The sequence below is a fragment of the Tinamus guttatus genome, unplaced genomic scaffold, assembly GCF_059628265.1.
Source record: "Tinamus guttatus ecotype Peru unplaced genomic scaffold, ASM5962826v1 Tinamus_guttatus_pri_ptg000004l, whole genome shotgun sequence".
NCBI classification, from domain to species: Eukaryota; Metazoa; Chordata; class Aves; order Tinamiformes; family Tinamidae; genus Tinamus; species Tinamus guttatus.
In genome coordinates this window covers 7,566,130-7,675,238 of record NW_028288538.1, presented here as the reverse complement: position 1 = coordinate 7,675,238, position 109,109 = coordinate 7,566,130, and the positions used below count along the sequence as shown (strand labels likewise).

Below are 109,109 nucleotides of genomic sequence, written 5' to 3'. Positions count from 1 at the left end.
CGCTGCCTCTCAGAAAGGCAAATAATCACAGCCTAGGTTAGGTCTTCTGTCGAGAGAATAATTGTGCTTCTAAAGGGCCCGCTATGATGAGCAGCGCCGCTTTGAAATAGAAATAAATACATAAATAAATCAGGGATCTTGGGCTGATTAAGGCAATTGCTTCCCTTGCTTTCGCAACCCCTTCGGGTCCTGGTTCCCAGAGCCAATTACATATTTAAAAAGTTTTGCTCTGGAAATAAAAAAAAAAAATAGACTTCAACTCTAAAATAAAGTTTCTTTGCTGTTGCCTAATGAACAGCGAGGGCCAAGACGTTTTACAGCTTATCAATTGGTTTTAAATGGCCATGGCTCCAGCTCAGAGCATCTTTAAGGGTTGGGTGCGAGGCGCCTGCAGCCGCGGTGGTGGCCTGGATGCTGCCCCGCGCGGGGTCACCACAACAGCCACCGCTGTCCCAAGGCCTTTTGTGCGGGCGAGCAGCCATCCCGCCTCTGCCGTGTCCTCTCCTCCTCCGCTGCCCCTTGGTCAGCCCTTCAAAGGCCACCCGGGGCCACCAGGGCTCTCATGAGCAGCCTTTGCTTTTGCCAACATAGTCTCAACTTCTCCAGCGCTGACACCTGCCCGCATTGCCACCGGACCATGCGCAGGCTAAATCTCTGCTCCCTACTCAAAAAAAAATCCCAGGGATCGCATCCCCACAACACCTCCGTGCATTTTGGCTCCGCTCACAAACTTCCAGCTGGATGGACACAGCAAACGGTAACGTTCGGCTGCCCAGCGCCACGCTGGGACTGTGACAACAAGAGCTATAAAAAGAGATCACGCTTGCTGCTTAGACCTGCCTCTGCTTCCAGCATCGCCTCTTTGTAAATGTGTATTATTGACAGCAGAAATTATGCCTGATTAGGTCGGGAAAGTATGGAAATGTTGATGATTATTGGTATTTACCAAAGGGTTGCTTCCAAGGCTAGGACTATTCTCAGGCTTAAATCTGTTATATGTGCCATTTCTGATGAATAATTTTAAGCTTTAATTCAAAAAATAGCATTGTGTTTATAATGCTATATAAGGTTTTATTCTGGCTGTATGTGCATGATTATATATGTATATGTGTGTGGGTGTAGGGGGGTGTGTACAGCAATATAATGAGACAAACAACTAAATCTGGAGCTTATGCAAAAAAATAAAATTAAAAAAAATAAAAAATAACAGCGTATCCTAGCCTAAGAAGAGATAGTTTTACTCTGATACAATTTCAGTGTCTTTTTAAAAGACAGCAGAATTATAAGCGCATTGCCTGAATAAACAGGTAATAGTTTTTACTGATCTATAGATAAACATGCTGAAATGTTGTAGGTGCAGGTATACACTTGTGCGTGTGTAGGGGGTGTATTCAACATCTGTTGAATAGTTGAAATGGGCTGGTACATGACAATACGCCAGACACTTTTCAGCACATCAAATCTGTGTATCAGCACTTTTCACAGAGCAGGAAAGAAACAATAATTAACAGATGCAATGTACACCACTTTCCTGCTAGAATTTCTGTACATCCATTTCATCTGTGGACATGCACGCAGAATCTCTCACATTTGCACAAAGTAGAACTTTACGGCATTTTCAACATAATTTTTTATACTAATGGTTAAATTACTCGACAGAAACAGCATTTTCTGATTCTGTTTCTCTCTTTTTTTTTTTTTCCAGCAACACCTTATCAGAGATTTGCATTGGTCCCTGCCCAGCTCTACTGGTTTTATAAAATGCTCTGGAATAATCCTGGGAATAGCAGTGTGTGGGAAGGAGGAAGGTTTTAACTGCATGGGATCTTCCATCTCTAACTCTGTTTCTATGGATATCTGAAGGGAGTTTATATTTATGCCTCCTGTTTGAACCATTTGTGCAACTTTGTATGAGGAAGAGGAGGAGGAGGAGGCCAGAACGCGGCTTGGCCACCGGAGCTGGCTTGCTGTCTCCTGAGCCCCCGGACGCAGCAGTAAGAGATTCATCCCTCTTGTCCTTCCTCTTCCTCACAGGCTCCTGCAGCCCTTTCCCAGCCCTTTCCCAACTCGCTCCCACTGCAACCACCCCAATTCCCTCTCAGAGAGGGATATTCCATCCGTCACATTGTCCTTTGCTGTCAGGAGAGGAGTCACCGTCCGCATGGCCCCAGCGCTGGGGGAGGGAATGGGCTGGGGGCACCAGAGCAGGTAGGAGAGGGGAGGCGCACGGACGGGGCCGGCACTGGCTTCAGAGCGTTACAGCGATGGCTCCAGCATTAATTGATCAATCACGGGATGACAGTTAATTAAGGAGAAAATAAAGCCACTCTGCCCAGCCTGGCATTAGTAGGCAGCGGCGTTGAGATTTCTGCATTACAAGGGGGGAAAAAAAAAGGGACAGCTGGAGGGAGAAACCCATCCCTGCCAGCTCCAACATCGCCCCACGGGCTGAGGCAGCAAGGGGAGCAAAAGGCAGGTGCAGGCAGGAGAAAGCAGGGGTCCTGGGTGAGATTTGATGGGTGCCACCAAGAGCGCATGACCAGGGCTCCGGTCCAAGCAGGAGATGCCGGGCACCCGGGCTGCCTCCGTCTGGGAGGTGCATGGACCACATTTTGAGGAAGGCCAAGCAAAGACATGGCCTGGAGAGGCAAAATATGCCATGTGGTCACGTCCTCTGGCCACAGGCTGTCCTGGCCACATGTCCCCAGGCAGGAAGGACTACGTCAGGGACGTGGTGCACCGTGTCACAGGTTTGGAGGCAGCTTGGCTGCATCCCTGGGCCCTAGTGCTGACATAAAAGATGCTCCAAGGCCTAACAGAGAAATCTGAGGGGGCCCGTCACAGGGCCTGGCACCACCTCCCCAAAAACGGGCACCATTCAGCGTGCCCAGGAAGACCCCAAGGCACAACAAGGCAGCAGCCAATTCTTGGCTTCTTCTCCCTCCTTTCCTACCCACCTTTAGTTTTTCCCCGCCTCTATGTGCCAGGAATGGTCTTAATATGAAAAATTATGCTTTTTGTTAAAAACTATTACTAATGAGGCGTCTTTCCTGCCCTTAATTGTTGCCAAGGCGATGACCCCAGCCAGCCATCTTTAATTAACTTAGACTAGATCTCCTGAAATGAGTTCCTCTGCTAAATTGCTCACCGCCGCTCGCAGGCACGGAGCCGTGTTTGCCCAGCCCGCCCGCTCCGGCGCGTCGCTCCTGCCACGCGAGAGGGTGACGGAGCCGCTGGCGACCTCCCCTCCCTGTGCCACCCCGGGCACTCGCTCTGGAGCCAGGTGGCCCATTGGCAAGCCCTGCAATAGGGCCAGGGGAAACAGGCCGGTTGGCAAACGGTGATAAGTGAGGGGTGAAACGGGTAGGAATTCAGAATCCTTGGGGGATCCAGAGTCAGGATCATGTCCCACCTTGGAGATGGGACCTTGGGATTTTCCTCCAGGAGAAGTGAGTCCATCGCATCCCTCGGCTTCCCTCCTGTGCCGAGGTGGCTGCGGTGCCGGTTGTGCTCCCGGGGCCGGGCGCGGGTGACGGTGACGGCGGCAGCGCGGGGAGAGGCGCCGCGCAGCTGGCGGAGCTCCAAGCGAGCGGGAAGAAAATCACATTTCCTGCCTGACAGATAACGCCGGTCAAGAGAATGCCAGGACAATTCCTGAAAATGCCATAATTGTTTTAATCTGATCGCGGATAAAAGATAATGATGCTAACAATATTTAAAGGCAATTACGGTTTCCTGCGGCTGTTGGGCTCTCTCAGAGCTCTCCACTCAAGGGCCTTTGTTTACCGGCAGCTTCGATGATGCCGGGCCCTCCGCCGCGGGTACGTTTTTCTCTTGGGTTTAATTTACACCTGCACCTCCATCAAGCCGGTTGGGTGGACGATTGCCAAGGGGCTCTGCTGTGTCGGGGACGAGCACGGGCTCCATCTGCATGCAGAGGGCCTGGCTATGGGGCTCCAGGGACCACCGCCGCCCTCCTGGGGTTTGTCCCCACCAGGGCGACAGCGGGAGAGAGCTCCCAGATCCCACTTAACGAAGGACAAAGGGATTTAATCACTGATGTTACAGGCACTCCATTAATAGACGTACACTGCACACCGAAACTGCTTTAAAACGCCACGCAAAGCTTTCACCGAAATAAGACAAGGGGAGTAAATATATGCCTTAAAATGCGGAGTGTGTTTTCAACTAATGAAAATACAAAGGAGCACGGACTGTCCAACATAGGTGTAAAACCATAGCGAGGCTGGGAAAAGGCAATTTTTCAGGAATTATTTGCCAATAGCAAACAAATAAAAAGCACCAGAGCCACTTAACAGAGCAAGCGGTTGGGCTGGGACATGGCCAGACCATGCACGAGCACCCAGAGAGGGGACAGACGGAGAAGAAAATGAGATGAATTCCTTATATTCAGGGTTGTTAAGAGGATCTTAAAGAAATTCTTCAGCTAGAGGTTTTCTTTACAGGGGACAAGCTGGGTGTGTGTATGCTCCTGGTAGCGGTCGGAAAGGTTGTAATGCAAATCCACCAAATGCCAGAGACAAATAGCAGCAAAGGATGAGCTTCGTGCAAGGGTTTTACAAGAACTTAAATATGAAATGATTATTTCAGTAACTAGAGTTTAGCCTCCCATGTGAATTGGTCTTTGTAAGGAGCAATGGAAGATAGCCAATTTCCCCCCCAAAAAGGGCTCTACAGGGGGTCCAGCAAATCACAATGTTGTGAGTTTAATGGGGAAAATTCATAGAAACTGTGACAAAGAATGAGCAGAAACAGCGATAAACCTGATGGTTTGGTAAATAAGGCTGATCCTGTTGATAAGAACTGAATTTCGAAAAGCAGCTTTTATATGAATAACTGGTTAAATGTTAGGAGACAAAGTGTGGTAACAAAACGGTCAGGTCCCCCAGCGGAGGGAGGTTACTGCTGATGCCTCCGCAATGGAAAGCGAGGAAAAGGAAGGGAAATAGTGAGCACTGGTCATGGGGGAAAAAAAATGTGGATGAATTAAAAACTGATATCATATAGAGGTTTATAGAAGGATCTCTCTATACTGATTGACTCAGCCATAAAATGAGAAATAAATTCAGTGTTGAGAAAATCAAACTAGCAAGCAGAGAGAAAACAAATCTATTGCCTACGCTGCAATAAAAAAGCTATAACCAGCAAGAAAGAGAGCTCCGAGTTATTGCAGATAGGTCTTTGGAAAGATCGGATCAGTCCCTGGCGGGGGGCAGGAGGCGAAGAGCGGGTCAGGAATCGCCGAGCAGAAGCACGGCCGGGCCGCTGCGGATGCCTGCGGACGTGAGCCGGCCCCGCTCCGGTCTCTGCATCTCCAGCAGGATCTGGCAGGGCTCGAAAGGGACTAGGGGAGGATGAGGAGGCTGATTGGAGATAGGCAATAGCTTCCACCGGAGGAGAGATTAAATAGACTAGGGCTCTTCACCCTGGGAAAAAAAAAAAAAAAAGTGACTAAGGAAGATGAGAGTGGACTGTGAAAGCATGAATGGCAGAGAGAAGGTGAGTGGGTGCTTATTATTCACTGCTCATCTCAGCGGAGGAATCAGAGGGCACCACGCACGGGCTGAGCTGAAGGCACGCGGAGGTGCCTGGGTAGAGTCATCTGGGGCCACCTGGGAGACCAGGAGTTCCGAAGGAAGGAGAGAAAGGAACTGTGGAAGCCGAACCCGAGCAGTGCCCTGGCAGGGCTAGCACGGGGCAGCCTCGGAAGGCGAGTCCCGGCACGGGGCGCTGCTGGGTGGAAGGGACATCTCCCCTCTCCATGGTCCTGCACCCTCTCCGGGGCTCAGCGCCTTCGTGGAGGACGTGGCTCATGACCGAAGCTGCTGGTTTGGGGGGCTGCCCCCCCGCCCCGGGGTCCTCTGCCTGTCCCAGTGCATCTCATCTCCAGCGCCGAGCCGAGGAGAGGGGCAAAGGCGGCGGGAGGGCGGACGGGGCTGGTTTGCAGGGGACCTGGGGACACCCCCTGTGTAGGCACGGGGCGGTGAGACGGAGACATGTGATGATTCCGACGTATGCACGGGGGTTCCCGCAGGGAAATCCACTCGAGAAAAGCAGGGCCAGCTCGTAACGAAGTACACGGCACGTTCCCAATGCGACCCACAGCAGCACCCCACGGAGTGCGCGGTCACCGGTGGGAAGCCCGTACCCGGGGTGGCCCGTGCCCACAGCCAGTGGCGACGAACACGCGTGGCCGTCGCTTCTGTAACTGCAAAGCTAGCGGGCTGCGGGAGACACCGCGCTGGCTCCGGCGCAGGCAGGGCTGCCCGGCCAGGCGGAAAATTAACACTGACATTGAGTTTAATTAAACAAAACAACCGGGTTGCGACTTGGAGCGGAGGCGTCGCAGCATCGGGTCGAGGGGGGGAATGGACCCTGTTTGGGCGCAAAACCCCGCGCTCGCCCCCTTCTCACCGCCCGACGGGCCGGGGCAGCCAGGTGCCCTGCGCAGCCCCGGCTGCCCGCGACAGCGCGACCGAGCCCGAGAGGCCCGAGCGGGGCCCACGAGGGACCGGGACGTGGACACGCTTCCCCCGCGGATCTTGCCGACCAGGAACGGGAAATAAAACTTTTTTCCCCTCTCGTATTGTCCGTCTCTTGCAAAAATGCGCAGGGGACACGTGCGGGGAGGATAGTCACGCGTGGCGCTGCCCCTGCGTGGAGTAGGGGCCCTGCCCAGCGCGCTGCGCGCGGGAGGGTGGAGGGCGGTGCTCCTGGGGGCAAATTTCGTTGAAGGGGCTTGGGACGACGCGGCTCCGGCGAGACCTGGGCACGGGGACAGGCAAACCTCTAGCGGCCACCGTCCAGTCCCACTTTCCGAGGGAAAAAGAAAACAAAAAGAAAAAAGAAAAGAAAAGAGAAAAGGAAAGGAAGGGAAAAATATACAAGAAGAAAAATAAAGGAAAAAAAAAGAAAAGAAGAAGGAAAAGAGGAAGGAAAAGAGGGAGGAAAGGCCTGATGTGGACAGGGAAAGTCCAAGCAGAGATAGAGACAGCAGCAGGGCAAAGATCAGCGGTCCTGGGGGACGCGGAGGAGCGGTAGAGACCGGGCTCTGGCTCTCCGCCCCGCTCCGGTTTCCCGCAGCCGTCGCCACGGCTCGACTCCGTTCAGCCGTCGGGACCCGCGTTAGACTCGGTCGGAAACTTCGCTGCCCGCGACGTTTTCTGGCCTCCCCCGTGTTCCTTCTCGGCGGGGCGGGAGCGGTGGCTGCAGCTGGGCAGCCCTCGGTCACCTCCCCGCCACCGGTCGCGTAGGGACCAGGGCGCAGAGCTCGCACACGGACACGGCGAAGAGGCGGGAGGAGCAGAGCGGCAAATCCTGTCCCCGTTGTGCAGCGTTTCACGGGATCTGAGCCCCTGTTCCGCCAAACTGCCGCCGCTCGGGGCCGCTTTCTACCTCCAAGGGGGCAGCTGCTCTCTGGAAATAGCGCGCAGCGCGGCGGCAGGAGAGCGCAGCGGAGGGCAGTGTCCCCGGCCACGACCGGGGGACAGAGATGACCGTCCCGACACTACTTCGGGAATCGCTCCGAAGCCGCCGAGATCTGGGGCTCGGCTATTTTACTACGTCTTGCCCGTGTTTCTGCCTGACCCCTTCCAGCTCTCAGATCTCTTCCACTGAGCACTCGGGAGCTTCCTCCAACTTTAAGAGACATCTCATTTCCCTCCAGGCCCCCTGGACTAAAGGAAAAAAAAAAGAAAAAAGAAAAAAGAGAGAGCGAGAATTCCCGGAGACGAGGTGCAGACCCTCTGTCGTCGAACTTCTGAGCAGCCATCTCGCTGCGCAGAGGCTCCTAGCCCCGTCACTATTTTATTTTATTTTATTTTATTTTATTTTATTTTATTTTATTTTATTTTATTTTATTTTATTTTATTTTATTTTATTTTATTCTTTTTTTTTCAATTGGGGGGAGCCCGTGAAATGTCGGTTTTGAAGGATATTTGTAATAACATAACCAGCAAAATGAATGTCATATTTTTGCTCCAATGAATTGGATTTCCTGAAATATTGTCTCCGTAATGATGCCTTTAGGCTCCTCTGGATTAGATAACTCTCCAACCACATCAAGAAGGCTAATTATCCCAAAGCCACTTTCCCCGCATTTTCACATCTATTTTATATATATATGTATATATAAAATATTTTCGAGTCTCCAGAGCGGGGCCACCTTTGCCCGGGGACACAGCGCCGGGCGGCGGGAGAGCTGCAGCGCCCCGCGCCCATCACCGTGACGTCCTGCCTGCCCTCGGGGGGAGCCCGGCCAGAGGTGCACGGGGGGCCGCCAGGGGGTCGCCGCCTGCCCCACAGAAAGGTGCGGAAGGGCCCGAGAGGAGAGAGTCGCTGCTCCGAGGGGGCGCGCGGAGGCGGGGACGCCCCGTCGAGCCGCCGTGACGCCGCGAAGCTGCCCGCCAATCAGAAGGGCCCGGCCGCGCCTCGGCAGCCCGTGCTGACCAATGAGAGCCGCGCGGCGCGATCCCCCTCGACGGCGCGAAGGGCGGGCGCGCACGTGGCGCGGCCCAGCGCTCCCTCCCCGCCCGGACCCGCGGCCCCCGTGTCCCGTCGGGGAGCCGCAACGACCGCCCGTCGCGGCCCCGTCCCCAGCGTCCGCGGGGGCGGCGACGCCGCTGCTTGCGGAGGGCACTTGCAGGAGCCCCATGGGCATGGACGCCCCCCCCGGGGAGGCCCGCGCGTGGGTGTCCCACGCCGGCCTCGTCTCGCCCACAGCCTCCCGGCCCCGCACGGCCTCTCTGTCCCGGCTCTTTGCCTTCGGACGGGGAGTTTGTGCTTCGGGATTATTCGGCCCCTGCAAGTTTTTTGTTAGGCAGTCCTGAAAGGCCTCAAAGGCTGGGAATACCATTCTAATTACAGGGAAGCACAGCTTATTTAGAAGATAAAAAGAGACTTGTAGTCTCATAACAGCTTCTTATATCCGTCAAATAAGGATCTCTAATGACGGGGTGAGAGCCAGTGAATGCGTAAAACAAACTAAAAAAAAAAAAAAAAAAAAAGAGCGAAAATAAAGCAGCCAGGGGCTTAAGATATATTAAATTACCCTGATTAGGAATTTAGGCTGTGGCTCGAGTCTGCTGGAGAGGCTGGCGAGGGAGGGGGGGACGGAAAGTGCTGCTATTCATTTCTGGGGAGAGGGGTCAGTAGGTCGGAGGAGTTCACAGGGCCTGGCTCTATTCTTATGCTAACAGAGAATACAAGCGCTGGCCTGGAAAATAGAAATGAATTTGCAATAATCCGAGCCCCTCTGTTTGCAAGGCGAGCGGCTCTATAGCTAATTGCAGCCCGGGCTCCCCCGCCTCATTGCGGACAGTTGTAACGATGCATGGGAGATTAGAGCCCGGGGGTTCTCTTTTTTTCCTTTTTTTTTTTTTTTTTAGGTAGTCTCTCCCCCTCCCTCTCCCCGACGGTGAAATATTCCGGGGCAGACGCTGGTGTTTGGGCTGGCCCTGCTCGCAGGGAGCGGGGCCAACCAACTTCTTGAACTTCCCCGGAGCCGTCGGCGCTGCCGCGGCCGCGCGAGGGAACGCCCGGGGGGGGCGGCGGGGCCCGTCGGGCCGGCGCTCCCGGCTGCGGGTGGGGATGTGGAGGGGAGCGGGAGGCAGGCAGGGTCCCGGGGCGAGGGAGGGTTGCTTGAGCTGCCGGTGACAAGCAGTAAATCGGGGAAGAATAGCGCATGGAAAGGAGACGTCGCGGCCGCTCGCCGGCCCTACAGCTGCCGCCCCGTCTCGCCGCTACCCGAGCGGGCGGCAGCGGCCCCTGCGGCGCAGCGGCTCCGCGGTGGCCGCCGCCGAGGGACGCCCGGCTCCGTCCCCGCCGCCCCGACGGGCGCCCCGGCGCTCGGCGCCTCCCTGCGCGGCCGCTCCGTCGGCTCGCGCCGTTTCAGCACCCTGGACAGGAGGGCGGGCGGGGCCTGCGCTGTCCTGCGCGCCCTGGACGGACACGTCCCCGCTCCGGACGGTTCCCACCGCTGTCCGGGCCTCTCTCGACCCGATAACACCCTCCAGAGCGAGGGCCGGGGGGGTCTGTGTCAGCCCGTTGGGGGCGAGGCTGCCCCACGGGAGCCGCAGAACGTCACCCGCTCTAGGCAGGGCCCGATCCTGCCCCCGGGAACTGGGACCGTTCGCAGGTTGCCGTCAAGGGAGGGCACCTCCCGGCCCGTGGTTGCCTTGATGGCCCCGGCCTGCGCCCCGTCGTGCGACCGAGCCCGGGTCAGCGGTGTTGGCCACGGCGGCGAGCGCCGAGCCGGGGGCTGGGCACGGCGGCTCCGCTCCTTCCGTAACCGCCTCTGCCTCCTCGTCCCGGGCTGCCCCCAAGGCAGAGAAACCCTCCGCGGGTTGTGCCTGGCGCCGGTGGAACGAGGCGCTACCGGCTCCGCGCCCAGCGCCGGCTCCGCGGCCGCGCAGGGTCGGTCCCCGCGGAGCCCCTGCCGCCCTTGGCAGCGAGAGCGACCGCGGCGAACTGCGCGCTGCCCTCCCTGCAGCCGGGACTGTCCTTGTCCTCCCGCGTCCCCGCCGCAGAAATCGGGCACAGCGAAACCCAGGGGAGGTTTGGAGAGCGGGGCCGCCGCGGCTTTTGCTCCCCGCCTCTCTCAAAATCGCTATTTCTGTCTCTCCGAGAGGTACAGAATTTTCTCACCCGAGATTGATATTAAAAAGATAATTTTCCTAACTGGCATCCGTTGGACACATTCACCCCCACTCACATTGTCCTTGCCACAAAGCCGCTCTTGGATGTTTATCCTGACATTTTTATTTGTCGTTTTAAAAGAAGGAACCTCTGGATATTAGTCAGTGGATGGTTCTGAGAGGTACGCTAAGCTTAAATAAATTATATTTCAGGTACATAAAAATAAGAATTAAAACACGGCGTCACTAATTTCCAATTGTATGTTGAGTCGCTTCGGAAAACGGCAGTACTATTTGTAATAATAATCTATTAACTGTATTTGGGTGGAATTTTCAGTAGAAAGAATTCATTATGGGGTTCCTTCGTGTGTAGTCGTTCTCAGGAGGAAATAAGAGGGGGGGATCAGAAAAAAAAAAAGAAAAAATATACAGACGAGAGTTTAAAATTTGTTTTGGAAAAAAAAAAATCATCGGCGCTTTAATCTCTCCTGCTCTGGGGCACGGAGATGAGCTGGAGACGAGGTTTATTTCGCAATGCGAGTCGGGGGTTGCGTTTCCCTCGCAAGCGGCGGCCCCGGGGCTCGGCCCGGTGCCCGGCAGCCCCGCAGCGCTGCCCGGGCGCTTCTCCTGCCCGCCCGGCTCCGCTCACGCCCCGTCCCAGAGCCCCGGAGCGCGGGGGCTCGCGGTGACACTTCGCACAGGGCCGAGCGCCTGTCGCCTTGCGCGTGCAGGGACGTGTCGCTGCTGTCGAGGAGGACAGCTGGGACACACAGCTCCGCAATAAACCCCGTCCTGCAGCATCCCTGCGGCAGCCCCCGCCGCCAGCGCCTCTTTCCTCACTCGCTCGTTCCTGCAGCTTACAAAGTCGCATAGGGGAAGGGGAGCGGGTTTATTTTGCAGCAAGGAGCTGTGTAATACGGCTATGAAAACGCTGAGAAAATGGCCCAATTTCCCTCTGCTAATCGAGGACTAATGTCTGTTCAAGAGCCGCTTCTCTGGCCCCTGCAACCGCTACGCTGGGTCCAGCGGGCAGCGCGTAGAGCCCCGCACGACGGGGCGGCAGCAACAGCCCTGCGTGGGCTTCCCGGGGAGGAACCGCGGGTGGGCGGTTTGGGACATAGCAAGTTGGGTTCCTGGGAAATGCCCCCCACCCCGGTGGATTCGCCCCCAGGTTCTTTCCCTTGTCTCGGGGCCCTTCGCAGGCTCCTTTCCCTCCACTTCGGGAGGCGTTGGTAAGGGAGTTCTCACTTAAACGAAAATCTCAAAGTCGCCTGCAAAGACGCCCCCGCGGCCCCCCGTCCGGCGGGGTGGGAGATGAAGCCCGGCCAGGGGGGGCTCCTCCTGTTCGAGTTGGGGGGCAGGTGGGGGAAGCTCTACCTGAATCGCCTGGGCGGGCGGGTGCGGATGCCCAAGGATGCCTGAGGGCGCACGGCGAGGGCTGCGATACGCGCAGGAGGGGTAAAAACAGAGTGTGCGGGTACATACCCGCGCGTACGGGTACACACCCGGGTGTGCTTGTACACACCCGTGAGCGCGGGTGCTCGCAGGCCGGGCGCACACCCGCGGGCGTGGACACCCGCAGAGACCGGGCGCGCTCCCGCGGGCAGCCCCACGCGCGGCGGGTCCCGGTGCGCGGCCTCGGTGAGAGCCACCTCTGCAGCTGGCACCCCCGGCCGTGCCCCCCGTGCCAGCGCAGCCGGCGGCGGAGCAGAGGTGCAAAACCCGGCGCTCACACCAACAGCAGCAGGGAGGGACCCCCCGCCCTTGCGCAAGGCGAGGAAGCAAAAAACGCCTCCGGGATAACGGTGCCGCGGAGCGTTTCCCTGTGCCCCACGAGCCGGCCAGGACCCCGCACCGTTTCCTGGATGGCTCGGGAGAGACGGGGCTAGGGAGGGGGCTGCCCGGGACGGGGGTCCAGGTGCCCGGGGGGGAGCAGCGGGACGTGTCGGTGCCGAGGGCGGGGGGCGCCGGCGGGGGCTGTTTGGGTGCCACATTAACACGCGCTGCAGTGCGCACACGGGAGCCCCTCCCCCCGCTCTGCCTGTATGCTAATCACATGCAAATCGCCTCGTTTGCATGTTTATCTCTGTCAATGGGCGAGCGTGGCGGGCGAGGTAATACATTTCCCAGCGCGGCGCCCCCCGCCCCGCCGGCCCCGCCGCCCGGCCCTGGCACCGCGGAGGCAACTGCCGCAAAATGGCTGCCCGGGGCGGGGGGGCTGCGAGACACCGGGAGCCCCCGCCTCGGCCCCCCGGCAGCCTCCGTGCCCCCCCGGGGGCCACCCAGCCCCCTCCCCCGAAAGCCAGCGCCGGATTTTGTGCTCAAGCAGCCAATGCGGGCGGCGTCACCCTTCCCCCTTCATCTCTCCTCCTCTCCATCCCTCCCTCCCCCGCTCCATCTTTCCTCCCCCCCATCCCTCCTCCCCGCTCTCCACACACACACACCCTCCGCCCCGAGACAAATCCACGCCGGAGAAGGGATATTTCCCTGCTCAGGGAGATTTCTGTGCGATTCGGGGGAAAGTCCCTTTCCTCCTTCCTGGGGGCTCCGACCCTGTGCGACGTCGATGCGGGCGCTGAGCCCCGAGCAACTCGTGACCGCTGTGGGTCGGCCGCGCTTCAGTCGGGCGGGCGCGGAGGAGCCGCAAGCCGGCGCCTCGGGGCTGGTTTCTGCCCTGATCTCGGCCCTGCTGCGGGTCCTGGGGGGGTTCCACGGACACCCGTGTGAGAAAGGAGCCGCGTGTGCAAACACGCGGGTGATCCCCGCGCCGGCAGCGCGTTACCATGGAAAAGCCGCGCACCGCACGGCCGGGGCGCAAAGGCGAGGCACCTGTGTGCTTGTATTTTTTTATTATTATTATTATAAAATCGGCCGCAGGGACAGGGCTCAGGCCGCGGCGCCCGGGTCTTTGTGCAGCGAAGCGGCCGCCAGCGAGACCTGTCCCTGGGCCCGGCCCGGCTGGGGTCTCAGCCTGGTCCGGGAGGGAGCCGGGGCACCCCGGGGCGGCGGCTCCCGCAGCACAGGGTGGCTGCGAGGGCTCCTTGAGCCAATATCGCGATTTTCAACCACATACTTTGAAGGCCGGCGTTTCTGGGAGCGCAGGGCCGCAAGTCCGCCCGGCCCCCGCCTCCGCACCCACGCGTGGCAGAGCTGGCCCCACGCGGAGGGTGGGCGAGTTCTGCGGCCAGATCCCCGTGCGAGCTCCGCACGGGCTGCAAATGTGGGAACAGCTAAGGCCAACCTCGTGGCAAGGCCAAAAATGGGGCACGTATCTCTGCAAAGCAGTGGGCCAAGGAGGCAGCCCCTGGGAAGGGCGCCGTGGGTATGTGCACATACTACATTATATCGGTTATATATATGGGATATATACACATTAAAATATATTTGTATATATTGCATAATATTTTATCGTAGTATATTTTATCATGTCACATTATGCCGTGTTATGCTCTAAGCTGCCATGTGCTTTGTTGTTTTGGGGGGCGTCTTTGCAAGGACACCCGTATTCCACCGTTTCCTCACCTCCTCCTAGCCTCTTATCTCCCCCCCCTTTTTTTTTAATTCTCCCAAATCTTGTCACCTTCTCACTCTCTGCAACTAAGGTGCTTTCGTTTCCTCTTTCTCTTATCTCTATTTTTATCACGGGAAAGAAGGTTAATTCCTTCTCCTTCTCCCGAAATTGTCTTCCAAACAAATAATATCAGACTAAAACCAAATCTGCCAGACTGTGCCTGAGTCTTCCGGGCAAACTCTTCCATTCCCACTGACCAGTTTATCACCCAGGCGTCACCTGTATCAGCAAACGAGACCCCCGCTCCTAGCGGCAGAGAGAGTGGACTTGGGAGCTTTTTATTTGATTTTATTTTAGTTTTTATCGTCTTCGAAGGTTCTCGTTTGGGGGGGGGGAACCCCGACACACGCAACGAGCCTATGGGCAGGGGGGAACCCGCTCCCCGGACAGCTCGAGGCCGCCGGGCAGAGACGGGAGCGGGAGCGAAAAGCCCCGGGTTTGGCCCCCCCGGCCCCGGCCTCGGCCCCGCCACCCCCGCGCGGGGACCGGCCCCCAGCCCGGCCTCCCCCGGCCCCAAAGCGCGGTGGGGGGCGGGGGGCAGGGGTGGAGTTTGTCCCGAGCCCTCCGGGGACCCCCTGCGTCCCCCCCGGCGGCAGCGGGACGGGGTGGCCGCTCCCCGTGGGCCCGGGCTGCAGGTGCGAGGCTGGCCCGGGGGTGCCGGGCCGGGCCGGGGCCCCCTCGTGTCCCCGGGCCGGCTCCGAGGTGGGTGTTCCCCTCCCGAGGGGGGCGGAGAGAGGCAGGAGCGGGGCAGGAAGTTTGGGGAAATCCCCTGTGCTCTAACGCTTCTGCTGCCGGGCAGCGCGGAGCATCCCGAGCATTTCCGAGCATCCTTGAGCATCCCCCAGCATCCCGAGCATTCCCGAGAATCCCTGAGCACCCCGAGAATCCCGTAGCATCCCCGATCATGCCCGGCCCCGCCGCTGCTCCCGGAGACCCGCACGAGCGCACCGGGGACGAAGGGGAAGGCTCGGGGCTCCGAAATGCGGCGGTGCCCAGAGCCAGCCCGGGCAGTGAGGGGTTGCAGGGCTGGTGCAGGACACCCCGCGGCTGCAGAACCCCCCAAACCTGCCCGTGCCACCGCGCCGCGCAGCAGAGGCGGCCCCGAGAACAAGGCGGTCCCTTACCTGAGAGCGGCCTGCGCGGGCCCCGGGAGGGCTGGGGGCTCCCGTCCTCCCTCCTCCGCTCCCTCCTCTCGCAGCAGAAACTTCCCGCCAGCCCGGGGGAACTTCGCGGGCGGCCGGTCCCGGTCCCTGTCTCGGTCCCGATAGCGGGGCCGGTGAGAGGCATCAGCCCCGCGCCGAGCACCCGGGGAGAGCCGCGCACCCCGGGCCATGTTTATGTGTGGAAAGAAGGGTAATTTGAGTGCTTATACCAAGAACCGGGGTTGTTAAGTTTGCAGGCAGGCGGCTAAACGGTGCCAAGTGCGGGAAGGCGGGGGTGGGGGGTGGCTGGGGGTGTGTAGAAATAAAGAGCAATTGTCAGAGGCGAACAAAAGGCGGAGGATGGAAAGGAGCTGGGAATCCCGGGGCAGAGCCCCTCGGCGTGGACTTGAACTTGGGCTTTGACACCGTTTGCGAGTCGGAGAGAGGCTCTGCCTGGCTGGGCCGGGCTGAGCCGGGCGAAGCGGGCTCTGTCCCCCCCGGCACGGGCTGCAGCAGAGAGAAAACAGCCCTGATCTCGGAGGGAGGGGGCATCTGCTGCATTAACCCCCCCCACCATACACCCACAGCAAGGGGGGGTCCAGACGGGGGGTGATGCAGAGCTGAGAGCGGCTGAGGCCCGACGGGCTCAGCGCAGCTCCCGGCGCGGCGGGGACCCCCTCGGGGCGCCGCGCCCGGGGAGGGGCCGCCGGGGCCAGACGGCCCCGCTGCCGGGGGGGGGCCGGTTCTCACAGTCTGCGCCCGAGCCTGGATTCTCTTCACGTCCCGGCCGGTCCCCCCTTTGCTGCTATTCAGCACTTAATTGAACATTAATGGCAGCTGGGGATGAGGTCATTGGAGCCGGCTTTTCTCACACATTTTTCATGCAAATCCGCTAAACTCTAAACAAATTTGAATAAAACCCCCTTTGTGTGGGTCCTGCATGGTGTTTTTCCACGGGCCGCTCCGCCTGTCTCCGCACACTTCATCCAGGGGGGCCGGCGGCAGAGCCAGGCTGGGGGGAGCCGCTGAGCTGGGAAGTAGCAGGGAGAAGCGAGGATGAGGGGGGACTCCCTGCCCGGGGCCTGCAGGGAGGAAGCGCTGAGACGAGACACATTCAATACCCCGCCAGGCTGAGCGGTGCCCACATCTTCCCTGGGCATCTGGAGCCAGGATCTCTCACAGGACACCCTAGTCCCAGGGAGGTGGCTATGGAAGCCCTTAGGGACACCCACCTGCCCAGAAGCCCCAGTCCTCCCCAGTAACACGGGTGCCCCCCAGAAGCATCACCCCCACTCACACCCATCCCTCCCAAACACCAGCCACCTTCAGCAGCCCCAGTCCCACCAGTTCCCCCCGTTACACCAACACCCCCCAGTAAGAGCAGGGCCCCCTTGGCAGCTCTGGCAGGCGGCGCCGGGTGCCGGCGTCGCGCAGGCTACAGGCACGCAGAGCCCCCGGCCCCCCTTGTCGCGCAGCCCCATTAGCATCCGCGCGCCGGCCGGCCCCCTGGCCAGCCTTGAACTTGGCCATGGCGGCCCGCGCTCCTTCTGCCTGCCTGGGCACGCACAATGCGGCCGCGGGCCTTTGTTTGCTTTTTCGGGTTTCAGCTGGGAAAGCGGTCACCTCTCGGCGCCTGCCCGCGGCCGGGCACAACGGGGATCCCCGCTCTGCAGGCAGAAGGGCTCCAAATCATTTTAGAGACATGTTCATTATAGTCTTTCACGGGCCCTGTTTGCGCTGGCTTTAACAGCCACTTCCCCGGCAGGGTTCGGACCAAATAAAGATCGTTCATCAGCACGGGGTTGGCTCACAGAAACGTGCCCGCCTGCTGCTACGTGGGGCCTGGTGCAGCCCGGGCACTCGCTCTCGGCTGCTCCCGCTTGCTAAACGATTTGTCTGCAGGTGCCTGGGTTTATTCCGCAAGCAGAGCCCGCTGCCTCCTCCGTTCCGAGACTGCACCAAATCACACCACTCACTTTTGTAAAACAGAGTGTTTATTTTCAACAGTGCATGGGGTAGGGGTTGATTTTAATGGAAGGGGGTTACAGTCAGTACATTTCTCGCATGGGACTAGGGTCAAGGGCAATAAAAGAGCAGCGGGGCCGGAGGGCTGCGCAGTCCTGCAGGCTTTACACCCACAGCCCCAGTGGGCAGCCGCGCTCCATGATCAAAGCCCAACCTGCGTGTTCCCCGGTGCTGCAAACAATACTCCGCCAGCTTGGATATCCCTCCCGCTCCTTCTAACCTCCTTGCATTCTGCCTCTTGAGACAGTGGCTTGCTTAGTTCTCTCTGCCTGAGCAGAACAAGCTTGTCCGGAGGTGTTCAGGACACCAAAGACAGGTAAACATCCAGGATTTATGTGGGATTTTCTCCCAGCTCTCTGGGTTTCCCTGGCTCCCTCCCCAGGGTTGGACCGATGGGATTTGTAGCCATGCAGAAACCCTCTGTGTTCATGAGCAAAAGCCACCTCTTCTCTGGGGCCATTGCGGGGACAGGATGGGCCCTCCTGGAGAAGCTGGGGACATCAGACAGCAAGTCCAGTCAGGTGGTGGCCAGCAGTGACGAGGAGCTTGGAGGCTTGAAAGGTTCCTTCTCCTCTCCCTGCGATCTGGGAACGAAACACAAAATACAGGGGGTTATGATCTACAGCAGGGGAACGGGCACGCAGAGAACGCAGCAGCCCCGCCGGGCTCAGCCATGTGCAGAACAACTCATGCCACACACGGACCCTCCTTTCCCTCCCACCAACCTCTCCTCACTGCTCTGGTCTCCAGCCAGCCCAGCAGCTCCAGGCCACAAACCACGAACCCCCCTCACAGCTGATGGGCCCGGAACCCCGAAACCCCAAGCGCTGCCGTCCCCGGCGGAGCCTCCCCTCGCGCCCCTGCCCAGCAAATCCCCCTTTCCCTGCCCCGCGCGGCCGGCCGGCGCGGGCTCCCAGCTTCGCCCTCCTCCGCAGGCTTTGGGCATGGGATTACTCTGCATGTCAGAGCCACTAAAGGAGCAGCCCTCTGATGTTTTAATCTTCGTGTTAACTTTCGCTGCCCTCATCGCCCTTCTCTGTCTGTAGAAAGTGATACTGAGCCACAGAGCCGGATCCAAAGCTGTTACACTTGCCCAAAGTGCAGTCTAGTCTATTCAGCTCTCTGCACTTCCTTGCCTTTGCCCCACACATCTTACACTTTGTAACAGGTTCTCCCCTGCTTTCCTGTGTTTTGTTTTATTTTATTTTATTTTATTTTATTTTATTTTATTTTATTTTATTTTATTTTATTTTATTTTATTTTATTTTAACTTTATTTTTTATTTCCATTTCCTCTGCACTTTCCCTTTGGCAAGCACAAGATCCTCTGGCATGGCCTCCAAAGCCAGTTCCATCCCTCTGTCGTCCTCTCTTTACTTTGCTTATAAACTGCTCTGCTGGAAGGCATAAGGACTAGTATAACTAATTCAGGTACATTGGGAACCTGAGTGCAAAAGAAACCATCAGTTGGCTAATTTATTTTTTTTTATTGCACCAAATTGCAATTTTTTAAAACACTGCAAATTTTATAAAATATTTGCGAGCCCATTTTAAGAGATAAATCTTCTGTGTGACTCTCTAATGAGCCGCCCTGGGAGTAGCTGGCATGTGACGAGCCGCGGGTCGCGCAGCAACGTTTCTGACTGCGCCTGCATGAGCCACTGTCACCCTCTGAACTGTGCAAACACTCTGCGCTCTGGGGTCCAGGCTGCAGTTTTCACGGGTATTTTCTCTCCATCTCAAAATGGATCTTCCCATAACCACCTTATGACAACACTCCTAAAGCATTTGATGGACATCCATGGAAAAACCCTTTTCACAAACTTTGAAGCAAGCCTAAAACATACGGGGACAGAAGCGAACCCAGGCCAGCTCTGCACCAGGAGGGTGGCCATGGGACAGGCCCGCCAAGCTGGGAGTCACAACAGAGGTTTGTGCTGCAAGAAACAAGAATGTCAACGGGCAGCACCGTGTTATCCAACGTGACATTCGGGGCCATCCCGAATCCCACTCCAGTAAGAAACTGGAGGCAGCCGGGTTGGACCATCCCAGCCAATTTAAAGCTGCCTCTTGTGTCAAGCTTGAGAAAAGCCAAAACCTACTGCAAACACCTCCTGCATAGCCAGAGTTTAGTGCTCTGTGCCCTGGTGGAGCTTTGTGCAGAAAACCCAAGGAGCCTCCATCACACACGGTCCCCTTGGCCTGGGGCTGTGCTCACCCACTGCTGGGAGTACACCAGGGCTCTGCTCCCAAACCAGCGCTGCCTTCCCTCCCCTTCCTTTCCCTCCCGTCTCTCCCCAGTGCCCCGGACACTGAAAGCAGCCTGGAATCCCTCCTTTAAAACAAATAAACAGTAGTCATTGCAATTACCAATTCACGCCATGCCCGAGCTGCAGCCCAGAGCCCCGCGCCCGATGCTCTGTCCGTGCTGCCGCGAGGCCTTTAGAGGGCTCCGCGTCACCCCTCGCTCCCCGGCCTCGGCGCTGCGCGAGGGCACAAGCAAAGACCGTCCCGCTGCGCTGCCGCACTCCTCCCGACCAGGCTCCTTTCCTTGCTAATCCACTACCCATGCGGCGCGGAAGGAGGGATCTGCTCCTCCCCTCGCCTCTCCCGGCCTCCGCTCCACAGACTCACGTGGAGAAACTTTCTGGACAATTCAATCTCGTCAGGCTGTTACTTAGAAAAACCTTCTCCACTGTCTTTTTTTTTTCTTTTTTTTTCTTTTTTTTTTTTGCTCCCCCTTTCCTTCCTTCTACCCTTTTTAGGCCCGCTGCTAGCCCTGATTGAATTTTGCAAGCCCCTGATACCTTTCTTTCTGTACAGATGCACGCTGCTTATGCAAATACCAGCCTTTCATACTGCCTCCCTGGCTCAAGATCCCCAACTTGAATGTGACCAAAAGCTGCGCTTGCCCCTGCTCGCTCCTTAGCACAATTACACCTCCATCCTGCTCCGGGGGCCCGGGGAGGGAAAAAATCATTTTAAACTAATAACACGTGCTGTTTGCTTTGGATAATTACACGGGAGCTTCGGCTTGTAAGAGCTCTGCAATGCTCCATTCGGTGGGGTGGGAGGGAGGCTCTGCGCTACGCCTACGCCGCGCGTTTTGTCTCCGGCACGAGCTGCGTGCGTGTGCGGGGCCTCCGGAGGCCGCCTCCTCCGCTCGCCTGTGTCCTGGGCAAAGGCACCTGGGCAAGCGTTTGCGTTTCCGAAGGAGGAACTTCCCCGCGCTTTGGGCTCCGCGAGAGGAAAACGCAGCTGGCATTTTCTTATCTCAAGTTACAATTTCCTGCGAGCATCAAGATAACAAAACATCAGTGATGGGAAGGGCGAGGGAAAGGGATGCATCATCTCCCGCCCAGAGAGGGGCACACGGCAATGCAGGGAGACCCTGGGAGCAGCGAGAGGAGATGGTGGGGAAGAAAGGACACCCAAGGGAGCCGGCCCGTGTGACTGCTCTCACTCGAATCGCAGCCCTGCCGTCATTGTTGTCCTCCCGCCTTGTTTCCCGGGGAAGTTTATGTGCAGGGCTTTTGCTGGGGCGAGAAGGAGGAGGGGAGCTTTCCCCAAAAGCACCCAGGAATCTGTCAAAAGAGGGACAGAAAAGAGAAGAAGAAGGGAGACAGAGAGTGGGAACGTCAAGGACCCCTGACTAATGAATAGCAAGTTTGCCCTTGAACCTCCCTGGGCTTTGCCATTCCCAGGCTCCGAACAAGGGCTGATGCATGCTTGGGCCCAGCTGCAGGGGGACCGGGCTATGGTTCATCTCAGACACTTTGACAGCCCGGGCCTTTTCCCTGCATAGCTCAGACTTGCCTAACTACTCCCCTGGCAACAGCTCAGTGCAGGAACCTGCACTGAGGCCCTGCCTGCTGCATACAGAAGTGCCGAGGAGGAGGGGAGCTACTCCGAGAAATTAGCTGGAGACCGGGTTAACCCATCAAGTGCTGGGTGGACATCGCGAACCCTCCAGCTGGGTCCCCAGTGGGGGTCCCCACTGGCATGAGGTGGCGGGGTGTCCTCAGCAGCAGCGCTGGGCTCTCCGTCAGCTGGAGAGAAGCAGCGGCGAGGGAGATGTGTTGAGACCTGATGTGCAAGCCGATTGCTGGCTAGAGAAGCCCCACGACCTCCTGCTTCTCCAGCACCTCGGATCTAGCAGGCACTGCAGCTCCTGAGTGCCATGGACAGGACGGGGAGCTGGCAGAGCTTGAACTTCCTTGCGAGGCTGAAAGAGGCCACCAGCAGCTGTGGCACTGCTGGACAGGGCACGGTCTCCCTCCTGCATGGCACGCACGGGGCATCCCTCTGGGGGCAGAGGAGAGGGGGCCGGGCTGGGTAAGAGCCATGAACGTGCCCCGGACGGGTGCTCTCTGCATTGCGGATCAAAGACGAGGGACGAGCGGGGTCCATGCTGAATGGCTGGAGCAAACAGGCCTTGCACCCAGCAGCAAGCGCCCGACAACCCCAGAGCGCGACCCAGAAACATTCCCACATCCCGGCCCCTTATAAATCAACAGGGAGAGGGGGAGGGCTCCTTTTCGGCCTCTGTTTTTAGAGAGCATCTTTCATGTGCAGCCCCTGAGAGCAAGGGCTTTGCTGAGCTTGTTAAGGAAGGCTCCAGCGCCAGGCAGAGAGGGGGATGCACCATATGGAGAGGAAAAAGAGAAAAGGGGACACTGAAAATGGAAAATTATGCAAATCAGGAGGAGAAGCGCTCTGGCGAAAGGGGGAGGGAGGCAGCGAGGCACTGGGGGATGGGAAAAGGGAAAGCGGGCAAAGGCAGCCCTGGCTTCAGGGGACACTAGCCTAGCGGCACCAAGGGAGGAGGAAGGACAGACTTTCTCCACATTTGGTGTCCAGGTGAGAGAGCCCTTGGCCAACACCTCATCACCCATCCAGGTGCCTGACGCTCCTGTCCCAGGGGAGCTTCCCTGTCGCCACAGCCTGGCGGAGGGGCCATCTCGCGGGTGGGAGCAGGCGCGGTGCCGCTCTACCTCATGGCGCTCGAGGCCGCGCCGCCGCGCCGCTCCACACTGCCGCTCCAGCCTCGCCACAGACCCGAGCTCCAGGAATGAGCCTTGGCAAAGGCCACCTCTCCCACCCTGGCCCTGCTTTGGGGTGAAGGCACCGGGCTGGGGAGCAGCAGGCGGGCGCCGCCCCCCCACACGTGTCGCTCGCAGGAGCCCCAGGCCTTGCAGACACGGGGCTGTGGTGACCTCCTTCGCAGAGGTGTCCCCAGGACCTCTGTTGCTATGGTGATGAGGTGGAGAGCAAACTTCCTTTTTTTTTTTTTGGTCAAGGTTTTTGCTTTTAATCAATCACAAAAACTGGACTCCCGTACACCGAGGTGCCGGGGGCCTTGTAATAAATGGCCATAGCAACAGCGAGGCCCTGAGTTGTCTCCCTGGGTCTCTCAGCATTTCTCCGGCGCGCGTGCGCAGCGAGGGTGAGCAGCCAGTGTGGTGACTTAAACCACGTCGGAGCTCCCAGAGCTTCCACCCTCCAGGCGCGGTGGGTCCTGGGGCTGCAGGAGGAGCTGGTGCTGATGGAGCTCCTGTGGCAGCGAGATGGCTGCAGCCCCAGCCTCGCACAGGGATGCTGTGCAAGCACAGGCTGCAAAAAGGAACTTTCCTGGCCCTTCGGAGTGTTGGTCCCAGTGCTCCAACTCCATTGTGGATGCTGCTTGCTGCTTAACATGTGCTTTGGAGAAGCTACCTGCCTCTTCCCACCACACAGTGCCGAGGGTGCCTTGTGCTGATGGCAGAGAAGCGCTGCTCCCTCCCTAGGCTGGTTTCGCTTCAGAAATGGGTAAGTTGCCCCTTCAGACGGCGATCTGCACCTCTCCACCCATGCACAAGTCTACCTTTCCAAGGATGTGTGATATATCTGTCACGGGCTTTTCAAAGGCTGACGAATCCTTTCTTTGTCGCATGCTGCAGATGCTCTGGTGCACAGCTCTCGAGAGGGACAGTTCTCCCACTCTCTCACGGCACAGGCATGATTTCTTCACAGCTCCTTTGTTTTTTTTTTCTTCCAGAAACCTTTTTCGTGTCCTGTCTTCTGGGCTCAGCTCACATTTAGGAAACAGCTCACTGTCACAACTGTGACTGTTCTTTGTGGACCAGGCCCACCCTGCAGATCTTCACAATGTGTCAGCTCCCTTCTCCACCTCATCTTTCACCCTCCTCACATATAACCATCCACTCAGCCCAGAGGCTGGACTCATTGCTCTGCATCCCCTGTATGCTTCCCCCATCCTACTTCCAGCTCACTCCATTGCTTCCTTCAATGGCTTCGGAGCAGTCGAATCAGTGCTTTTCATTCATTCTACTTGGCAACACCTATAACCAGCAGCAGAAACTGCTCCTGGCTGCCACCTCCCTTGGCTGCTCCCTCCCTCTCGGCCCTGACGCAGCCTTTGATCACACTCCAGTCTCAGATATGACACTTGCTTTTTTAGCTCCTTTGCCTGTGCGTCACATCAGGAAATCTTCTCTTACCACATCCCGCATGGATCACCCCATTAATCCCTTCCACCACTTGCCATCAGCCGGGAATGGTGATAAGAAGCTTTCCATAAGGTGCTGGTCGCTTCTCACGCTCAGGCTGTTTGGGCAGAGCGGAGTTGCTAACCATGCTGTGCACACTCGCTGCACTAGTGCTCGCCCCACAGCGCCCAGAGCTGCCCCTGAGTCCCCTGTGCTCAGATGGCAACAAGCCTGGTGCACAGACATGTCACCTCTCACGCAAAGAGCCAAAGGCACTTTGTGAAGGTTGGTGAGAAGAGAATTTGTTGAGGACTTGCCTAGCGGGGGCAAAGGGACTCCAGGAACAAACAGCCCAGGATGGCTCACCCTGATAGAGCTGCAGAACTGTGGTCCTGGGTGCTGGCACCAGCTGGGCTGGGAGTTGAGGGGTCTCATTCCTGCTCCTCTGCTTTGGGACACCAGCGCTCGCCGACTCTTCCGCTCTGGACAATCTTAGCCTGCACATGTCCTAAAAACTGGCAGAAATATATAGAAAGTAAATCAAACCTTTCCCTTGCAATCCAAACACTTTGTCTTAGAGATCAAATCATTTTAAAAGGCTCTTAAGAGGAATGTCCTCCTGTCACCCTTTACCCCAAAGCTCCCGCTTCTGGCAGGCAGCACGCACGTTCGCACAGTGCGAGCGCATGGACACGGGCTGCTGCAGACGCACGTGGGACGGGGCCTGCACAGATGGGCACGCTCACCCCGGAGGACACGTGTTCATGCCTGCACACGCCAACACCTACATGTTCCTGCCTACGTCCTCCCTGCTGCATCTGAGGCTGCATAGATTCCTAAGAGAGCTTTTGTTCTCCCCCGGGACATGTGTTATCTGTGCAGCAGAGCTGCAGTTGGAGGCCTGTGCTGCTCACTCCTGCAGTCACTGGAAGAAAAACAGCCTGTGTCCAGGTTCTCCCAGTTTCTTCGAGTGCCATACTGAGGTGTAAGGCCATATATGTCAGCCAGATCCTCAGTAAAGGCACAGAACAAGCTGTAGGCTCTGAAGATGATTCATATAGGCAGCACACAAAGAAAAATAGCAAGAAAGAAAGTTCACGGGGGCACCAAGAAAACAGAGCTTCCTTCCACAGACCAGCTGTGTGTGGCTGCAGGGACAGGCAGGCAATGTGGGAGATATTTAAGAGCCTGCTCTCAAGATGATGCATTTGCAACTGCTTCATTTTTGCTACTGGCAGAGACAAACTGAACTGCCTGCCCTGCAGACACATGGTTGAATCCTCCTACCTTCAGGCACCAGGTTTGCGCCCTGCCTCACTTATCAGCTCACTTGATTTAAGACCATATAACCACCGCGGCAGAATTAGGCAAATGTAAGATGTGCCTTCATAGCAGAACAAGAGGGATATGTTATATTTCTCACTAACATGATATAAGCAAGCAGCCGTGCCTCCATAAACAAACCTTGGTGAAAGGGCAGCTTCTTTTCTTCACTGCAAATTCCCACAGCTAAACTGTGCGTATGTGCATGCAGGGGAGGGCACACAATTGTTCAGGGTGTCCTTCGGACCCGGCTGGCCTCAGCTTCTGTGCTGGAACCTGAACCATTTCCAAGGAGAAAATAGCAGGAACAGCCAGTTCTGCCCAAGTGGCAGTCCAAAGAGTTGGCATTTAGTCTTGATTCAACCTCGACCCAGATTCCAGCCCCTGGCTTGGATCCATTTTCTTTCTCCTTGACCCATCTCCATCAAAAGAAACTCTGTTACGAGCCTGTGCTACGAGTTTCTATTCTACAAATAGAAGCAAAGAAGAGCCTGTTCCATAGCTGAACATTTCCACTAAACCCTATCTTGATGTCTGTCCCGGTGAAAGAAACCTTCAGGGACGGGGCCCCACGTATGAGATGTTGAGTATTTCAGCCTCCAGCAATGCAAGACACCGATACAATATTAAACTATGCAATTGCTAAGTATTTTTGCATTCCTCCCCTGATTGCACAGTTGCCCCACAAAGGCCCACCTCCAGCAAGCCGTCTCCTGGACGGGGATGAATGGATAGGGTTTCCTTTGACACGGAGCCCGGCCGCCTCGAGCGCTGGTGCATGACATGTTTATCTCCCGGCAGGGCTGCATGCGCCGCTTCGCCTGCGTGCACCCGGAGAGCCGGCTTGCAAAGGGAAGTTGAGCCGGGAGAGCTGCTAAGAGCATTTCATTTCCAAACAGGGCCCTGGAGACCACTTGTGCAGGGGTCTCGACAGGGTGTCCCAAGGGATTTGGCACGGAGAACAGTTCCAGGAACAAGAGCAGACGACCCCAGGCTAAAAGCGCTGCAGCCGAGGCTACAGCACAGGCCCCGGGCAGGGATGCTCTGAGCAGCCCGCACAGCCACGGCATCACACATCCCTCCTGGCAGCGCTGGGATGGCTGCAGGGATAACTACGGAGCTGCTTCCCCCTGGCACGGGGAGTCAGCATCTCTCTGCACATCTACCCTGCATCACACAAAAAGGGGTTCCTGGAAGCACGCTCCTTGCAACCAGCAGAAAGCCTTTCTCCACGGAGAGCAGCACCCCTGCATTATCTGCCATAGCTTTCTCAGTGCTAGAGAGCTTTTCCCATGGCCTCTTCGGAGGAGATGCAGCCCTGCACTGTCTCGGACACGGCCAGGAATGCAAACACCAGGCAACTCCAAAGAGCTGCAGGGTGGAAACGTGCCCCTGGCTCGGGCAGGACCCAAGAGAACGGTTTGGTGAGGGACAGTCCAGGCCGCTGTGTCACCTTCCTGTCACAGAGCCTCCTTCCCCAACGCTGACCTTGACTTCACCAAGCTCCAGCTCTGCATCGGGCCGGACTGGGAGGCACTTGCTGCAGCACCTGCTCTCTGCCAAGGCGCCACCACGGCAGAAGTGACCTGGCTACCAAATTCCCCTCGAGTTTAGTGCAGTGAGGCCAATGAGACTTCAGTCTTCCACACCAGGGTTTGGGCTGGCCTGTGCCCTGGAATCAGAGCATCTCTCTGTTATTTCACCGTTGACTGGGAAATGGTGAATCAGGATTTTTCTTCGCCTCCCTCTTCCCCTCCAAATCCCTCCCCCAACTCTTTTTCCGCATCATAAGCAAAGTCCTAATAAAGCTCCCATCCCCACTGCCAGCCCTGCACCATGCTCCCAGCAGAAAAGAGATGCAAAGCCACGCTTGGAATCTGATTCCCCGGCTTTAAACGCTGCTCTGCCAGCAAAGTGCGACTTGAAAGCTCCCCTGTCACAGTTACAAAGCTCCGAACAGCCCTTCCTCGGATAATCACGCTTATCTCCAGATTAAGAAAGAGAGACCTGCAGCTGAGGCTGGTCACATGGGCTGGGATGTGGACAAATCTCTTTTAAACAATCCCCATATAGCTGTGACCTCCACCACTGCCCAAATAGGCAGTTCCCACTTGAAAGCCAGCTCTGAAGACATGACAGAGCATGTGAGAGGGGAACATGCCGGAGAGAGCAAGGAGCAAGAGCGAAACTGGGGGGAGGAGTGAGAAAATGATGCGGAAGAGGAGGCAAATAAAGATAGAAGATGAAATAAGTAAGGGGAGGATGTGGGAGAGTGAGAGAAAGACGTAGGACACAGTGGAGAGGGAGGAAGAGTGTAAGGATGGGGGGGAGGGTGATGAAGGACAGTGAGGTCTGTGCTGCTCTTCACGCTGGGGATTAGTCCTCCCTGCACGGCTCCCCGTTTAACTCTCGCCACCCTGTCCCTTGCTGGCAGGCCAGCCCCGTTACGTGACTCCAGCTGTGCCAAGCAGCCTTGGCAGGGCGAGCGCGTCACCTACTTTGCTGCCACGGATTCATTAAGAGGCTTTGCTTGTGGGGAATAGTTATTCCAAAAGAGAGAAAAAGAGAGAGAAAAAAAAACCTTGTGCAGATCAACCTGGCAAGGAGCTCTGATAGAGCAGTTCCCATGGCCCTGCATGGGGCTGGGGAGCAGAACTAAGAAGACACAGGGATGCTCAGAAAGGAAAGCAGGGCAGCGGGGAGGAGATGGGCTGGAAGGGGTTTCCAGCAAGGCCTCAGCTCAGGAAAAGGACACGGGAAAGGGAGGGAACTGCCAGCCCTTTGCTGGACCCTGTTTGCAAGTCCTTACGCTTAGAGGCCACGTTGCATTTGGGTCAGGCATGGACAACATATTCACTCTAAGAAAATGAAAGGTCCAAGCAAGCACAGAGTGACTTTTTCCAACGGCACAATCCCCTCTTGCTTGTAACTCATGTCCATGTGGGGTTAGCACCATTACTTTGCCTTCCAGAGGTCATGCTTCTCCTGGGCTCCTCAAAGCAGCGGGTGAGGAGAAAGGTTTTGCTGCTAATAAAACAGCGAGAGTTCCTCGTCTTTGCAGGGGAGGAGGCTCCTCAGGGGAGCCCCGTGGTTCTGAAAGGGGCTACGCAAATGGAAAACTGGGGCTTGTTATCTCCGAGGAAGCCAAGGATTTGCTGGCACCGGCTCCTGCTTTCCAGGCGCGGGGCTTGACCAGTCGCTGCTGAGAGGAACCCAGAGCTGCCTCCCTGCCTGCTCATTATTCACCCCACGCAATTAGGCACTGCTGATAAGTCACACGAAATTGCCTTTGTTCTCCAACTGGGTGACCTGCATTTCTATGGAGTCCCTTTCTCCCTGCGCCTTCTTCCCAAGCTTTCCGAGCTGCCCACCCTGCCGACTGCTCAAACAGCAGAGAGGGTTTTGAGGAGAGCTCCTTGGGCTGCCATGAGTGCTCTCCTGCCGATGCTCTGTGCAGGCTGATGTGGAACTCCAGCCAGTCCCTAGGAGCTCGCACGTGTTCCTGGACTTCGCTGCAAACAAAGGAGAGCTTCTCCTGCTGCAGCCCGCGCAGCTGGGAATGGGTCGGCTCTCCTCCACACAGGCGGCCTTGCTGCTCCCTGCCTGTTCAAGCACTACTTCGTGCTAGCGACAAGCTCCAGCCTCACCTCCCACCTCTTACTCAGGAGAGAAAACTCCACTGCAGGAGCATGGCTGGAGGAAGAGATGTCAGCCCTGGTTAAGTCCCAAACCCACTGCTGTCAATGGCCACATCACGCCTTGTTCACCAGGATCTTCCCTTTCCTCCTCAGCCGGTGCTCCAAAAAGAGTCAATCCCATTCCCCAACACTCCAACTGAACCATCTTCCACCCAGGTTCCCCACGGGACCTGCAGAGCCTGCGCTGCTGCCCCTGCTCCCCGCACATTCACTGGACCCTGCAAGCAAGCAGGAGCCAGCGTGAAGCTGGGTGCCACCAAACCACACAGCAAACAAGCCACCTGCAGCAAAACCTTCCAAAAAACCCTTCGTTCCACACCAGCCACGTGGCAGTCGTTGCTCGGCCACGTGAACTCCCTGCTCTTTTGTTATACATTGGCTGCTTGGACGCACATGGGAGTAGGGGGAGAACAGACATTTTGGCCATGCCAGAGAGCTTCCTTTCCACATGCTCAAGAAATGTATGTGGGATCTCAAGCCTTGTTGCTTTAAGTGAATGGATGCAAAATTAATTTGGACGTGAAATTAATCAGATGCGAATGGCTGTTTACATCCCTACATATCCAATGATTTCTTGTCCAAGCTCACAGCATGCAGGTAGATGGGCAGACAGATCAGAAAGCATTTTAGGAATGACGTTCTGCACTGGTCCATATTCTGGGGATATAGAACGACTTTTCCCTTCGCTCTAAGCAGATGTTGATAAATCCTTTATACCATCCATGTTATCTCTGCCTCCCCATCTCCTGTTCTTTCCATTTGCCCCTTCTGACTGCTCCATGCTTTCACATCCCTGCAGTTCACCTCTTCCCTGGGCTTTGTAGCTGGCAGTGGGTTTGACACCTTTCTGGAGAAGCTGTTGCTGAGGCTGTGTGTGAGTGATTGCATGTATATGTGTATATACAAAGCCAGCTATAAAGCCGTTGGAAATAAACACCTTTTAAGGGACTTGAGAGAGAGACACAGGGCAATGGAGAAGAAAGAGCCTGCAGACCCTCAGCCAGACAATCGGCAGAGATGAAGAGAAAGATCCAGCGAACCAAAAAAAGCTTTGGTTCTCTTTTAAACTCTCCATAATTTGCAACTAAAGCAGCAGATCACACCGCTAGGAAGCCCGGCTGCTCCGATGCGGCAGAAGTCACGGCGACGCTCGCCCTTCTCCCCGCTCCGCACAGCTCAATTACCCCAGGCTGCCGGGCTGCGCTGAGCCGCCCCCATCTCCCCCGCCGCTAACGCAGCTTTCGCCAATGGAAGGAGCACAAATATATTCATTGGCACCTTATCAGACATGCATGCAAAACTAATTAACATGGGGAGACATGCAAGCTGCCACCCAGTCACAAACACACACCCACGAGCACGCACACACACACGCACGCATGCACAAGGCAACCCTTGTCTAGGGGGGACATTCAAAAGGCTTTGTCACTAATTTAGGCATCTGTCTCAGTCTGGTCTGGTCCTCCTGGCTAGGCTGGAGTTGTGTTTTTTTTCCCACTCTGTTTGACAATGCTGGGAACATGCCCGGAGACCCCTCATTCAAATCACCCCTTGACAATGGTCTCATTGTGTGAGCATATAGAAAAGGGAAAGGATGGGGGAGAAGATGGGGAGGGAGGGGGCAAGGAATTAAAATGGGAACCCGAGGAAGTGTTTACTAACACAAGCCCCGCAGCTGCCCCGTCTCTCCTCCACCCCCTTCTTCCGCCGCCGGCCACTCGAACGGCCTGAGACGGATGCGGGCGGCGGGACAGAGCGCGGGGCTGCTCAGGGGCGCGCGGGAGGACCGAGCGCCTCGAGGATGAAGCCTCGGGGTGTTCAAGGCTGGCAGCAGCAGGGCGGACACGGCTTCGGGGAGGGAAGGAGGAGATGGAGGCACATTGCGGGGGATTAGCTGCTTAAAAAGGGCCCTGAAAGGACACGCTCGTGGAGGTGGAAAGAAAATCCCCCAAATATGACCACCCCCAGCACTCCCCTCTGCGGGAGGCAATAGGGAAGGTGGTGCAGATGGGGGTGTTTGCGCTTGGCTGGAAAGCCGGTCTTGGCAGGCACCGTTCAGCTGGAAATGCCCACGAGTCGGCAGAGCGATGGGAACGTAGGGTGGAGCGGGGGGGGAGATGACGACAAAATTTTCCATATATGCAAATGCGCCCGATACCCGGAGGGAGACAAAACAAAGAGATCTCGCCTGTCTTGGAGACAGGCAGTCTTCAAGATCCACACAAAGCCAAACACTTCAATACACCTATGATGTTTGCACATGAAGGTCTGTGCAATGCAAGACGTGGTGCTCAGAGGATCTGCTCAGAGGATCCCCCCATCCGAGCAGATATCAGCCCAAAGAAAGACTCTTTGAGGAGCTCAGCAAAAGCTACAAACACAAACGCTACAACCCACTTCCACCTACACAAACAGATGCACCTCAGGAGCACACAAACCATTCCTGTCCATCAGTGTAGTCAGAAAAGGAAAAAGCTGTTATGCAAACCCCAGAAGAGATCTGCCTCGTGTGGCAGAGGTAGCCCAGCTCCCATGATATTATTTCTGCAGCTAGATCCACTGCCTGGAACCTTTTTATTTTCCATGAGAGAGAATCAAAGAGATTTCTGAACAATGTTGCACACAGGACAGGGCAAAACTGAACAGAAAAGCCAAGCACATGAGTGCCAAGAAAGCTTTTCCTTCCCTTGACCACTGTGACAAAACCAAGTCACTTGTGCAAACATTTGTGCTAAAAAAAAAAATCTACTGCCAAGTAAGCAAATCTGTGCTTTTTATTCAAACAAACAGTTGTGAACAGCTGTATTGTCACAATCCTCTGCTCCAATACACAGAGATAAGCACTCAGCATACAGTGACACACATAAACTCAGGAACAGAGCTATGCTTTTAATATGGCAATTCAGCCACAGTATGAAACAAAACCCTACAGAGATCAGCTTCCAAGGACTCAGGGATGAGGAAAGAAATTTAATGGTGGGGAGCAACAAGGGCAGTCACAATTCCGTTCTCATTTCCATACTGTATTTTTGGGCAGCTTTAACTGAATGCAGTTCAGTTCTCATTTAGCGTACAGCCTGCTGAAGGTGAGAGCAGACCCTGGGAGAAGACTAAGGCTCTCCCCTCCACAGCCAGCCAGGAGCCCGGCAGAAGTCGTGGGGAAGTGAAAAGGTTGGTGGATTCTTAGCTCTAAGCCAATGAGGCCATTCCAAGACCTCTTTGGCTTTGTCTTGGCCAATCTTTGCTTAAACAGTCATTTGCCTCTTTGTACCAGCTTCTAAATGCAGAGACTCAAAGCTACTTGGCAATCTCGTTCCACTTGCCTCTAATAGATGCTGGAGACCTCACCAATCCCTCAACGCATCTATTCCCTGTGCTTCAAATACCCAAAGGGTCACAGCTCTAAAGCGCCGATTCCAGATTCTCAAAAAGCTTCTTAAAGTCAGTCACGCACTTCTGCAAAACCATTTAACACCCCTTATTATTAGCACTTATTTTAACATCCTTAAAACTTTGCCTTATACTGAAACAGCGCATTGCAAAGGCTCTTTTCCTGACGAATACAATTTAACACTATGGGTTTCATAAGCAACAAGTGATAAAACTCTTGCCTATTTGCACCACACAGGTAAGGTCACCTCCCCTGCAGGACAGTCAAGCCTGGCAGGGTCTAGCTGCTTCTGTGACCTTAAATCTATTCATGCTCTTCCTCTCAGATGCTGAGACATGTAAATCTCAACATCTCATTAAACTAGCTCTCCAGATCACTCAGAACAAATTGCCTTAGAACATAACTTTTCAGACGGTCACTATCCGTGAGCATATGATTTTACATGACATTTATTCATGCAAATTGCAGAGACTGTTGTCTGGTTACCCAGTTAGAGCATAAAAATTACAGTTTAGATGCATAAATGCTGGCACCATCCTAAAAGGCGAGCTGAGACTGGAAACACATCCATGACTTTCAAACACAGCACGACTAAAATTAGATTGAGCATTCGGAGTGTCATCTCTGGTGGGCAGGGACCAAGTTTCGCCAGGCGCTGTACAGCAGCACCTCGTACATGGGGCACGCAGGGCTGGACTAGATTTCCGAGAGCTACTGCACTGCTAATGCAACCTGTGTGTTTGGATAGGCTTCATTCATCACAGTGCTATATCTCTTACTTCATGTTGTCAGCTGAGCCTGAACCAGCAAGGGCTGTCGTGGCAAACTCCTCTTCCTCCCCCAGGCCAGATCTGCCCCATCCCTGCAGGGCTGCTCTTCCTTGGCAATGCATAAAGTTCACTGGCAATAAAATATTAGCATCAATCGGGGCCTTATTCACACACCACAAAAGGGAAGATCCTGTTTTTCAGGCCTGAAACTGTTTAAGTTCTCTTTATCAGATGGTAGTTTATCAGAAACAACCCCCTGCAAAACACCCAAGGCAGCAGAGACAGGCATGTGCAAAGCTGCAGGGAAATACAGAAGTGAACTTCTCCCTTTGCATGTGCATGAACCTGCCACGGGGAGAGCACACATGACATTTTACGTCATTCACAAAGCCTGCTCTGTCCAATAAAGTGTGGAAGTAAAACAAAGCATGAAATCCAGGCATAAATTAGCATCCCTCTAGTCTAGCTTTATTTGTGCTGCTGCTGGTGTGGATTAGCATCCAGCTCGCTGACGGACTGATAGACAGAAAAAAATGGATAAATAAATAAATAAATAAATGTAGATTTTCCCTTTTTTTTTTTTCCCTGTGGTTCCTAGGTAGTCTGATGTCAGAGTTCATCCCTTGAGGAGTAGAGTTCTCCCATTTTCCTGGAAGAGCAATAGGCTCTGTAGGAAAGCAAATCGTCCTGCAATGTTTAGACTTTATCCTACAAAGCTAGCACCCCTCATCTGCCTGCAGGCCCTGTGCACAATGACGGCAAAAAGGCAATATTTCTCCCACAACATTCCCAGGGAGCCACTGAACCCCAGGAAGTGTGCGGGGCTAATTTGGGATTGCTCCTGGCCGCGGGTGTCCGCAGAGAGCAGCCTATCGGGATTAGCTCGGGGACGTGCTCCTTGGTGCGCAGGACAGCTGCTTCCTTCGCTGCTCACTGCACGGCCGGGTTTGGTACCTGATCCCAGATGACACGACCAGGATCTCACATCGGCATCTCCTCTCTGCTCATGGCAGAAATGCGTCACCACTGGCCACAGAGAAAGGGCTGTGAAGGCTTGAGAACAGCTCCTCAGGCCAGCGAGGCCTGTGGAGAGCGCCCATGAGGCCGTCAAGCAGCCTCACGCTCCTTGGGGCCGCCGTGGCAAAACGAGTGCTCGAGTGTTCGTCACCAGAGATGTCCCTGACCTCTGGGCATGGTGGCCTCGCAACCACCCGCGCTCTCAAGCACCGCCACACAGGGACAACGATAAAGAAGGGCCAGTGCTGCTTGCCAGCACCACGGGCCCTCCTGGGCTGGCCTGGGGCCCTGATCAGGGACCTGGGGCTGCTCCAGCATGTCCCTCCTCATCGCCAAGGCCTGGCACATGGCACTGGCCTCATCCCACTTCCAGAGTACTCACAATAGGTAGAAGATGAGATAGCTTCCCCATGGACAAGAACCTGTGCGTGCTCCTGCCCTGGCTCTGCCCCGTGAGAGAAGCTGCTCTTCTCTCCCTTAGACAGCTGCCAAGGATCAATCTGCTTAGCAAGTGCCAGGTTTCTTCTCAATATCGAGGACCTATAATGGCATTTTTCACCCGAGAGAGCCGCTCTGCCACCGGACTCTACTTCTGTCCCCAGCAAAGCACTGCAGGAGCTACTTCATGCAGTAGAGGGAAGGTTATCATTTCAGGGAAAATGCTAAGCTGCAGCACACGTCCCAAATAAGGGCCACAAATTTCACTTTCAAAATTGACTAAAAAACTGACTGCTGGCTCTGAACAACCCTTGTGTCGTGCCAGGCCTGCCCAAATGGGTCAGCACAGGCAGCCCGTGCCCAGAAAAGGCACAAAGGTACTTTGTGGGGTTTGGGGAATGGCTGTTGCACTTCCCTTGGCTCAGCTCTTGCCAGGCTGGCTCAACCTCAGCAGGAAAGACTTGGACTCCGAGGAGGATCTGAAGGACATGAAAGGACTGCTCGTGAGGAATAGCTCAAGGGAATGTGAAAAGTCACCTGGGGAAAAGAGCTAAGGCTGTTAGCACTGCAAGCAGAGATGATGACAGGGCCAGGGCAGAGGGACGGGAGTTTTCCCAAAGACCTTGGGACCAAGCCACAGAAGGATGGTGGCACAAAGATAATAACTGAGATTAGCCTTGAGCTGCAAAGCTGGCTCTGCTGCGAACTTCTCCAGAGGGCTTTACAGAGCCCTTTGGGGTTTGAAGCATGTGCAGCTGCTGCTCTGATTCACACTTGATTGCCAATAGCTGCAAAAATCTGGAATAAAGCAAACTATCATCATCCTCAGACCACTGCACATGGTAGACTAGGCACTAGTGGGGCTACTTTTTCCAGTGACTAGAAACAAGGAAAGGAGGGGAGGAAGACCATGGAGAAATGAACAAAGTAACCTGAGTCTTTATTTCCCTAGACACTAAATCATGTTGCATGCTGTTGATTATGGACTGGAAACCAGCCACTATCTACCATATCTTAAAGCTCTTGCAGCAACAGCGGGCACTCATTTAATCTCTCACATTTGAGGATGGAAGGATACAGAAGTCTGAGATCCTGCCAGCCACAGCCTCCAGAAATGCAGTTCGCTGCAGGTAAGATCTTCTCTTTGCAAGGAAACAAGCTCCTAATGGACTCCCCAGCCAGCGCTTAAGCAAGTGAATCATCTGTTTCCTGCTGCAGCAGTCAGCTTGCTCTGCCATATCACCCATGAACCTGATCACAAGTAAAATGAATTTGATGGATCCCAATCCAACACCCACTCATTAGCAGTCTGTATTTTCACCTTGCTGCTTAGTTCTACACCATTGAGAAGCCCAGCCTGGGGAAGGCAAAGCACCAGAACTGCTTTAGATGAAAAGACAGGGCCACTAGCAGAGTACGTATCAAAATGGACACATAAAGCCCGTTCCCCTGGGGCTCTGATCCAAGAGCTCACCTGCAATGTGTTTGCAATAACCCAGAGAGCTCCTGCTCACCCCCATGAGGACAGATCAGAGACTGGCTCTCAGGCAGAGCATACTGCAAAGCTGAACACAGAACTTCTCAGTGCACCACACAGTGCTGAACAGGACCTCTCGGTTAATAGAGTGATCAAAGAAATGGAAAAGCAGGCATATTTCTCCTGACCTCTGGCAGTGGGGAAGTCAAGTGCTCGTTTTCAAGCTGTTTTCAGAGCAGGCCGGAGCAGTGAGTGTCCATAAGCACAGCCAATTGATGTTCATATGGGCTTGCCCTGCCACCTCCATGAGCACGTACACACAGCCATTTCCTTCGGACTGGATCACACACCTGGTCACGAGTCAGCTCCCCCTTAAATGCAAGCAAAAACTTTCACCCACTCACAGGGGCCAGATTTCCTACCACGTGTTGTGGTTTCCTACATCAACCTCATGTAGAGACTGGATCGGACCACTCCTGAGAATTGTCAGTACATCTAGTGGGTTAAAGAGGACCCAAGGCATCCCTGCTCCAACCCAGTGTAATCTATAATAATTTGATCAACCCTTCTGCGTGGCCAAAAAAAAAAAAATCAGAGACAATGCAGCATTATTGCTTCCCTTAAGCAAAGGGAAGTTGATCCTCTCATCAATACCAAACTGATTGTGATAAAGTACCTTTAGCTTCCCTTTGGGTGTCTGTCTTCATTTTTTACACTAATGAAAGGTGCAGACCCTGGAAGAGGGCACTTATACATCCTTTGTGGGAAAGATAACGGAGCAGTGCAGAGCTCCTCAAGGCTCTACCTATGGCTGCTTCATGTAGCTTTCTGCACACCTCCTTCTACCTCACATTGCTTCCCTCCTACTGCCCTCACCAAACCACAAAGCCAGTACCTCCACTTACAAGGTCCCTGTCATGCTGGAGACAGCAGACACATGTCCCCAGCCCACACTCCGCGCTGCCCAAGGCTGACTGCCAGCGCAGTCCCAACGTGGGGCACACAGGCAAAAGGGCTGCTGAGGAATCCGCACCAAGCAGTGCTGAGCACGACCTTTCTGCTTTACGATGGTAACCTGAATCCCAAACACTGGATTTCGAGGCATGCATTAAAACCATGAGACAATGGAGACTGCAAGGCTGGGGCTGGCTGCGAGCCAACTCAGCTCCTGCTCTGCCAGCATCCTACATTTCACATTTTATTCTTTTTCGCCATGGCAGATAAGCAAAGTCCAACAAAGCCAGAACGCAGATGTACGTATAAGCTCACCCGGGAGTTGAGGATCAGTGACTGACTGATTCCTTACTAGAAGGTAGATGCCCAAGAAGACATGGAGGAGCAGCTGTCTTCTGCTCTCTCTCTCTTACAAGCATTGCTTCTCCTTTAATGGATTTCATTCATGGCAGCCCTTTACTAAATGTAATTATACCAGGATTTTTCCATCTGTCTGCATTCAGAAACAGCCATTGCCCTCAGTGTTTATATTTTCAGTCTTCATTTCTACATTAATCCAACCCACGCAGTTCACATTCATGACAATATTCAAGATCTCCTGAGGAGATGAAAAGTAGGATTTGTCCCTGGGTCTCTCTTGGCTGGGACCCACCAAACATTTGCTCACAGGGAAAGCCCACACTTCAGTCACTCTCCATAACTACTTACACCTCTCAATGACACCTGCACAAGCCAGTCCTTTCACAGACACAAGAGAGCTGCCTGGGAGCTGGACAAGAGGAGCTACCCTGATTTTGTCTGCACCCTGAAGACAAAGAGGTCCCTCTGCACTGTATTCCCCAGCCCAGTCCATGAAGTTAACCAGGCAAGACATCTGCTCAAGCTGGCATGGATCCTGTTTTGCATGAAGACAGTATTTGGTCCTATACAAACAAACGTGCTAGCTTTCCTATCCACAAAGGCATATGGAGTGAACACAGCTCTGTGCGGGAATTAACACATCCTAGCTCCGCACTGGGAGCCAAATCCACGTGGATGAGGCTGCACAGGTCCCAGTGCACCCAAACAAATTTCCTCACTGGAGTATATTACCCAGGGTCATTACACCTTGCTTAGCCAGGGTAGGTAGATCTTGAGAGTACATAATACTAAGGGAGCTGTTGGTTTAAAGGGAGGCCAAACTCAGCGACAGAGACCCTGGGCAACCAAGCACCATCTGGTGACCGCCGGCTTCCGACACAATAGCCCATGTTGGCATGTTTATGATAGAGACCAGAGGCGGATTCCCATTATCCCCATCAGATCCTGCGACGTGGTATCAGAAGAAGGCACCGTGGGAAGCAGATGGGATAGCAGAAGAGAAAAGAATACAGCAAGACAGACAGACAGGAGAGATTTATATGAAGCTAAGGCGCATACCCATAAACAGGGGATAAGCAAATAGCATATAAGTATGAAATTAAATGCAGGAAATCTACAGTATCCAATAATCACTCAAATATCTTCTTCACCTCTTTTCCAGTTTATCATCGGCGTTTTAAAATGAGATATTTATACCAATAAGTAAACCAGTTGTATATTGTAACCCTGGAAATATTGGCTGGGATCTGAGAGATTCATCCAGACAGACAATTCATTTTTACAGTTATTTTTTGATTCCTACCTTTTGTGGAACACCAGATTTCTGTGTTGGATTTTATGCCCCTGAAATGTATTTACAATGCATGGCATCTGTATTGTGCATTACATACTTAAATCATTGCTTTTCATTCATTGCTTATAAAAAAAATATTGCAATATCCTGAAGCCCCAAATACTCAAAATCAAAATATTATTGCTGCATTTTTGGAGCAATACTACAAAATAATGTAGTGCTTTTATATAAAAGAGAGAAAAGTGATCATGAAGGTTCCCAAGATCTGGGAAGAGAGGGGATTTGAATTTCACACCAAGACAAATTAAAAATTAAAAAAAAAAAAAAAGGAAGAAGAAAAAAGAAGAAAAAAAAAGCAGTAAGCTTTATTTTCTAAATAAAAACATTGGAACATTTTATCACTTAAACAAAGAGAGAAGGGCGGGGGAGGCTCCGCATCCATCAGCTTGCACTCTGCGATGGACAAATACTATCAGAAACAAAAAGCACGGCATAGTTAGCAGGAGCGGAGCTTAGTGCTTTAGATTTAATGATATGTATTTAAGGTCCTTTTAGGGGAAGCCTTCTGAAATCGTTGCAGAGGGAATCATGGTTTTAAAGGCTTCTGTCATTGTTGCCTACGAGTGGAACAGAAAGGCGCTTTCTTTGTCATCCCGGCGTTTACGGAAACACCTCAACGTGTCCTTTTCCTAGGTGAAGCAACGCGCGCAAAGCAGCGGCGTGCCAACACGTAACCCCCGCCACCACGAAAAAAATAAATAAATAGAGGAACCCGGGAGAAAACGGCCTTCCTAATCCACCAACAAAATGACAGCGGAGATGGTCTATCTCAGTAAATATTGCATGTCTCCCTGCCAAATCCCTCACTGGCTATTGTCCCGCCATCCCCACCCCCACGCCACCCTTTTTATATGTCATTAAGGATTTTTCGCATACGACCAAACGAGCAGAGGGAGAGAAAGCGGTTGTGCCGTCCCCACCAGTTGGATAAGCCATGACAGGGTGGCTGGGAGCAGGCGTGCGGCGAGCGCAGGGCAAATTAGGAAGTATGTTAATTCAATTAATATCATGGAGGGGCTGGCGGCCGGGGGGAGCCAGGGGGGAGGTGCGCGTGCAGATTTTCCGCCCGAGGAAGGAGGTGGCAGAGAAAGAACTGGGGCATGCCAGCTCCCGTTATTGTTCTGCCTTCATCGGTAATTAGCACGATAAGGAGGGGACGGCGTGAGGGAGGCGGCGTGGCGAAGGCGACGCGCCGCTGTGCCCTACCCCATGCCCATGCGGCCATCTTACAGGCAGGCGCTCGGGCTCCCGCAAAATGGCTGCCGGGGCCCCCTGTGCTGCCGCCTGTGGCCGGATGACAACTGCCCCGCCGGGCACCCGCGACGATCACGATGGGCGCCTCCGAGCACCGGGAGCCCATGGAGGAGCCTTGTCACATGCCATCGTGCCTGACCATCAAGGCCCTCAGCATCATCAGCTCCGCACCCTGAGTGGGGCCCGAGCAAGGAATCGCGGCCGGAGTAGTTACAGCCGCACAGATGTGCAACCTGGTGGGTGAGGAAACATGGGGCCCAACCGCAAAGCCAACGGCAAGTTATGGGCAGGTTCTGCCTTTCTCCTGAACCAAAACCTCACAGAACCAAGGTAGAAAACACAACCCTTACAAATCTTGGCTTAAATCAAGATCATTTAGGGAAGGAAAAGGCAAGCCTATAGCAAAAAGCACAGTTTCTCATTCTGCTACTCATTTCTTGGGAATCTTATGGGATCTATGGAATCTTATCTTGTCCATAGCTCCAAACGAACGATATCCACGTATTAAAAAGACATCAAATGCCAGCCAAGAAACCCTCATCCGCGGTCACTGACTATCCTCAAGATGATTACATCAATTGCTGACCTAAAAGCAGAATTTGGGAAGCTTTATACATGTTTTTAGCAGTGATGGGGCTATTCCACCTGGTGAAAGAGGCACCTGAAGCCCGTTGGAAATTTGGGATCTGTTGCTGTGCTTTGCTGGAGCGAGGATGGAGCCGACCTTAGCCGTGCGGGAAGGCAATGACCACCGTGCACAGACAGGGATGTGTTGTACATCCTAGTCAGACAACTAGACACACGGATGGCAGGTTAGCTGCTCTGCCTCCAGGGTTGTCTACATGGAAAACCACACCATCAAAATGACAGCCCAGTAGGTCAACCACTGCTGCTACTTGCTCCTCTGGTGGACATCTCCCAGGCTAAGACTGACTTTCTCCAGCTGAGCTTAAACTGCTCCCAGCATAGCTTAACTAGCATACAGGACAGCCCTGCCTTCTGCTAGAGCAAATATCCATGGAGGTTATAGGCGCACAGCTCCTAGATCACTCTCAAACCCACCCCCAAGCTCAAGTCTGCAGATAGACCTGCCCTTCGGCTAACCTCTCTGTCCTCTGCATGCTCCTGGGCTTTTCCCTGTGCCCGTGACACACTATTACACCCTCCTTCCCCCGTTGCTAATCCCGCTTGTCAACCCGAGGGCAGAAGCAGACGGAGGCTCGGCATTTTGACAAGGTTGTGATCTGTTCAAACCTTTTTGATGTCTGGGCAAATTGGGAAGCAGGACACTCCATCACTTGCAAGAGAACTCCAATCCTACATGGTGAAGCAGTTCGGTTCTGCCACGCCCGCGACCATCATGAGCTTGTTGGGGCGGGAGGGATGTTGCGGCTCCTCTAGGAAAAGTGGGAATTTCAGACTAACGCTGAGTGGGAAGCACCACAGGGACAGCGCATTTCTCCTCAAGCAAATGCATGCGTCAAGGAGTGTGCGCATGCACTGAGACACCATATTTATACAAAGAGATGCATTCTCAGGAAAAATGCAAATAGCGTCGTCTCCTGTCCCAGGCTCTCTCGGAGCTCCTGACATCCCCAGGTTTCAGAGGAGCACAACTGAGCCTCAGATCAAACATGAGCCCTGCAGGGGCTCCCTCAGGGAAGCAGCCACGCACTGGGGTCTCTTCCCTGCTTCCATGCGAGGTTTCCCGACCCAGCCTGCCTTGGGTGCTCTCTCCTGGCATGTGTAAGACACATGCATGCGCATGTAGAGCCTTTTTAAAAGGCGCTTAGGGAATTGAGCTGCACTTGCTTCTTCTTCTAAGTTAATCATCATAAAAGAGCTTTTGTTTTATTTTTAACAAAGCAACAGAAATAATCTCTGTTCACAACCCTTCTGTGCCCACAGCCCTGTCCTTTTGCACAACAAGCTGCTGCATGGCCCCACAGAGAGGAAAAGAGCAGAGGGGCCAGGAGAGCTTGGCTTATGGTGCCCAGAAACCAGCTCCTCTTTCCCTTCTCTTGAGCCCGCCATTTGGCAGGGCAGAGACAGTGGGAAGTGTAAGTGGATGAGAGATGGGAAAGACAGTCTCCAGTCATCACCTACATCCCCAGGCCCCTGAAGTACCCTCTTTTGACCTGCAGCTTAGCTTGTGCTCTGCCAACCAAGGCCTATCTTAGTCTTTAACACCAGCAAGAAGAGACCCTCACAGAAACACCACAGCAATCAGTGGGCTGACACGAAACCTGGGCCAGGCCAAGCTTTTTCTGTCCATGGTGTGTCCTCCTCTCCAGACTAGCTGCACGCCCTGTCCCTCCTCCTTTCTGGCCCCGCTCGTCCAGGCGAGGACTTGGACATGCCAGAGACATTTCTTGATGAGACCTATCAATGGGTGAGTGGCAGCTGAGCAGGTACTGAGCAAGATGCAGGGCCAGACAGCAGCCAGAGGGGAAGGCAGAGGGTGGAGGGAACGTGCCTCGGGAGGAATACTCACAAAGGGCTGCTTTCATTAATAAAACATTCCCCCCTCGGTCGCCTTTTGATTTGGGTGTAAGAATTAACCCCATCTGCCCAACAGCACGCTACCTACCAAGTCATCTCTGCTGAGGAAGGCTGTCTGACATGTGTCTGCTCAATTGCTACGCCTCCCCCTGCCCACACTTCTCAGCTCTGCAGACCCCCACCAAACAGCTCATCAGCCTTGCAGGGTCTGCCCTATTGAAGAGATCTTCTTCCCACAAGATAGATTAGATCCAGTGAAAATAGGCTTAGTGAAAATACCATTTCACTATTAATGCCCCCCCCACCGTACTCTCTCACACCCAGAAAGATTATAACAAATCCCAGTCACCTTTTGCCCCTACAAACCAGTGCTCTAGTCTTTGCACTGCATGCCTTCCTTCACAAGCTGCAGAGCAAGGCACAGAGTAGCACTTGCGTATATACACATATATAACTAGTTGTCACTAGGGATATTCAGCCACAAAACACAGATGTCCCCACACATCATCTGCTCGTCTTCATCATGACACCTCACTAAGTCCCTCACTGTTGCACTTGCAATGCCCAGTCCTTAGGCATCAGCAAAAAGTTACAGCAAAATCTATTACTGGTTTTAAGCATGGTCTTTCCACTCAAAAATTGGTGGGGGTTGCTTTTACATCCCTGAGACATTTCTATTCTCTCCTCTGCCTTGACTTTCTGTTTCGAGTAAAACTGAGATGCAGAGATGCTTTTAAACACAGCCCCTTCATTTTTCCAGAGGTGTATTTTAATGAGTGATTCGCCTTCCAAAAAGGGGCCAGCGGAGGGGAACAGGGGAAGGACAGGAGATTCTGCACACAAATTCAGTAGCTGGTAGGTTGCCATGGGCTAAAGTATTCTTCTGCACACATGAAGGGAAGGGACTCTGGAGCACTAAGGGTTTTGCCTCTCATGAGTTATAGATCTACCCTTCAAGAGCGGAATAAATGCCTTATCCCATTGCAGCCTGTGATGTATTCTACATAGACAGATTGATTTTCCCTATTGTTCTTAATAAATCCTGGCATATGAAGAAACTCGCTGCACAGCCATTTTTCCTGCCTTGTTCCACCTTGCTGAAGTAATAAGGGTCAGATATGACCATAGTGGGAAGCAAAGGCAGCACTTTGCAGGCTGTGCTTAGGGCTTGGAGAGCATAGACAAGCAGCACCCTTTTCTCTGGTTATTCTTGCAGGCTGAGTCCAAACTGAAGAAACCAGGGACTCCCGTTGGGTACTAAAGCATGAGTGGCTCCACGAGAAGCAGCTGCTGTACAGGCTGGGCCTGGATGAGCTATCCCTGCTCAGATCAGGGGCTGACGGGGCTCCTCTGCAGCCACAGGTCCATGAGAGCTGGTAGACACAGGGCTGCCCGCTCTGCTCCCTGTGGGGCCCTGCCTGCCTCTCAGCTGGGAGCCTTTCCACCAGCCGGGTGCTCCTCTGCCTTCTCACCCAAAGAAATCCCCAAAGCAGCGTGGTCAGAACGCCTGTGTGCTTCCCCCAGGGAGTCAGGGGAGTATCCTACGTGGGGAAGACTGTTCTGTTGGCTCCATGGCTGCCCGCAGAGTGCACCACAACAACAGAGCAGGATGCAAAAATAATGGAGCAACTCACGAAATAGCTTAAAAAAAAAAATTCCTCTCAATGACTCCCAACCTGACAGCACTGCAAACCCTCAATTTCTCTTGAAAGGTCTCTCCCTCCCTCCCGCCTTTTCTTCCTGCACGGTTTACACCCATCTTCTTTCCCTGCTCCAGAAGGCTGTTTGCTGGCCAAAGCTTCACTGGTGCCCAGCAAGGAGGCTCTGCTGGGCTCCAGGAAGCAGGTGGCCTTGCAAGGACCTGCCTTGGCCACCTGCCTCTAGCTCCGTCTAGGCTCGCCGGATTATCGCTGTTGGCCTTCTCCAGCAGCAGCTAAAAACTGGCCCCATTTCAGAAGCCTCGCTGTGAAATCTGGCTATGGGAGGGAGGGAGGAGTTAGGTAAAAGAGCTGGTCTCCCATGAATGAGTCAAACTCAATCCTGCAACGAGACGTCCAGGGACTCACCTCTCCTTGCTCAGGTGGAGACGTCCCTGCCCTTCCCGAGGCATCCCACTCCACAGACGTGCAGTTGCGTATGGCTAAGGAAAAGAAAATTTGTCTCAATTAGAACGGGGCTCTTACATATATGGATACATGTCAAGTAATTACTGAATGTCACTCACAGAGAAATGGCTGGAAAAGAGGCCTTAAATTTGGAACTGTGCAAACATACACCAGCCATTGCAAGTGAGTTATGGGCCTCGGCGTGCTTCATACCTTGTGCAGATGCTTTCAAGCCCATCCCCTGGGCTGGAATACACACAGCCACGTAAAATACAGCCAGACACGACCACGTTCTCTAATAAGGAAATAAAGCTGAGTGGACCCGCGTTGCCAGCGCCCAGAGAGCAACACTGTCTCTTTAATTTTCTCCCTGGCTATCTCATCCTTTGCACAAACTCTTTCCTCCCTGTGGCTTCTTCCAGCCTGGTGGGCAAAGTGGGAAAACATCATTAGGGAGGAAAAATAATTTAGTTTGTTAATCAGTATCCAGTGGTGGGAAACAAGAAAGACAGAAAGCAGGGCTGGCGGTTAGGGCTTAGGAAGGGCCAGCACAAAGCCCACCATTCATGACATCTGGGGCTGGGATTCTCATTGAATTAAACAGACACAAAGAGCAGAGGCATTTCATGCTTTCTTCACAAGAATTATCATATCTCCCTGGCACTAGGAAACCTTCAGCATGGGAGAGGGGGAGAGAAAGAGAGAGGGGAAAGCGGGTAGGCTGGGTAGAAATATGGGGCAGGGTAGAGGCGGCTTTGTTCCAGGCTTGGATTTATGGATGGGATGCAGCGCATTGCCTTGTCGGGAGAGACAGGGCCTTCGCGCGCTGGGTCTAATAAGAATCAGCAAATGTGAAACAGGGGGCCCTTGTGTACCATGAAGCAGGGAAACCCGCGTTTGACAAGCCAACAGAATAACCGCTCGCGTCTCAAGGCTGCGGAAGGATGCTGACGCTCGTGCGAGATGCGTCGTCTTGTGTCAGCGCGGGGGGGAAAGGGAGAGGCGAGGAATGGAAACAAGAGAGCAGGCAGCATCGTTCAGTCATGAAAATTAATTAGCTCGTGTACAAACCATGGCTGCCTCTTCCCCACTGCCCCACGAGCGTCCCTGCGAAGCCACGGCGTCCGCAGCGCCTGTGACTGTGAATGACAGGGGCAGATTAGGCAGGCTCCTTGGGACACAAGCCCGGTGGCACACGGGGGCCACCCGGGGCAGCGGGAAACCCGGAGCCTGTGCAAGAAATTGAAGAGGGGACAATCAGGGAGAGGGATCCTTGGGGAAGGAGCAGAGCCTTGGAGTCAGGAGAAAGAGATAGGGAGAGACTGGGATGCAGAGCAAGAACATTTGGGCTCTAGCCCATAAGCTCTCTGGGGCAAGACCTGTCGGGTCCCACTGCGAATGCCTGCCCTGCTCTGTCTCTGGCCGTTTACCAGGAGATCCACTTAAAATACTAATTGCTCCCTGACCAAGCCCCTTGAGCTGCTGGGAGGCCTCCCTGCATCATTACCTGTGGGAAGAAGGGGCTGATCCCTGACCCCAGGTCCCCAGGGCAGTGTGAGCCAGTGCACTGGCGCCACAAGTGAATATTGCTACCCGGGGAGTGAAGACAAGAAACTCCTGACCACCTCCGAGCTGCCCCATCCCTGAGGTTTTGGATTCCTCTACAACATCATGCTTATTTTCCGCTGAGAGCAACCACAGGTGGAAGAGGGCGCAGGCAGCAATTGCCAAAGGAAGCAGGTACAAGAAAGGAACGAAGCAACTGACAGAAGAAAATAAAGAGAGAAGCCTCCTCGACATGGGATGTGTGCAGAGAAACACACTGGAAACAAAGGGATACAAGGAGAGAGGAGAGGCTGGGACGGGCATCTCAGCAGACACGTAGGTAAAAGTTGAAAAGGAAGCACTAATTAGCACCCCGGCCATCACTTCCCATTAATAGCTTGTCACCGTTTCCTTGATGTTGCTGAGAGCAGGAAAGTTGGTATGTGTGATGCTTACCTGTCTCTATCTCATTAACAGAAGTCAGGGTGAGAACAGACGTTTATTGCCTGCATCCAGATAGACAAAGCCCCGAGATGCAGGGAGAGAGAGGAAAAGTTACGAGGAAGATGCTGGTGAAACTGCAGCCCATGCCCACAACGGGAACCCAACCTGGCACGCTGGATGTCTGCACCAACACAGGAGCAGCCCCAAGCAGACGTCAGGCTCCGAGAATCCACAAGGAGAAAACACTAGGTCATACAATAATAGTCCAGAGCAAAAGCCACTGCCAGACCAAGAAAATACTTTACTACCAGGACAAGGGGCTAAGACTGGACTAGACCTAGGAAAGTAAAAGAAAATAAACCTACTGCTTTCTTCTCCAGAAAAATTTGCCTGGACAGAGTCCACCTTCCGATAAAATAGAGATAGCTGAATATCGTCTTTTAGGTATCGCAAGCCACAACGAAGAAACTTCCCAACAAAGAAAAAAGGGATGTTCAAGCAAAAATAAATCTGTGCTGCATCTAATCACTTCCAAAGTAAAGGAGAAGCAATTCCTCCAGCAGTGAAAAAAAAAAAGAAAAAAAGAGAGAGATTAGATCTGATATTTAATGCACAAAGGCCTTCCCTTCCCCTCCAACACATGGAACAACTCCCATTAGCGACAGAGGGAAGAAAGAGCACACAAGGCAAGGATGCAACGGCTGCAAGCGTGTGTGAGCTGGTAGCATGCGTCTGGGTGGCAAGATGCTGGGTATTTGTGTGTGTGCATGTTCCTAGGGGCACCCTTGCTTTCCCAAGGAGGCAGATGCACCAAACAAGCCGAAGATGCCTCAAGATCCAGAGCCCAAACCTCGCTGGGAATGAATGAGGCAAAACCAAAGGCAAAGAAAACATCAAGGCTGTTTCTGAGGGAACAAAGGCTTCTCCTTTTAACTTGAAGGCATCTTCTTGGCCATGTAACTCGCATGGGGTGTAGGATCTGTTGACTCCCCCCTTCATGCAAACGTGTTTGTTCAATAGTCTCCTAGGTCTTTGCTCCTCTACAGCGTCTCTGTGCCCGTATTCACAGTCCTCTGCCAATGCAGTTAATGCCACATGCAGAAATACTGCCCTGAAATGGCCTCATTTAGATTGCATGGTCAAGTACTTCAAAGTTAGGAAATGTCCAATTTATGACCGCCCATGCAACCTTATTTCCACCTCGCTGTGCAGCCACCCTGGCCAGGGAAAGAGGGAGTGAGCTAAAAATAGGCTGTGACTGTGTCATTACAGCCTCGTAAGGGCACACGCAGCGAGGAGCTGAATTAACGTCTCATGGTCAAACTGAAATCTGGTACCCTCTGACTCGTGAGCGTTCAGCCTAGTGCCTTAAACCATGGACATTTTTAATCTACAGAAATCACATGCATTTTAAACATACAGAAAATGTATTATTTATAGCTAATAAATAATAGATTGTTTATATAAGCAAAAAGAGAAACAATTGTATGCAAGCGTAACGCATCCTCACCCCCCCGCCCCACTTCTACCACAGCCTTGGTCCTGCGCAGGGAGCGAGATTCCAAGCCCCGAGCCTCGGCACGGATTTCTGCCGCTGTGAAACACGGGACTAATGTTATGTGGCAGCGGCAGAAGGCTGCTCTCCCGGGGGCCGCGGTGGCGGGGCGCGCGGGCCGCGGGGTTGGCGAGGGCCAGGCCGGCATGCGCGCGCAGACACGCACAGACACGCGGACACAGGCTCTGTCCTCCCTTCGGCAGCACCCGGAGGAGTTTGCTCCACGGAGAGCGGGGCTACGCGACAGCAACGCGAGGCAGACGCGGCCGCGTTCGCAGGAGTTGGCGGCCGCCGTCTTCCCAGCGACGACGGCCGTCCCAGGGCAGGGCAGCGGCGAGAGCCCGCGGTTTTACCCTGCTCGTGGTCTGCTATTATTCCCGCAAAACACCGATTTTTTTTTTTTTTCCCTCCCTGAGGAGGCAACCGAAGGGAAATTGTGATTCTGAACAATTCATAATTCAGCTAAACCTGAAAGGAATTTCGGGGACAAAGAATAGGCATTTCTCTAGCCTAAGAGCTTCCCCCCGGCCGAATTTCAAGGGCCCGCGACAAACAATGGGAGTGTCAGAGGTTCTCAAAAAGAAAAAAAAAAGTTCAAGAATCTTTACAATAAAAAGTGTTAGGCAACACGGAGGTCAGCGTCAGCTCCTCCTATAATAAATAGCAAGACTATCTGGCTTTAGCTATAGGAGACATTTTAATGCAGTGTCTCAGCTTCGTGCTAATTATACTTTTTCACCATATTTTGAACCTAAGAAAAAATGTCATCAGTTAATTATAACAGATGAGGGAGTGTGAAGACTTCCTCAATAAATAATGCCTTGATATCTCATATCCAACAAGCTGTGCTCACTGCTCTGAAGGTGCCCAGAAATATGTCCTCTCAGGAAATATATCAAGAAATGATGGTCCCATAAGCTGGCTTTGTTTCCAAGCCTTGATTTTCAGCCCAATAATTAAGTGATTTTTATGGATCTGGGAGAGTAAAGGTCATGGGATTACTGGAATAGGGCCAGAGAGATTCAATGTTTAAGAAAAAAAAAAATACAAAAGACCCCAGCAAATTCCCCCATAGACACACACGCGAACACACAGAAGCGGTTTGGTTTGCGGCCCAACTGCCCTCTGCCAGGTTTCCCGAGGTCCCCTTGGTCCTTGTTCGCTCCCGGCATCTCCGCGGCACTCGCGCATGCAGAGCCAAAGGCTGCCTTGGCCGAGGCCGGGTCTGCGGGAGGCGGAATAGGGAGTCACTGAGCGCCAGGTCCAGCTCCGCCATCCAACTGCTCCAAAAAGGAGGGACTCGCCACCGTCCACTGCCTCCATCGCTATCCCTGCCGGGGCAGGTGGGTGCCCAGGTCCTTACTAAGGTTCCTCAACTAACCCATCTTTCTTTCAGCTTCTTTCCCCACCCAGCACCCCTCACTTCCCCCTCTGAAGAGCTGGGATTTGGCGTGGGAAAGATGTCTTGGGGCTTTTCACAAATCCAGTATCCCCTTGAACCAAAACCAATTAGCCTGGCCCAAGGTCCTGCCATTGAGGGACTGTCCCTTCTTTTCAAACCCCCGCGGGCTCAATTGCTGTAAGGAGCCTGGATGTGAATGAGCAAAGCCCACTTAAAGTGGTACTTAAGGCCAGACCAGGGTGAAGGAAAAGAGAAAGCCTCTATAGGAACAGCAATCTGAGTTTCCAAGAGACAGCTAACTGACTGAGATAGGGTCCTTCCCCCCCAACCATTTTTCCTTTTTTTTTTTTTTTTTTTAATCCCCCAATCCTGAGGTTTCCAGGCAAACACTCCTAACTAAACTGGAGCCACGGCATCAATATAGGTGACGGCACCAAAACCGTGCGTCCCGTCACGGGAACGAGATGTGCCGGCGCGCGCTGTGAGGCCGGGGGCTTGCACGGGCCCGCGCGTCGGTCTCAGCACGGGGTGAGCGAGCAGGGCCGCTCAGCGGGGATTTGGGAGGGCTGGCACTGCGGCGGCAGCGGTGGTTTTGCCATGGGGCTCATGCCATGTGGCAGCACCCAAGAGCCCGGGAGATAAAACCTCCCCGCGACTCGGCGTGTGCCCTACGCACGCCGCCGCCACGTGCCAGACACGAACACCTGCAAGCTCCCAGCTAGGGAAAGAAACAAGTCCTGTCACCTGCACATATGCCACATTAGCACCTTGCAGCCCTGCCCCGGGGCACCCGCAGAAACACGGATCCACGCTCAGCAGAGGCTCCGTGCTCAGCCCTCCTTGGCAAGGGCCAACATTCACACTCGCGGACCGGGAACAAGTCACAGCCATTCGCGCCAGCCCTGGCCACGAGCAGGACAGGCCACCAGGCTGGCGGTCTCTGCTTCTCCTCCAGTGGCTCGGACAAAGCCGGAGTAGAAAGACAGGTAAAGAGGCGCCATTCACTGGACAAAAGGGCTCGCGGAGCCAGGCCTCCCGCTTCCACCAGCCCTTGCCGGGGAGCTCACAAAAACACCCATTGATGGGATTTCATCCATAACCAAATGGTGGGGCTCACACGGCCGCGGTCCCATTCACGGGCAGCTTGTTTAAACAGTCAGGGCCGAAAAGCATCTTCAGCACCTTCCCCCAACGGGTAGCTGGGACAAACCCGCACACCGCATACACACCCGATGTGGGCAAAGTTTCAGAGCAAGGAGAGAAATACAGGAAAGAGCACACGATGTCCCGAGGTGAAAGCACACGGGGGATTTTCCACTTACCCCCTTACTGCCCACGCAGCTCCATACATTGCTGTCACTGTCTGCTGCTACCTGCCCCTGCCAGCGCTGCTGGAAGAACAAAGACAGAAAGGACCAGCTCGAGAAATGTCACCCACGTGCCACCGATCCTGCTAATACAACCCCGCATAAATAGCCAAAAACATAAAAATGGCACCAAGCAAAGAAGCGATGCCAGGCAGGGAGGGACTGGCTAAATGCAGCCGCTGTCACATGCATAGGTTTACCCAGGGTTAGGGACTTAATCCACCTCTTGCCCCCACCACCGCGCCACTGCATCCCCTTATTCACTGCCATTCCCCAGCTTCCACGGCCCCCCAAACACCCACCCGCGTGTGTTTATGCAGACAACAAGAGCAAAAGTGAAGAAAAAAGCATGAGCAGAATTAAGCCACGGCTCCTCTTCCCCAGAAACCACGGGACAAGCAGCTCAGTCCCTCTCTGCAGACGTGCAAGTAAAACCTCTTGTCTCAAACCATCCTAGGGGAAGTTTCTTTGGGATAAGCAAGCCAACCCCACTGCCTGAAAAATATATGAAAAAATCAAATCTGAACATGTGGTGTTGAGGGAAAACAATTAGGAGTCAAGGGCAGTCTCTGAAGAGCTGAACCTATAGCAAGATGGAGACACTTGCATTGGACCCTTCACAAAAGTTTGCACGTAGATGCTGATTTCGAAACTTGTATTTTATTTCCTAAAATTAAATCTAGATCTTTTTATATACACACACACAAAAACATGTATTATATGTGTGCATATATTTTTTTCCTTAAATCCTCTTTATATAGTTACCTAGTGCAATATCTACTGGGTTCTGCCAATGCACAAACACTTCCACCAGAACAGATTTCTCTAACATGCTGGTCGAGTGATTCCTTCTGAATTATATTCATTAGGAATTTGAATGTTTCCTTCCTCCATCCCCCATCAAATCATCACTCCTGAATAAATGCATTCATCAACCACCTTGCTCAGTTCTCTCCTGCTTTGTTCAGCCTAGTTTTAAAGCAGCTCCACTGAAACCGTTTCCACCTGACTCGATGCTATCATACAGAAGAAAAAAAATAAATAGAAGAAGAATTGAGTGCCACTCACAATATTGTGGAAATAATTGGAAAATTATTTCTTAAAAATAAGCGACATAATAAAGGAGGGAAATAACTACATTCCTCTCCCCATCTCCGATCTCTTCCACAATTTCTGGGATTGCATCAAGAATACACATTCCAGATGGGCTGGAGAGAACAAGGTTGGTTCTTAATGACACGTCTTTTGCAGTGTTTGGAATGAATGATTCATTCGGATCTTGCCGAGAGTCGGTGCCACAGTTGAGTTACATTTCTAGAAAATCCGTATCTTTAATTCTGGCGCTGCGTGTGGGACCCAGCAAATCATGGAATTACTGCTGTAACTTCGGATTAGTAACGCTTTCTAAATGATAGTCTAATTCCAGACCTTCATGCTTTTCAGCGTTCAAACTCACACAGCCTTTTCCCTGGGAGGCTTCCCGTGGAATTAGTGCTGGCGTCTTCGTCTTTTTCTGCCCTTTTTAATTTCTCCAATGACTTCTCATTAGAATATATAATAACAGCAGCTCAGAACTTTCCTTTCTTGTGGTACAGCCCAATTCCGGCTGCAATCCTGTTTCCTTACTGCTGTGCCGGCGGAGCTTTGCTGGCCCTGGAAGGGTGCGCAGGCACATTTATCTTCGTGGTCCTACGTGGCGTCTGACGCCATTACCCCGTGCAAGGGATGTTGGAGAACGGGTCTCGGAACAACACAGGGCTCCTGCCTCTTGCTTTTCCAGCGGCTTGGTCCTGCCTCGCTACCCTGTGCCCTTGGCGAGAGCTGTGCCCGTCACCCGGCTGCGGAGCCGAGGATGAGGACGGGTACCGCACATCTCACCTCTCCAGGAGCTCGGCAGCATCTGCCCCATCTCCAAAGCGGCACACAGAGAGACACAGGGGCAGAGAGGGCACAAAAAGCCCCCTGGCCACTGTGGTCACCTGCAGGTTGGGGGAGATTTTCCTTTGCAGTCTCCCCAGTGCTGTCACAGCCCAGGGGAGCTCCTGGCAACGCAGGGACCATTCCTGCAGGATACAGGCATTGACTGTTACCCAGAACGGAGTGTCAGCGGGGCCTGGGGCATCGCACCCTGCCACCCCCAGGCTATTATCACCCGTGCCCCATGCCGGGACCAAAGCACTGGGGACCCAAGGGTGCCTCAGCCCTGGCCAGGGGCGCTCACCCCACACGGGCTGCGAAACGTGCCGGGGAGCTCAGCGAGAGCGCGGTGCTTTGTGTCGCCATGGGAACCGAATGCAGATTTGCCAATTGCTTTTTTCTTTTCTTTTCTTTCTTTCTTTCCTTTTTTTTTTCATTATTTTCCAGACATTGTAATACATATGATGTTTCTACTTCTCGGGCTTGCAGCAGAGGTGAGGAAGGCTTTGTGCCTGCAAAGCGCCCGGCTCCACAGGAAGCCCCAGGGCCATTGGGCTGCGCGCTAGAGGGGTGCACCCAGAGGGACCCCTTCCCTGGGGACTCCCGGCTAGAGACCAAAGCAACAGCCACGGCACAGAAGTGACTACATTGCTGAGAACTTGACCTTCCAAAGGGAGGCCAGAATCAAGCCCAAAGCCAAAGGAAGAAGAAAATAGGGATGGAGAGAGGAGGAAGGGGGGGGTTGAGAAGGGAAGCCCCAAAGTGGGTGATTTTCTAGGCTTGATCCCCAGAGAGCACGGAAGGGCTTTGTTTGGGGATGCTGCCGTCCGCGGGGCTCTTTACCCCGCGGAGCTCAGGGGCGCATCTCAAGGTGTGTTTAAGAGCGCGTTCAAACCCGAATTTCTCTGGCACTGGAAGCACTTGCGTTCGAGCTGCCCTCCTTCCCCCGCCCTCCCTTCTGGTGCCGCGAAGCCCCGCGGTGCTGCCCGGTGCCCGGAGCGCGGCCCGGCCCGACGGGGCGGGCGTGACGCGGTTACCTGGAGCCCCGAGGTGGTGGCGGCGGGTCCGGTCGCCTCTGCTGCTGGTTCCAGCGTCGCCGGTGCCGCTGCGGCTGCTTGCCCCGGGCGAGCAGGTCTGGAAGTCATTTCTACTTTCGGTTATCTAGCTTTATGATGGCTCCATAACACTCATACAGCTAGATAACCAAAGACAGAAACATCCCTCCGGCGGGGCTGCCCGAGGTGGGCACGGCTGGGCAGAGCGGCCGGAATCTGCCGGCGAGGAAGCCAAAAGAGATAGAAAAAAAAATAATGAATGAATAAAGAAAGAAAAAAGACACGGTGAAAAAAAAAAGAAAGAAAAGAAAAAAAAAGAAAAAAAAGAAAGAAAAGAAAAAATATTAAAAAGAAAAGAAAGAAAGAAAAAAAAGCGGCAGCGAGACCGATGGGCGCATTGCGGGCGGCGCGGCGCTGGAGCCGGGAATGCCCGGACCGGAGCTCCCGCCGGCCGGGGCTGCAGGCGACGGCGGGCTCCGCACAACCGAGCCGAACCGAGTCGTGCAGAGCCGAACCGAGCCGGGACGAGTCAAGTAGAGCCGAACCGTGCCGGGCCGAGCTGGGTCAAGCCGCGGCGAGCCCGGCTGGGCCGCGCAGAACCGATCCTAGCGGAGCCCGTCGCGGTCCCGGCCCGGGCGCTGCGCTCGCGCTCCCGCCCCGCTGCCCAACTTCTACTCCCCTCGCATGGTAATCGCCCCCTTTGGGAAGTGACGTAACGGCGCACACGGCCAATCCGCGGCGCCGCATTCAAATCAGCGCCCCCTTTCCCGCTCTTTCGCGGCCCGGCCCGGCCGGACACCGGAGCGGGTGGCGCCGCGGGACGGGGTGGGACGGGAGGGGGCGGACGGGTCGATGACGGAGCGAGACGGAGTGGACGGGACGAGACACGAAATGGGATGGGACGAAACGAGACGGGGCAGACTGAAGCAGGACGGGACTTTACTGGACGGGACGGATCAGGACGGCGTGGGGCAGGACGGATAGAGCAGCACTGGATGCCCCCCCACAGTCCCCTTGCCCCCCGCCCCCGGCTTGTGCTGGAGGGGCCGCGCCGCGGGTCGCTTTGTCCCTGCCCGCAGAGCCCCCTCGGCTCCTTCGCTGCGCCATCGGCGAGGGGAGAGGCAGCGAAAGCCTGCGCTGCCGGCGCAGAGAGACCGACGTGCACCTGACATACCTCTCCCTGTCCTCGGCCCTTCCCTTTTCTTTTTTTTTTCCCTCTCCCCTCGCCTTTTTTTTTTTTCTCGTCTATTTGTTTTTCCTTTTTTTTTTCTTCCCGTCCCCCTTCCTCCTGCCTTTCCTCTTTCCCCATGCCCCTCCAGCGCCCCCCTGTCCCAGCCCCGTCCCACCTCGACGTCTCGCACCGCGGCGGGGCAGCCCCAAGAGCCCCTTTCTCCGACTCAGCCGCAACGAGATGTAGCCGGGGGCCCGGGAGGCCCTCGCGACGCGGCCCGGCTCCCTGCCCGCCGTCTCTCCCCTGCTCCGATGTTAATTATTTCTCCTCCAGGTTTTGCTATTTTTCGCAAGAGTTCTTAGCACGATACTTATATAGCGACGGATCGGGCACATACAAGTATTAACAGTAACAGCAAATGTAATAAAAAGCCAGGAGGTAAATATGACTGTCTATGATGGATATCTGACCCAGCCCTTAAAAAAAAAAAAAAGAAAAGAAAAGAAAAAAAAAAGAAAAAGAAAGAAAAGAAAAAAAGACTAATCTCTCGCCATCGCTTTCTAACCATCGCTTTCTATTAAATATGAGGCGTAGGCAAAATGTGACCTTCTGCAAACAGGGAATTATTGCGGGAGAAGCCTCGGCTGAGTATAGGCTGCCTGTCCCGGCGGCTCTGGCAAGCTCCACTCGGGTTATTTATTTCCTGCACTCTCCTTCATCCACTACCATTCCCTTTAAAATAAATAAATAAATAAAATAAAACCCAGCAGCTCAATCAGACTAAAAGCTAAAAGATCAGCCCTGCCAGCCCCTCTGCGAGCTGGCTGTGCTCGCCACGCACAGCCAGGGCGAGCTGCCTCCTCGTCGCTAACCTGCCGCTTCCCTCCCTTCTCCTCTCTAACGAGAAACGGGCCCGGGGGCGGCCTGGCCGCTCCGACGGTTCTGTAGCAGGTGGGGAGGAATCTCTCCTCCTTTCGCAGCCCCTTGGCTCCTTCCCGGCCCCCAGAGCCGCTCGGCACGGGGGGTGGCCAGGCTTGTTTTAATCTGCCCTGGGGAGAGGGGGAAAAAAATGTCGCAAATCGGATCGTCTTAATTTTCCGGCCCTGGATTTTCTCCTAATTTATTGCTGTCACTGTTACGGTGATTGCTTCTGCCATGTCCCGGGGGCGGCGCGGAGCCGCGGCGAGGAGCAGAGAGGGGCACCGGCCGAGGACCCCCTGCCGCCCCTCGCCGAGGCATCGGGCGCTTTGGCGGCGGCGCAGACACCCCAGTTTGGTTATTCCTGCGGGAACGGCGTGGGGGACTGGGCCGGCCGAGCCCTCGCTGCAACTTGGAGCGGCCGCCGGTTATTCAGGGTTCCTGCCCGCCGTGCAGAGCCGGGCTCGGGTCCTTGGGGTGAGGTGCCGGTCCGAGCACATGACGCTCAGCCGTGGGGAGGGTCATCTCCCCTTTCTGCCGAGTAAAGGAAGCGATTTGCTTGGCAGGGCATTTTTTTTTCTTCCTTTCTTTTTGTTTTCAAGAAATACCTTGCTCTGCTCGGAAGCGGCTGCACGTTCCGGCCTCCTGCTCCACGCAGGCAGAGGCCCAGTACTTAGGACAAAATTGCACCTTGGGTTTTTATTTTTATTAATAATAAAAAAACAATATTCTCGGTGCAACTTAAGCAGGACGCACAAAATGGCTCCTTGGCACAGTGCAAAGCAGCAGCGAGCAGCGCAGGGACGGATCGGCTGGAGCGCGTGGGCTGAGCGGACCGGGCGGGCGGCCGGGGCCTCGGCCCTACGAACAGGGAGGAAACAGGCGAAACGCGTGAGAAATCAGGCCCCGGCTCCAGCCGACCCTGAGGAAGGTGGGAAAATAAAAATAAAGCAAAACCAGGCAACCATGCCCGAGTTACTTCCCCCGATGGCGAGAACGGCGGCTTCGCTTCCAGCCCGCCGCGCCCGTGGGCAGCTCGGGCGGCGGGGCAGGTCCCCGCCAGCCGCTCCGCGGGGCCCGGCCCTCGCCCTCGGTGCGGCTGGACGGGGCGGGGCGGGCGGCTCTGACCATGGTGCTGCACCGGCCCGGCCCGAGCGAGACGGAGCCGGCGACACCGGCGACCCCGACGGCCCCGACACGGCCCCTCGGAGGAGCCGCCCGGCTCCAGCCGCTGCTGCGCCGCTTCCCGGCCGCCCCTGAATTATTTAATTCGCTCCCCCTTGCGAAGGGTCCTCTCTGCTACGTCCTGCTCCTCTGACGTCACTTTTCTTTAATTAGAAGAAGTTATTTTTAGCCAGTCTAGGGTAACCCCCGTGCCTCGCCGCCTCGAGCTGCATCTAGGCTTAATTGTTCTTATTTCCTCCCACAAACGGGGCTTCACCAACTTCGCGCAGCTTCCACAGGTGCCGAAAAAACGTGTTGCTTGTTTTAGCAATTAAAAGCCAGGTCTAAGCGAACCCGGGTGCTGGAAAGACGCCGCAGCAGCGGCCCAGGGACCGTCGAGGGCCGGCAGCGACGCGGGGACGAACCCGGACTGCCCTGGCTCGGGTGGCGGGTGTCTGACAAGCCGGGCACGTCGAGGGGCTGTGCACGGGACTGCGAATCAGGGCGCTCTCCCAGGCCGCCTGCACCGCTAGGGCTTCGGTTTTCCTTAAGGGTGAGGCCTAAAATGCGCTTCACTTCCAGGGAGACACGGAAAAAAATAATAGTAAAGCAAGGAAATAAACGGTCACGGCAAGTGCAGAGGGAAGAGCGAAAAGAGGAGAAAATAAAACAACAAAAAAGGAAGAAATAGGAAAAAAAAAGAATAAAAGACAGGAAAAATAAAGGAAAATAAAGAAAAAAAAAGAAAAAGAGACATACAGAAGCAAGTGAAAAAATAAAAGAAAAAATGAGAAAAAAAAAAAACCTCTAGCGACAGCAACCGGTGACGATCGGAGCGTGGCAATGGTGGCGGCCCCGTTGTTGCTACCCGGCCGTTTAACCGAGGCACGAACGATGAGCCCCGATCCCCCGCGGGTGCCCACGAGAGGCGAGGGCCCTGAGCAGCCCCCACTTCTCCGTAAGGGGAAACTTCTCTTGGACTCCGCAATCACACCCAGGGCCTAAAACCTGGAGGCAGCGGGCGGCTCGGCCTCTCCTGGGTGTTTTTTCAGCCTCTGCCCTGTACCCGCCTGGACGAGCGCCGTGTTGGGGAGCATGTTTGCAGGTCTCGGGGGTGCGCAGCCCCGCGGCATCTGTCGGCCCCCGGGCGCCCCGTCCGGGCAGTCTCCCTCGGCCCCGCTGTGGAGCTGCAGCGTCCCAGGGAGAAGAGCCCGGAGCTAACGCGCCCGCCGGCAGCGAAAGGTGCCCGTGCCGCGGGCTGCGAGTGCGGGGACCGGGCCGAGCCCCGACGGCCGGGCCGGGACTGGAGTGGTGCCGGCACCTCGGGGCGCGCAACTTCCCCGGCGGCGGCGGCATCTGCCAAATTCCACCCCCTGCCTCCTTCCTCCGCCTCCCGGCAGCGGTTCCCCTTTCCCGGGGAAATTAAAGTCCCTCTGCGCCCTCCAGCCCGCCCGGGGGTCCGCGCCGCTGCCCGGCCGCGACACTCACACTTGCAGCCGGGGCGCGGGGAGCGCTCGGTGCCTCGGCGGAGCGGAGCGGGCGGCGGGGGGGCCGCCAGGGCTGTCCCCGGCCGCACTGCGGCCCCGCGGCCCCTGGGGCCGGCTGCGAGGTGGCGGAGGCGGCGGGGGCGCCTCTGCCCCGGCTCCCTGCATCCTTCCCGGCTGCTCCCGGCTCTGCTTGCTGGCCAGGAGCTGCCTCCGCTGCCAGGCTCTGCCCGCACTGACGTCAGCCCGGCAGCATCCTATTCACTCCAACCATGGCGGAGAGGAGGAGGAGGGAGAGGGGGAGGGGAGGAGGCGGAGGGGGGAAGGAGGGAGGGGAGGAGGAGGAAGGAAGGAAGGTGGTAGCGGCGGCGGGGGCTCGGGTGCTCGCAAGCTCCGCCGAGCAGAAACCGCAGCCCCTCACCCTTTCCTTGCCCCGCAATGAGGGCGCTGCCCCCAGGGAGAGGGTCCATGTGCCCCCAGGGCCACCCTCCACTCCCCGCATCCTCCCCCTCGCTTCTCCGCCCTCGGGGAGCGTGGGCGCCGGGGCTGCCCGGGGCGCTGCGAGGGCATCGGGCTACGGGGCTGCCCCTGTCCGCTCCCCCGAGCAGCGCGGGCGGTCTCTGCCCGCGGGGAATTCCCCGGGGCAGCGGTAGGCGGTAGGCACCCCTCTTACTGCCCACGGGCGCCGTCCAGAGCGATGTCCAGATCCGCTCGCCCTCCTCCGGGTGATGTCCCTGCCTGACCCTCCCTGCCTCTTCCTGGGCTCCTCGCGGAAAGGCGCGACAAGCGAGGGGAAAGGGCTGCGGCATCCTCGTCCCTGCGCTCTCCCAACACTCACCCTGGGCGGGCTTCCTCTCGGCCCCCGTGCCTGGACGGCGCTGCCACCCGCTCCTCTCCGTCCCCCGGCGCAGCCCCCGACCCCGGCGCGGCCTCGCCGCCCCTCATCGCTGTCCAAATGCTGAAAATCGCGGAGAGGGGGATCGTGGAGCTGCCCGGCTGCCCTGCCCGCACCGTCGGGCCGAGCAGGGGCTGCAGCAGCGGCGGTGGAGGCGAGGACCAGGGGGAAGGAGATGGCGGGTCCCTGCGGCCGGGAGCAGGACAGGGGCTGGGGCAGGACCATTTCCCCCTTCCCTGCCTCTACGGCCAGGCCAAGCCCGGGCGAGAGCCTTGTCCCAGGCAGCCACTCCGCTGCCTACAAAGAGATGAGCTGAAACGAGCTGTCCGGGCTCCCGGTTTAATCGCGGGGCACAGCTACATTTTGCCCTTCTTTCTGCTCTCCTCCTCTCATCCGCTCCCCCCTCCACCCATATCTCCCCTTTATATTCTCCTCTAAATAAATATACATGCAGGCATACAAATATATTCATGCCCTCCCCCCCCTCCGCTTTCCCTTCAACCTCTGCAATAAGAAAAAAAATATGTATATATATGTATATTTGGCACACCTTTACTTCGCTTCCCATTTTTTCTCTTCTTTCTTCCCGCATTTAATCTGGCTCCTATTTTTATTTCCAATTCTCAAACCAATGTTTCGACCGGATTTGGGAACCTCTTGCCACCCCGATGAATATACAGTGAGCTCGAGACAGATTTTCCGTGTAGCAGAAAATAAACCGATCGAGACTGAGAGATCTGGAATAGCCGAATATGTCGCCTCGCCTTTACGGTTGTATTTTTTAAAATTCTCTCGTTATTTTTCCTTTTGCATCTGCGAGTCGCCATGAAAGGAAATATAACCCCCAATGCCACTGCCAACAGAAATCGGACTTCGTTGCCAAATTTCGTAGTCTTTTATTTTAAAGGCAAATAAGCAACACCATTAAAAGCGTCTTCTCATCTTGCCGGGGAGTGTAAGAAATCCTTTTGCTCACCCAGAGTCGAAACCTAATGGCATTGTCGTTAAACACGAAAAGGAGAATATTAAGAAATTGCAACACTCCCTTCAGAGCGCTCCCCCCACCCCCAGTTTATTTGCCCTAATAATTAATTCACAAGAGCTTAACTTCGGTGTAACCCTGGCGGTCTTTTCATTAAAAAATCCCCGCGTTTCCTATTGAATTAGCTCTGCTCCATTGTCGCTGAAATGAAGACGCCAAACCAACTTTTACCCTGAGCATTTTCTCACCAGTCCAAAGAAAAGTCTCTCTCCTTTTTCTTTTCTCCGATTTTTTTTTTAATTCAAGCACCCAGGCGCTGGACGTGTCCTGCAATTTAACTACTTTCAAATTCTTTGTTCGGGTCCCACTGGGGCTCTATTGTCACCCTATTGAGCGAGCTTATTGCCAAGTCAAGCCTGAGTGAATTGAGACACGCACGGGAGGAGTCCGGCTCTGGGAGCGGGTTCCGCTGGCCGCTCCGCCTGAGAGACCCCGGCCCGGCCCGGCGGGACAGAGCGGGGAGCGGGGCAGGGGCTGCCGGCAGCTCCCGGTGCCGGCGGTTCTTTCCCCGCTGCCATTTCGGCAGGAGACGCCGCCGGGCCGGGCGCCCGGCCCGGGGAGGCAGCTCGGCCCGGCCCGGTGCGGAGCTGGGCTAGGAGCGCACGGACCCGATGTGGCCGTGCCCGCCCGGGCTCCTTTTGCTCCCAGAGCCGGCACCGTCCGCACCCAGACCCCTCGGGCCTCGGACGCCTGGTCCCTCCGCTGCTTGGCGGAAAGCAGGTCCCTTACCTCTTGCCCCGGGGTGCCCGCGGCGCGGTCGCTCTTCATCTCCCCGCCTCGCCCCTCCGCCGTCCAGCAGCCCCCCAAAATGAAGGTCTCCCCCCGCGCCAGCCCCTACACCGCCGAGGCGCCTCCCGCCTCCCTCCCCTCTCTCCCTCGCTCACTTTGGGCGCTCCGGGGCTCGTCTCCTGAGCAGCAGATCAGGGGACTGCTTTTCTTTTCTTTTTTTTTTTCCCCGTTTTCCTTTATTTTTTTTTCCTTTTCTTCCTTTTTTTTTTTCCCGCCTTCCCGTCCACTCCTCCCAGCCCGGGAAGCGGGGTGCGAGCTGCAGGGAAACGGCATTTCAGGAGAAAAGTCACTCGGAGTGTGGTGCTGGGCAGCGACTCCCACGTAAGCCCGTACGTCACCTAGAAAATGCCCAGCTCACCCGAGCCTTGTGGCTCCCGGGGACACGAGAAAAAAAAATCCCTCTATTCATGGACATTTCTACTTGTTCCTAAAATCAGCTCGATCTTGAAGCGCTGCTGCGGCTCCTGCGCCGGGGCGGCCGGGGACGGGGCTTTCTCTGTCCCAGTTAGGGCTGGGAGGGGGGTCCGGCCCGCACATAGGGGGATCCCAAAACGCCCGCAGCAGAGCGGTCCCTGTCGCCGTCCAGGGGCCGCGGTGGCAGCGCCCTCCGGGCGCTGTTTTTGGAGGGATCCCTGGGCTCCTGCGCAGGCCGCCCCCGACGTCGTCCCCGTGTCGTCGGGCGACCCCTCCCCGGGCCAGCATGAATAGGAAGCCCTTGACCCCCTGGCCCCGCCGTCTGCGGGGCACCGGGGTTAAACAAACCCGCCGCCCCTTTGTCTCCCTCAGGGGCAGCCAGTCCCTTCCCGGCCGCACCGGGACCGGCCGCATCGGGACAGCGACACCGGCCGCACCGCGACCAGCAACACCGGGACCGCTTCTGCAGGGGCAACCGCTGCCGCGGAGCCGCCGATGTCCGGCCCCACTGGGGTTGCTCCCTGGGCAGGCAGACAAAGAGAACCCCCCCATCCTGCCCCGTTTCTGCCTTGAAAAAATTTCCCTGAGCCCTGCTGAAATGGCGGAGACTTTGGCTTTATTTTTCGTTTCTTTCTTCTTCTTCTTTTTATTTTTTATTTGTAGTTTTTTTTTCTTCTGTTTTGGCCCCGGCAGCTCCGAGTCGTTCTGCCCCCCTTGCCCACGGTGGTTTCCCCACCGCCGGGCGTGAGTGCGGCCCCGACGGCGGCCCCGGTGCCCCGAGCTCGCAGTCCCCCGGGTGCCACCGCCGCTCCCAGCGACGCTTCCCCCGCTGTCGCCTGTCCCACCGCGCTGCCCCCCAGGACAGCTTCAGAAAGGAGCCGTAGTGGTGACATTTCGAGGAGAGGAGGGCGGAATTCGCAACCCACTCCCCGCCTTTTTTTCCTTTATTTGGGGAGTTATTAATTAATTAATTAACTTATCTATTTATGATGGCTCCGCTTAAAAAAAAATAGATTAAAAAAACCCCTCAAATAAGAGGCCTTAAGATAATGCACCGGAGAGCAGAACGCGGCTCCGCTCCCACTCTGAGCAGGGCAAGGAGCCGAGTTCTTCCCCAGAGTCCTCGCGGCTCCTCTCTCGTCGGGGAGCCCAGGGCCCCGCACCCCGCCAGGGGCCTGGCACCCCCCGGGGCAGCCCATGTCCTCGCAGGGGGTCCCCGCTCCCCTTGTCGGGGATCTTGAGCGCAGGGAAAGCTCTGCCGTGGCCGTGAGCAGAGGACCCCCAAAGCGGGCTCGATGCTGCCACCAGTGCTGTGAAGCTGCGGGTGAAGACGCGGCTGATGCCCCCAGGGGCAGAACCCCGGCTACGGGAAAGCCCTAGGGGCTTGTAAAGAACAGGGCTGCTACGAAAGGGAGCCCCGCGGCTGGGCTGAGCCTCACGGCCGCGTCCTGCTGTCCTTTCTCCACACGCTGCTGGGCAGGTTGCGTGGCCTGGTCTCCCTCAGCCCCCGGACTCCACGCTCCCGGAGAAAGGCACTGAGGTGACAAGGGTGGGAGGAAAACTCTGGGCTGGCGAGAGGGTACAGGTGGCTCTCTGAAAAAAGGCCCTTATGCTTCATGCCTCCCCCTTGCCCAGGATTTCGCCCTGCTGGCTCCAGTAGCAACAAAACACGAGGCGGGTGCAGGAAAAAGCCCACTCGGGAGAGCAGGAGGTCCCCCATTTAGACCCCTCCTTCGATGCTCCCCCCGGGGACCTGCAGGGACAGGGCTCTGGCCCAGGGGCTGCTGCTGTTCCCTGCCCACACGGGGGTAGCCGCGTCCCCCCGCCAGGCTTCCTGCCTCGCTTCCCCACGAGCTGGGCCCAGACACCCGCGGCGCTGCCCGTCCCGCCCGCGCCCCGCGACGGCGCCGGCCCCGCGCGAACGGACGGAGCGGCCGCCACGCGCGGGCCCGCAGCGCCACCTGGTGCCCCGGGATGGCCCGGTCCGGCCCGGCGGGGACCCGCGTCCTCCTGCGAGCACCTGCCCGGCACCCGACAGCCCCTTCCCGGGCAGCCTCTGTCCCTGTCGCTGCCGTCTGCAGGCTCCTTCCAGCCACCTTCCCTGGTATCCCGCACGCCCTGCCCTGTATCCTGCGGTCCCTGCATCCCCCAGTCCCTTCACTGGCATCTCTGCAGCCACTTCCCTATATCCTGCAGCCCCTGCCCTGGCATCCCACTGTCTGTTCCCTGCATCCCAGCGCATCTTTCTGGGAATCTAGCGAGTGAAGCCACAACCATGGACTGAGCTGCAGTTTACCCAAGGCCAGTGTCCCTGTCCGGATCCAGGCTGGGCCCCAGGGTGAGGGCACCCATCACACTCCTGGGATGAGCGTCATTCGTGCTGTGCCGTTTTGCCCACCAGGTCTTCCTTCTCTTTAAATGAACAAGTAAGCAGGAAAGGCCTCGTGTTAAGTAGGAACAGCCCTGTGTTAGTGCTGCTAATATGACAGGAGGTCCTCCCAACACCCTTGGTGCCCTTCAGAGGCCCGGGTCGCCCTCTCTGCTTGTCCTCCACTTCTGGCGCATGTGCCCCCACGCGGTCACGTTCCCCCGGATACTTTTCTCCTACATCGCCCGTTAAAAAGGGGGAAAAAAAAAAACGGAAGAACGGATGCGAAACCCACATCCTCCGACCGCGGCAGGACTCGAACCTGCAATCTTCTGATCCGAAGTCAGACGCCTTATCCATTAGGCCACGCGGCCGCCGCAAAGAACCTTTGCGCGCGCGCACTAGTGAGCGGGCCGCGGCGTGCGGACCGTACCACCGCGCGGGAGGGGCGGGGGGCGTGGGCTGTGCCGGAAGCTCCCCCTGCGCTGAGGGGTTGGGTGCGCCCGGCAGCGCAGGCGCGGGCGGCGCGAGGCGGGACCGGGACCGAGACCGGGACCGAGCGTAGGGGCTTGCTCGCGAGGTCGGTGTGTGCAGGGAGGATTGCGTGGGTGTGTGGTGTACACGTGCATGGGTGCAGGGGGGCGCATGTTTGTAGGGGGAGGCGCATGGATGCAGGGAGGCTCTGTGGGTGCAGGGGGGTTGCAGGGGTGTAGGGGGAGCGCCTGGCTGTGGAGGGAGTCGCGTGGCTGTAGGGAGATTTCATGGGTGAAAAGGGGGTGTTGGGGGTGCGGAGGGGGCGGCTGCATGGGTGTAGGGAGGTGCGGGGGGGTGTTGCATGAGTGTAGGGAATTTTCATGGGTGAAAAGGGGCTGTTGGGGGTGTGGGGGAGGTTGCAGGGGGCTACGCGGGGCGCGTGGTTGTGAAGAGGGGTGTATGGCTGGGGGTGGCCGCCTGGCTGTGCGTGAGGAGCCCTTAGCTGCCCCAGCTGCAGGCGTGAGGCTCGTGGGCACCGGCTGGAGCGCTCAGCTCAAACCTCCCTCGTCGCTCCTGCTCCCACCCGCAGACCCAGCTGCCTCCCGTGTCCCTGATGCCAGTGGCACCGGCCTGCCCGGAGCAGCAGCAGGATGAAGCGCTGGCTCTGGAGGAGATCGGCACCGCTCCGCGCAGCAGCCCCCAGCACCGGCCCACGCGGCTGCTCCTCCGGCCCCTCCGCCAGGCACCCGCTGCCGGTGGAGCAGGAGCCGGAGGCTGAGGGTGGGGAGCGGCGCATGAACCCGCTCAACATCCAGATGCTGTCGAGGTCGCTGCACGAGCAGATCTTCCGTGGCGCGCGCGTGCAGTACGCGGAGGAGGAGGTGCAGCGCAGCGTGGAGCACCTGCGCCAGCACGGCCTGTGGGGCCGCGAGACCTCCACGCTGCCCGACGTGCGCCTGCGCCTGCCCCGCATGTACGGCGACAACATCGACGAGCACTTTCGCCTCGTGGCGCAGAAGCAGAGCCTGCCCTACCTGGAGGCGGCGCACGCGCTGCTGCGCTGCCGCCTGCCCCCGCTGCCGCCGCGCTGGGCCCGCCGCTGCGGCTGGACCCGCTACGGGCCCAGCGGGGAAGAGGAGCCCGTCGACTTCCCCGAGGAGCGTGCGCTGGTGCTGGACGTGGAGGTGTGCGTGGCCGAGGGGCAGTGCCCCACGCTGGCCGTGGCGGCGTCGCCCTCGGCATGGTGAGGGGGCCGCGAGGGGGACGGGGTGCGCGGGGCGGCCCGGGCGGGGGTCCCACGGTGCCGCCCGTCCTCGCGCAGGTACTCGTGGTGCAGTGCGCGGCTGCTGGAGGAGCGGTACTCGTGGTCCAGCCGCCTCGCCATGGCCGACCTCATCCCGCTGGAGAGCCGCGGCGGCGGCGGCGAGCAGCCCGAGCGCATCGTGGTGGGCCACAACGTCGCCTTCGACCGGGCCTTCGTGCGGGAGCAGTACCTCATCCAGGTAACGCGCCTGCTCCAGCCCCCGCTGCGAGCGGGGGCTACTCAGCTCAGGAGCCGGTAGCCACACACGGCACATTCCGCAGGGCTCCCGCATGCGCTTCCTGGACACCATGAGCATGCACATGGCCATCTCGGGGTTGACGGGCTTCCAGCGCAGCCTCTGGATGGCAGCGCGGCATGGCAAGAAGAAGGGGGTGCAGCAGGTTAAGCAGCACATGAGGAAGACGCGCAGCCACGGCGAGGGGCCCGCGGTGAGTTGGGGCACCGAGAATCTCGCTCGCGGTGGTGGTGCGTTGCTCTCACTGCCTGCACCTTGCAGATCGCCTCGTGGAACTGGGTGGATGTCAGCAGCATCAACAACCTGGTCGACGTGCACGCGCTCTACGTGGGCGGCGAGCCTCTGGAGAAGGAGGCACGCGAGCTCTTTGTCAAGGGCACCATGGCCGACATCAGGAACAACTTCCAGGTACAGGCAGCAATGCTGGAGGAGCAGCCACAGGGATATCCCCTGCCATAGGGGAACCGGGAATATTCCCTGCATTTGGGAGATGGCTGCTCTCTTTTAGGGTTTTGGTCTGGAGCTGGGTGGGAACCTGGTGGTCACCTGCAGCCCTGATGCTGCCAGTTTGCTCCTTGGCGTGTTCTCACCTTGCTGCCTGCCTGTGTCCCCAGGATCTGATGACCTACTGTGCCCGGGATGTCCAAGCCACCCACGAGGTGTTTCAGGAGCAGCTGCCGCTCTTCATGGAGAGGTGAGAGCAGCTGAGATGTGGCCAAAGAGCTGCGGTCCTGTCCCTGGGCACAGGATGTGGGTGCTGCTGTTTGTGGCTGCTGGGGGAGGTTGGGGCAGAGAGCTGCTGCGAAGCGCTGAATCCATCTCTGGAGAGACCTCAAACCACCCCGCAGGCAGGGAGGAGCAAACAGCAAAACCACCTGGTTGGAGTGGGTGGACAATTCGATGGGGTATCCACAGCAAACTCTCTCCAAGATGGATGTATTGAATTCCTTCCAGGTGCCCCCACCCCGTGACGTTTGCAGGGATGCTGGAGATGGGGGTGTCCTACCTGCCAGTCAATGGGAACTGGAAGAGGTACCTGGACGATGCTCAGGGTACCTACGAGGAGCTGCAGAAGGAGATGAAGAAATCCCTGATGAACCTGGCCAATGATGCCTGCCAGCTGCTGCAGGAGGACAGGTCCCCACGGGGCTGGGGGCTTGGGGCCGGGCAGACCTGTCCGCAGTGGGAGAAGAATGCAGCTTCTTGGGAGAGGGCTCTGGAGCTGTGGCCAGGTGCCCTCAGGACATCCCGGCTGGCTGCAAGCACCTGGATGCGGGAGTCGGGATGAAGCCGGCACGTGACAGCGGTATGTTGGCAGGTACAAGGATGACCCCTGGCTCTGGGACCTGGAGTGGGACACACAGGAGTTCAAGCAGAAGAAGAAACCCGTGAAGAAGAAGGAGCGGGAGGTGAACGCGGGCGCTGCCGAGGCGGCGGTGGGCGCCTCCGGAGCGGCGCAGGAGTGCCAGGAGGGTGAGTGTGGTGCACGTGCCCGGGGACGCCGCTTCCCGGGGGCCTCGTGGACACGAAGCGTGGAGCACTTGCTGTCCTGCTGCGCTCCTTGTCCCGCAGACCCTGGCCCTCCCAGCGAGGAAGAGGAGCTGCAAGTCCCCGGGAGCCGGGCCTGCCTGGAGCGCCTGAAGGAGACGGTGACGCTGCAGCCCAAGAGGCTGCAGCACCTGCCAGGCCACCCCGGGTGAGCGGGGCCGGCGCCGCGGGGCTCCCGGCATTTGTTGGTGCTTGCGGCTCAAATCCTCTCCCTGCCTCTGACCCGCTGCCCGAGGGAGCCAAGGTCCCTCCTCTTGAGCTCCCTTCCCTGGGGGAAGTGGCAAAACTGCCACATTTCAGGCATTTCCCACTGGAAGTGTCTGAATGTGGGGACACAGGACACCTTTCCACGTCTCCTGGGAGCAGGGAAGGGTGCTCCCTATTGCCTAGATGTCTCCCATGGGAAACGTTGGGAGAGGCCGGGCGATGCCAGGGCTGGCTCCGTGCTCCCTAACTCTGGCCTCCCCGTCCCATACGCAGCTGGTACCGTAAGCTGTGCCTGCGGCTGGACGACGCGGACTGGGTGCCGGGGCCCAGCCTCATCAGCCTGCAGATGCGGGTGACGCCGAAGCTGATGCGCCTGGCGTGGGACGGCTTCCCGCTCCACTACTCCGAGAAGCACGGCTGGGGCTACCTGGTGCCCGGCCGGCAGGACAACCTGCTGCAGGAGCCCTCCGAGGCCCAGGGCCCGCTCTGCCCACACAGGTGAGGCACCCGGCTACGCTCGGGATGGGGCTAGGAGGGATGGAGCAGATGGGTTGGTATTGGGACACAGCAGAGCTCTGCGAGGACCCTTGTCCTGGTGCTGGGGTGACCTGGGGTGTTGCTGTCCCCCCGACAGGGTGATCGAGCACCTGTACAGACAGCACTGCCTAGAGAAGGGGCAGGAGCAGCCGCTGGGGCCCGAGGCCACCGTGGACGAGGAGCTCCTGGTGATGGATGGCAGTGCTGTGTGGAAGAAGGTGACGGGGCAGGGATTGCTGCAGTCGTCCCTTTGAAGTGGGGTCCCTGTCTCTTGGGAATGGAGGGGTTAGCGTGAATGTGGCACCTCCCAAAAACAACCCCGTGCATGGGGCAGCTGTGTCCCCACTGTCCCTGGGCCCTCTCCTTGTGTCCCCTGTGGTCGCGGGAAGGGCAGTGGCTGTTGCCTGACCCCTCTCTGCTCCCAGGTGGAGGAGCTGAGCCGCCTGGAGGTGGACGTGGAGGAGAAGGCGGACAGAGCTGACCAAAACGTGCTGCTGGTAAGTAGAGTTTGCCGTGGGGATGGGGCCCTGTCTCCCACTTGTCCCCTGCATGGGGGTCCTTCTGCCCAGGCTGGGAGGGCACTGCCGTGGTGGCCCTGGCCCTGTCACCCTGCGTTGTGGTTGCAGGAGAAGGAGCAGGAGCAGACGAGCAACCAGCCTTCGTTCCACCACGGCAACGGCCCCTACAACGATGTCAACATCCCCGGCTGCTGGTTCTTCAAGCTACCACACAAGGTGAACAGGGAGCTCCTGGGCTCTGCGCTGAGCCCTCCCATGGCACAAGGGATTTCAGGGTGTCCCCTTGGCCTGCAGAGCTGCCCCGTCACACCTGGTCCCAGCACCCCATCTTCCCTCTGTCACTGTGTCTCTGCTCTCCCACGCCCTTGTGCTGGATCAATCTGTGATATCTGGCACTCTAGTTCCTTGAAGAGAGCTCCATGGTAAAAAGGCATCCCTGGAGCTGGGGCAGGAAGACCCGCGGGGCTTTATTTACATCAAGGGCTGGTTCACTGAGCTGTGACTCCCTTGCTGTTAAAGGATGGTAATGACAACAACGTTGGGAGCCCTTTTGCAAAGGACTTCTTGCCCCGGATGGAGGACGGCACCCTCCGGGCTGCGATCGGACGCACCCATGGAACGAGAGCCCTTGAGATCAACAAAATGATCTCGTTTTGGAGGAATGCTCACAAGAGAATCAGGTGAGCAGCTGTGACCCCTTTGCCATCTTTGGATGAATTGCATTGGATGAATTGAGGTTCCAGCTGAAGGAGTTTTCTTTAGGTTTCTGAAGGTTTTCTCGAGGGTGGGTTTCAAAATTAGCAGCGCCTTTGGCAAACACTTGTCCTCAGCCTTTGGGGAGGTCACACGAACTCCCTAGGTGTCCCTGGTTAGCAGAGTGGGTAAAAGGCTGCACTGGTGCCGGTGCGCTCGCACGCAGGAGCTCACATTGCGTGTGTTCCTGCAGTTCCCAGATGGTCGTGTGGCTGAAGAAAGGGGAGCTGCCTCGTGTGGTAACCAGGTATGGAGAGAAACGTCCCGAGCTGTTCCCGCGAACCCCGCGTGCCCGCTGGAAGCTCACCCTCCTTCCCGCCGCAGGCACCCGGACTATAACGAGGAGGAGGATTACGGGGCCATCCTGCCGCAGGTGGTGACCGCGGGCACCATCACCCGCCGGGCCGTGGAGCCCACCTGGCTGACAGCCAGCAACGCCCGGGTACGGCGCGTCCGCGTCCCCGCGGAGCCGCTTCGGGGCACAGGGAGTCTCCGTGTGTCGGGCTGGTGGGTGGCAGCTGGGAACTGGAGCTGGGGGAGGCGCTTGGGCTGCATCCTGTGGCTGGGGATGGCAGGGCTGGTTGTGGGGCCCTTCCCTTATGGATTTGCTTTGACCTGGGAGTGAGGAGGGAGTCAGCAGAGGCACCCTAAGCTTCACATGGAAGAACAAACTCTGCAAAGGAAAAAGAAAAATTGAAGCATCAGTTTTTCTTTCTCCCTAGTTCCTTTTCTCATGCTTTACTTTGTAGCTGCAACTTCCAAGCTGGAAGAGCCCAGAGGGGAATAACGAAGTGATGCCCCACGTGTGCTTTAAAACATTTTGACTTCTTGCCCCTGAGAGCAAGACTAGGCTCTCAATCACCCTGGGATGCAGCATCTGCAGGAGAAAAGCTGTCCCTGTGGGAGCAGGGATCGGGGGATGTGCTGAGCACGGCGCTGTCGTGTCCTGCAGGCCGATCGCGTGGGCAGCGAGCTGAAAGCCATGGTGCAGGTCCCACCGGGCTACTCGCTGGTCGGCGCGGACGTGGATTCGCAGGAGCTGTGGATCGCCGCGGTGCTCGGCGAGGCGCACTTCGCGGGCATGCACGGTGAGCGGGAGGCGCGCCGGGGCCGGGCCCGCGCCGCGGCCACGTGCCTGAGCGCGACCTGCCGCTTCTCGCCGCCCGGCTTGTGCTGCAGGCTGCACGGCTTTCGGCTGGATGACGCTGCAGGGGAAAAAGAGCAACGCCACAGACCTGCACAGCAAGACGGCCGCCACGGTGGGCATCAGCCGGGAGCACGCCAAGATCTTCAACTACGGGCGCATCTACGGGGCCGGGCAGCCCTTTGCCGAGCGCCTGCTGATGCAGTTCAACCATCGGCTCACGCAGCAGCAGGCCCGCGAGAAGGCTCAGCAGATGTACGCGGTCACCAAGGGCATCCGGAGGTGAGCGCTGCGCAGGGAGCTGGGGGATGAGCAGGGAGGGGGGCAGCGTTGGTGTTCCACAGAGAGGTGGGTCCTGGTCTGTTGGGTCCTGGTCACTCCTCCAGCTTCTTGCTCCCAGGTTTCATCTCTCCGAGGATGGGGAGTGGCTGGTGAGGAAACTGAACGTGTCTGTGGACAGGGCAGAGGATGGTTCGGTGTCGGCCCAGGATGTCCAGCGGATCCAGAGAGAGGCCACAAAAAGGTGGGATGCTCCAGCATGGGCAGCACTTGTGGTGTAAGGGGTTTGACCTGGGGGGATCCTTGTCTGTCCTTGCAAGCTCGAAGCCTCAGAAGGCTGTGGGACTAGTGTGATAGCCTCAAATGGGGAGAGAGCACCTGAGCCTTGCAGAAACTGGGCCCGCAGCCTCGTCCCACTCTTCCAGCAAAGAACACCTATCCTCTGTCCTGCCAGGTCTCGAACGAAGAAGAAGTGGGACGTGGTGCAGCACCGAGTGTGGGCTGGAGGGACCGAGTCTGAAATGTTCAACAAGCTGGAGAGCATCGCCCTGTCCCCCTCTCCGCAGACCCCAGTACTGGGCTGTCACATCAGCAGGGCGTTGGAGCCCGCAGTGGCCAAGGGAGAGGTAGGGACTCAGAACTGTGCTTCTCTTTGCTTTGTCTGCTGCTGTCTTCTCTGCCACAGCAACCTTAAAGTCAACTATTTGGGTTTGGAAATGTGTAAGAAGGCCAATTGTGCTGGATCTTTGCTCCAGGGCCGGGAGCTGCAGCACACATAGAGGGGTGGCTGGGGGACTTTGGGCTGCCACAAGCCAGGAGGAGTTTGGGGTTTCAGCAGCACTTTTGTTCTTCGGTGCTGCTTTTAGCTCCCTTTGAGGAGTCTTGCAGCTCTCCCATGTTCCTCGTGTGTGTGTGATAGTACACAGATGAAAAACAAGTTTTAATATTTGGGAGCATCAAGGAAACAGCCTTCGTTTAACATACTTCTCCCAGGAGCTGTCCGGCTGGAGGGTTGTGCTCAGGACCCTGATGATCTCCTAGCATTTGTCTGTATTTTCTTTCCCCAGTTTCTCACCAGCAGAGTGAACTGGGTGGTGCAAAGCTCAGCCGTTGACTACCTGCACCTCATGCTGGTGTCCATGAAGTGGCTCTTTGAGGAGTTCGACATAAACGGGCGCTTTTGCATCAGCATCCACGACGAGGTGCGCTACCTGGTCCAGACGCAGGATCGCTACCGCGCGGCCCTGGCCCTGCAGATCACCAACCTCCTCACGCGGTGAGACCTCTGCGGCTCAGGACACGAAGCTGGGGGGGACAGCGCGAGCCCCAGGGATTAGTGTAGGGGCAACGGGTTAGTTTTGCCTTCAGTGAATCAGGACCGAGCAATTTATTTCTGCTCAAGGCAAGTTGGCAGTTCTAGTAGTTGCTTTTCCCCATGACTCAGGTAGCTATAAATGGAGCTCAGCTTCAATTTAAAGAGATAATCTCTTGGCAGGAGTGTGATATCGTCAGCTCTTGGCTGCACGGGGATGTGAACACATCTCCCACTTCATTCAGATCTGTGGCCGTTTGGCAGCAGCGCTTGGGTCTGAATGAGCAGCTGAGAGTCTGAACTTGTCTCAGGACAGCAGAGCAGCAGGGACACAGCTTGTTTTAACTGCTGCAGGCACCAGCCTCGTTGCCCGCTCTGCAACGTGGGCAGTTCCTGCTGCTTTCCTGCCCTGGGTGTGCAAGGTTAAACTCAGCCTAAAAAATCACTTGGCCTCCAAGTCCCAGCGCTCCTCATTCAGGCTCCAACACAGTTTTGTGAAATCCGCTTCCCAGCGCTTTGGTTATACAGGAGTTGGTCAAAGCAGAGCTATTTTCTCCTGCACGGAGGTAAGGATACAGCAAACAGCCTTTCTGTGCCCGTGCGGCATGCGCAGCAGGGGCAGACACCCTGATGCTTGTGTCTTTGTGGCAGCTATTGCGAGCACAGGGCTTCATGCTGGGCAAATCCAACATCTGCTCTGCGTGGGAGGATTAGCCAGAAGTAAAGCGCTGGTTCTTCCTTTCTTCCTAGGAGGCTGAATGTTCTGTTACTCTGTTCTCTCCCCATCCACTTTAGCAATACTTGACCCTCTTGCTACCCAGTATTTATAAAGCACTTTGTCTTCCAGCCGCTGAGTGACTAGGGTGCAAAGTAAGCTCTAATGATGACTGACCAGTATTTTGTGAAGCTTTGTTCCAGCAGAACCTGAGGCTGATCGAAGCCCTGTGCTTGCAGTAGCAGGAAGACTAGCTAAGAGAGAAGTTATCAAACTTCCTGCAACTTTTAAGCTGCAGCTGTCTTTCTCCTTTGAAAAAAGGCCAGGGTGGTCTTTTCCCCAAAAGTGAACAGTGCTGCTTGCAGTGAAGGACAGGCCTTGGCAGGAAGTTTTCTAGAATGAAACTTCCCTGGGCTTATTTCTAACGGGATGCTGTTTCTTGGGACCTCAGTTGACAGTTTTCTTGCTGGGACATAACATCCTGCCTGCTCCAGAGCAGGTGTGACCAAGCTATGCATGATGAGGAACCCTGGCTCATTTGGTCTCTTGTTCCTCCAGGTGTATGTTTGCCTATAAACTGGGCCTCCAGGATCTACCCCAGTCGGTGGCTTTTTTTAGTGCGGTGGATATTGACCAGTGCTTAAGGAAAGAGGTGACCATGAGCTGCGCAACCCCCTCAAATCCAACGGGGATGGAGAAGAGATACGGCATCCCCCAAGGTGAGCAGCCTCTGCAGGAGGGGAGCCCCTCGCCTCCCCTGTCCTGCGGCTCTGCAGCCATCGCCCTGCACGGGCCAGGCACTGCTTGAGGGGAAAGAGAGGAAAGGAAAACACTTGGCCGTGGGCAGACACTTTTTAGGCCCCGACATCTGCTCTACCCTAAAACCTCCTCTTGTTGCTCCCTTCCTTGGGAATCCCCCTCTCAATACCTGACCCTGCCTGGCACTTCTGCAGGCAGAGCTGTCTGTGGGTCTGTTTAGGCTGTTCTGGCCAATCTAAGGGTTTAGGGGCATAGAGTTGTACGTTGTTTGTTAGATTCTCTTTCTCCTTCCTTCTTGATTAGTTCTGGAAGAGCTTGTGTTGTTTCTTTTAAGTATTTGGGAAAGAGAGATGGGACAGACCTGCCTCTTCTCTCATGTTGTTTCCTTCATCTCCTCTAAAGACAGATGAACATCCTCATTTCACGCATGGCCCAAGGTTGAATTTTCCTCCCCTAAAGGAGGAATGATGAATCAGCCACCTCCTACCTTTTGCCCTCCAGCTCCAAGCTTTTCCAGCCTCCAGGACCCTTTTTTCCTTCTCTGCTGCCCTTTCAGCCCAGCACAGCTGTGGTCTGAGAACAGGCTGTACTGCAAGCTTGTGTGGTGCTCTTCCCCTGAAATCCAAGAGCCTGTGCTAGTCCCTGTCTGCACTTGGCAGAGCCCTGGTTCCCTGGTGCAAGCTAACTCTTCACTAGGAACCTTTTTAAATAGCTTCTCCCCCTGTGCAGCACTGTTCTCAAAACAGAACCTGCCTGCAGATTTGTGCTCCCCTTTGAACACATCACACACACTCCAGCTTTTCACAACCTTTATTAGGAGTCTCTCATGCAAGGTCTGCTTTTAGAGGGATTGGGGCTGTGGGGGCAAGAAGGACCAAGACAAAGTCCCTGAGGACTGAGGCAAACCAAGCAAGTGCCTTGCATCAAGGCCAGCAAAAACATAGCCCTGCCTGCTGGCTCAGGAGAGGGAGCTGTCACTTCTGCCTCCCAGCAGCTGTACACAGCAGCAAGCTTCAACTCCAAGGCAGAATCACTCCTAGTTCCACCTTCCTGGCAGTGCTGGTTCCTGCATTCACACCACCACACAGCAGTAGTTCTAACAGATTTAGAACTTTTTGTGCTAAAAAGCTATGAACTAAAGAAATAATTATTGTCAGTCTCTTGCTCTTAAGTTCGTCTAACTCTGCAGCAGAATGCAAGTAACAGCGTCCCTTGTCTTCCAGGTGAAGCACTGGATATATATCAGCTCCTTGACATAACTCAAGGCTCGCTGGAGAAGAAGTGATGAAGCTAGAGGGCCAGAATGCGTTGTGCAGAGAGCAGGCCTGGCTGTGCATTCAGCAGCAGAGCTCTGGGCAGGGTGATCTGCTTTCCTTTGCCTGGAAGGGATGCTCCTGAGGGAAAATATGGAAATATAGCAGCACATTCTAATGGCACAGGCACCTTCCAGGGCAGCAGGTAGCTCTAAGAGCTGAGGCAGTAGCCAGAGTCACTTCTTATGTGCCCATGGACATGAAGGAAGAAATTACAAGCATTTGTCTATGCAAACAATAAACCACCATCTTTGTATACACGGTTCTCCGAGACCAAAGTGGGGTCTGCCACGGAATAGGCACTGTGGGAGGAGGAGGCTGCAACCACAGCTTTACTCTTTTCTTGATCTCTTCTTTTTGGGTTCCTGGTTCTCATCTGGCTGCTCTGCTGTGCTGCTCTGAGGAGAGAGAATATCAGTTGAGAGTGAATGTGCAATTACACTGAGAGCTCACCAAAGCCAAGGAAAACCCCATGTGCAGAACAGGATTTAACTCTTTTTCCTCCTTCCAGTGAGTGGCCTGAAGCATGGGACTATCCTCACCCTATAAAACTTTCCTTAAGAGACCCCTTTGTGGTGGAATTCACAGCCCAGGTTATGAAAGGTACAAAATAGGGAGTATTTTTTAGCATGTGGCACTTTGGCTTGTTGAAATAGAGGAAACTATGGACAGAAGCACCACTGAAATTCTGGACAGTCAGTAAGGGAAACTGGTTTACTCTTATCCAGTGCAGGCTCTGCTACCTTCACCAACACCAACTACTACAGGAAAATGAGGCCTTGTAGAGTCTGTCCTGCAGCCATTTCTCTACAGCCTTTAACTCAGATGCAGAACCACTTGAATCTGCGTCAGCTCCTTAGGCAAACATGCTGCAAAGCTCTGATGCAGCCCAGCAGGTCTACAGAGGGAATGCTGAAAGATGATCCTGCTTGCTTAGGATGCAACAGTCTGAGGCAAGTGGCAAGAGGGGCTTAAAAATAGTGTCTCTTTCCCAAGAGAGAGAATACAGAGGACTGATACATGAACTTAAAGCTCCCTCAAGGCAGAGGGGGAGGGGACCTTAGCCAAGGTACCTGTTCATTTGTTCATAGGGTCTGAGTGAAAGCGAGGACTAATCCAGGGAAGACTGAACTATCCTAACTTTACATATAACCTAATGGAATCGTAACCTAGAGAGGGGGAACCCAGCAGCAAGAGCCATCAGCTGAGTCCCAACCTGGTCGTTGTCGGGCTCGTTCTCGGCGTCCTCCGCGCTGTGCTCCTGCAGGGCGCTCTCCAGCAGGGACGCGTTGATGCGGAAGTCCCGGGAGGTGCTCAGCTTCATGTATTGCATCAGGTTCACCTGCAGCAACCACAGGGCAAAGGTCCAGCATTAGCGTCCTAACATCGCCTTCTGAACAGTGCTAGGATCAAGTTCCTTGTGGCAATGGTGTAGGACAGCAGGAAAAAAAGGTACATTAAAAAGCACCTGCCTCCATGCAAGCAGGTAGCCAATTTCTGTTTTCATAAGGGCAAAGCGATCACCAGTTACTGTCACGAGAGAGGACTTCACTGTGGTACACTTCCCCAGCTCTTAAAACAAGCTGGAGGGTGAGGAAAGTTGGCATGAGCCGGTTTAGCTTCTGCTTAAGCAGAAACCACACTGCTTTAGGTCACAGGCAGAGCACTCCTGCTTACACCTGCTGATACCACCCTAACAGTAGCTCAGCAGTGTTGGGCCCTGAGCTGGGGCAAAAGGTGAAAAAAGGTTAAGTTCCCCAGGTTTTTCCTAATCTGAGCAGCAAAGGGGGAAAGATAAGAGCTTTCCAACGTGCCCCAGTATCACTATTCTGCTCTGTTCAGATGATATTACCTTTGATTTCTTGGAGAGATGAATAAGGAATTTCTCATATTGTTCTATTGCAAAAATCAGGTTTGGGATTGGTTTTGTCTCACGAAGCACCTTCGCCTGGAATGCAAAGAGGATGGGAAAAGGTGAGATTTAGAAATGAAGATTCTGAAGCTTATCTTTTACTCTCATTAACAAGTATCCCAACTATGGTGCTAGCACATCATATTTATAGTAGCAACTTGGATATGCTAAAGAAATAAACAAAAGTGAATTCCATATCCACTCCCTTTTAGCAAAATGTCTTCATCAGCCTTATTCCACACCAGTCCTGCCCCATCAAACCATTCCAGCTTAGTTTATTACTGTGTTTGACTCATTCCCCAAATGCAGGTGCTATGAGGAGGTCCCAGGTTTCTTTTGCACTCTTGCTTCAGTCCACAGCCCTGAGAGCAAACGGAACAAACGTTCTCTGCTCTGGCTCTGCCAAGGCCTCACAAGCCCCTGCTTTGCAGGCAGTGAGCACAGACCATGTTTCACCATGTTTCTGTCCAATTTACTTGATGTTCCTTCGCCGGGCTGATAGGGCACTGGCAAAAGGAGACGTAGCATTTCAGAACGTTTCTTTTTGGAGGACACCTTGAAACCGCAGCCTTGGGGGATTTTTTTTACTGTGGCATCACAAGAATGGTTGAGCCAACTGATGAGACCAGCTGGAAACACAGACTTATTTCTGAAAGATGCAAAGGGCCTAGAACATGCCAACCCCCTTGATTGCTTCCAACTCACCCAGTCAGTCTTAACTACCACAAATGCCTTATTTTAGTGGAATCCAGAATTTTATCTTTAAATATAATGATACAATTAGGCAGTGCTTAAACAGCATGCAATAAATAAATTGGTCTGTTTCTGTAATTCTATAGCTTCCTCAAACTATAAAACATTAGACAAATGATCTGGACTGTTTTGTTTCATTCCTGCATGCTTTCGAGTAGCATTTAGGGTTTTTTTGTCAATTTGTTTTTAAAAATTTATCTAAAATTCAGGTCGAATGAATTGATTTTCACTTAACAGCCTAAGTGACATTATGTCATTGGTGATCTATAACAAGCCACTGGGTACACACAAGCCTTGTGGTGTGATCCCAAGTTCAAATACAGCCCATGTTCTATGGACAGCTAGTAAATCTCACCATGACCGTGGAGATGGCAGCAGTTTCATCTTTTTTCTTCTTTTTCTTCTCTTCTGCAAAGTTTAAGTTCTCACTGTGAATATTCTGAAAAGGAAACCAAGGATGTGGTGTCAGAAGGTAATGAGGAAAAAAAGACCAGCTAAGTAATGCTATAAAGTCTTTGCTCTGGCCAGCTAATGCAGCATTACCAGTTCATTGACAGAAAAGATTGTGATAAAAGGACAATGGAAGTGGAAGTAGTCTTAAAAAAAAAAAAAAAAAAAAAAAAACCCTCTAAAAAACACTACACACACACACACACACACAAAAACCCTACAAACACCTAATTGATTTATGCATTCAGAAATGCATATGTCAACTATCTGTCTTCCAGACACACCTCTGTATCTCCCCTCATGTGCCATATGCCTGGTCTACAATTCCTTAGGTCCCTACCCAAGCATCCAGTTCCTGTCCAAAGAGATAAATCCCACTTCAACCTGTTGCCATAGTCACACAGGTTACTTTAAATTGCCATGACAGTGGTGGTGGTGACCTTTATTTGCCATTTTGGTTAAAAGCAGTTTTGAACTTACTCAAAAAAAATCCACATGAATAGAAAACAAATAAAAACAGAACCCTGAACATCTCGTTCCCTGCCCAAACATATGCCCATGTGGTTGGCCCAGTGCTAAGAGATGTATTTCAAGCTTTACTATGTCAGATCATAGTATGAAACAAGAAACTCATGTCAATATGTCAATAAGGCCCATAATCCCAGAAAGTGCCCTCACACTGTATGTGATGCACAACTGAGCATCGGAGTGCCTAAGTATGGTTGTGTCACAGTTAATTTAGACCTTACCTGAACATAAGTAATGAACAAGTAACATTGTGGGGTCAAATGGGAACCCGAGAGCTTCACCTGTAAAGAAGCAGAGAGGCTGGTGTAACTCCTGACAACTGACAATGAGCCTCTTCCTCCAACAATTTGCTTGTACTCACCAGCTTTTCCAGCCTCCCTGGAATCGTGGTGGAGGTGCTGCGGCAAGCTTGGATATACTGCAAGAGAAACATCAGGGAGTCTCCTCTGCAAACTCTGTTCTTGTATTACAACCTGTTCTTGACAAGGGCTCAAGGCAGTTCATCTAATGGCATTTTCTGGCTGCTGAACAACTAAAGGAAGTTCTGACAAGAAGCTCCCTATTTCCAGAGGGCTGATTGCTGTCCTTGCCCAAAGGCAAAAAGTTATCATTTCCACAGCATGGAAACCTTGCTTTTGATTAAAGTAAAACTCCTTCCCTGTGCAAATGCTAGGAAGAAAAGGAATGAACTACAGGCCATTCACTGAGCTTACATGGTATTGTGGAGCATATAAGACTAACAGCACTGTATATTGTATGGAGTATGACTTGCTATGTCCTAAACAACCTGCTTGTATTCCAGAGCTGTGAAAGAGAGCCAGGGAATTCACTACCTTGTCTCAAACTAGCTCCACTGGCCTGTTTTTACAGTGCAGGTTCCCCAGCCCTATGCTTCAGGCCTTGCATGGCATTGAGGGGCAGAGGCTGGACAGCTGAGCACTGTGAAACTGCTAGTGCCTCTCACTGCAGCACGTGACTGTGCACTAAGGAAACTGCAAAGTAGCCCAGTCAGAAGAAGCTGCAGGCAAAGCAAACTAGAGAAAAGCTTGACTTTACCTCCACTGGCACAACTATTACTACTGCAGAAAGGCCATGGAACTACGTGCATGAAAGCCAACAAGATAAGAGCTCAGTTTGTGCAGGAGATGAACAGTCCAGGCCTGACAGTAGCTGCTGCCAGGGGTCACTGTGAGCTCGACGGGAGAAGAGGCTGTGAGATCCCAGCCAGGCCCCTGTCAGCAGAGCAGCACTCACATGTTTGATGAGGGAGGTGAGAATGGCATACGTCTTGCTGAGGCTTCTCAGCAGTGTCTCCACGCAGCTCCCTGCGGGGAGGGCTGTCTGTACCAGCTCATGATAAACTGTCAGCAGAGTTCCCAGCTGCAGAATTACTCCTTTCTCCAGAGCCTGGGTCTGGTTTGATGTTTGAGAAGACTCTTCTAGAAAACAGACGTACATATGCCAGGTATGCAAAATGAACCCTGTTATGCAGGTAGGAGATCAAGACAACCACCTTTGTGTCAGGTGCACAGAGCACCAGCATGGCACAGCAAAAATGAAACGTTGGAGGTTATTGTAACAAGGCCCTGTTCATGTGGAAGCAGCTCAAGGGAGAGTTTAAGCTGCTCTGAGATTATATTACTTCAAAATCCTGAAATATCTTCTTGCTCTCTAGCTTCATCTGTCTTTTACAAGGATGTAACAGAAAGCAGTGGACCACTATTATTACCTGATGTGTCTGATCCCAAACTGTTAAGTTTCTTGATAAGCCAGTCCACCTCTTCAAGGACCTTCTCTGCCTGACCTAGAACAAGCAGCTAAGACAGACACACAATAATAAAACAGGTTCTTGGAAGAGTCTGGCACACCAGGAACCTACCAGACTTGTACCACAGCAGCTCTGGACATTATCTGGGCAGTAAAAAGCTGTTTAGTACACACAGTTTTGACTCACACAAATAGTTGGGGCAGCAGTCTTGGTGTTCACTATGGCAAAATGCGACCGACTCTCCACTTCTACATCCTGGAAGGGGGAAGACAGAAACTCTGGTGAGCAAAACTTTAGCTGCCCTCGTGTAGTTTGCTCCAGTGTTACTGCAGAGATGCACTCAATTCTGCCCGACAGCAGTAAATGATGAAGAGCTGGGCTCTCACGGACTCTGTACCATACCTGATCTATGTCTCCCAGGCAAGCGTGGACATCCTGTGCAAGTTCACGTAGCAGACTGACAGGGCTCTTGTACAGAGCATGGAGGTTGAAAAGCAGAGTCAGCAAACCCTTACAGCAAGCGATGTCCTCTGTGGGGAAGGGACAAAGAGAAAACACATGTTACCAGAGCAAAACTTCACTAGCTTTCAGGAACATCAGGCATCCAGTGAGAAAAAAAAGCTCAGATCCTGTATCTTCCAACAGTCTACTTTCCCAGAAGAGATATACAATACATGAGAAATGTATCAAAATAGTGTAGATACCAAAAGCAGGGCTTACAACAGCAACAAAATCCACAGGGCTCTGCAAAAGGTATTAGTTCTTGCTCACATCCTTGCTCACCAGTCTCTCAGCTTAGAGCAAGCAAGATCCAGAGGCTACATGACAGACATTCCATGTAACACTACAAGGGAGAACATGTCACTCTGGAGCCCTCAATTCATAGAAAAATGATGACCAGAAATATTGAGGAACTGCAGTACAAACTCTAGGATAAATTAATGCTTTTTCAAGGTTTACATCCAGATTTGAACAACAGATGTGCTTGATAAAGGGAGAAGGCAAGTGACTTCTTTCACTAATGCTACTATTTGTTAGGGCTGAGCCTCTCCCTGATACTCAAGATTAACAACACAAATCATGGAAAGGCAAAAGGTGACCCCGAACATATCTGTAACACAGAGGTGAAAACAAGACAGACAACAGCAAACCTAAGAGCCTGACCTCAGAAGTGAGGCATCAAATCTAAATGTGCTCCAATATCTTACTTACCCAGAGCATTTTCTTTGCAAATTTTCACTGTCCAAGTCAGGAACTGAAGGAACTATAAGAGGGAAGAAAATATATTTATGGCTTTGAAACAATTCAAAGTATAAAACTATTCCCCACCACCCCCAAAACAAAACCAAAGCCAAAAAGAAAAAAAAAAACAAGAATGCAATGAATCACAGCAAAGTAAAAGCAGCAGAGTCCCCTTCTGGCAGAAGGGCACTGAACCACACTCCGTGAAGGTCCACAAGGTACACCTCACCTTCCAACAAGCGAAAGAGCTGAGATACAGCACATATGAATAGCTATACATTCCCCTGGACAGAATAATAGCTCCATTTAACTTAAGGTAAATGATGACTCCAGGCTTCTGGCACACTTTTATTGTACTCTCTAGCTTGTGAAATTGGGGCACCTCTAAACTTCAGAAAGGGTCTCCTTGCACGGAAGGGAACAGGCACTCAGCCAGTGCTTTCTGAAGAGCTGTGTTTAGACTGCTCACAGGTCTCCAGGCTTTGTTTGGATTTACTCCCACGTGGAAGACATATCTACCATACATATGTGGAATATCATATCTAGGCTCTAACAGAGTCTGTGTGCAGAACAAGTGATTCAAAGACTGGATGCCCAAAAGCAGGATCAGGACATGCAGTAGGAAGGTGAAAAGATTTCTACACTTTCTACACATTCTACAACTGTCCTTGCAGGCATTTGACCTGGCAGAGTAATACCTGACAATATGACAAAACTTGCTCTGACAGGGTCTGGTCTGGAGGGAAGGCAGAATGCACTAACACATCAAAGCTCTCAGATGTCCACCCAAGCTGACAATCTTCACACACCTATGGACATACATCTTTCATACATTCTTCCCCATCTCAAAAGGCTGTGAAGTACCTGCTGGGAGGCTGGCTCAAGGAGTTTGGACAAAGTGGAGAGAACTGTGATGAGCAGCTGGGTTTCCTTAGAGTTGAAGTCATCTTCAGCACTGCTAAACTGGTTCACCAGAGACCTCTGATCATGGGAAGGAAGGACAGAGTCCCTGAGTGTATGTGCTTGTGGCAAAGCAATTTTAAGAAGCAAATAATAGAATAACAAAGAATATAAAATAAGAACTACCCTTCTAAAGTGCCATTTTCAAGTGCTGGGTTTTGTTATGATTGCTTACATAAAAGCCAATGTTTGATTCAGTAGGACTTCTGCAATACTCAGGTGTGTATGCTGCACTACTGGATGCTGCAGCTAACATTTTGGGAGCAATACAGCTCCCTAAATACAAGCCCAGTTCAAGCCCACTCTATACAGAGATCCTGAAGAAGCTTATCTTATGGTTCAGAAGCTCTTCTGAATAGCAAGAGAATCGCTGAGCATCACAGTTGCTATCACACACTCAATTCAGTGGTCAAGCAAGAGAGCACTAACACTATTTTTTGCAAGAATTACCAGTACTTTTGGAATACTTGCAACACACAATGATACTTACCTGAAATTGTCGAATCTGGAAGGCAGCTTTCTCTGTAACATTAATATCTGCTTCTTCTGCATCACCATCAGTAATATCTGGCAGAGACACAGAAAGCTAAACACCAAGAGCAGAATACAGGATTGATATCCAGAAGTGGGAAAGATCTGCTCACACCTAGGGCAGGAATACAGACTGCATCACTGCAGCAAGCACTGAACAGTGGTAAAGGCAAACTTTGGATAGATGAATGTTCTATTGGGCCCAACTGTTCTCTGCTGACAGACTGGGGGTTCTGTAAAAGCAGGTAAACATAACTCTAGAACTAGCCTCTGGAACAAGAATTAGCGTGAGCCTCCACAGCTACTAAGCCCATGTTGCTGCCGAGGGACAAGGAATGAACTCCTCTTCCCACTTAGGAATAAGGGGCATACGTGGCCTGGAACACAAAGGCTGGAAACCAGAGCAGAGTTGCAGCACGTGCCTACCGAGGGCTTGTAGAAACTGAGGGATCCTGGCAGCATACAGGTGCTGCACTGTGTTGAAGATCCGCAGCAGGCCCTCCAAGCACAGGAGCGAGATGCTTTTGCCCTTCTTCTTCCCTGACTCTTCGACAACAGTGGGAATTGAAGTGTACCTCCACAGCAGAACTCTAGGGCATGGGAGAGGAGTTAACATCACGCGCTCCAGTAAAGCTGGATGCACAGCACAACAACTAGGTTAGGGCTAGTCACAGACCCTACTCTTAGGATCATGTTCTTAACACAACTGAATTTGAAGGTCATTTCCCTGTAGGACAGGCAATGGGGAAGAGATCTATTTTAAAGACAGATTTTGTTTGTATATCATCAAAACAGACACTGCTTTACAACTAAATAATTTAACACCAACCACTCATGTCAAATCTGTCATTGACAAAAGAAGCTGCTTCTCTCTTGGCACTTTGAATTTGTGAAATGTCAGGTATCTCTATGGGGCTCTACAGAAATAAAATCAGAAAGGTAAAGGCAGGCAAAACAAAGTTAAAGCTTTGAAGAAATCAAAACTGTTAGGTTCAAAGGACACATCTCTCTATGTCCAAGCAATTCTTTTCCTGCTCCTCTAAGCCCACTTCTTCCCCTTTCTGTTCCCCCTCTTTTCTTCTTGTTAGTTCTCTCTCCTGCAGGGATGATCCTATTCTATTTCAGTGCCCAGTCATGCAAACACATAGCTCAAATGCTGTCCTAATGACTGCAGCAAAACTAGCCTCTATTACCAGGAACCAAACACAAACTGGACACTATTAAGGGCAGATGCAATTTGTGTTTCATGCTCTGTGCTGTCAGGAATCTGAAGAGACCTTATGCAAATATGAGCCATAAACCCACAAGACATTTAGGTGCCTAACATTCTTTCATTTCCCAAGGATTATATGCCTGAATGTCTTTGAGTATTTTGCAAAACTTCTAACAAATGCTTTGCTAAAGCACATATCCTTCTCACATCTATTTTACACTGTAGCTAGAAGTGAATTTTAACTTCGTTGCATCTCAGAGGTCTCCAGAATCTAGCCTGCAACCATCCTGCTTTCTCTGTGACTATGAATGATGAGTGAAAAATCTGAAATGGGCTAAAAAACAAGAGTTTGATAGGGTTTGGTTCTTCCAGGCCAAGTGCCATTATCAGAGCTGGACCACTCACGCTAGCACAAAAACATGTAGTGCCTACACGTCATTTTCCAGGAGCAAAGACAGTGATCTTAATCCAGATATAACTATTATACCAAACAACAGCTACAGACCACAATCTTTCTTCGAAGTTTCATCCGAGAATCAAAAATCCCCAGGGCTGCTGTCTTTATTTTGCACAGTGACTCACCGCGTGATTCTGCAAAGGTTCTGAAACATCTTCTCAGGGTTTTGTCCATCTGGGCCGTCAGTTTGTCCCGTCTCCTCCAGTTGCTGCACCTTCTGCAGAGCTACGCTGACAGCATAGCGCAAAAACTCTGTGCTGGAGCGCAGGACCGCCAGGCTTTCCTCGTGGCTTTGTGCATTGTCCCTGGAGAATCAGAGCACAACCAGGGAATTGAGAATGGACTGAAAGAGCACAGGGATGGCCTGTCATCACTTCATCCCTGCACTCCAGAGCTCAAGTCACAACCAGCATATTATATAGAACATAACTGTCTCTATAGCTCCTGCTAGTTTTCAGTCTGGCACACAAGATTAAAAATTGTATTGATTCACAAATAAATCACTAGTTGAATTCAGGGGAAGAGACCGACTGTTTTGGTAGCTTGTAATATACATTCAGAAGACAGTTCCATCAGCCTTCCCAAATGTACTAGAAGACATGGTTTGTACAGATGTCTACAGATGTCCTTTAAAGGACTGGAGCTCAACTCCAAGGTTGATGCCTGGGAGTGGGCAAGGATTGAAAGAGCAGGGATTCTCCAATGTCTTGCAAGAGACAAGCGCAGACCAGGGAACTTGGTATGTCATGGCTACAGTTTCTACCTGGGCTTTGATGCTCTCCAGACAATGAGTGCTGTTACCCCACATATTTTGTACAGAATTGAAATGTCTGTGCTGTGCATTTGCAGCACGAGAAAGCCAGCATGCAGATACCATAAAAATGGCTTGTGGGCAGGACTTCAAGCTATTCCAGCTGTGACAGCTTCTCACCTGAACAGAGCTGTAAGCAGAGTAGATACAAAACCCATGGACAGGAAGCTCCGGGCAGTTTTGTTGCCTAACATAGATTTGTTCTTTCCAGATTTCTCCTTCAAGATTTCAGACAGTTTGTTGTAACATGTAAACAGACCTAGGACATCCTCAAATTTGTTTTTACTGCAACAAAACAACAGAAAGCATTAATGGAGGAAATCCAGTTTTACTCGTTCCCCATTTTAACCTTTAATTATATAAAGACACTTTCTAGATGGTAATTTCCTGATACGTGACATCTCCCTGCCTCCCGAACAGGGTGCATCCTCTCCATTCCTTCTTGATCTGCCCTTCTACAAAATGTCACATCACATCTCTCCTGCAACACACAATGACATTCAAAAGAAAGACATTCCCCAAGGTTCTGTGAAGCTCTGTGCCACAAGGAACACAAATAAGGAAAGCAACATTCTGTATTCATGTTGGCAATATTTTCCTGTGTTTGCAGAGTGTCTCCCCTGCACTCTGGGGAATCAGCCACAGTACAGCCCAGTTAGTGCTGAAGGACAAAGTTTGATATTTTACCTGAAATTCCCTATGTTGAAATTGTACTCTATCAGGACTTCACAGATTCCCATCACCAAGATGGCATAGATATTATTCTTCACACCAACACCAGAAGACAGAGAAAAATCTGCTGATTTATCCTAAGATGACAAGTGAAAACAAGTGAAAAACCTTTTCAAAACCTGACAAGAACTCAGGGTCTTCTTCCATCAAGGCAAATTGAAAATCTGATTTACCAGTTCAAAGTCTTCCAGCTCGCTCTTTATCATTCGCCGTGTGACAGAATCTAGCATCTCTTCAAAGTTTTGCTGAAATCCCACATCCTCCTCCTCCTCCTCCTCATCTTCCACTCCTTGGTGTAGATGCACAGTGCTCTTATACCAGGCTAGACAGTGTTGGATACAACTGAACAGATGGGCCTGGAAGGAAGCAGTCACATGCTACTCATCCAGCCTTCTACCTGGAGGGCCCTGCAGACGTAGAACAGACTGTGCCATGCCACAGACTACACTATTACAGCTTAATGCAAAAGGCCACAGTTGCCTTCAGAGGCTCCAAAGAGAATCTCTCGTTCACGGAAGAGACCTTTTGTAATCCTACACACGGTTACTCAGCTCTAATAAAGGTTTTCAGACAATGTTACATGCATGAACTTGTCTATACAGGACGTACAGGCTCAGCTCCCACTGCTCCTGCAATGTGCTACCTCAACTGCTGAAGGAGGTGGAGAGGCATTTTCCAAAAAGCCCCCACTCTAGCTAACATGTCTGCTCCCTTCCTGGGTGTGCTACTGCAGCACAGCATGGAAGCTTCCTTAGGGAAGAACAAAATGATGAATTTGAATTTGTTCCCTTGAAAATTCTAGGAATCGTTGAGATCTTGTCTCCAACAATATCAAAGGAGCAAGATCAAAGGGCAGATTCCTTTTCCTCCAGACACATGCACACTGTGCTACTATTCTGTTTAGAATTAAGTTGATGGAAGAAAAAAATAGGATTAGCTCAACAGAGGGTAACAGAACTAGACTATTCCTACAGCACTTCTCAGAGTGGTCCCCCAAATCACTTAACAAACAGAATTCTTGTAGACAATCCGAGACAGGGATGAAATGCCCAGCTCTGTTGTTGTTATAACAATTGCTCCAAGCTAGGAGGGAATGAAGATACTCATCTCATGGAGAAGCACAACTGAAAAGCCATGAAACAAAGGAGCCTGCAGATGTGGCCACTCTGTACAGCTCTTACCAGTGGTTCTTGCAGAAAGACTTGATCTCCTTGAGCCATAATACATCCTTCAAGTTTCAGTGGGGGCAGTAGGTCTGGCTGAGGCAAATAATATTGCTTTATCTGTCACATAAACAAGAAATAAAAATAACTAGTTACTTAGTAACTGAATCTCTTGGGTTGTTTCAATATAGAGCATTAAAAAAAGCTTTGTATTCCACTGCACGGGGGGAAAAGCGGCACTATGATAACAGGACCATACATGTACCTGAGCCATGGCATCTAGTATTAGGAACTTTTGTTCATTTGCCTCTTGGCCAGCATGATAGGTCAATCTGACCACTTGCTCTCGTGTGGCTTCAACATGCAACATCACTTGCATTTCACCTGCAGTGTCATCTGTCCTTTGATCAGCAAGGATCGCTGATCAGTAACCACTCCTGTTCCCCTGCACACATGCTCAGTGCTTGGGCCTGTTCTGACATCCAGCTTCTTAGCTTGGGATGCAGACACTTATGGAGGTGACACTATAGCAAATGTATTTTTCTTGCACAAATTCCTGGCTGTTTGGCACCCCAGAGGAAGGAGATATGCTCCTAGTACTGATATAGGATCAGAATTGAATAGGGAAAGTTATATATAATGATGCTATGAAATTTTATACATTTACATCAAGTTCCCATTAAGTGCCCTCTAATACCTAGAAGCTGCCTTGGCTCTGTTCTTGTTCCCTTCTCAGACCCTATACCAGCATGGCTGGGAAAGCTGGAATTAGTCAGCGTGAACTCTACAGATGATTAAAGGGAAGAAAATTACTTGTCTCAAAGAAAGCACAATCTGTCCAATGGATTGAGGAAATGTGATTGTCTTGTTGCCATGAGCAACACTGTTGGGGGATGAGTTAATCCTCCTCGATCCTACACGGACTTGGATACCTTCCCCATGGGCGGACGGCAATGATAATTACTATGTAAGTACCATCCCTGGGAAAGCAGGGGAGGGTAACTCGTGCAAAGCTAAGAAGGACAGAGCACACAAAGCACTTTGCTTCTCAGAATCACAGAACTGAAGGACTGGAGGGGACTCCTAGAGATCCTTGCTCTCCCATCTGAAACAGGAGGTGAACTGCTTGCCACAGATGTTGCATAGCCTCCTCTCTGAGTAGAGCAGGGATTGTAACACCTTCCTATAGGATTGCCATAGCACTTAAGCATCTTTGGAGTGAAAGGGAGAAAAGTGTTTTCCTGATATTTAACCTAAATTGCTTGTTATACTGGTTGCAGTCCACAATTCCTAGAGGCCTCTGCAAGCATCTCACTGAGTGGTACTTTACCTGGGACAAAAGCGTTTCCATTATGGAGCTGGCGAGCTGGGAGTTCCTACGAAGGACGTCATAAAACCCCTGAAGATGGGAAGAAAGGACAGGTTGGCTTACACGACAAAGGAAAATAACCCTATTCATGACAGGTTTGTGTCACAAGACAGCAACAATCCTTTGGCACTGCAAGTAATCATAAGGAAGTAACAGTGTGCTCAGTGTAAAGCCCTAACCTGGCAAAGAAAGGGCACAACAGAAAGATGGGATGAATCACAAAGACTATGAATTTCCTCACAGGAGGAGGACACAGCCCTCTCACAAGCTGCATCTCCCTAGCAGTGGTGGCATCAAGCCCAGAGTGACTTTCCATGCTGTTTAGCACTAGCACTAGATCTAACTTCAAACTGTGAAATTCTGGTTCAAAGGCAAAACAACACAGTGGGGAAACTGGAGGAGGCAAAAAACTTTTAATCAGAAAAATCTCAGCAGACAGAAAAAGCAAATGCAAGACCTGTAGCGACACCAACACACACAGCAAAAACTCACGACCTACCAAAAGTCTGTCCAAGCAAGTCAAGGAAGAACACAAAATCTCTAAGATCTAAAGAGCTTTCCTTTCCTCAAAGCTGGTACCCCCTAGTTACCTCAAGAGCTAAGATAATGGACATGCAAATCGCTCTTTGTTACAAGACACACATTATAGAAGTTACAAAAGGAGGGGTAAAGGCAGATTTCTTACAGAATCATTAAGGAAGTTCTCCCCCTACTCTCCTGCCAGGGCCCTCTCTTTGAGGCCTGTCATTAACTCCCAACAACACTACTCCTGTTCCAATGTCTGTTATAACATTATTCCCTACTGGGCACCAAACATGCTTTCCATTTCCAGGACCACACCAAAGGAGGAGAGACTGACACATTCTTACTATCAAGCAATGTCAAGCTATGCATCAAACAAGGCAAATGCATAAATGCCTTCAGCCTTAGGATAGTCCAAAATAAGGAGAAGCAGGAGAATTGAAGAAAAAAATAACAGTCCTTGGGATAAGTATATGTGTTCCACAAAGAACAAAAGATGAGGGATCCTTTTCCACAATAACATGGTCATTACTGACCTGGTGCTACAACAGAACCAGACTACAGAAAAGCTAGTAGCGGTTTACAAGGAGATGGAAGGATCTGTGTTTACCTCGTACAGCATGAGTCGGACATCCGCTTGCTGGCTCAGGCATCGCCTCAGGCTGCCCAGGATCTCAAGGCAGAAGGCCTCATTAGCTGCAGAATTATAGCAGGCATGAACATCTGCCTGGATCTGAGAGGGAACATTAGTCACATCATACTGGTTACAGTTCTCAAATATCACAACTCAGAAGAAAGGTGATTAGAGGCCTGATCCCTAAACAATCATCGTGATAGTCCTTTGCACATTGCCAGGCTCTGCACCATCACCATGGAGCAGTGCAAGTGCTCCAGTACTGATACCAGAAGAGAATGCAATGCTAGGGGTTACATCCCTTAATCAGCTTCCTTTGCACCTTCCATTTCCAAAAAATCCTTCTCTCCATCACTAATTCTTACTAAAGATATACTTTGATTTGGAGGAAACACTCCTCACTGAGATGCCTCAAACACTGCATGTGATACGTGAGACTGTCTCACACACCTGCATGAGCGGATGCAGAACAGCACTCACCTGAGTGGCACCAATGGCCTGGCTGCACTGGGAAGAGGACAAGCTGCCCAGAACCTTGAAATTCCTCAGCAGAAGTAAAAAGCCAGCAACTGCAGCTTTACGGGCATCAACCTGCCTGCCAGTCAGGGGTAAAAAAAGTAAGAAAAAGAGCAGCTTAGGGAAAAACAGATGCAAGAAGCTCAGAAGAAAAGACCGACAGTTTGCTGGGAGCTCCTTAGTTCTTCAGTCTCACAACATTCCATTTCCTTTTTGCCCTCACCAGAACCCCAGAGAGCCAAGCATTAAATGACCCATGGAAACTTGAAAAGGAGCTTCTCACTGCACTCTTGTACCTTTCAGAGTTGAAAAAATTGTAAAGAACAGACAGTGTTTTGCTTTGCTCACTGAAACCTGCAACCTTGGTCTTCTGCAAGACCAAGTCCCTTGCATTGAATAATATTTATAAATTATGATTTCTGTATTCGTAAGCAGGCAGCTTACAAGGCAGCTTTGCTCAACAAAATCCAGTCTGTGATCACAGCATTATGAAGACAGCAAGATGTTTTGCTCAAAGCATTACCAAGACAAGCCCACTTTTCTACCACTTAAGTAAAGGATCAAAGGGAAGGTGGTAGCTGAGCACCAACTCAGCGGTTCCTTCTGGATGATCCCTAGCATCTGGACATAAGCAACTGTGTAGATGCATGCTGGAACTAATTTTAATTTTGGCATCTTATTAGAATTTCCCAATAGTTTTCTGAGTTTCTAAGGCCCATCCAGCCAGGGGTTGAGAATTTTGTCTCCCTGGGTAGGGCTGTGCTTGCATTATGATCTATGCTAAAGGGGAAGGAAACATCATCACCTTCTTATGGGAAGAACATAGCAAGAAGGCCATCATCCAAAACAGTAAAATTGATTTCAGCTCCAAAAACGTAAAGGAGTTGCAGAAACCTTTTCAAAGAACCCCTTTCCCAGCTTACCTGGAAAAGATAGCTTTCTGGAGGACAAGTATCAGGGAGTCCCTCACTGACATGCTGACCTTGAGCAGAGGCTGGAAAGGAACAGATACTTTGGAGAGAAAAGCATCAAGACATGCCAAGCCCTGGGTGCCTGTGAGCTCATCTTCCCCAGGCAGGCCCATCTGGCCTTACATTTCCACCTTTCAATACAGTAGGAAACACAGAGTATTTTTTTAAAACATATGAAATAAAAACCAGAGAGTTGTAATAGCAACACACTTTTTCATCAGGTTAGTGAGAATATTGTGCAAGGGTTTGGGAAAGAACTGCTGTCCTCAAGTTGGGCTAAGCAGGTAGAAGATTAAGCCCAGGGCAATACTTCAGCCCAGGAAAAGCAAAATACTGACATGGAGCTTAGATGGAGACAATCAAAGTGGCAGTCACAGCTGTACAGCTGGTCACTGTATGCCTAGATTTCTATACTGAACAGCATCTGAAAATCTTCCAGATGAAAGGTCAGGACAGAACAGCTCCTATAGCATATGCTTCTTGCTAGAGGGCACATGCAAATCTGTCCTTGAAGAGCAGTTAGAACCTACAGCAGAGCATTACAGCTTTTTTTTCTTTTTCTTTTTTTTACAAGAAGTGTTACTAGGCCAAGCATATAATTGTGGCCCAGAGCTATCATTAGCTAAGCTAACAAGGATATTCCTGGAGAAACACATGGATAGTCATGGAGGGCTTTACCTGTACTGCTCTGAGCAGCCCTTGCACTGTGTCAATGGGCAGAAAGGACAAGTTGTCAAAGGTCTCTGTGACTTTGGAAGATGAATTCTGAAGCACAAGAGGAGCAGACACAACAATATTGGACAGCAAATCTGAAAAATAAAATGGCAAAAGGAGCAGCTGCTACCAAGGGCAAATAAAGATCTACATTAAGAAACAGGGCAAGAGGTTTCTGTAGGGATAACGGTTATAGAACGATTAAAATCCTTCCATTCAATGGAAAGATGAACATTGATGGTCTGAGATCTTTTGCAAGCACAAAGTGCATCAAGCCCACGACGCTGCTACCCCACTAGAGGGCACTGAGGTATAAGAGAAGGCTGCAGCACAGGCCTCTCCGCAGCCCTAGGGACTCGCAAGCCCCTTGGCAAGGGTGAGGAGGATCACAAGGCTAGGAACCTGCAACAAGTTACTGACGGATATCTGTGCGTCAGCTGTTCCATGGCAACTGCCTGCACACACGCTCTCATCCTGCGATAAATGCGAGGTGATCCAAGGTAGCTGACTGCTCATAAGAGAGGGGAAGGAACAACTGATTTTCTTGGCTTCAGGTCGCTTCAGCAAGAATTTGTTCTGAGAAGCCACATTCCGAGTGCCCACAGAACAGGACATCTTTCTTTCTTTTTCCTCTTACCTATGAAGTGGCTGACAGGCGAGGCTGCTTTTGTGAGAACTCTGTTCAGGACCTGCTCAAGAACATCACTTCTGATGGGCTCATGGACCTGAAATAAGAATGAACAATAAATAAGTTCAAAATCCACATAGTTTTAAGATACTCCCATACGTCAGAGCACAGCATTGTCTAGTACAAAGCAAATCTAGATCTAAAAGCTAAACAGGGACTAGTTGCCAGCAGCTCCTTCAGCTATATACACATGGACTGATTCAGATTTCCTTGTAGTCTAGTCAGACTCAGCACATAAGTGAAGAATGTGCAAAACACCAGGAACATACTGGGGCAAGTCCTCTGCTAGAAGCAAATTTATCATTGAAGATGTTGATTTTATTCCCACTGTCATATTTCTTTGTACTTTTCAATTTCTCTATCTTTTCTGTAGTTTCTCAGATTCTGTAATAGGGATCACAGAAATATCACGGTAGCTGGAGCACATTAAGCCTTTATAAATAGGACTTCTTCCAGCTGTATAGGAGAAAATAGGAGATTTAAACTCGTACCATTTGAAAGTACTCAGAGACAGAGATGATGGATACAGGGGGCAAAGTTTTAATACTGGTGACCAAAAGATAACAAGAACAAATAGTTGGCCCCAGAGAAAACTCTCCAAGCTGTACTCTACCTTAAAGGTTTCCAAGAGGATACTTGCTCCAAGTCTACAAGCCTGTTGGGCTGGTGTTTTTGAAAGGCCGTAACTGGTCTCAGCAACTTTTCCTCCAAATGGCTTTTTTGGTTCATACGATTCCATTAGGCTGAAGCCAAGATCCACAAGCCCCTGAGTAACATGGTCCCAGCCAAATGCACTGAGGAAAACATTAAACAGAGCAGGGGAAAAAAAACAAAGAACAGCTTAATCACAGAGGTAGTTTGGAATGGAGCAGTCAATAGTAAATCTTCTGCAGTCATGTCAGCATCCAAAGGAGCAGCAAGAGATGCTTGATCAGGCCCAGGCAGATGACAGCCCTCACAACCTTAAACAACTGTTTAAGCTGAGGGGCGGGTGCTGGGCACAACACATCCTGCAATCCTGGCTCTCCAGCCATCAGACTTCCTTTATAGTCCAAAGGTTTCCTTCCCACAGGAAACACTGTGCTCTTATGTCTCATATGAGCATGACACTGATGAAGAGTTGGGAGGCATAAATACCCTACAGATCCCAAGTCTGCAAGTCAGGAAAGAAGAAATGTTTACATTAAGCTAAAGATAACTGATGACAGATCACAGAGTCATCCCTCTGGATGTTTAAAAGGACAAACCACGTCAGGGGAAATAAACAGTGAATCTATCGCTTATCCCTCGATCAGAACACAAACTACAGCAGGCAGTATGACTCACACTGTCAGCTGCTGTTCCATTAAGAAGCAGATAGGCTCCTGAACATCCTAGTCCGCTGTACTACTAGATGCTCAGAACCAGGGTGGAGGGGGCAGATACATCCTTTTTTAAATTCACTAATATAAAATCATGATAGAACTTGGGATTTTGACAGCATTCCACGTCAGCACCTTTGGGGGCAGTATTTAGGATCCCAGAGTACTCCAGCAGTGCTGAAATTCTGCCCCCCCAAATCCCACTGAGCATCCTGTATTACATGTCAGAAACTCACCTGTTCTGCACCACTTCCAGAATTATGGCAGTAACATCATATTTTTGTGGAAACAAATCCTGCAGAAACCTGGAGCCCTGAAGGAACTGCAGGTCCTTGCAGCTTCTCACGATTGATGTTTTCAAGAAATCAAATATCTGGAATACAAAATCATTGAGTGTGAGAACAACATCTTCGAAATGGGATTTATATATGATTGAGTAAGAGCATTGGACAAAGCACAAGTCCCAGTACAGACTACCAAAAATCTTAACTCATTTATTTCTGAGGACTGTTGCACCAGCCTCAGTTCCTCTAGGAAGGTAACTTGCTACCACACACCATGTGATTTTGAACTGTGGCCACCATAAAGCTCTTCTTATCCTACTATACCAGCTCACAAGAATTATGACTCTAGAAAACCCTGATATTGCTCCAGAGTCTCTTTTGCTATTCACTAAACTACAGTGCACCAATGATCGAACTGAATTTGTTCCTCCTCTTAAGTATCCTGGAGCGATTTTTCACCCAGATTCCGATGAGACTATGACCTGACCATTCTTCTTTTCCCCTTACAAGGAGCACTGTGTACATCCACATGGAAACTCCCAGTACCCATCACACACCTACCTGCTCTTGTAGTCTGTGTTTTACTGCCACTGACAGCAAAAGAGCCACACTGAAGGGACACAGGGCTGTACAAGGGTCCTTTTGTTGTTCAGTCTAGGGAAGAGCAAGAACTACTCAAAAAAACTTGTTAGTTTCAAATGCAGCATCCTACAGCTTCAAGGATGCACTATGCTGATAGCGCACTGCTGTTCTAGAGCAGAGACACACATTTCTTCAAACATATCACAGCACTTGCTAAAGTTAATATGAGTGTGACCATACAACTGATTAAAACCTTCCTATAGAAAAACAATTAAGTTGATTTTAAAAGCTCTGCTTCAAGCAGAGTGTTTGCCCCACCCTTGTCCTACCTTTAGATGTTTAATTAGTTCCTCGCCTAGATCCTGATCCAGATTGATTACAGAAACGATATGGAGAATAACTGTGCCTTCCACATGGCGGAGCTGGTCTAGGGGCATTGTGGCTACTTCAAGGTCCTCTGATCTGTAAGATTTATCAGAAAATGAACAAACAACAACAACAAACCCACAACGCAACCCAAAAAACAAACACAGAACCATTCAACATCATAAGCCATCTCTGCAGTATCAAGAAGGACACACTTGTGCAGGTTTTACGGTTCACATTCAAGGAGCCTTGGGCAGAACATGGGTGATTTATAAATACACAGGTAGGATGACAGAAAAATAACTTACTGTGGAGCCCTCACTTCTTCCTTTTGTCTCTTATCCAGTTGATTGAAAAAACTGATGATTCCTTCTAAAACAGCCTTCTTACTGCCCTGCAAGGCAGGACATCACATTAAGACACTGCATATTCTGCAGATGTTGGAGAAATATTCCTACATCAATTGCAAATGCCATAGTACCCTTTATTTCCTTTCATAAATTGTTTTGGTGGGGCTGCTGTGTTGCTCATTTCCATGTGAGGTGACTCTGGATTAATTTATATAATTCTCATGTTTGCAGTTATCAAAGAGTTGGAAGAAGCTGGATTTTAAACTCTTACTATGAAGCTTTTATTATTATTACTGCTAGTAATAATCAGAAAGGTTCCTTTATGCCATAATCAATTGAGAGGGCTTTCAAATTCCTAACCTTAAGCTGTTATATTTTGGGCAGTGCATCAAAATGACCTCTTATAATACAGGTAATTTATCTCTGACTGGATCACTTTTGTTTTGGCTCAGTCACAAAACAAATCAAGAGCCGCATAACCCTGCTGAAGGACAACTACATCACTGGCAGCTTCTGCTTGCAGAAAGAGCACAAAAACGAGACAATTCCAAAGCCAGAATACAACCCAGAACTGTTACACTGCCTGAGTACTGAAGTAGAAGTGAGCAGATCCCCACAAGTGAGCAAATCAAACTCAAAGTGTATATTCCTCTCGTGACACGTGTTTAAGGAAAGGCCATTTCTCCTGTGAGCTTTTACCTTTGCAGAAAGCAGCAGCAACTGATAGACCAGAGGAGGAATTTCCTGCAGGTCTAATTTGGAGAACATCCTCAGGACCTTTTCCACCACAAACTGCAGCTCCTCTGCTGTTAGTGGGACATCCCTGTAGATTCAAAGGTGTAGTTTAATTGTTTTCATGAATTTCCTCCAGAATCTATTTGCAGATTTAACTTTAACTAGACAAAGAGTCTTATAATCCAGGCAATTAGTAATCCCCCAAATCCTCACCAAATCCAGCGGCCATACATCCCTCAATACGCTACCACTATCCTAGTATCCTATTCCAGCCCTCAGTGCTTGCATCTCCCTCACATTCTGCTTGCCCATTAGTGCACTAATTTACCAAGACATGGAAGAAAAACTAAAAATCCAGTCAGCTACACTAAAGCAGCAAAACCATTTCAGTCACGCATTCATATGAACGCTGGCTGCTCCACAGGCCTAATCAAGAATACCAGCAACACTTTTACGAGCAATAACTGAAGAATTTCAGGATTTTAGTGCTCTCAGTGTAGTCAGTCATTAAAAAAAGGAGATAAATAGCTGAAGCTCATACTAAAAGCCAGAGAATAGTCTTCCTTGGAAGCACTAATGCAAAGGGAGAAGTGACTTGTTTGTTTAAAAGAGAGAAGAAAAATCAGTATACAAAATAAAGCATGACAAAAGCCTTCTCCTAAGCAGCAGAACAGCCACTAAATAAGTTGTTTTCACAGGTAGGGAAAAATATTAGCCTTAGAGTTAATGTGTTTCCAGAGCACATCTGCCCTGCTGTGTTTTGCATCAAAACAGATCTGATCTGTTTGCTTGTCAGAAAAATCATCCACAAGACTCTACCTGGTAGGATACAGACCCCCCACTAATCAATTGCTTTCCACAAACAGCACTTGAAACAGGACACGGAGGTGACTCCACCACAAGAAAGTGCCAATGCTGGTCAAAAAAGACTCTTACCTGAACATATTGGCAAGATGGATGGCACTCCGAGGATCCCACCTAGTAAAGCAAAAATACCTCAGAACACTGGAATAAGCAGAGTTGTTAGTGATCTCTGCCCTCTTCATGCACAGTTATTCAATTCCACCATTTCCTGATTAATTTCCTTTTGGAAAGTTCTACCAGAAATCACCACTGCTACCTGTAAAACACCCAGACTTAGAGCAGATCTGAACAAAACGCTTCCAATTCCAACAGAATCCATATCATAACCCAGGGAATTCTTTAAAAGGTCAAAAGGACTGACTAGGCACTGAGTGCTTTTTGAGCAAACTAAAGCATGAAAGAGATGTACATACTTGCTGGAGCACAGGGTATTTATCAGCTGTTTCTTAAATTCTTCCCCATTCAATTCACCTGGAAAAAAGCAAAAGTCTTATAGAAGCACATCAAGAGGAGGAGGAGGACAGGACAGGGAGAAGAAGATCAGAGTTACCTTTCCCATAAGCCAGGCACTCCTTAGAACTAGCCAGTGCAGTAAGAATGGTGGAAAACAGCTCCAAGGATTTCCCATTGGACAGGCTGCCTCCTTTAATAACGTCCACAAAGAGGGTGGCGAGTTCAGCCAGGGCCTGGCCTGGCATCTGGCGAGCCTGGTGGGGGATGCAACCAAACAAGAGCCTGAGGCAGCACACAGGAGAATTCCGCACATGTCTCCAAGTGATCACCAAAACCCAGCAACGGGCAACATTTTACAGTGCAGTATTTACAAGATAACATGGGAATCTTCCACTGAGCTCTCTGTTTTGTGATGTCCTTTACAGAATTGTGCAGGAGGTCAAGCTAATTATAGGTTCAGGGGAGTTGAGTTTATGTCTGAATATCCAATGATAATCACACATACACAGCAAATTCCAAAATGAACTTAGCACAGGGAGATTCATGGACAGGTCATAGCTCATTCTCCTCAGTGTTCAAACGCAGCATCTCAGGCTACTGAGGATACTCGGCAGACCCCAAGAACGGCAGCCCAAATGAGCTCCTACCTCCAGCATCAGCAGTCCTATGATTTCAGATGCCTTGGCCAAATGCAGATCTCTGGACTCCACTAGCGGGATACAGTGTTTGTAAACCATGAGCCTTCTGAGAACACCGCTTTCCTGGGAACACGGGGAGCCTTACAGTAAGAAAACAGAGACCATGAAGAAAAAATGGGGAAAGTTTGGTAAGTAACAACATCTCACCAAATAGCACAACATTATCACAAGGATTAATCTAATTGAAGGACTCATCTTGGCCGCCCAGGAAGCGTGGCTCGGCCCCTACGCACCTCTGAAGATGCCCCTTAGCAGGGCCGCCGTCTCCCTGCCCTTCAGGGCCTGCTTGGTCACCATGTCGCCCAGCTGCAAAGAGGGGAGAAGGCCGTGAGGCGCCTGGCCCGGCTCGCCAGGCCTCGCCGCGGGCCCCCCCGCCCCGCCACACACGCACCTCGGCCTCCCCCAGGCTCTGCAGAGCCGCCTGGAGCCGCTCGGGGGCCTCCTCGGCCGCCAGCGCCAGGATGCGCTGCGCCATGGGGACGGAGCGGGAAGCGACACGAAATTCCCGCCCGGAAGCGCCCGCCCGTCGCCCGGGCAACCGGCCCCGCCCCTGCGCTCACTTCCGTGCCCCCCCCGCCGCCGTCCTTACGTGCGGGTCGCGGGTTCGAGCCCCGCGCGGGGTGACTCGGCCCCGTCACATCCCGCCGCCCCTCCCCGACGTCTGACTGTCGCCAGTGTCCCGGGGGGCCACCTCTCCTGGTGCCTTTTCTCCTAGCTGGAGCGACGCTCCTTTGGGGAGCCAGGAAAGCCGGCTCCCTGCCTGTTTGCCTGGGGAAATCTGCCTTCCCACCTCTTTCCCAGCCCCCGAGGACGTGGCAGCTCCGTCACGGTGCCCATGTGCTTTGGGGACACAGGGCACACAGCACGTGGCACTGCAGCCACACCAGCACAAAGCGTCCACTCAGGCCCGGTTGGGGCCCCTGGGGCTCCGGTTCCTTTCCCTAAAGTCCTTAATTCCCGCGGCATCATGGGCGGGGGGCAGGGTGTCGGTTTAACCTGCCTGTAAGCAGCAGGATTTAGCCGTGCGCGGCGCTTTGGCGATGCCCGTGCCAGCTGCGGGCAGGAGCAGCCAGAACGAGGAGGGGAATGAGCGGCCCTGGGGCTGGCAGGAAGGGCAGCCTGGGAGGCAGCAGCCTGGCACCAGGATCAGCGTGGGAAGCGCCGCGGCAGCCGGCAGGGCCCCCCTGGGGTCCCCAGCCACCAGGAACATGATGTGTGCTAGGTTTTCCCTCCCCTCTTCCTGCCTGCTCTTCGTCCCTGGTCACGTGTCCTCCTCCTCCTCATTCTCCCTGCCACGCAGTGGGGTCCCAGCCCTGTTTGCCAAGCGATGCTGTGGAATCCAAATCCTTAAATCCGCGCAGTGTTACAAAACATGCCTTGTGTAAGGCCCTTCATCCTTGCCCCGCCATCCTCCCCCTCCCCAAATCCCCATCACAGTAAGAGCCCGGCCAGGACACAGGGCCTCTCCATGGTCTCCCGTCTCCATGGAGGGGCGCGAGCTGTGCTGGAGAATTTATCTGCAGAGCAGGGAGTCTCCATGCAGAGCCTCTGGACATGGATGAGTCAGAAGCTCAGAAACCTGCCTCCACCCCCTGCTCAGAGTGGGAGTGCATCCCATTCCCAAGAGAGGGTGGTGCTTTTGACATGGAGTCCAGGGTGTCCCCATGCCACCCAGGGCAGTGCACAGGCTGCTGAGGGGACCTTGTCTCATCCTGCCCATCGTGGCCTGTGGTTTGCGGCTTCACTGCTGGGTCGGGACGGTGAGGAAGCAAGAACACGGGCCAGGAAAGTGCTGGGATGGAGCTGGGCAGCGCCAGGAGTGACATGACCTGGCAGCGCCTTGGGGCAGCCTGAGCTTCCCCTTGTGATCTTTGTCCCGGCACAACCTGGTGATCCCACAGCACATCCCACAGAATCACAGAATGATTGAGGTTGGAAGGGACCTCTAGAGATCATCTAGTCCAACCCCTCTGCTCCAGGAGGGACACCTAGAGCACGTGGCACAGGGTCCCATCCAGGTGGATTTGGAAGATGTCCAGAGAAGGAGACTCCACAACCTCTCTGGGCAGCCTGTTCCAGGGCTCTGTCACCCTCATAAAAAGTTCTTTCTCACGTGGAGATGGAGCTTCCTCTGTTTCACCTTGTACCCATTACCCCTTTTCCTACCACTGGCCACCACTGAGAAGAGTTTGGCCCCATCCTCCCTACATTCACACCTCAGGTACTCAAACAGTCCCTTAGGCCCCCATGCACCCGCCAGCCCCCTGCCCTGGACGCATCTCTGCAGCTGGGCCCTGGCAGGGGGGCTGGATTCACACTGGGATCTCGAGAGGCTCCGCCGGAGCCAGCGGAGCCCCAGGCCGTGGCAGGAGGCAGTTACGGCACAGCCCCGTGTTGGAGCGAGTGCTTTGCCATGGTGGCAGGCTGCCACCGGCTCCCCCCTGCCCGGCGCTAATGAGAGAGCTGCACAATGAGGAGCTTTCATTCCTCGTTAATCGGTGCCAGCATCGCGCCCCGGCCCCCGCCATCTCCGTGCACGCTCTGGCCGGCCAGCAGCCCCCCGGCTCCCTCCTTGCCCCTCCTCATCTGCCTTTTCTAGTGCTCTAATGGGGTTTCTTGCCTGGCTTGCACTGGCTTAATGAAAAGCTGCACTGAGTTGATGCCTTGTGACGGCCTAATCCCAACCCGGTGACTGTACAAAGCTTTCGCCGAGCTTTCTTGCTGCTCCACTCCGGCCTTGCTGCCCGTGTGTCCGTGTGCTCCGGCAGCCCCCAGCCCCACGCGCTGACCCCTTGAGCACAGCTTAACTATTCCTTTCTCTGGTGAGTATTTGGGAGTCTTTTCATATTAACTGCTTTGCCTCAGAGTCCCTAATCCAGCCCCCCTTAACCTGTCGCCTCCAGGGCTGTGTTTGCTGTTAATTTGCAATTCCTCAGCAAGGCAGCCCCTCATCCCTTCTGCAAGGTAAAGGTTTCCTGGCCAGGGAACGGGAGGAAGAAGAAGCCCTTGGGAAATGCTAGGATCCTTTTGGTTGCGCTAGAGCCCAGTCTCGGGCATCAGGACGGGCTCAGGGGTTGAGGAGATGCCTGGCTCTGCAGGCGGGCGCAGCGAGGGATCCGTGACCCCCACAGTCGCTGCTGTGGTGGGACAGGCTCCGGGGGAAGCACAGGGCTCTGCGACCACACTGCAGCCCAACCATGCTGGGATGCTGGTGCACAGGGGTGGCAATTCCCAGGGGATCCGGTGACGGCTGCAGAGAAGGTGGGTCTGTGTGGAGGGTCCCTTAGTCTCCGCAGCAGGATCAGACACTGCGGTAAAGAAGGGTCCCCTCCTCTCCACCTGCAAAATTGGGATGTTTCATCCAGCACTTGTTAAAAAGGGGTCAAGTTGTTTCATCACCCAGTGTCTGGAGGTCCAGGCTTACAAGAAGTGATGAGCTTGGGACTGGAATAGCAGCATGTTTGACACGTCGTTGTGAAACACCTGGGGAAATGAGAGGTAATAAAACCTCCAGCCAGCCTGGAGAGTTGCTCTGCAGTACGAAGATGAAGCGTTGCCTGAGAATTCCTGCCTCATCCTCACTGACTCCATGCTGAAGACCTCAGATTGGCGGGCAAAGAGCCCTGGAGCCAAGGAGAGCCTTTCGGAAGAGGGCACCAACATCCTGCTCCCGTCGGCTCAGCTCGGAGCTGCGGGCAGTGCTGGACGGGTCATGGCATGGGGACTTGCTGGGTGAGAGCTCCCCATGCCCATGTGGTGTCCCCGGAGCAGCGTGTCCCGCTGTGGACCAGGCTGACGTGGAAGTTCTGCTGCCTCCCCGCTGCCATGAACTGGGCATTGATGTCTGTATGTGTGAACATGCCTGAGGGGGAACCGCGCTGGATAAGCCCTGGGATTGCAGGTCCCCGTGACTTAGTGAAACCCTTGGATGAGTCTGCCCACCACCTCCGGTGGAAATGCAGACCCTGAAACAATGGTGGAGTCAGAAGACCAAAAGCCACATCTTTAAGCTGCTTTGAAAATGTCCCTAGTGTTTCTCAAAGATGCTCAGTTTCTATTGGACACAAAGAGACACAGGCACTAGGTGACCGAGCCAAGAGGAGGGCAAGAGAAGGTCTGCTGGGAATCCACGTCTCTCCCAGCACAGTCCTTGCTGTCCCAGCTGAGCGGGGCCTGAGCAGGAGGACTGGGGACCTGGCCAGGGCATTGCCAGTGGGCGCCGGGGCTCTGCAGGGCCTTCAAACACTACTGGGATCCTCGTGCTCTCCTTTAGGTAACCGGGTTACCTTCTGCTCTCTTCCAGCGTCCCAAGGCCGAAAAAGCACGACATGTCTGCAGTTGTGAGTACTGGCTCCGCACCGCGCGGTCCCTGGGCTCTGAGCACCTCCCCTCCACGCGCTGGGCACCCGAGCACCCTTCGTCCCCCGCTAGCCCTTGGCAGGCTGGGCTGAGTGCCCTGGGGAAGCACCGGTGACTGCCCCGTGCTGGGCCTCAAGGAATCTCAGAGCTCTTCCCACCCCGGACCTCATCCCATTGCATCCCGTTGGATGCAGCACAGACACCTTGCCCATCCCCAGAGCCCCCAGATCCCCTGCTTTGCCCCAGCAGGGCCCCTTGTTGCTGCGGGGCAGGTCGCACTGGTGGGGAGTCTGGGTATGGGCAGGGGTGATACCAACCCCACGACCTCTCCTTGCCCCCAGACGGGCACATTCCGTGTCGTCTCCGAGGAGGAGCAGGCCCTGCGCACCAAGCTGGAGCGCCTCACCACCAAGGACCATGGCCCCGTGTTCGGGCAGTGCGAGAAGATCCCCCCGCACACCCTGCAGAAGGTGAGTCCGGGCAGGAGGCACAGCCAGGGCACACGTACCTGCGCCAGGGCACGGGGATCAGCACCATGCGGGTCCAAAGAAACCCTTGCAAACGTGAGAGCAGCACTGCCCCAAGCAGGGATGGGCTGGGGCAAACAGGGCTTGTGATGGGGCAGGACTGAGTTGACTCCACTCTAAAAGGTCCTCAGTGAGCAGCACCGCAACCAGCCACTTTTTGCTGCCAAAGCGACGCCTGACCTCGCTTTCCTGAGCGCGGTGCCAGCTTTGGAACCCCGGCATGGTGCAGGGTGCTGAGCCTCTCTCTTCCCTTGCGAGGCGAAAGACGAGCTGAACGAGACGGAGGAGCAGCGGGAGGCGGCGGTGAAGGAGCTGCGGGAGCTGGTGCAGGAGCGAGCTGGCGGCGAGGACGTGTGCAAGGCAGTGGCCGAGAAGGTGCAGGGCAAAGACGACTCCTTCTTCCTTCGCTTCATCCGCGCCCGCAAGTTCGACGTCCACAGGGCCTATGATTTACTGAAAGGTGGGGGCTCTCCCACATCCCCCTTGCGCTGCCAGCTCCCAGGACGGCAGCTCCCTGCCACTTGCCAGGGCTTCCCAGCGCCCAGCAAAATTGGGACAGTCTCCCTTCTTGGTTATTTAACAAACAAAATGGTGAACAGTTTTGTGCATTAGGGGTGGCTGTTCCCAAAGGAGACTCGCTTGTTCAGCAGGGACTCAGATGCTTTAGGGACAGAGGGGAGCAGGAAGCAGCCCGGAGTGGTTGGCTCTGTTCTCATCTCCTTTGTTTCGGCCAGGGGGATAATGAGTTGCAATTATCAGTGCTGGCTCTGGAGATGAGCAGTTTTGTTCACCCACGTTTTCCCAGGGTGAGTTTTCCTTATTTCATGCCTGAAGGCCCTTTGTGGCTGCTGGGTGCCAGGGGAAAAGGAGCTGTGCTGGGGGCGGATGGTTGGGGGATGTCACCCAAATGTGGAGTGGGGGAGAAGGTTAATGAGGAGGAAATCGACTTCATCTGCTCCTGAAAGTGCCAGAGAGAAGGTAGATGTGAACGGAGTCTGTGGGGAGTTTCTAAGCCCGACCTGGAGGGGGTCACACTGAAGGCAGGTGGTCTACAGAGCTTCTCTCTGCCCCTGTGCTGGATATGCCCACCTGGATTGTGGGCACAGTCTATCTGCAGCTGAAACCCTCAAGAACAAAGTTGTTTCTTGGGAACGTGTCTCACCATCGCCAACCTGCCCCATTCTCTGGTGATCCCCCGCACTCCCCTGGGCTCCCGAGGACAGGCAAGGTGCCACCTTGCTCCAACCCCCATTTCTGGCTCTTCCCAGGCTACGTGAACTTCCGTCAACAGTACCCTGAGCTCTTTGACAACCTGACGCCCGAGGCCGTGCGCAGCACCATCGAAGCGGGCTACCCCGGCATCCTGGCCAACAGAGACAAGTATGGACGGGTGGTGATGCTCTTCAACATCGAGAACTGGGACTATGAGGAGATCACCTTCGATGAGGTCAGTGCAGCCCAGCCTCCAGGAGCAGAGCCGTCTCTCTGGGTTGTCCCGCTTAGCGCATCTGAGCATACACACACATGCACACACATACACTCCAGACATCAAGATTTAAGCAAATTTGCAGCCTTTTGAATTTATCCTTCACAAGGGAGCCTGGGAGAGCATGCGTTCCCCTTCCTTCTTCTTGATATAGTGCAGACTGGAGACCAAATTCAGGGTGTGCATTTCCCAGCCCAGGCAATGCGGGGTTGAAGGAAAGCACTGCGTCATTAAATCACAGATCTCTTTACAAAGGAAGGAGCCCTCAGGGCAAAGGAGGAAGCTGAGGCATAGAGCAAGGAAAGGGCTTGTTGGCAAAGAGGTTTTCAAGTATGTCACTCACCATGCCACCATTTTCTGTTCAGTTCTGAATTTGCTTGCACATGTGAGAATCACTGACCCATATCTGAGATGCACTGAGAGGCACCCGCCTCGAAAGGGGAATGTGGTAGCTGTGGAGCATCCCCCAGGAATATCCTCCCTGTTTTCATGGTCTGGGGGCTGGTTGTGATGAGCAGGCAGGAGTTGAGCAGAGCAGGGGTAACTCTCCCCGTAACTGTTCCTGGCATCTACAGGAAGGGAGACTTTGCCTTCACACACTGACACCAGACCCTCCCATCTCTCAATCAGATTCTTCGTGCCTATTGCGTTATCTTGGAGAAGCTTCTGGAAAACGAAGAGACGCAGATCAATGGGTTCTGCATCATTGAGAACTTCAAGGGCTTCACTATGCAGCAGGCATCAGGGATCAAACCCTCCGAGCTCAAGAAGATGGTGGACATGCTGCAGGTGAGGTGGCAAGGACTGCAGCCAGGCAAAGCACGCCCTGAGGGAGCAGAGAGCACAGCAAAGGGGAAGGCAGTGCTAGCATGGGCTGGGGGTTGCCACTGCATTGGTGCCTTCTTTTTTTTTTCTTTTTTTTTTCTTTTTTTTTTCTTTTTTTTTTTGTGGAGAGGCTGTTCACCATCACCTGCTTCTTCCTTAGCTCACTTGCTTAGTCACTTGCTTAGAATCCTGCAAGTTGGATTCTACTTTTTGGGCTGCAGGTCCCCACCCTCTGAAAAGCCCAACCACTTCTTGCAGCACCCTGCTGCATGGAAAGGCGGCCTTTCCCTGTCACCCTCTCAGCCCTACACAGTTCAGGCTGGACAGAGACTCCAGGAATCCTGCCCTTAGACCAGGGGCTGAAGATGCTCAGCTTTCCTCTGGGGAAGAGGACAGCACAGGCACAGTATTTCTTGTGGAATGGGAACAGTGAGCCATGTCTGAGGCTTTTCAGCTTCCCTGGTGCCCCCATTGGTTTGAGATGTCCAGCTCTCTGGGTCAGAGCGTAGAAGAGACTGTCGTGATCGCACTCAGAAAGAGAATGGGAGATTGAAAAAGGGAAGCTGGGGGAGTCCCAGCATTTCCACTGTTGCTTACTTCCTCTCTTAGCTCTTAGCTCAGTGTGCCCAGCATAGTCTGTAACCTGATGTGTGTGTGTTTGGGATCTGCAGGACTCCTTCCCAGCCCGTTTCAAGGCTGTCCACTTCATCCACCAGCCTTGGTACTTCACCACTACCTACAATGTGGTCAAACCGTTCCTGAAGAGCAAATTGCTGGAGAGGGTGAGTGTGGGAAAAGGAATGGGAGTAAAGGCACATCCCTTGAGCACAGCTGGGTAAAACACCCGGGGGGAAATCTGCTGCCTTCAGAATCATCTCCAAGCAGTGGCTGGAAAATGTCTTACTCTGCCAGCCTGCCTGAGCACATTTCTAGAGCGGGAACTGGTTTGCAATTGAGCACAGCTAGTGGCTCATCCCACCACGGGGGCCACTGCCAGCTCGTTGGGAAAGTGAGCCTGCAGCAACGCACAGTGAAGGCTGTGCTTGTGCTGATCAGAAATGAGGCCAGCCAGTCCTGTCAGCGCTGGCATCCTCTGGCCCCCTTCTTCCCTGTGGAGGAGCTGCCCGTCTCCTCTGCTGAGGGTTGCTCCTGTCTCACACCAGGTCTTTGTGCACGGGGAGGAACTGGAGTCCTTCTACCAAGAAATTGATGCTGACATCTTGCCAGCAGACTTTGGGGGCAATCTGCCCAAGTACGACGGCAAAGCAACTGCAGAGCAGCTCTTCGGGCCCCGCATCGAAGCTGAGGACACGGCTCTCTAAACCAGGGTCCACTCCCTCTCCCCTGTAAAATAGGATCAGCAGTGACTGTCTAACCCCAGCCACCTCCTTACTGTAGCATTGGTGAATGACTGCTCGTGATGAGGCGCTCTGGATGTGTTGTTCCACGCCTGCTCCATGCCTCCCACCCCAACCTTGGCAGCGGGCTGCTGCCTGGCAGCCCTGTCTCTCAGGAACAGTGCCCTTTCCTCAGGAGCCAGCAGGGCCAGGAGGCCACCAGCACTTTGCACAGCACATCTTGAAGCTGTGAGGGGAGGCCAGCAGAGTGATTTCCCAGGAAGGGAGGGTTACAGCAAGGAACAAGCCCCTTTGCTCCGGCATGCAGCAGGAAGCCCAGAGGTCAGGATGTGGCTTGAATGTGCTTTTCTCTGCTTCAGCCAGGCTTAGCCTTTATTTCCATGGGGCAAGGCAGCAGGAGGGCCTCTGTGGCCATGTCTGCACCCACAGCTTTGACTGGACAGCTCCTGGGTTGGTTTATCAGCTCCATGGGAGAAAGCAGGAGCATGGAGAGGACAGGCACCGTGGGAAAGCGGGAGGGCAGCCCCTGCTCAGCAGGAAGGTGAAGCCTCCTGTGTGGATAACACAGCCAGAGGCCATCGCTGCAGGAGACCCTCATGAAGGGCTGGTTGAAATGTGTATAAAGAGAAATAATAATAATAAAAAAGTGTTTAACAGTAGAGTTGTGGGGTCCCTTGTAACATGCAGCAGAGGGGTGCAGCTTGTTAGGCACAGGCAGGCGCTGGGTACACTGCTGGTTCTAAGGATGCCAGGAGGGCCAGCACCTGGGAGGAGAATCCCTGCATCTGTTTCGCTGGCTACTGGCTGTGCTGACAACAGGCTGCTGTAGCAGAGGGGCAAAGGAACCTGCTTTTCCCATCTTGAATCCCAGAACAAGGTCCTCCTCCTCGCCCAACCAGGACCCTGAATTCTCAGTCCCCTGCTCCAACGAGGGCAAGAAAACAGCCTAAAGGAGACAAACAAGAACATGAACAGGATCCACACGGAGCTGGTTCTACCTAAACCCCACTCAGCCTGGCAGCCAGCGGTGAGGAGCAGAAACTACAGTAGCCACTAAGAATAGATGGGCTTTAACTATAGGACAGTGGAAGCCAAGCAGAACACGGCCTCCTACACCCTCTAACACTGCTCAGCACTGCAGCATGAGAGGGAGCCCAGACCCAAGCAGTTCAGCCAGAAGCACCCCATAAAAGTCAACCAAAGAGGGGAGAGGAGGGCTCTCCTCTAGCGCAAGAGCTATCTGTGATGGGTGGAGGCCTCTGCTAGGTCAATCAGCGGGGAGACAAATGTAGCTCTTTGTCAGGGAAAGGGATGAATCCTGGTTTATGAACTAGAAGTTCATAGGCGATGATGCAAAAGGAAGCTCATCCAAGGAGCATTATCCAAGGAGCCTAGTGCTAGACTAACTTCTCCCTCGGCACCTAGAGAGCAAGAGAAGTCTCCAGTCTCAGTCTAGCCCTTCATGGTCACCTTCCTGTCAACCTGGTACAGTGATGGGTGCTTCATTCCACTTTCCCTCCCAGCAGGGCTGCTACACACAGGTGCCTTTCACTAGCAAAGCAAAAGACCAGAACCCCGTGTGAAGCTGTCTGAGGTGGACAGTGCTGACAAGAGCTGCATTCACCATGGCACTGGCTCAGACTCAAACCAAACAGGCTGCTGCCTCTGAAGCTGCAGGGAGAATGGAGTCTGTCTGAACAGAGAGGACTGGGGTTACATCCATTTTCTGCAGCCTCGGCAGCACCACTGATTCTCT

General features: G+C 53.5%; 3 protein-coding genes, 2 long non-coding RNA genes and 1 other non-coding gene across 6 annotated transcripts; 2 read left to right on the top strand and 4 right to left on the bottom strand.

Annotated features, from left to right (window-relative positions):
• Positions 1–24,291: 24,291 nt before the first annotated feature.
• Positions 24,292–50,917, bottom strand: LOC148596384 (uncharacterized). Its single transcript, XR_015913403.1, has 3 exons — positions 50,792–50,917; positions 44,485–44,558; positions 24,292–24,388 (listed from the first exon to the last, which is right to left on the bottom strand). It is a non-coding gene; the product is annotated as an uncharacterized LOC148596384 (long non-coding RNA).
• A 9,063-nt stretch (positions 50,918–59,980) lies between these two features.
• On the bottom strand, positions 59,981–61,423 carry LOC148596383 (uncharacterized). The gene is made up of 2 exons (XR_015913398.1): positions 61,367–61,423; positions 59,981–60,429 (listed from the first exon to the last, which is right to left on the bottom strand). It is a non-coding gene; the product is annotated as an uncharacterized LOC148596383 (long non-coding RNA).
• A 2,931-nt stretch (positions 61,424–64,354) lies between these two features.
• Positions 64,355–64,427, bottom strand: TRNAR-UCG (transfer RNA arginine (anticodon UCG)). Its single transcript has one exon. It is a non-coding gene; the product is annotated as a tRNA-Arg (tRNA).
• A 430-nt stretch (positions 64,428–64,857) lies between these two features.
• On the top strand, positions 64,858–75,153 carry POLG (DNA polymerase gamma, catalytic subunit). Its single transcript, XM_088520867.1, has 23 exons — positions 64,858–64,871; positions 65,270–65,770; positions 65,849–66,029; positions 66,112–66,279; positions 66,348–66,494; positions 66,701–66,780; positions 67,041–67,223; positions 67,405–67,559; positions 67,659–67,782; positions 68,115–68,339; positions 68,476–68,596; positions 68,804–68,875; positions 69,005–69,112; positions 69,416–69,576; positions 69,843–69,896; positions 69,974–70,091; positions 70,602–70,737; positions 70,829–71,075; positions 71,194–71,316; positions 71,527–71,698; positions 72,140–72,348; positions 73,658–73,818; positions 75,082–75,153. The coding sequence occupies exons 1-23, from the start codon at positions 64,858–64,860 to the stop codon at positions 75,141–75,143; spliced, it is 3,522 nt and encodes a 1,173-aa protein (XP_088376993.1). The 3' UTR covers positions 75,144–75,153.
• A 332-nt stretch (positions 75,154–75,485) lies between these two features.
• On the bottom strand, positions 75,486–98,791 carry FANCI (FA complementation group I). The gene is made up of 35 exons (XM_088539655.1): positions 98,748–98,791; positions 98,198–98,354; positions 98,061–98,118; positions 97,720–97,761; positions 96,748–96,871; positions 96,007–96,092; positions 95,662–95,794; positions 95,312–95,404; positions 94,703–94,839; positions 93,719–93,899; positions 93,055–93,142; positions 92,382–92,512; positions 91,656–91,726; positions 90,697–90,811; positions 90,193–90,315; positions 89,022–89,090; positions 87,710–87,811; positions 86,702–86,884; positions 86,484–86,605; positions 85,917–86,081; positions 85,111–85,290; positions 83,742–83,905; positions 83,275–83,351; positions 82,689–82,805; positions 81,795–81,846; positions 80,985–81,112; positions 80,769–80,837; positions 80,544–80,631; positions 80,069–80,253; positions 79,176–79,232; positions 79,036–79,095; positions 78,192–78,275; positions 77,024–77,119; positions 76,388–76,513; positions 75,486–75,569 (listed from the first exon to the last, which is right to left on the bottom strand). The coding sequence occupies exons 1-35, from the start codon at positions 98,754–98,756 to the stop codon at positions 75,504–75,506; spliced, it is 3,738 nt and encodes a 1,245-aa protein (XP_088395781.1). The 5' UTR covers positions 98,757–98,791; the 3' UTR covers positions 75,486–75,503.
• Positions 98,792–103,126: 4,335 nt separating this feature from the next.
• On the top strand, positions 103,127–107,460 carry RLBP1 (retinaldehyde binding protein 1). The gene is made up of 7 exons (XM_088525239.1): positions 103,127–103,138; positions 103,499–103,741; positions 103,943–104,144; positions 104,953–105,131; positions 105,801–105,959; positions 106,667–106,777; positions 107,159–107,460. The coding sequence occupies exons 1-7, from the start codon at positions 103,127–103,129 to the stop codon at positions 107,315–107,317; spliced, it is 1,065 nt and encodes a 354-aa protein (XP_088381365.1). The 3' UTR covers positions 107,318–107,460.
• The last annotated feature ends 1,649 nt before the right edge of the window (positions 107,461–109,109 follow it).

Excerpts from the sequence above, each read along its gene's own strand:
- POLG (XM_088520867.1), top strand. Across the intron at positions 66,495-66,700 it reads ACATCAGGAACAACTTCCAG|GATCTGATGACCTACTGTGC; the intron begins GTACAGGCAGCA and ends CTGTGTCCCCAG. Across the intron at positions 67,560-67,658 it reads GGCGCAGGAGTGCCAGGAGG|ACCCTGGCCCTCCCAGCGAG; the intron begins GTGAGTGTGGTG and ends CTTGTCCCGCAG.
- FANCI (XM_088539655.1), bottom strand. Across the intron at positions 98,119-98,197 it reads GTGCCTGGCTTATGGGAAAG|GTGAATTGAATGGGGAAGAA; the intron begins GTAACTCTGATC and ends GCTTTTTTCCAG. Across the intron at positions 75,570-76,387 it reads ACGAGCCCGACAACGACCAG|AGCAGCACAGCAGAGCAGCC; the intron begins GTTGGGACTCAG and ends CTCTCTCCTCAG.
- RLBP1 (XM_088525239.1), top strand. Across the intron at positions 104,145-104,952 it reads GGCCTATGATTTACTGAAAG|GCTACGTGAACTTCCGTCAA; the intron begins GTGGGGGCTCTC and ends GGCTCTTCCCAG. Across the intron at positions 106,778-107,158 it reads AGAGCAAATTGCTGGAGAGG|GTCTTTGTGCACGGGGAGGA; the intron begins GTGAGTGTGGGA and ends GTCTCACACCAG.